General features: G+C 45.6%; 1 protein-coding gene and 1 pseudogene across 1 annotated transcript; both read right to left on the reverse strand.

Moving 5' to 3' along the window:
• Positions 1-68,581: 68,581 nt before the first annotated feature.
• LOC138489645 (eosinophil peroxidase-like) lies at positions 68,582-84,530 on the reverse strand. The gene is made up of 4 exons (XM_069617323.1): positions 84,470-84,530; positions 71,723-71,960; positions 70,820-71,031; positions 68,582-69,027 (listed from the first exon to the last, which is right to left on the reverse strand). The coding sequence occupies exons 1-4, from the start codon at positions 84,498-84,500 to the stop codon at positions 69,005-69,007; spliced, it is 504 nt and encodes a 167-aa protein (XP_069473424.1). The 5' UTR covers positions 84,501-84,530; the 3' UTR covers positions 68,582-69,004.
• A 10,719-nt stretch (positions 84,531-95,249) lies between these two features.
• LOC138487333 (eosinophil peroxidase-like) lies at positions 95,250-114,286 on the reverse strand (annotated as a pseudogene).
• Positions 114,287-139,968: the final 25,682 nt, after the last annotated feature.

Consider the following 139,968-nt stretch of genomic DNA (forward strand, 5'->3'; position numbering starts at 1 on the left):
GCCTCGCCCTTCTTTGATTCAATTGTGTAATACAATTGCTTTTCAACTGTGACACACTGGAAAAGCTTTCCTTTTTCTGGTCCAGCTCTGCTAAAATGCGAAGTAGAATCGTCAATAGTTCATCCACTCCTATATATATTTACATATTTGTTTTGGTGCATGCCACAATCTATTCACTCCACAGCTAGCCTTAAGCATACTTTGTCTGCTTGCGTTTCTTTGCATCTGTACACGTGTAAAATGACTTAATGTCTTCTTTTTTTCTATAGCATGAGCATCTTCATCTCGAGTCCGAAATGCTGCTCATCTTTATCATCTTCTCCTCAGCTTCATAGAATTTTTAGATTCTTACGTCTCTACATCTCTTCTGGGTGCATCAGTCCTGCTTCATATGATGTCACCAATCTGCTCTTTTGCGCAGTTTTCACACTATCTCTGTGATTTCATTCAAATGGCCATCATATTGTCGTGTATGCAGGTATGGCTTTCTCAATGGGAACCTTGCTTCCATGACTCTTCTTCGTATTGGCACTTTCACTGGTACTGCTCTTGTTTCGCGTTCTGGTTCCCAACATATAGGCAACATGGGAGCATTGCTTGAGGTGGGGGTACTTAGCTCCTTCTCTACAAGTTTGACTCAAAAGTACATTGACAACACAAAGAGCTTCGGGGTATGCCGTGGTACTGTCAAACCCAGCTCTCAAAGTAGAAAGGTGCCGACTTGTGAACCCGGCGACATTCGTCGCTGAGCCCATAGAGAAGGAAGACTGTTAGGCAGAATCCTGTGCAGTTCCCTTAGGGAACACTGCAAAAAGATTAAGACTACAGGTGTTGGCAGTAAACCCAATTGGTAGCAGTCTGCACCACACAGATTTACCTGGTAGCTGTGGCTGAGCAGTCAGACCTCTCTCAAGAAGAGCTAGGCAGTATATAGAGTATACAAGATAGGTACCAAAATACAGAAGCACAAGCAAACACTGACCAGAGCTTGGGTATAAAAGTATATAATTATTTATTTAAAAACACACTTTATAAAATACACTAACACTAATATGGCAAGTAAGTTCAAACACAGTCACTATTAATATATATACATCCCCGATTACTTATTGAACAAGTCTTAAAACACCACTTATTTGCAGACAGAGATGAGCGCTTAACCTAAGATGGCACTCCAATAAGTTAATTAAAAAGGGAGGGAAAAAGGCAGAATTAGGAACACACACAATACCAACACTTTAGGTGAACCAGAGCAAGTCAGAAAAGGCAGAGTCTACTGAGGAGCAAGAAAGTCATAGGCCAGGCCCACTCTTGGAGAGAGCAAGGCGGATGGTGTCCAATATCACACAGTTGAATAGTACTTAAAAAGAGTCTTGCAGATAGTTCAAGAAAGGGTTGGATCAAGTCAGAAAAAGTTAAGTATCAGGTCCCAAGTCACCCCAGGATAGAAAGTCAAGGATTTACGGGACACCTCGAACAGTCTGTTGCAAGGGAGACCAGGCGGGACTCAGTACCTGAAATGGTGAGGAAGCTCCAGTGGGGGCAGTTGTTCCTGGCAGCGGGTCCAAGTCAGTGTTTCGTCCAGAGGAAGAGAGGGTCTCGACGTGGAGGAAAGCTGGAGGTCGTTGCACTGCCAGGGAAGAAACCAGCCGCGGAGTTTCTCGGTTAAAAGGTACTACCTTTTTATTCGCGGTAGTGGTGAAGCGTGGCTATCCGGCCGCCGGGGTGCTTGGCACGGGCGATTCGACCACGAGACGATCCAGGAAGGTGAAAAAAGAGGACAAACTGGTTATCCCCACCAGTTCAGAGGAAGAAGACTCTCCGGGATGAAGATCTTCTCTGTCGTTGGGAAGTGGTATACCGGTTCAGCAGGGCTCCACCGGTGGTGTCGTCGTTGCAGGTCATCTCAGCTTCTCCCTAAAGCCCTGCTTTTATGCAGAAAACCCCCATTCATACAGCCTAGCTGTCACTCAGACATGCTAAGTGGTGAGCGGGGTGGCTCACCACTTGGGCCAATCACACTAGAGTGCGACATGAGTTGGCAAGGCAACTCAGTCCAGGGTGCCTAAACCCCCTCCCACACCCCCTGTGGTACCCAGACAGAACGGCACCACTTTGGAGGGCTTCTGTGCAGAAGCCCGCCAAAAGTGGAACAAAGGCTCGACTCGGGTTCAGGGTTACTGAAGTGAACCTAGACGCCATTTTGGCGGCGAGTTCTGGCAAAAAATCCCAACCGGTGAATTTATATTAAATAAATAAACCGGCGGTATCTTTAACATTGCACCAAAAAGTGGTGCATTAAAATCAATGGGAAATCCCAATGGGAAATATTCCGGTGGAATATTTCTGTGGTATCCACTGCCACCAGCCAGAAACTCGGCGAGGGGGGACGGGACAGTACCCCCTCAACAACAGACCCAGGGGCAATCTAATTGCCCCTACCAGTACTTCCACAGTAAGATGGTTTGTACTGGTTAAGTTCCTAAGTTAAGACTAGTAAAGTCAATGGCAACTTTACAGACCCAGGGAGACAGTAGTCAGTCCCAGGGTGTGGAGTCTATGTTTGGGGGTCTCTATGACACCCCTGTGTTACTGCACTGAGGGTGCTGTGTAACACACATTCAAAAACCAATGATAGCCTATGGGGAAAAAATACCCCCTAGCCCATAAGCACATAGCAAGTCACAGTAACACTCTCAAATCATGTCCATGAGTGAGGGTAAAAGAGTCTCACTCTTGGCAGGAGAAAAAAATAAACCTCAAAAATCCAGCAAAGCTGCTGGGGGACTCACTAGGTTAGGAAATTCAGCCTAAACAGAGAATTCTCCCTAACACTCGCCCCCCCCCCCCCCAGACTAAGGGACAGGAGGATTTAATCCACTCCTGGATGAACCTCATACCTCTAGTCGATGACATACATCCTAGAGAGTCCATCAGCATTTTGATGGTGACACCCTGACCTGTGCTCAATGGTGAAATCAAACCCTTGGAGGCAGATTGACCATCTCAATAGTTTTGGATTTTCCCCTTTCATTTGCATTAACCATCTCAAGGGTTGGTGGTCAGTCTGAATGACAAAAGTAGAACCATACAAGTATGGCCTAAACTTCTTCAGTGCCCACACAATAGCAAAACATTCTCTTTCAATTGTTGCCCACCTTGTTTCAGGATCCTTCAGTTTTCTACTGATGAAGCAAATGGGGTGTTCCCTACCCTTCTCATCCAGTTGGCTAAGAACTGCACCTATACCTACATTGGAAGCATCAGTTTGTACAATGAAAGTTTGGTGGTAGTCAGGAGCTTTGAGTACTGGAGCTTGGCAAAGGGCTTTCTTCAGGTTTTCAAAGGCCTGATTGCATTCCTCATTCCATTTGACCTTTTTAGGGAATTTTGGAGAGGAGATCACATTCAGAGGAGAAGCTATGGTCCCATAGTTCTCAATGAAATTCCTGTAGTACCCAGTGAGGCCTAAGAAGGCTCTCACCTGGGTCTGAGTAGTAGGTGTTGTCCAATTTTGCACAGCTTCAATCTTGCTGAGCAAAGGCCTTATTTCTCCACCTCCTACCTCATGTCCAAGGTAGACCACTTTACTCTGTCCAATTTGGCATTTGGTTGCCTTTATGGTCAGATGGGCCTGCTCAAGAGCCTGCAAAACATGTCCTAAGTGGGACACATGTTCCTCCCAGGAGTGGCTGAAGACTGCAATGTCATCCAAGTATGCCATGCAGAAGTCTTCCATCCCAGGTAGAACTTGGTTCACCATCCTTTGGAATGTTGCAGGTGCATTTTTCAGTACAAAAGGCATAACCTTGAATTGGTATAGGCCAACTGGGGTAGAAAATGCAGTTTTCTCCTTGGCATGGTCTGTCAGGGCTATTTGCCAATAGCCTGACGTAAGGTCCAGTGTGCTGAGGTACTTGGCTGCACCAAGTTTATCCACCAACTCATCTGTCCTTGGCAAAGGGTGGGCATCAGTCTTGGTGACTGCATTAAGAGCTCTATAGTCCACACTGAATCTCAACTCTTTGGATCCTGCCTTTGGTACTAACACCACTGGGCTAGACCATGGACTAGTAGAGGGCTCTATTACCCCGAGATCAAGCATCTTCTTGACCTCCCCTTTGATGTGGGTTCTGATATGTTCTGACATTCTATATCCTCTGCTTTTGACTGGCAGACAGTCACCAGTGAGTATATCATGCTGTCCCCAAGGGGTCAAGCCTGGTGAAAGAGAGAACAGGGGGGCAAACTGATTTAACATTGCTTTGCACTCCTACTGTTGCTCAGGGGTCAGATCTGAAGAGAGATTAACTCCTTCAACCTTTTCGTCCAAAGGTAAGCCTCTTAGGAGGTCAGGTAGAGCTTCACTCTCCTCCTCCTCTCCTGATGAAGCTAGAAGCAAGGCTCCTACTTCTGGTCTAGAGATATAGGCTTTGAGGCGGTTGGTGTGGAAGACTCGGGGAGCTTCCCTGGGGTTGCCCAGATCCACCAGATAGTTGACCTCTCCAAGTTTTCCCACAACCTTGAAGGGTCCCATCCATTTGTCTTGCAAGGCCCTCTGCCTTGTTGGAAGCATAACTAGAACTAGCTGGTCTTGAGTAAACTCAACCATGTTAGCTTTCTGATCATGCCAATGTTTGATCAGAGCTTGGCCAGCTTTCAAGTTGTCACTTGCTTCTGCCATCATGTGTGACATTCTCCTTCAGAGACCTATCACATAGTCAGTCACTCTGACTGGCTTGGGGGAAGGAGCACTCTCCAAGGGGCCTCTGACTGGATGGCCATAGAGAAGTTCAAAGGGAGAATAACCTACTCCCTCCTGAGGGACTTCCCTATAAGCAAATAGAAGGCATGGCAGTAGAAGGTCCCACTTCTTCTTAAGGGGTTCTTCTAAAGCACCTATCATGCTACCAACCCGTTTGTCTGAGGGTGGTAGGCGGTTGAGAACTTGTAGGTGACTCCGCAGGTTTTCCACATGGCTTTCATGTAGTGGGACATAAAATTTGACCCCCTGTCAGAAATCACCTCCTTAGGAAACCCAACCCTGGTAAAGATACCAAGGAGGGCCTTAGCCACAGCCTGAGCTGTAACAGTCCTCATAGGAATTGCCTCAGGGTACCTAGTAGCATGGTCTACTACAACAAGGATAAACCTGTTGCCTGAGGAGGTTGGAGGATCAAGGGGACCAACAATGTCAATCCCTACCCTCTCAAATGGGACTCCCACAACTGGGAGAGGCACTAAAGGTGCCACATTCTTGGAACCAACCTTACCAGAAGTCTGGCAGGTATGGCATCTCCTGCAATATCTATCTACTTCAGCCCCCATCTTTGGCCAATAAAAGTAGAGGGAGAGCCTTTCCTTGGTCTTCTTGAAACTCAAGTGACCAGCCAAAGGAATCTCGTGGGCTAGTTGCAAGAACTGTTGTCTGTTCTCTTGGGGCACTACCAGGCGTTGGTAGGCTCCAGGTTCAGATTCAGTGGGTTCACTGTAGAAGAGGCCATCTTCCCAGTGTAACCTATACTTCCCAGGCTCTTGCCCATCAGCCTGAGAAGCAGCCTGTTGGCGGAGACCCTCCAGAGTTGGACATTCTCTTTGTCCCTTACGAAAAGCTGTCCTGCTGGGTCCACCTTCTGCCAGTAAAGACTGCAGCTCAGGATGGTCAGCCGGGTCCAGGTCTCCAATAAGTTCTGGGCCTCCTACTAGCTCTTCTTCAGAGTCTAGTTCAACCAGACAGGGTTGTACCTCCCTCTCAGCCTCAGCTGGAGGTGGAGTTACAGGTGTAACTTTGGACAACCTCGGGGAAGTCCTCGTTGGATGCACTGGAGTGCTTGCTGTAGGCTTTTTCCTAGGAGTCTTGGGTTGCCCCTTTGCTCCTGATCTGGTAGTTACTGCAGTAAGTTGCTCCAGTGGGAGAGGAGTGATTTCTGTCATCATCTCCTGAGATAAACCTCGCAGGGTTTTCTCTCTTGCAGGTTTGGTGAGCTCCTGTAACCTTTTACTAGGAGGCCTGGGGGTATGTGACACAACTCCAAGAGCTTTCAGGTCATTTCCCAACAGACCCTTCCTGGTACTTCACATTGTATACTGACAGGTATCTTCACAGCCATATCATTACACTGGATGAGAACTGGTAAATGGGGACACATCTGCACAGGCCCTCCAGCTAACTTGGTGAGGCATTTGGGTGCCTTAGCAACATCCTCTGCCTTGAAAAATGATTCATCCACCACAGTTATGCTGGCCCCAGTGTCCCTGATGGCAGGAGTCTCCTGACCATTCACTTGGACACTGTCCTTATAATACTCTTTAGTATTATCTGGGATAGAATTATACACATCTAAATTCTGTTGTTCCCATAACCCCAGAGAGACTAAAGAAACACTGGCTGAGACTCCAGTGGGTTCATCAGCCAGTTGTAGAAAGTTTCCACTTGCCATAGTGACTTCCTCCTCTGGAGCGAAGGCTAAGGAGACAAGTTGGACCCCTGAAGGTTTACCCTTACATCTGGGATCTCCTTTCACATGGTCAGTAGCCTTACAAACAAAACAGGCCCCAAAGGTCCTTTGGAATGGGGGCTTGTTCTGACCTCCTTCTGGTTTAGCACCAGAAGGTATACTACTCTGCTGTGGTTTCCCAGGTGGCTTACCCTTATGGTTTGGTTCGGGGCCCTCTTTGGAATTGGAGTTATTAGAATTCTCTTTGGAGTCTTTCTTAGGCTGTCTTCCCTCATCCTTCTTCTGAATTACCCCAGAATCCTTGTGAGTAGCCCTGTTGGCAACCCACAAGTCAGCAGCCTTAGCTAGTTTCCTAGGGTCTAATTCCCGTGAATCAGCCAAGTGCTGTCTGAGCTCAGGAGAGCAGGCATCATAAATTGACTCCATCATTACAAGATTCCTCATTCCTTCATAGGTGTTCACTTTGTAACCCTTAATCCATCCCTCTAAGTTTTTCAGCCCTTCACACACCCAGGTAGCCCAAGGGGTACCATCATGCTTTTTGAGGCTCCTAAACCTCTTAAGATACTGGGAAGGGGTCTTCCCAAATCTAGCTATCAAAGCAAGTTTCACACATTCATACTCTTTCCTATCCTCCTCCCCCAACTCCATTACCGCATCAGTTGCAACAGGGGGAAGCCTAGAGAACAACCAGGTGAGTAACTCATTACCTGTGATGTTCTGGAGCCCATGATTATACTCAAACATAGACAACCAATCCAACACATCCAACTTAGGCTCATACATACCAATCAATTCCTTAGGCATCCTGGGTCTTTTAGGACTGGAACTTCTAGAGGAGCCAGAGAGAGAAGCATTTTCAACAGACAATTTCTTCAATTCTAGCTCATACTTGAGCTCCATTTCTCTTAGCCTTAGTTCTTTTTCAGTTTGAGCAGTAAGTTTCTTGTACTCTAATTCAATTTTCATTCTCTCTAGTTCAAAGTATTGAGGGTTGAATGTGGGACCTGGCAAAGGCCCAGTAGGTACAGCTGGTAGAGCAGACAGAGGCCTAGGGGGAACATTTATAACAGTTTCATCCTCCTCTTCTGGTTCTGACCCAAGATCATCAATACTTTGTTCAATATCAATATCATTGCTGTTCTCTACATTTGCTGGAGTGATAGGTTCCTCTGAACCATCATCCAGACTTTGGTTTTCTAACAACCTTTCTATTAGCTCCATTTTCTTTCCTTTAGTCATGAGGTTCTTATGCTTACAGAGAAGTCTTAGACAATCAGCAGTTTTTGTAGCAAGGGATTCTTGACTATAACTTTCCATAGTAGACAGGATAGAAAATGACTTTTTCCTTTCTTTATGGTTAGTTTGCACTAAGGTATCTCAAAAGTACACTAAAGTGTATACTCAATACAAATCCCACCGCTGTACACCAGTGTTAAGCAGAAACCTGTGCAGTTCCCTCTGGGACCACTGCAAAAGATTTAAGATTACAGGTGTTGGCAGTAAACCCACTTGGTAGCAGTCTGCACCACACAGATTCACTGTGGTAGCTGTGGCTGAGCAGTCAGACTTCCCTCAAGAAGAGTTAGGCAGTATATAGAGGATACAGGATAGGTACAGAGTCACAGTAGTACAAACAAACACTGACCAGAGCTAGGTGTAAAAGTATATACTTATTTATTTTTAAGGCACACTCATAAAATTACACTAGCACAGAAAAAGGTAAGTAAGTCAAAACACAGTCACTATTACTTATATGTACATCCCTAGTCATTTGTTGGACAAGTCTAAGTTAACACCACTTATTTCCAAACAGAGGTGAGCGCTTAACGTCAGATGGCACTCCAACAAGTTATTAGAAAAGGGAGGGAAAAGCATAAATGATGAGAGCAGTAAGGTAAAACACTTTTCACAGAAGGTTAGCAAAGACAGTCAATGGTGGAACAAGGAGAATTCGTTCGGGGCCCGCTTCAGAGAGAGCCAGGTAAAAATATGCCCAAGATCACACAATGTCGCAAGTCTTTGCAGGTAAGTAGAAAAGGTGTTTTACTATGGTTCTGAAAAGTTTAGTTAGGGTGTCCCCGACCTACCCAGGTTCGAGAGCCGAGGGCTAAATCTACCCCGTACAATCGGTGGCAAGGGAGGCCGGGCGGAACACAGTACCTTTAAAAGTGGAAAGGATCCTCCAGCAGTGGTAGTTGTTCCTGGTAGTGGGTGCAAGTTGCAGCGTCGTCCAGGGGAAGAGGTGAGCTCGACATGGAGGAAAGCTGCAGGTCGTTGCACTACCAGGGATGAGGCCAGCCGTGGAGTTTTCCGGTCACAAAGGAGTTTACCCCTCTTTCGCGGTTGAGGTAAAAAGTGGTATCCCGGTTGCCGGGGTGCTTGGCACAGGCAAGGCGGCCACGAGATGCTTCGGGACGGCGAAAAGAAGGCAGCAACTGGTTGTCCCCACCAGTTAAGGGAAGGAGACTCTCTGGAGGGAGATCTCCTCTGTCGTCGGAAAAAGTGGTGAGACGGTTCCGCAGGGCTTCACCGGTGGTGTCGTCTTGGCAGGTCATCTCGGCTTCTCCCTCTTCGGCTTCTTAGGTCCCATGGCGACTTCTGAAGAACCAGTCCCAAAACCCCTGCTTTTATGCAGCAAACCCCCATTCATACAGCCTAGCTGTCACTCAGACATGCTAAGTGGTGAGCGGGGTGGCTCACCACTTGGGCCAATCACACTAGAGTGCGACATGAGTTGGCAAGGCAACTCAGTCCAGGGTGCCTAAACCCCCTCCCACACCCCCTGTGGTACCCAGACAGAATGGCACCACTTTGGAGGGCTTCTGTGCAGAAGCTCGCCAAAAGTGGAACAAAGGCTCGACTCGGGTTCAGGGTTACTGAAGTGAACCTAGACGCCATTTTGGCGGTGAGTTCTGGCAAAAAATCCCAACCGGTGAATTTATATTAAATAAATAAACCGGCGGTATCTTTAACATTGCACCAAAAAGTGGTGCATTAAAATCAATGGGAAATCCCATTGGGAAATATTCCGGTGGAATATTTCTGTGGTATCCACTGCCACCAGCCAGAAACTCGGCGAGGGGGGACGGGACAGTACCCCCTCGACAACAGACCCAGGGGCAATCTAATTGCCCCTACCAGTACTTCCACAGTAAGATGGTTTGTACTGGTTAAGTTCCTAAATTAAGACTAGTAAAGTCAATGGCAACTTTACAGACCCAGGGAGACAGTAGTCAGTCCCAGGGTGTGGAGTCTATGTTTGGGGGTCTCTATGACACCCCTGTGTTACTGCACTGAGGGTGCTGTGTAACACACATTCAAAAACCAATGATAGCCTATGGGGAAAAAATACCCCCTAGCCCATAAGCACATAGCAAGTCACAGTAACACTCTCAAATCATGTCCAAGAGTGAGGGTAAAAGAGTCTCACTCTTGGCAGGAGAAAAAAATAAACCTCAAAAATCCAGCAAAGCTGCTGGGGGACTCACTAGGTTAGGAAATTCAGCCTAAACAGAGAATTCTCCCTAACAGAGAAGAAGGAAGGAAGGGAAGAGAGGTTGACGAAGAAATAGAATGAAAGAGAAGACAGAGGGCACATGACATTGATCGCATAGAGAAAGTATGAATGGAGCCTAATCCAGTAGTAGCATGCGGATACATAGAAGAGTTCTTCCCGACACATGAACCAATGCCAAGTCCGTCTAGAGCAAATCTAGAGGATGAGTTTGATACAAGAAGCATTGGGGACGCAATTGATAAGGTTTATCATGAAATAAGTGCAAAAAATGAACCGAAAGGTAAAGAAAAAAATGATTGATTTGAAAGTACACCATCACGAGGTGAGGAGAGAGGTTTGTGCAATCTAGAGCATAGAGCTTTGTCTTTGGACAAGCTAATATTAAACAGAGACGAGAAGGAGGGAAGCCACACTAGTTGGGGTCAGGAGATGTCAGACAAAGATAGAAGAACCTTCCGAGGGGAAGAGGGTGCGGATGCATATGATCTCGATAGTTGTTCTTCGACAGATAGGGAAGTCAGATGGTCAGATTTGTACCTACCGAAAACATGGGCGTCATAACCTCTGGTTCGACTGGGTCGACCCAAAGGGCAATCCCATCGTGAGAGGGGGACTCGCCACCTTATGTGAGCAGGTTAAGGTCGCTACCAGGAAGAAAGCGGTGTGGAACCATTGTCCTTGCTATGGACAGACAGACGATGGGAGGTGAATGTGATTTTGGGATCTCACAGTTTCCCTTGGTAGAAAAAGGAGGAGTTAGACAGCAGTATATACCATGGCCACCGATGGATAAAGATAATTTAAGGAGTAAACTCCAGAGTTTAACTTTGGATGCTGGGAAAGGGATACATGAATTAGAGAAAATGATGGGAGGAAACACATTAGTTATAGGAGACATTAAGGTTCTTCTAGCCGCTATCCTTTGGGAGAGGGCAGACGACGTTCGGTCAAGAGCAGGATACTCGAGTGTCACTGTGCAGAACACTGCTCACGATGGAGCTCAGTTTAATAACTGTAGGGCGGCAATCTGGATGCAGTATGCAGATACATTATATATTGGAGCTATAATGACACGAAATATGCAGGAAGGGGATGATCCTCTTGTTTACATTCAGAATTTTCAAGAGCAATGGAGCTTGGATAAGCGCAAGCTGTGGGGAACATCTATACCTGTATTCTACCATATATTATGTCAAGGGTTGCCAGAGCAAGTGCAGAAACAGCTCAAGAAACTGGTGGGTATGGAGGCAAAACCGTGGTCGGAAATACAGCTGACAATTGCGCATTATTTCAGATTGTTGCAGGAGAAAAATGGAAAGAGAGATGATGTTAGGAAAGGTGAGGAAGCAAAATTAGTGCAGAAATAATTGTCAAAATACGCCATAGAAGGGGCGATGTTGACTAGCGGAGAAGAGCCAGGTTCGCAAACAAGAAGCAGGCATGCCACGGATGAATAACCAAAGGCAGTTTGATAAAGGTAATAATGGATTTGTACCACGAGGTTGGGGAGGTTTCCGAAGAAGAGGCTTCCACAATAATCAGGGAAATTTCTAGAGAAATCAAGGTGGGTTTCAGGGCACGCAGAATGATAGACAAAGCATGCAGGGAGGACAATTTAAGAGACTCCCTCCTGTATGGTAGACATGTGGCATGACAGGGCACATAGCACGCATGTGTGGAAGCCAAGGGTTTGTGCAAAATGGACAGTTCTAAGGAGGGGGGGCACTCATCCGCCTGCATATAGCCAATAAAGTAGGGACAGGTTTTCCCAAAATCAGACAGTGCAGCAAGCACAAGCACAGAGAATACAGCAGGCTTTGCAACCACAACAGACACCATTGAACCCACCACAAGGGCAGTCTCAGCACGCACCTATGCAAATACAGCAGGGCCCAAACATGTGACAATTAATGACTCCTAGGATAGGGGGTGTCACCGTTGAGGGAGGGAATCCTTTCGCGGGCAGGAGAATAAGTATTTACCCAAAACAGGACAGTTCACTGGGTGACTTGATGTGTTCAATACTATCCATGACACCCAATCCTCAAGAGGAACCGAGGGTTGACATCACTATAGTAGGTAAATCTTTTTCTTTTTTGGTAGACACTGGAGCAACATGCCCATGTATACCAGAGGGGAATTTACATAATCGGGAAATGCCATGAATGCTCACGGTTTCACAGGAGCTACAAGTAGAGTTCCTTTTACTGAATAATTGCCAGTCTCTATAGGAGAATGTGATTTTTCTGTGCCATTATTGTATTCAAGGCAGACACCAGTTAATATACTGGTGCCTTGACTTAATGACAAAGTTAAACATGACGATTTCTTTTACTGATGAAGGCATAGTGTGTTCAACACCAGGAATGCATTATTTAACCATGAGCGAATTCATCATGGCGTTCACAGGAAAAATGGCTATACGAGGGATACCATTAGAGCCAGAGGTTTTTCACTACGGGGTATGTATTTTGTTAACATGTCTGCCAGGTTTAGTGGGCAAAACTGTGAGAATACTGATGAGTTTTTATTCAAGCTGAGGATACCCATGGACGAAGAGGGGGGACAAATCTTTCCCTTAGACTTACAAGCAGCTACAGTGCGAGGAGAGCTACCTCTGCTTGAGGGAGTTGATAATGAAGGTAGACGATGGAGTACAGTGATTGCCATAGGTGAAGGTTACAGATTGACTGACGTCACTGACAAGGATATGTTTAGAGACCACCCGTCAGATGACGAAGTAATATTTGAAATGAGCATTACTTATTGTGTTAGGGCAATAAGACGCAAAGTTCTCCAGAAAATTATGATAGTACGGAAGCGTCCCACATTCTATGATGAAGACATGGCGAAAGTGACAGTTTCATTATGGACCACAGGCCCTTATGACGTAGACCTATTGGAAGGGGTCAGAGAAGTCAAAATCAAACTAAAGCCAGGAGCAATTTTGCCCTGAGCACGATAGTAACCCATGTCTCAAGAGGCAGACAGGGGCATTTTTAAGGCGATATCCGCCATGATGGATCAAGGCATCTTAGTGATGTTAGAGTCACCATCCAATACCGCAGGTTATCTGATTAAAAAATCTAAGGGGGTAGTTATGGCATTTAATGCAAGACATGGACCCAATTAATCAGATTGTAGAGGCCGAGTTTCCTCTAGTTCCTAATCCAGCGTCAATCTTATGTAGTATCTCTGTTGAGGCGCGATATTTCACTGTGATTGACTTAAAAAATGCATTTTTCTCAATCCCATTGCATAAAGATTCTCAAGATCTGACGTCATTTACATGTAGACAAACTAAGCTGAAATGCACAAGATTACCCCAGGGGCACTGTGAGTCCTCATCAATTTTCAATAGAGTCCTGCAGATAGACTTAAGCAACATTGATTTGCAAAGTGTGTGCTACAATAGATGACATTTTAGTCTGCAGCACCTCAGAGGAAGAGTGCAGACATGATTCAGTTCAGCTAATGATTATTCTAGCAGAGAAAGGATGTAAAGTAGACAAGGAGAAATTACAGTATTGTCAAGAAGAGGTGTTATACATACGGCAGTTGATCTTGCATGAAAGAAAACATTTTACACCTGAAAGGACTGAGGCAATTTTGAAAACAGTGAAGCCACACACGATAAAGCACATGCAAAGGATTTTAGGACTATGCAATTATGTCAGAGCATGGGTATTTGATTACAGTACATACATAAGGCCCTTTTTACAGGCTCTGAAAAAGGCACAGGCAAATCAGGAAAAAGTTGTCTGGACCGAAGAAATGGAGAAAGGATATGACGAGCTGAAAAAGATAATTTGCACATCTCCAGTCTTTGGAATTCCCAATTATAATGAGGAATTCTTATTGTTTTCACACACAAATGGTACAGTTATGACAGCAGTACTCACACAGAGTACCAGGTTGGGGTATAAGTCTTTAGCATACTACAGTGGGATTCTGGACCCAGTAATGAGGGGTCACTTTCCTTGTGAACAATCTTCGGCAGCCGCCCCGTTCGCCATTGAGAAAGCTGTCAACATAGTGATGGGGTGTTCTATGATGTTATTTGTTGGAGATGCTTTGTTTGCTATTCTAGAAAAAACTAAGGGTACTTTAACATCCCAAAGGGCTTCTGCCTATGAGGTGGTCATATCAAATCCAGCGATCAAAATAGTCAGATGTAAAATAGTGAATCCTGTCATGTTTGTAGCAGAATCACTGACAGAAGGCAAACATGCACACGATTGCTCAAATTATGAAGAGTTCTATGATGAGCTTCCGAGGGTGAAGGAAAATGGTCTAGCAGCTGTGCAAATTCTTTTTGTTGACGGTTCTTCGAGAATCGATTAGAATGATGGACAGAGATATACATGTGCCGATGTGGTAAAGCATAAGGCCAATGGGGAGTTTGAAGTAATGTCAAGTGCACGACTACCGTTGCACTTTTCAGCACAGGCTGCAGAATTAGTGGCGCTAATTGTCACGCTTGAGAAACACGCAGACCAGGAAGTAACTGTGTACAGTGACTCAGCCTATGTGCCTTTGACGGTACATGCAGTGCTAGCATGCTGGAATAGGAGGGGCTACCTCCGAGTGGACGGCACTCCAGTGCAACACGCTGCTTTATTGGACAGACTTATTAGAGCACCACAGCTCCCATGTAAGCATCGCGGTCACTAAATGCGCTGCTCACAATAAGAGAGCAGACTTTATCTCACGTGGAAACCAAGCCGCAGACGAGGAAGCGAAATGAGTTGCATGCTCAGAAGTTATAATGAAGTTTGACACGCCAAATGTGAATGAAAGGATGGTGGTGATGATGAGTGTGAATGACAGTTTTAACAGTTTGTCTAAAACTCAACTGATGGAAATTCAAAGGGAAGCACCACAGGATGAGAAAGATCTGTGGACACGTAAAGAGTGTTCTATAACCCCTTCCGAAGCATTGTGGTGACAGGAAAGCACTGGTAAACCGGTGATGCTTGTAGCCTTATTAAGGGTGGCGTTGGAACAGTTACACTACCCTGCGCATGTCACTAGAGAAAGCCTCACAGCAGCTATTGTGGAGGACTGGTTTGTACCGAACCTGCTAGAACATGTTGCATTTTTTTGTAGCAAATTGCATCGTATGTCAAAAGTTTACTGCTGGGCACAAGCTGCGTACAGTTAGAGGAGTTATCCCATGACCAAATGGTCCCCTTCAGCATTTACACATCGACTATGTCGATACGCTGTAGATCTGTAATGGATACAGATATATGATAGTGGTAGTATGTCCCTTTTCAAGGTGGATTGAAGCTGGTCCGTGAACACATCCAGATTCCACCTCTGCAACAAAATGTTTAGTATGAGAAGTGTTTCTTAGATGGAGAATATGTGAAGTATTGAGATCAGATAATGGCCCCCATTTTGTAAATGAAGTCTGTGAGCAAATAAGCTTGTTACTTAGTATAAAGCACATATCTCATCAGCTTATCACCCGCAAGTGAATGGAATCTGTGAGAGACTCAATGGCCTGCTTAAGGAAAGGATAGCTAAATTGAAGCTTACATAGAAAAAAGGATGGTTATATTGCCTACCCATTTCATTATATGCAGTGCGACATCCACCAGGCTCTGACCACCATCTTACACCCCACGAGATAGTGACAGGGAGGTGAATGAGGACTCCCCTCACTCCTCCATCAAGAGTTAGAAGTGATGCCCAGACTACAGCTGAATTGTTAGGAACTGAGTTACGTGCCTACCTAACGTGTACGACTACAAGTGTCTCTGTCATTTCAGATCAGCTCAAGCAGAAGGGGTGTTGGGCTCAGAACGCTGATGGTGATCATACAGCAACTGGACCTGAATAATTATGTCTTCCCACGCTTTTCCCCGTAGATGAGATCCTAAAAAGGAACTTTTCGAGACAGTGGCACGAGCCACGTTTCAATGGTCCTTTCGGTATAGAGGACGTCACGCCATCAGCAGTCAAGGTGCAAGGAAGACGAGCGTGGATATTTCTCAGAGACGTGAAAATCTACAACGGAGAGGCCCCTTCACCCCCACCACAGTTGGTTGCAAGCATCGAAGAAGTAGTTCAACACGTTCAGAACAGATTTATGATGAAGAAGAAGAATGCAGAGACTGGCCAATAGACAGATATAGAGTACATTGGACTGTGCTTCTTCACTGACACTTTTTTGCAGCTGCTAAACAAAAGGTAGGGAAAAGCTATTGTTTTTTAGCCACAGGAGCTTGCTAGACATTGGACTGAGACACATTTAAGTCTTGATCGGGACGGAAAGAATGCCAGATCTGGATTTCCTTTTTCGATGACTGGAAGAGGGAACAGTTCCCCGATTCCTTTCTCACTGAATTTCTCTTTGGGGTGCCCATGGTGGTGCCCAATCACAAAGTTCATCAGATCATCTTTGCTGTTTTTCTCTACATTCTTCATGCATATCCTGCACTTGTGGGGAGAAAATTTGACATTCGTAATTTCCTGCACGATCCTAAGAATAGTCCAATTGTACAGAGATTGCTTACAGCAATAATAGAGCAAGTTCTCCAGCTTTCTGAGTACTGTTTGTAAAACACAAATACCCCTACCTGATGATAACACTCATAGACTAGTAGGAATGGTCTTGTATTACCTAATTGAAGAATACCTGCATCTTGTTGGAAGACAAACTGATGTTCGTTCGTTCCTGAGGGATCCGAGGAATCAGGTGACACTTAATCAAAGACTACGTGACATTATAGAACAAGTCAATCTATATTCTGAGAGAACACTGAGACCGTCCTGAATGAGGCTTCCGAGTGAAAACATTCAGAACTTACTATCCTTTGTTTTTTACTATTTACCGGAAAAACACTGTCATTTCGTTTGGTGAAAGGATTACTTTTTTGTGTACATCAGGAACGCTGTTAACCGTCCTGCAATCAGCCAGCTGCTCGTGGAGCTTGTGGAACAGGTCCAGCAACTTCCAGAGTATTTCATGATGTTGCCCAAATAAAGTTGGTTTTTTCCTTCATTAAAAACAATTGAAAATGGGCAACATCGACGGCAACAACAATGTGGCAAATAATGGGAGGCCTCCATGATGTGCAAGGAATTATTGCTGCGTCAGGTGGGCCTACTGGTATATTATTTATACCTGTGTTCTGTTTATTATAATACTTCTCTCACAGGACATACTGTCTACTATGTGGACCCAAATAAAGCAAGGGTCCCTGTGTATCCTCCTATGCAGAAGGAGGGTACAGATGTGGCAATTATAAGACAGCCAAGGCCTTATGTAATTGTCCCTACTCCAGTGATGCATATGAAAGCACCTAGTTCTGTGACAGATACATCTGGGGTTCCCTCTGGGGGAAAGTTAGATTTGTGTTTTTTTTAATGATAATCAAATATCCTCGTATCAGGCCAGAAGAGTGAAACCTGATGTGATTGTTCCTACACAAGTAGCACATGTACAAACACCAAGTTTACCGACAAATGTTCCTATGGTTCCCCCAGTAAGGATAAATTATGCTGACATACTTCATGAGATGATTATAAAGGCTCATGAGACAAGAAAGAGACCTAAGAGAGGTACACGGGACGATAATCATGAGTTGAATGATTAACTGGATAGTGCAGCACCTTTGTGTAACAATATGTGGTATCAGCATATGAAAGAAGTGAGAAGAAAGTAACAATATGTGGTATCAGCATATGAAAGAAGTGAGAAGAAGAACTTCAAAGGAGGAATGCTTTGTCTGTGCACTCCTGCCTTATAGTATGGGGAAGTCTAAGATTTTCATAGCTATTGAAATAGATGTCCACACAGCACATTGCCTATCACACATTACACTCTGCCAAATAAGAGGTCAATTCATGAGCCGAACAGCTTATCAAAAGTGGGCAACAGAATGGACAGATCCAGAAGAAGATGACTGTGTGCAAGACACAAAGACAAGGCTAAGGATGAATGCTAAGAATCACGTGATCAGATACAAACAGCCTGGGGTGAAAGGAGCTGGAATCAGATGGGAAGTAAACAGAAGACTTGAGAGTCCAGGAAAATCTGCAGAAGAAGTTCGAAGATGGAAGAATAGAGGCCAGATGCAGATTTGGGGATCAGTGCTTTCACCAAATGGATGGGAAGAAGGAGTGGTCCTCTACAGAGCGTGGGTAGTCATTGGTTTCTACCAGCCAACCATTAACATAGTGCAGAATGGATGTAAACCTTTAGGGCTGAAACTTGCTAAACTACTGACATGGGTCGAAGACAAAGGAGAGCCTTTGCAGATAGTGACTATGGAAAATGCAAAATTAGGTTTCCAAAACAATGGCACAATAAAAGTTGGAGAGAATCAGAATTGTGGTCGGATCTTTGATGTACCAGGAATGAGCATTGGAACAGCAGTAATCATGGATCACTACTGGGCTGGTGGATCCAGAGCTTATATGAAGCTACCCAAAGATTGGGGGGACAATGTTCTATAGTGAATGTTCATGTTCCAGCGTTGGTGATTTCTAAAAGTGACCTGAACATTGATGGGTTTCCAAAAGCAGATGCTCACCTGAGGAAGAAGAGATCTGTAGAGCTGATAAATTGGATGAAGAGAGAGAACTATTTCTCAGCTAAATCGATAGAAGCTTTTGATTCCATCCCGTATGAACACAGAATGTTCAGCCAGACTTCATCGATATTTACGATAATCATCATGCCAAGGATCCAGACAGAAGCAAATACTAAATGGTTGCAAATCACCAGATGGGAATCGTTGCAGACGATCAACACTACCATAAAGGGATTCAATGCTATCAAGGAAGACCTGAGAGCCCTACGACTGATGACTCTCCAGAACAGATATATCTTGGACATGATCACAGTTATGGATGGAGGTGTTTGTGCCAAAATTGGAGAATCATGTTGCACATTTATACCTTCTCATGATGACGAGAATGGTACCTTGACGGAAGCCATGGAGATGCTCACAAAGCTACACGTCCAGATGGTAGACGAAGTGGAAGATATTGCTGATGACAGTTGGTTTGGATCACTCTTTTCATGGGTTCCACAATGGATGGCAGGCATGTTCAAGTTCCTTGGAGCCTGATAGTGATGATATTGCTTGGCTTCTTTGTGATTAGGATAATAATCTCACAATGCAAGAAGACTGAAAAGAAAGTTATTCGAATGAAGATCATGATTGATGTTGAATCAGGATGGAAGACTAAAGAACTGACAGATGAAGAAATTAGAGACTATGTGAAAGCCAGCATCCATGCACCTGAGGGAACGAAATGCCTGTATCCAAAGAACCATAAGAAGTATGTGGGGAAATGGATCTGCTGCAGTCCAAGTGGACAGTGCATGCTTATGACCTGGAACAAAGATGAGCATGTGAAATCAGCTGGATGCATAAGAGGAGTGATAAAAATATGTGTCCCAAAGAAGCATGTCTTCAGAAAAGGATGTCTGGATATGAAGAATGATGGGGAGTGGTCGATGGATCGCCCTGTAGGGGGAGTGTAGAGAAGGAGCTAAGTACCCCCACCTCAAGCAATGCTCCTATGTTGCCTATTTGTTGGGAACCAGAATGCAAAACAAGAGCAGTACCAGTGAAAGTGCCAATACCATGAAGAGTCATGGAAGCAAGGTCCTCATTGAGGAAGCCATACCTGCATACACGACAATATGATGGCCATTTGAACGAAATCTTGGAGATAGTGTGAAAAGTGAGTAAAAGAGCAGATTGGTGACATCACAAGAAACCTGACTGACGCACCCAGAAGAAATGTAAAGACGTTAGAATCTAAACATTCTATGAATCTGAGAAGGAGATGATAAAGATGAGCAACATTTCGGGCTCGAGATGAAGATGCTCATGCTTTAGAAAAGAAGAAGACATTAAGTAATTTTACACGTGTACAGATGCAAAGAAAAGCAAGCAGACAAAGGGGGTCATTACGAGTTTGGAGGTAACCATGGCGCTATTAGCGCCATGGCTGCCTCCAAACCCGGGTCCGTGTCCGGTCTGACAGAATGGGGACTTACCGGGTTATTCCGACCTTGGGGGACCAGGTAAGTCCCCATTCTGTAGACCATTCCGCATTCCCATTTGAGCCCCCATAGGGCTCAATGGGAATGGGGAAGGCGCTAATTACGGGCCCACAAATAGCAGGCCCATTATTAGCACCCTGGTCCCTTAGCGGGACCCGCAAAGGATGTGTGGTCAGACCACACATCCTTTGCGGGTCCCGCTAAGGGACCTCGGAATTGGGCGATAAGGGTTTAACGGCACCGGCATCATTACCGGTGACCGTTAACCCTTACCGTCCAACTCGGAATGAGGCCCAAAGTGTTCTTAAGGCTAGCTATGTAGTGAATAGATTGTGGCATGTGCCAAAAAGTATATGTATATAGGAGCGGATGAACTATGGAAGATTCCATTACGCATTTTAGCAGTGCTGGACCAGAAAAAGGAAAGCTTTTCCGGTGTGTTGCAGTTGAAAAGCAATTGAATTACACAAGTGAATCAAAGAAGGGCGAGGCTGGACCAGCCCCAAGAAGACAAGGCCGCTCTGTGCTGGAATGATCAGACAGTAGCTACAAATGTGTGAAAGAAAAACTCTTGTTCAGAAGACGTCAGAGGTTCATTAAAAAATAGTATTTTAAAAACACCAGAGCTCGAAATCATGGTCTTCAGTCACGTGGATGGGTGAAATTGGACAATCATGAACTACACCTATGCAAGGAGACGGGGCATGCCTCTACTCCCGCATCTTTTCCAGATCAAGGAACATTTCCAAGGCAGAGTTCAAAACCCTAGTTGACATGTAGACCACAGAGGTGATGATAGATGACTTGCTAATTGGTGGGAAGCTATGGTCAAGACCAACCCACCAGCACCTGGAGACCAGCCTGCGTGCTGCTGGCGTAGGTGGAAAAGTACCGATGGATGTAAGAGTGCCAACCAATTATAGAGGGCGATGTAGTAAGGGGCCCTATAGTTTGTGTAACCAATGGGATGTAGTGTATTTGATGATGTTCAGAGTGACCTCTTTGAGGGGAGGGCTTAGTTGCCCCACCTGACGTTGGAGACCCTATCACTTTCTTAGACAAGTTTAGAAAATATATCTAGATGTTCCCTTAGACCCAATCACTTTCTCTAATAGGTTTTTGTAGTTTGCAATGCAGGTTGACATCATTGATGACGGGTTTTTACTATAAAAGTCATGTTTTTGATGAAAACTGTGAGCGAAATCGAGCGTATGTCGTTGATGTTCGTTGTAACTCCCTGTTTTAGACAATTGCAAACAAAACACCTTTGGTTTGCCAACTTCCTGAGTTAGTCTGATTATTGATGTTTGAGTATCTTCTGCATCCCCATCCATCTCAAAGTATTGCTGCTTCGGCTTAAAGGGCTGGGTCGAGAACCCCCAGTTCACTCTAGTATTGCGAAGAGACCATGCTCCAAAAAAAGAGTGGTGTTGCATGCCATGGAAATACTCGCTGCTTTCTCTACTGCGAATGCGGCATCATCCAGTGCCTGCTTGCACGAGTAGTGTCCTCCCATCTCTGGCTCTAGTTTCCCGCTTTAGTATGCTAATGGTTTATGATCCATGGTTGTCTTCTGCGTCAGTGTCGCTGTCATTACTACTCGGTTAGAGTGTGAGAATAAGAAAAATTAATCTTGATAGTCTGGGATCCCTAACAATGGAGCTGTGCATATTTCTATTTTCAGCTCTTCTAGTGCCTTAGCCATTTTTTCTGTCCATTGTAGTGTTCCCTCCCACCTTTGTGCTTCTTTCAGTGCGCTTAACAAGGGCCTTGTGTACGTGCTGTATTCAAATACCCATTCTCTGCAGTAGTTACAGAAGCCTAGAAGCTGCTGAATTTGTCTTATAGTCGTGGGTGTTGGGGTCTTGCAGATTGCCTATGCTCTTTCTGGTGTCACCTTCTGCCCATTTTGCGATACCAGTTGCCCAATGTACGATACTTGCTTCTGGCAATATTGTAATTTAGCTTTGTTCACCTTGTATCCCTTTTCTGGTAGAACCGTCAACATGTGCACAGAGTCATTCCTACACTGCATTTCTGTTTTTCTGCAAATCAAGATGTCGTCTACGTGTTGTATGATAACACTTTCCAACTGTACATTGCCTAGGTCCATCTGGAGTACCATGTTGAATATGGAAGGGGACTCGCAGTACCCTTAAAGAAGTCTAGTGTGTTTGCACTTCTTATTTCGATATAGAAATGAAATTAGGTCTTTGAGTCTGGATGGAGTGGTATAGAAAAGAAGGCATTCTTCAAATCTATAACTGTGAAGTGGGTAGCTTCCGTAAGAATGCTACACAAAATTGTTGCCGGATTCAGAACTAAAGGAAATTCTGCCTCAACGATATGGTTCAGAGGGCATAAGTTCTGTATAAAATGCCATGACCCCCCTGTTGCCTTTTTCACAGGGTACACCGCTGTGTTGCATGGTGATGGTATTGAGATGCCTTGCTTTATTAGGGCCGCAATTGTCTCATATATGCCCTTGTCTGCCCCACTCGACAGGCAATATTGTTTAGCTCTTGGTAAAATGGCTCCTGGCTTGAGTTTAATTTTTACGGCTCCTATTCCTTTCAGAAGCCCAACGTCATAGGGACTATTGGTCCATAAGACACTGGGGACCTTGGCAAGGTCTTATTCGAGAAATGACGGCGGTGCTTGCAGCATCATCGCCATCCTCTGTGGTACCTCTCTGTACTGTATTTTCACACGGTATGTGTATGCTAATGTCCAGCACCACCTTGTGATCCGAGTGGTTGTCCTTTAACAGTTCTTCGTCAGTCACAGTAGTCAACCTGTACCCTTCTCCCACTGCAATCACGGACTTCCATACTCATCCGGTGTCCTCTGTCCCGTGTACTGTTATTCTGTCTTCTCCCACTATTACTGCTTCTAATTCCAGTGGGCTCACCGTCCCCTCTGGCTCATTTAATGGTACTGCATATATTGTGCATATGTACTGCATATGTACTGCATATGTACTGCATATCTACTCATTTGGAAGGCGCCATTGTTTTCCCTCAATCCCTGGGACTCATGCTATTATTACATCCACTCCGTATCGGAATAGTTCTTCATCTGTTGGCACCCCTCTCTGTACCGTGCATCCACAATAGGCCTGAATAATTTCTCTCACGTTTAGGAGGTGAATCCCAGATGTGGAACACACTATCCCTTGGCCAGTCAATGAGATGTTCATGTTGAGTTTACTCATTATATCTCTTCCCATTAGCTTTACTGGTGTCTGTCTGGAATACAATAAGGGTAGAGCCAGGTCATGCTCCCCTATAGAAAGTGCAAGATCGTCTGTAAAAGGAACCAATTCCGTCACTTCAAATAATCCCTGCTCAATCATGGTGTTGCCTGGCCTTCTATACCTACCCTCCCGGATGCAGGATCTAGTTGCCCATGTGTCTACAAAAAAGGACAACGTCCTGTCACCTATCGTCACCCCTATATGTGGTTCCTCTGCCGGGTTGTGGGTAATCGAAAGGATGGAACGCACCAGGTCTGTCTGTGGGCTGACCTATTGTCAGTATAATGACATTCCCTTCCCTGCAAATGGGTTGCCCCCTGCCGCGGTCAGCCCCTCCCACTTTCCGAATGGGAGTCATTCCCATGGAGTCTGTGCGTGTCAATGTCCCGTCATTTTGCTGTGCTGTGTGTGGTGCCTGTGAGTAGGGTTGTGCTGGTGCCTGCATCTGGGGTTGGTATGCCTGCGGGTATGCGTTCAGTGCCTGCCCTTGTCGTTGTGTTTGGTCCTGGGCATAGTACTCAATCTGTTTTTCTTGGTATGCAGGCTGAGATTGCACCCCCCCATCCTGCTGAATTCCCCCTCTGCTTCTACACACCCTGGAGATGTGCCCTTTCTGTCCACACAACCAGCACTGGGGTGGTTCCCTCATTGGCTTTGCGTACCCCCCCAGGAAAACCCTCTTGGCCTTGTTGCATTGGGAGCCGTACCCACCGTCCGTAGGTGGTCCCTCTTCCTCTGAACCTGTGATGCACATCACCCCGCCCCATGAATCCCCCGGTGGACATCGGTCTGTACTGCACATGCAGGACACCTTGCCCTTCTGCGCTTGTTAACATTGCCCCTCACATTGCATATTTTGACAATTTCTTCTGCACTAACTTTGCCTCTTCCTGCTTTCTTTCCTTGTGCCTTTTCCTTGCATTTTCTTGCATTAATCTACAATAGTGTGCTATCGTGAGTTGAATTTCAGGCCACAGTTTGGCCTTCATCCTCTCTAACTTATTGAGCTGCTTTTGTACCTACTCTGGCATCCCTTGACATAGTATGTGATAGAATAATTCCACTGTGTTCACCCACAGTTCTCGCGTTTCAAGTCTCCATTTATCTTGAAAAGCCTGAATATACAGTAAGGGATCCTCGTCTTCCCCCATTTTGTATGTCATGATCATGACAATGTCTGAGGTGTCTGGGTAATGCACACGTAGAGTGTCCCACACGGCCGCTCAGCAGTTGTTAAATGGCAAACCATCCTACGCCGTGTTCTGGGTGGTTACTTCTAGGTAGCCGGCCCTTTCCCACACCTCAGCAACCTTCCCCTGAAAATCGCTGAGAGTAAACTTTTCATGTCCCCCACTGCTAATGTTGTGCCTGCCGTTAGTCTTCCTATCTCGTATATCCATTTCCCCACTCCTGTGGTCAACGAGGGTATCTTACATCTCAAGTTGTCTTTGTCTATGTGTTGCCATGGTATGTATTGAGGTCGCCCCCCTCCCTTCTCCATTAAGGGGAACTGTGTCAGTCCGGTCTCCCCATCCTGCCTCCCGGTGTCTTTGGTGGCGGTGAATACCCTCGCTAATTCTCCCCTTCTTTACACTGGAAGGTCCCTGAGCCTCTGCATAAACGGAGTGAGGCTATCTACGCTGCGCAATGCAGCACTAGAATGATGTGGCCTCTCATTTGTGTCGCCCCAGTAATCTACATGTGTCCTTGTCGGCCTCCCATATCGTGCCTTGGTCTGTGCCCTTCCTTGTAGCCGACACAGGTCACCCTACTCCCTCATCCTCACTCCCTAGTAAGTCATCGTCCAACCTGGTGACTCCCTCCTCGCTGTTGATATTGTCTTGGAAGCTTACTCTCCTTAATACTTTGCCTCTCTACTGCCCTGCTTCTATGTCAATCATGCTCCTGCAGTCCCCCTTTACGGAGGACCTAGTATTGTTTGTCCGGTAGCATAGCTGCCCTACCGTACCTCCTGCTGCGGTCTCGCTCTACTTGCTCTTCTCTCTCCCTATAATCATTAAAACATGCTAAACCCAACTTTACTCTCACTTCCCTCACTGCACGCTCATCCTCCGCCCTGCGCTGTCGCTCTCTCACAAGCCGCTCCACTTCTCCTTCTTTATCTGTACTTGGTTTTCCCTCTCTTCTTCTGCCCTTTTCCTCACCATTTCCTCAGGCTCTCTGTCTCCTCATCTCTCGCTGCTCTCGTGCTTCTGTGTTCTGTTTTTCCCTTCGCACTCTCTCGCATTCCTCCTTTTCTTGTCTCTCTACTTCTTCCATTATCGATGCCCATTCTAGTACTTGACTCATATCCTTACAACCCGTTACTTCTCCCGCTGTCTTCCCATCTAGTTTAACCTCTTTACTGCTGAGGGTATTCCCTCCCAGTGCTGAGCCCTTTTTTGGAACTTTCGGTATGTCGCCATTCAATCCCTTGTAACCTTTTGTTACATCAGATTTTTCGGCCAAATTTGGCCCCTTTTCTTCCCACATGTGGGCGGTCATAACGCCACCAAGGAATCCTAGTTTGCTTTATGGGGGTGAGAGAAAATAACATAAAAGAGAGCACATTTTGTGTTTTTTCAGAAAATGCCAATAAAATGATGTACAAAGAAGCCTGTGTTTTTTTCCTTGTAAGTGCTAGGAACCTATTTGTTATGCTAATCACGAATTCGCCATTTTTCAGGATTTCAAGAACAGGTTGAGCGGAAAACAAAAAAACCTTTTTATTAACGTTACCATCATTTTTGTGAGAGGTAGGCAATGTTTCCCTTTTTTTCCAATTGGACATGCGTGAACGGAATGGAAGAGTAGAGTACGAAAGCTGAATGGGAAGACAGAAAGGCATACATTTCTGAAAAGTAGATACAATTCCAAGTTTAGGAAGGAGTCATTTGCGTGGGTGAGGCAACAAATATGCAGGTAAAATTCCCATCGTTTGGGAAACAACACAGAAAAAAAGGTATGTGCGGGACATTTTTGGACCTGTAAGGTAATGGCTTCTGTGAATATTGAGAAAAGCAATGCACCGCTACATTCCCTCAACTCTTCTAGTTAGGAAATCTCACATGTTTTGTAATGTTTGACAAAACAAGCAATACCACAAGCCAAGAGCGGAGCCGCGGTACACAGGAATGTTATGCTGATGGTCTAAACAGACGTACTTAGCATTTGAAAATAAGGAAAACAAATACGGTGAGGAATACAAGCATACATTTTTTTAAAGAGCACAGGTAGACCTTTTGAAGGATAGGTGACTTGTTCAAGTTACAAAAGCGTACATGTCTAAAGCAGCAACTAAATGTAGGTTACATTTGGGAAATGAAAAGGTTGTGTAACAAAGAGCAGTAGCAAATGTATGAAAACGTTATCAAAACCACGAGAAAACAACAAATGTCCTACCTTCTCACATTCCCACAGGTGTCCCAATGAAAATAGTACCTGACATGTGTGCGTACACTTACCTGGGTGCAAAGGGAAAAGGCTAAACCACTGGTATCCCAAAAGGTCTGGGAAGAGGACATTTTTAGGATTTTGTTTTTGTGGACAACCCACCGATTTGGGCCTGCAGTGTCACAGCCACCAAGGAAAACAGGGAACCCCATGCCTTTCTGAAAAGAAGACACCCATGGGAATCCACAGAGGCCTGACTTGCGGGAATCGCCCTAAAATGTATTACCCACAAGGTCCGGCAAATTCCAAAATGTAGGGGGGAAAAACACAATTTTCAGCCATTTGCCGCCAGGAATCAACCGAAATCCGCCGGCAACACCACATGTCCTACCTTCTCACGTTCCCACAGGTGTTCCGACCAAAATGGTACCTCACATGTGTGGGTGCACTTAACTGGATACAAATGGAAAAGGCTAAACCACTGGTATCCAAAAGGGTCTGGGAAGAGGAAATTTTTAGGATTTTGGTCTTGTGGACAACCTACAGATTTGGGCCTGGGCTGTCGCAGCCACTAAGGAAAACAGGGAACCCCATGCATTTCTGTAAAAAAGGCAACTGTGGGACTCCAAAGATGTCTCACTTGCGCAAATCGTCGTAGAATGTATTACCCACAATGCCCAGCAAAGTCCAAAATGTAGGGAAAAAAACACAATTTTGAGACATTTACCACCAGGAAACCACCGAAACACGCCGGCAACAACACTTGTCCTACCTTTCCACATTTCCATAGGTGTCCCAACAAAAACGATACCTCCCATGTGTGGGTGCACCTATCTGGCCGCAAAGAGAAAAGGCAAAACCACTGATACAACAAATGCCATGGGGAAGACTGGATTTGGCTTTGTGGACAACCCACAGCTTTGGGCTTGGGGTGTCACAGCCACCAATGAAAACAGGGAATCCCATGAATTTCTGAAGAGAAGACACACGTGGCAATCAGAAGAAGTCTGACTTGCGCGAATCGCCCTAGAATTTATTACCCAAAAGGCCTGGCATAGTCCAAAATGTAGGGGGGAAAAAACTCAATTTTCAGACATTCACCACCAGGGAAACAAGGAAACACTCCGGGAACACACATGTCCTACCTTCACACATTCCCACAGGTGTCCCGACAAAAATGGTACATCAAATGTGTGGGTGGACATACCTGGGCGGAAAAGAAAAAGTGTTGACGGTCCACAAGTCCAGGGGTAGTCCCAGGGAGCCCCGGCAGGGTCCCCATCCCTACCGTGAGGGAAAAGCTCTAACTCAGCGCAACTAGAGCTGCACGGCATTCGGAAGTGATCTCCCAGTCATGGGCACCTGTCGCCCATGTAGATTGATCGTCCCCAAGTCCAGCGCCGGTCCGAGGGAGCCCTGGCAGGGTCCTTATTCCTACCCGGAGGGAAAAGCTCTAATGCAGTGCAACCAGAGCTCCAGGACGGCCGGGGGTGATGTCCCGGCCCTGGGTGCATGTCTGCAATGTGGGTCGACCATCCCCAAGTGCAGTGTCAGTCCCAGGGAGCCCCGGCAGGGTCCCCATCCCTTCCCGGATCAATCAAAACTTGATTGTCAAAAAGGTCTGTACCACCTCGTGCCCTCCGAATCCTATACACGGACCACACTGGTGGTGTCACCTCAATAATGAATAAGTGAAGGAAACAAACCCTGCTGATATTCGCACAGCCACAGAGCTGACCAAACTGCTTCCTAATGACACCAAGACTGCGACAAACACAAACAACATGTATCTACGGCTGTCGCCTTGCCTCCTAACAGGGGATACCAATATTTCACGTGCTCATTCTGTACCTAAAGCATAACCTTGTAGATAAAACTCCTCTGCGAGACTTAGCCAGAAGAACACCTTCCGTGCTCCAAGCTAGCTTCATTTGCTAAACCTTATACACAAGATACCATCATCCATGACCCGAGCTACAATGCCCAACCCACAAGAAATCCGATATTTACATAACTTTTGTCATCCGTACCCTTAAATCAATAGTCTAGGCTAACTGCCTCGACCTATCACCTCAAGATCGAATGTTCCCTAACCGTGAGCAAGTAACATCCACCTCTGCTCCTTACCACCCAATGCTCAACAATACTCAATAATACTCAACACCACCCCACACCCAACATCTGTTCACCACCTCCTCTATTTGCTGTATGGCTGAGTCAATACTTACACTCCATGATCGGCTGTCACCACTCGCCCACTGGCTCTCCCAAAATCTGCCACTCCACCCTTCTGGTCTGCTGGGCGTCCCATGAGCCGTGGGCAGGATTTTCTCTAAGGTGGCTCCTGACGGTCTCTGCATGGGGTGGACCACTGTGTGGTCCTCGCTTTCTGTGGGTCACCACACAGCTGTCACGACCCTCGCCCAAAACTCCCTCTGGCAAACCCATTGGTCAGGTGGAGTCAGGACTCGGGCCTCTAGAGCCTGGCATCCTCTTCAAAAGCCCTCATTGGGCCAGTCCTGGCGCCTATGGCGCCAGGCTCATACACCATGAAAAACAATCTGTTTGGGAACTACTTTAGTGTATTGTCAGCCAACATGGAGGCATCCAAATAGCTAGGTTCCTAAGAACCAAGCTATGCGGTCTAGTGTTTTGGGTGTGGCAGTCTAGGGACTACTTTACCTGGACTATTTTGTTGGGGCTATTTAAACCACACCCGAGCAAGACAACACGCTTCGCGTTATTTTGCAGCTTGCAATGTGACGCTCACCGTGTCCAGCTTTTCCCTCGAAACTCGGAGAAGCAGAACCTGCAAGGAGACTAAAGGATCATCATTAGCAGCAGCATCTTACCTGCAGTCTTCATCTTTAAACACTCGCAGCTACTGAGAACAGCTTCCTCGAATATGCACGCCTCCGGGACAGAACGACCTGAGAGAGGAAGATAGAGGCAACATTAAAGAAAGCAGTAGAGACATTTACAAATTATGAACTGCTCAAAAGGCTTACCTGGCTGGTCGCCTCTCGGCTGGCACCACTCCAGACATTCCACTTGTGCTGAAGAACACCGCAACCTGCAAGGAAGGAAAACATAGGTTAGCAAAGGCAAGACTTCACAGCGCTGCGCATAGCGCTTACTTATCGCATCATAGCGCTCTTAATGCGCCATCATTTACCAGCGGGGCTCAACCAAGCCAGTTCGCCGCGCTGAAGCTCTGCATACCTAAGGGAGAAAAAAGAGACATTTTAAACAAAGAAAGACATGCAGGATAGCAACAAAACTAAAGAACAGCAATAAGACCTACCTGAACAATATCAAACAGGCCGGTGTCAGTGAAGTAACTGGACCGCACTCACCCATGAAAGACAACGCGCCCCTGCAAAGAAGGCAGGACAGAGAGCACGCCTAATTCTACCACAAGGCAGAACCTTCCCCGCAGACCACATCAGGGCAAAGCTGAGAAGCATACCAGCGAGTAACCCAGCTGGGTGGCGTCCCTGTGGATACCAGGTGAGCGTAATAGAACACAAAGCCTACCATAACAAATCCAACTGGGCGCCATGGAGACATCAGAAATGGACCAATTGGCCCAATTACTAGGAGAGCTTTGTGCTGAGGTTCATTCTGCCCAACAAGAGACTAATGCCCTCCGGAGAGACCTAATAGTGACCAAAGAACGCACTGAAGAGATTAGCAGGGAATACTTGCAATCACAGGCAGGACAGACACCTCTACCTGGAAGCAATCCAATGATGCAAAACCCCGCCATACCACCCACTCAGGTACAGATCACGTTACCTGGAACAGTGCCCTTGGCACCACCAGAAAGGTTCTCAGGCGACCCACGGAAGTATGCGGCATTCATCAATCAGTGCTGCCTTCATTTTCTTTGTAGGCCTGGAGCATTTCCAAACGACCAAGCTCGGGTAGCTTTTGTCTTATCATACCTGAGTGGTAGTGCAGCAGATTGGTCGGTGCCGTTGGTAACCCATGACGATCCTTATATGACTTTGGGGGGTTCCAGAGAGAAATGGAAAAACTTTTTGCTCGCCATACCCAGGAACAAGCAGTAGACAATGAACTCTTGTACCTCCGACAGGGGAATAAGGACTTGTTAACGTACATTGCTACCTTCAATAGACTGGTTGCTGAAGCTAGGTGGCCAGAAAACAAAAAAACCACGTTATTCCATCGAGGCTTACGAGGTGAATTAAAGGACGTCTTAGCCCAGGTGGTTGATCCACCCAGAGACTGTGCAGAATTCATAAATCTGGTCGTGCAGCTAGACCACCGGTTGCAGGACTGAAAGGCAGACCGGTCTAAGACGGACCCTCGGACCAAGGGAAAACACACCCCGTGTACCTGAAAATGCTGCAGAACCCATGCAGATTGGAGGGATACGGCCTCCATTAACAAAACAAGAGCGGGACAAAAGAAGACAACAACAGCTTTGTTTGTATTGTGGGAAACCAGGACATTTCCTGAAGGACTGTCCAGTAAAACCCCCAAGAAGAACAGTCGGGCCACAGAGAAGGATGAAGCTAAGGAATCGGAAAACTACCAAGCTCGACAAACGTAGAGGTCAGTTTGTCGAGTGAGAAAAAAGAGTTGCTGACCTCGCACTTTGCAATACCAGTGATCTTAATTAACCACCAACAGTCGTCAAGAATGCATGCCGTTGAAGCATACATCGATAGCGGAGCAGTTGGAAATTATATTGATCAAGAACTGGCAGCAGAGATGGGGCTTCCTTTGTGTTCTAAGTGTACTATGGACAAGGTAACCACCGTGGATGTGTTACGCTCACCTGGCTCCCACACGGGCGTATGTCGGACCCGGACGGCTGCGGTCTCCACCAACGTGATGCGTAGTGCAGAGATGACTGACTGGACTGGCCCTCCTAATCTTGTCTGCTTGACCAGTAGAAGTATTCTCCTGCAAGTGGAGAGATGGATTTAGCCACCGGTGGATTCAAGTGATGGCACCCCCCACAGTCCTCCCCACTAATCACCTCCGAAGTGCCCTCTCAGCAATCTCACCTTATATTCTTGAAAGATGAGCTCTCCATCCTGCATGGATTGCAGGGGCGCGTTTATCCCAGTTACTTCACTGGTTTGAAGGCATGGGAGAGTTCCGGAGAGTATTGACTCTGAGGTTCCTGGCGAGGACCAGTAAGTATCAAGTTCATAGAGTTCAATATGTCCGATGTTCACTCTTGTCCCCCCTTCCTTCCTTGTCTTGCAGCTGAGTTCGTGAGAAGATGCTCTCGTGGCAGCTGGTGGCGCTCAGGTAAGAGTCTGTATTACCCGACGCTGTCCGGTAAATGTTGCACATGTTTAACGTGTTGTTTTCTCTCTCTTTGCAGGTGCAGCACATGAAGATGTGGAGAGTTATAGAATAATGCCTCCGGTGGTAAATCAGGTAAGTCTATGGTGATAAGAGTTGTATTTGTTGGTTTTCTCGGCTCACCTTGTTGTTTTCTTTTGTCCCCCAGGTGCCGGAGCTCGGCGATGAAATGATGGAGGCAGCGCCGAATCGAAAGATGCTGCGAGGACTGGTGAGTATGGCGCGGCGCTGCAGCTGGAGATGTGACGCGTACTGAAATGATGTTCTTTCTAGGTCCGGAAGCGAGATGGATCCGGAATCAGGTAAGGAATTCGAAAATAGTTCATCTTCTAACCTTGTCCTTTTCTTCCCTCTTTGTTTTAGGAGCTCCAGATTCGAGGCGGGCGTGGCAGAAGACTGGATACTGACTGCAGGCACGGTGAGCGTTACGCTGCTGGATGCAGAATAACACGAAGCGTGTGCTGCTGTTTGGGCGTGGTTTAAATAGCCTCCAAAGTAGTTCCAGGTAAGAAGTTCCCCAGAACCACGCCTGAGCAAAAAATAGTCCCTGTGATAAAATAGTCCCATCCAGGCCTCACGTTGGCTTGGACTCACTTGCAGCATGGTCTGCATCAGGTAAGTAAAGTTTATGAGCCTGGCGCCTACGGCGCCAGGACTGATTTCTATGATGAGCCTGGCGCCTAAGGCGCCAGGACTGAACCCAAACAGCCCCCAGCCGGGGCTTTTGGGGTTTTAATAAGTACCTGGATGCCTGCTCCCAGAGCTGATGGGCTTGGACCTGATGCCTGGGGGTAGGCATCATGACAGGATGGGACAGAAATCGCTTCCGGACCAGTAACCCAGTGCACAGCCAGGGTAACCTTGCTGTGCCAGGACGGACATCTGGAGTCTATTTCATTCGATCTCATCAAGGCACCTCAGTTCAGGCTAATACTAGGGATGCCATGGTTGGTTGCTCACAACCCTTTCATAGACTGGCGGGCACGAAAATTAACCTTCCCCGGTGACTGCTCCCCTGCCTGCTATTAACAAGAGGAGAAACCCGACGTCTGTATCCCCATTACTCCCGGAGCGACAGTATCAACCCTGGGAGCAACTAATACCTTGCCAAGTGAATATCATGATTTCCAGGATGTTTTCCGAAAGGACCAAGCCAATACATTGCCGCCGCACAGGCCCTATGACTGTCAGATTGACCTTGTTCCTGGTGCACAAATCCCTTGCGGCAGGATCTACGCTCTCACAGAACCAGAAAACCTTCATTTGAAATCCTATTTAGAACAGTACCTTGCAAACGGATTTATCCGTCCTTCGAAGTCCCCCGCAGCCAGTCCTTTGTTCTTCGTACCGAAAAAGGAAGGAGACTTGAGAACCTGTATTGACTACGTGCATTGAACCAGATCACAGTGAAGAACCACTACCCTTTGCCACTTATCCCTGAGATGCTAGACCAAGTTAAAGGCGCCCAGATTTATACCAAACAGGGACCTTCAAGGAGCGTACCACCTGGTCCGAGTCAGAAAAGGAGATGAATGGAAAATCGCCTTCCGTACTAAGTACGGCTTGTTTGAATATCAAGTCATGCCCTTCGGGTTATGCAACGCTCCTGCGGCATTCCAGTATTTCATGAATGACGTCTTGGGGGAGTTAATTGATGTGTGCACCTTAATGTACATAGACGACATCTTAGTACACTTAGCCTCGGAACAATATCATGTCAGGCACGTTCGTTCAGTCCTCACCAAGCTCCGTCAACATCGCTTGTTTTGCAAAGCTTGAAAAATGCTTTTTTCACGTCACCGAAGTAGAATTTCTTGGTTTTATCCTTACTCCAGGAGGCATCAGAATGGACGTGCACAAGGTAGATGCCATTTTGAAATGGCCTTCATTGACGTCTCTGAAAGGGGTAAAAGCATGCTGGGCTTTGCAATTTTCTACCGCCGGTTCATCCCAGACTTCTCTCAGGTTGTGCACCCAATCAGTACTATTACGAAAAAACAATAAAAAGTTTGCTTGGATCGAAGAAGCAGAAGAAGCCTTCCAGGAACTTAAACAAAGGTTTACCTCCACTCCAATCCTGCAACATCCTCGCCCAGACCTCCCTTATGCCGATGAAACTGATGCGTCCAGTCTCGCAATGGGGGCTGTCCTTTCACAGAGAGACCCGGAAACCGGCCAGCTACATCCTGTGGCCTTCTGGTCGAAAAAGTTCTCACCTCCAGAGATTAATTATGCCATCACGGACAAGGAACTCCTGGCTATCAAATCCGCCTTTAAATCCTGGAGGCATTACCTTCTGGGGGCCAGACACACCATTACAGTCATCATAGACCACCGAAACCTGCAATATCTCAAAACAGCCAAGGCCCAGTCCTCGCGCCAATTACAGTGGGCCCTTTTCTTCGCCGAATATGATTATGTTATCACATTTCGACCAGGAGTCAGAAACGGAAAGGCGGATGCCTTATCTCGCATAGTCATAGATGAAATAGTATATACAACTCCAGACCCAGTACCTATTACCTGAAGACAAACTCTTGGGTATCACGGCAGCCTTAACACAAGCAGAACTACGAAAAGAAATCCAATGGACAATGAATCCTGATGCCTACCTCGCATGGCAAACTCAAGGAGAACAATATACCATCAAGGACCATATACCCTTTTTTAGGGATCACCTATATGTACACAAGAAGGAATTACAACAGCATATTATTTCAAACTATCACGATTCACTGATCGAAGGGCATCCTGGGATTGCCAAACCCTAGCTAAGGTGAAAGAGAACTTTTGGTGGCCTACCTGGCGTAAGGACATCATTCAGTGTATTCAGTCCTGTGGTGTCTGCGCACAAAATAAATCACAGAAACAAAAACCATCTGGTCTCCTACAACCATTGGATTTTCCTCCAGTTCCATGGCACACTCTTTCCCTTGACTACATCACTGATCTACCTCCAAGCCAAGGGTTCAACATTATCCTTGTAGTTGTGGACTTAATCTCAAAGATGGCCCATTTTATTCCTCTCAAAGGCCTCCCAGACGCAGCCACTTTAGCAAAAGTGTTCCTGGAGGGTGTCGTTAAGCTACATGGCTTCCCTTCGGTTCTGGTCTCTGATCGAGGCAGCCAGTTTGTTTCAAACTTCTGGAAAAAATGTTGTGCAATGGCGTAGATCGACGTTCGGCTATCTACCAGTCACCATCCCCAAACGGACGGCCAAACCGAGAGAACCAATCAGACACTTGAGCAATATTTACGGTGCATGCTGCACCACGGACAAAGGAATTGGAAAGACCTACTATGGATAGCCGAATATGCATATAACAATTCTTTGCATTCAAGCACCGGTGAAACGCCCTTCTATACCCTTCATGGCAGACATCCACGTACCTCTGAACTAGACCTTCCAACAGCTTGGACATGCCAGCGGTAAAGACTCTACACACAACCATTACTCAGGCTTTCAAAAGGGCAAAGTTACACCAAATTCATGCCAAAGAAAAACAAAAGAGATTTGCCGACCAACACCGGAAAAAGGCCCCTGATTATCAAATAGGAGACAAAGTTTGGTTAGCCGCTAAATTCATACCCATCAAGGGAACCCAGACCCTTCACCCCAGATTCTTAGCACCCTATACCATTAAGGCAATTGTCAACCCAGCAGCCGTGAAACTGGATTGACCACCTAATCTACACATCCACCCGGTATTCCATGTGTCCCTCCTGAAACCAATGCAACCCAGCACACGGATTGGGACACCACCTAAGCCCATACTTGTTGATGGAGAACCAGAATTCGAAGTCAAAGATATCTTGGACTCTAAATACTCTAGGACCAAGCTAAATTATCTCGTTGATTGGAAAGGATTTGGACCACAAGATAGATCCTGGGAGCCCAGTCAGAATACCCAGGCACCACGTCTAATCAGGAAATTCCATCGGAACTTCCCAACCAAACCTGGGCCAGACAGAAGGAACACCATGGGAGGGGCCTTAGGGGGGAGTGCTGTCACGACCCTCGCCCAAAACCCCCTCTGGCAAACCCATTGGCCAGGTGGAGTCAGGACTCGGGCATCTAGAGCCTGGCATCCTCTTCAAAAGCTCTCATGGGGCCAGTCTTGGCGCCTATGGCGCCAGGCTCATACACCATGAAAAACAATGTGCTTGGGAACTACTTTATTGTATTGTCAGCCAACATGGAGGCATCCACATAGCTTGGTTCGTAAGAACCAAGCTATGCGGTCTAGTGTTTTGGGTGTGGCAGCCTAGGGACTACTTTACCTGGACTATTTTGTTGGGGCTAGTTAAACCACACCCGAGCAAGACAACAAGCTTTGTGTTATTTTGCAGCTTGCAACGTGACACTCACTGTGTCCAGCTATTCCCTCGAACCTCGGAGAAGCAGAACCTGCAAGGAGAGTAAAGGAACATCATTAGCAGCAGCATCTTACCTGCAGTCTTCATCTTTAAACACTCACAGCTACTGAGAACAGCTTCTTCGAATCTGCACGCCTCCCAGACAGAACAACCTGAAAGAGGAAGATAGAGGCAACATTAAAGAAAGCAGTAGAGACATTTACAAATTACGAACTGCTCAAAAGGCTTACCTGGCTGTTCGCCTCTCGGCTGGCACCACTCCGGACATTCCACTCGCGCTGAAGAACACCGCGACCTACAAGGAAGGAAAACACAGGTTAGCAAAGGCAAGACTACGCAGCGCTGCGCATAGCGCTTACTGACCGCATCATAGCGCTCTTAATGCGCCATCATTTACCAGCGGGGCTCAACCAAGCCAGTTCGCCGCTCTGAAGCTACGCATACCTAAGGGAGAAAACAGAGACATTTTAAACAAAGAAAGGCATGCAGGATAGCAACAAATCTAAAGAACAGCAATAAAACCTACCTGAACAATATCAAACGGGCCGGCGTCAGTGAAGTAACTGGACCGCACTCGCCCATGAAAGACAAGGTGCCCCTGCAAAGAAGGCAGGACGGAGAGCACGCCTAATTCTACCACAAGGTGAGGAGAGGGCGCCAGAGGGACTGAAATCATACGGGGGTGGAGGGAGGATACTTACCCCAGTCGGTCAGTCTTGAACACAGTCCTCCTGTATTTTCAGGCAGAACCCTCCCCACAGACCACATCAGGGCAAAGCTGAGAAGCATACCAGTGAGTAACCCGGCTGGGTGGTGTCCCTGTGGATACCAGGTGAGCGTAACAACAGCCCCCAGGCGTTGCGATGGAAGAGCCAGCTGTGTGCCGAACGAAAGTAGGGAACCATCCTCTGCTTGTAAAGGAATGCCAGAGTACCGAGGGTCACGCTACAAAGTCACTGCTCAGCAGAGTACCCAGGGCCCAACAAACCCTCCCCAGGCAATGACGGAGGACTCAGCCAAGGACAAATTAGAACTGTCCTTTATTTTCCAAAACAGACAGGGATCATACAGGAAATGCAGAAATCTCCAGCAATCACAGCTCCTGAGCCTCTGTCATGAGATTTTATTACAAAATGATGTCACAGCTTCCAACCCTTCCCCAAAAACCTAAGAACAATCTCTATTGGATAGCTCGGGTGCTAATACTTATAGAAGTCCCCTATATGAGTGGCCTAACTGGTCCTTCCATGTCAGGTGGTCTCAGCTGAGACTTCCCCAAAAACTATCTATCACATTGTTGCAGGGTCACGGGAGTACCATTGGCCCTTGCTCCCCTTACACATCACCCCAGGATTTGTACTCCCTGTTTGGCTGGAGTGGTTCATCCCAGGCCTGGGACCCTGCTGTGTTCACAGTGCTCACAGCACCTTTTCAAGGTAATGAGAAAGACAATGTCCCAATGTTGCCACTGGTATATCCGCCTAGCCTGGGAGAGTGCCTGCAGGTTGCAATGTCTGTTGGACAACACATGTAACAATTCTGTATGTCTTCGCTGGGAACCGCTTGTCTTCCCATCATGGGTAAATGGCTATTGTTCGGCTCAGCTGTGTCACGTGGGTGAGAACCGCAAAACTGAGCTTTTCGGTCTGCAATTAGTGAGGATTTATTCTGTTATTTTGCAGGTCTCTCCCTGCCCCTGTAGCCAGGAATGTTCCACCCACCTTTGTCCTTGGCTGTGAGCACTTGCCATTCACTTCATGCTGCAGCATCTGCCTCTCTTCGTCCCTTATTCTGAAGCCTGTGGCTTCATGTAAATTCACTACATTTAGTCTATGATTTCCTTATATATCTATGTTATTTTCTTTTCATTTAAAGGGATAGTCTAGTAAAAAAATGTATTTAAAAAATAGATAGGCAATATCGGTTTTTCTTTCCAAGTTTCTCAGGCTCCTCCGAGGAGCCTGAGAAACTCGGAAAGAAAAACCGCGGCATTTTCAAACACAACCGTGTTGTGTTTCTGCCTGCTGTGGCTATCACTTTGGGTCTCCTGTGCTCCCCGAGGGGAGCACCGGAGACCCAAAGTGATAGCCACAGCAGGCATAAACACAACGTGGTTGTGTTTGAAAACGCTGTGGTTTTTCTTTCCGAGTTTCTCAGGCTCCTCTGAGCCGGAGGAGCCTGAGAAACTTGGAAAGAAAAACCGCAGCGTTTTCAAACACAAAGTTGTATTTATGTTTGCGGTTGCTTCAAAAGCGACCGCAAACATAAATACAACGTTTTTAAAGCTGCGGTTTTATTTCTAAGTTTTCCGGGCTCCTCCAGCCCGGAAAACTTAGAAAAAAAAACGCAGCTAGTGCTTATTTTTTAAAAAAATAAATAGCACTTACCGAGATTCAGCTGCAGCTTTCCTGCTCTGGTCTCCGGTCCGCGTCCTCCGAGTCCCGGCACCAATGAAGGAAAAGCCACCCAGCGGTAGCTTTTGTTTACTACAGCTGGCTGGCTTTTCCTTCATTAGTGCCGCAAAAGCAAAAGCCAGCACAGGGGGCATCCATTTCACAAAATGGATACGCCCATGTGCTTGCTTTTGCGAATTTTGAGCTTGAATAGCTCAAAATTTTCCATAGGAAGTTTAAAAAAAAATAGTGCTAGTATTATTTTTTTTATATTGCCTATCTTTTTTTAAATAACATTTTTTACTAGGCTATCCCTTTAAGTAGCACTCGGGTCCTTCCAGGTTCATTGAATGTCCCTGTCACTCCATATGGTTAGTTGCAATAAAGCAGTAGCAAGCTTGTTCCACGTGTGACTTTTGCTCTCTTGCCTATGTATATGTATCTGTCCTCTATCTACAGAACTGTGTGTATGTGTTCTCTGTATCTGCATGTGTGTGTCTGTATAACTTCGTGCAGGGATGCAAGTTTGCTTTGTGACTAACGCTGCTATGTCATGTTGTCACTAATGACGTCAGCACGGCTGGATATTTATCATTAGTCAACCTGGTCTAGTGATGGTGAACCTATATCTGCGAAGACATCAGCTGGATAGGGTTTGAACGGTTGTCTAAGAGAATATCTGCTCACATGCATAGGATGCACTGCACACAGTGAGGGCTGGAGAAACAGCGACTGGCATCTCTCGTTTCTCATTCTTCGGGCTGTCATGCGTATAGGGGACACGAGGGCCAATCCAGGGATCCTCTCTTTAAAAGTCATCCAACTGAGAGCCAAACAATATTGCTCCAATAAACAATAAATAGAATAGGGCATTATTTCTTGCTCTCTCTGTTTTCCAGGTTTGCATCAATACACTCAATATCCAGCAATAGCTAATCCTGTGACTCAGGGGTGTTGCCAGGTCTGGAAAAGATCTGGGGCTATGCTAATGTCGGGTCTGTCAGGACTCTGGGCTAGCTAGCCTTTTGGTTGTAGCACCTGAGCTTCTATCTGGGGCTACAACCAAAAGAGCCGGGGCTATTATCCCCTCAGCCCCCCAACCCCCCTCAGCAGTGCCTCTGTTGTGACTGCTACAGAAGCCCGGCCAGAGGCCATCAAATGTTGCATCCGACAACAGACAGGGCTGAAGTTTCATAGGTGCCAGAATCACTGAATACTCTAAAGGAGCCAGCCTAGCTGAGCCAGGGGCTTTCACAGACCATGGACCATTGGTAAGAGCCTTCCGACTTGCCCAACTGGCCACACTTTCATTTCTACAAATTCATCACCAGCAGACTAGAAAAACACAACAGTGCCACACAGATCAAGGAGTAGCAATTAAAGACCTGCTGGAGCAGTGCACACTTGATGAGACCAACCATAAAGTACGTTCACAGAGCTTACTTGGGCTGTTGTCCAAGGCAGGAAAACCAGGACGAGGCAGGAGTTTGCCTAGGATTTGTGAATGTCAACTGATCTCTGGTAGGTTGCAGGAGTGACCATCCCCTGGACAGAACTCTCTCCTACATCAAGGACTGGCGTGGGGAAGCAACAACAAGGAGCAATGCAATGTTATGTTGGCATCTTTCATAGCACTTTGCACGCTGTGTCATCCCTTGAAGGACATCGTATGAAGAGGATGAAGAGGGAGGAATAAAGGGAGAGGAGGAAGGAGAACATAGGGAGGCGCTGCGCCATTACGTTAGGTGGGGTAGTTGGTGGAAGAAGTAATGAAAAAAGGTTGTACTACGGCGCTGGCTGTCGCCTGTTCATTTCTTTACTTAGTTTCTGACCAAGACCTGGCCATAACACACACCTGTCGGGCCGTTAAAAAGTGGTGAGGGTGAAAGAACGAAGTATGATGAGAGGCGCAACGCAGTACTGTACAATAAAAAACAATAACCAAACAAAACGTTTGACAGAAGCACGATCTAAAGTACCCGAAACAAAGGAAAAGTAGCTCTAAACAGCGGTAAGCACCGTAAGCGCCATGACCTGCCATCATTCCGGATTTGCTAACTAGTCAGTTTCAGCACTTTCAATGCCACCTGCATTGCTTCCCAACAGAGGCTGCATCACAAGCTGTCAAATCCGGTGCAATCACTCACACTCGCTACCAGTGTCATACTACACATGGTGAGCTGTTCTGCACGTCAGCGAGACTTCGACAAAATAGATCAAATGCAGTTACTGCAGCATAGAGCTTCCTCGAAGTGGATTTCTCTTTATAAAAATGTTCCTTATTACCACCAACATCTGCAGTGTAATATAATAGGCATGTTTACTGAACACGTAGTGGCCTCACAGCCAAAGCTTTTCCAGAATGTGGCGTATTGTGCCCCTGCCTCGGGAATCCAAATCGTAGCCTGTCTGTGGGAGAAAAGAAGGGGGTTGGGGGTACGGTGGCGAAAGAGGGAAAAGCAGTAGCAGGCAAAACATACATCTTATGTTTGGGGGACATTTTAGGAAAGGGTACTATGCACCATAAAATAACACTATTCTTGCCAGTACTTTGAAGTGTCCTAAATGTGTCATAAGCTTTGCATAAGTAACTAATCAGACATACTGTAATAGGACTTGTATGTAAAGGAGGTCTAGTGCACAGGACAAGGACCTGTAACCTATGGCTCACTGGTAGTGTTGGCCTACATCTCTCATCAGCCCAAGCCAGCATTGCAAATATAACCGAATCACTATTATCCTACACCAGGATTGTCCAAATCCAGACCTCGAGGCACAGAATCCTGATGGATGTTCAGAATATCCTTCATGAATATGGGTAGGTTAGTTGGTGGGGTAGAGAGGGAGACGGTAGGCTGGGAGTAAAGAGAGTCGGTAAAGTGGGTTGGTGGGGGTAGAGAGAGGTGATGGGTAGTGGTAGAGAGAGTTGGATTTAAAATGGGTGGGTGGGGGTAGAGAGAGTTTGGTTTTTAGGGAGTTGGGTGCGGTGGGGGTAGACATAGTGGGGTGCGGGATTGGGGGTAGAGAGAGTGGTAGTGTGGGTGGGGGTAGCAAGCTTGGGGTAGAGTGGGTGGTTGGTGGTACATAGAGTAGGGGTAGGGTGTGTGGTTGGTGGTAAAGAGAGTGGGGGTTGGATGGGTGAAGGTAGAGTGAATCAGGGTTAAGAGGGGGGCTAAGGTAGGTGGGAGGGGGTGACAGTGGGGGTAGGGTGGGTGGGGATAGAGAGAGTGGGGGCATGGTGGGTGAGGGGGTATGTTAGTGTGGGTGAATGGGGCAGTGGTGTGGAGGTAGAGATAGTGGGGGTAGGTTGGGTTGGTGGGGGTAGAGAGAGTGGAGATAGGTTGGTGGGTGGGGCTAGAGAGGGTAAGGTAGGGTGGGAGAGTGGGGGTAGGGTGGTGAGCATTAGGGCCCTTTTTATCTGTGGTAGCACGTCATGCAGTGGATGGGAAGCAGAGTAACTCTTACACCAAATAACAGAACCAACTCAGGAAGATGGTAAGTTTAACTGTTATAATATCAATTATCTATTTGTATTTGTATTTATTTTAATTTATATAGCGCTTTAACCCAAGGCACTTTACAAGAGGAACAATCAATTACAACAAGCAATACATGACGATTGAATCAAACAGTACAATGAACAATTTACAAAGTTGAGGTGGTTAAGTGCTATTGGAAAGGAACAATAGTGAGAGAAGGGGAAGGAGGAGTAAGTAGAGGGAGATTCAGTCAAGAAAGAGGAAGGAGAAGAACGTCGCACAGCATTATCTCTCTCGAAGCATTTCATAAAATATCCCCCTTTTATGGTGAAAACTCGTCATACGTGATGTCATACTACGTGGCAAATAAAAAAAAAATCTATGGGGGTCATAGTTGGCTCAAGGTGAACATCCAAGTATACTTTCTATAAGGGATCTGTTGTGATTGGGACTCTACAGTCAGGTGAACAACTCATGCCCACCCCTAGTGCAAGTCATGTTCGACACTTATTAGATACACAGTACATCATTGGCTCCCAAACTATAAGGCCCTTCGTTATATGGCGCTCTTCAATTGGTTGGCACGCTTGTGCCCTTCTGGAACATTCGGCTCACTAGCAGCAAATAAGCTTTACCCCAGGTGCCAGGAGGTGGCCATGACATTACCTCCCCACCCAATTAGCCCATCATCTCTCATCACCCATGCCTTCTGCCATGCAGCTTGCCTTTGAACTTGGCCTTGCAAAGTATCATTGCTTCTGAGAATATAAGGGAGTGTGAGCATGCGCTATCTTAGTTCTGGAGCCGCATGCCCAACTTCTATTTCCATCCATAGCTCACGTGACAGGAGACCGCAAATCGGCTCATTTTCCAACATTTAATTGTCTTAAATGAATAAAACTTGACACTCATGGTGTTCTTTCTTTGCACCTGATTCAGCTTCCCACAATTACTGTCTTCAAGAATAGATAACCAGTTCTTGGCTGCTCCAACCTTTGATACCAGGCTAGACAGCCCTTCTCTAGTCTTCCATGATTCCAGCAAGATCTTGCTGTGACACAGCCTTCAGCCCTTCTCCACGCGTTTGAGTTTACTAAAATTGTGACACTGATGTCCAGCTTCTATATAATGGCGGTTTCACCTGCAGTCTATTCACTACGTATAACTAGCTTCTATGATCACTTAGTCTACTTGCGTTCCTGCATCTGTACAGCTATTGAACGGCTTGCATTTTCTGCAGTGCTCTTCACACGTACAATCTTTATTTTGCATATGAAAGTTTACTCGACTCTTTAATTCATCATCAGATTCTATAAGGTCCATACATTCTCTTCTTTAGCCATTCTTCTCAGAGCGTCATGCTCATCTCTCGTGACGCCACCAACTTTAGATATTGATATTTTATTTATATCGCGCTCATACACACTTGTTTCAGAGCGCGACCAGACAAGGGAGGGGAAACAAGGAAGAACAAAAACAACGATCTTACTAGGCCCAGTGACATTGAGAATGCACAAGTGCATAGGAGAGGGAGAGGGGGAAAGTGCATGGGGAAGTGGAAAGTGCAGAGCAATGGAGAAAACTGATAAATAATAATACATTAATCAAATAAATAAAGGACAACAGACGGAAGTAGTGAAGCAAGGAAGTGGCAAGTGCTGGGTTATGGCAGCAGACAGGGTATGTCTGATAAGTGCAGGAAGAAAAGGGGGGGCTGTATGGGTACAGATACAGACCCCAGTGCAAGGGGTGGCCCGGAGGCAGTGCAGGAGGGTGGCATAGTGAACAGGTACCAGGGCCGGAAGACTGAGGGTAGACCAGGTGCACAGTGCCGAGAGAAACAGATCAGGAGGGGAGGTGGGGGGGCGAAGGCAGAAGCAAAGAGGAAGGTCCTAAGGTGCTTCCGGAACCAGAGATGATTCTCCTCAAGTTTCCGAGTGGCAGGTAGGCTGTTCCAGAGGGAGGCCCCAGCCGAAGACAGAGATCTACCCCCAGCTCGTTTCTTCGAAAAAGGACTGACCTTGAGGGAGTTAGAGGTAGAGGAGCGAGGAGCTTGAGAGGGGAAGTATTTGTGGAGTGATAGATGAAGGTATTTTGGACCCAGGCCCCAAAAAGCCTTGTGGACAATGCAGAGGGTTTTGAATTTAATCCGTGCATCCACTGGGAGCCAATAGAGAGATTTCAGAGCTGGGGAAATACGATCCCAGGGCTTGAGGCCAAGGACAGGTCTCGCAGTCCTGTTCTGGATTAGTTGCAGAGGACAGAGAGTAGAGGCAGGTAGATTTAGAAAGAGGATGTTGCAATAGTCCAACCTAGTGAGAACCAGAGCTTGAGAGACCGTGAGCTTCTGGGGGAAGGAGAGGAAAGGCAGAGTCCCTCTGCGGAGGTGCAGAAGGAAGTTTGACTTTTTTGAGACATCAGAGATGTGGGCGGAGAAGGAAAGTGTGGAATCAAAGATGACCCAAGGTTTTTAGCCTCACAGGTGGGAGTAGGATGAGGGCCAAGGGAAGCCGGCCATAGAGTGAGCGGAAAGGGTGATGAAGGTGTGCCGATGAGCAGGATCTCCATCTTGCTGGCATTCAGACAAAGATCGCTGGCAGCACACCAATCTTTAATGGCAGTTAGGCAATCAGAGATGAGAGATGGAGAGGCGGTGGCCGAGGGCAGCCTGAAAATGAGTTGGGTGTCGTAAGCATAGCACTGGAAATTGGAGCAGAAAAAGGCAATGCAGTGGGCAAGGGTTGCCAGGTATTGCCAGGGCGAGAGGCTAGACCCCTGGGTCACACCACAGATAGTGAGGAAGATAGATGATAGGAAGGACCCAAGTTGGACCTGGGAGGGTCGATCAGAGAGGAAAGAGGTCAGCCAGGCCAGAGCCTGATCAGTGATGCCCAGGTTATCCTGGAGACAGTTGAGCAGGATGGTATGGTTGACCGTGTCGAAGGCAGAGGGGAGACCGAGTAGGATGAAGACAGAGGAAATGTTAGAGTCAAGGTGGGAGAGCAAATTTTCTCTTTCTTTCATTCTTCATATTCCTTCGGGGACCTCTTCCAAAAGATTGTCATCTCTTCGAGGATGCATCGGATAGGGTTTTCTTAGTGGATACCTTTTCTCGAAGATTCTCTATGGAATAGTCACAATTGCTCATGTCGAGCATGGCACGATATCAGGCTTCCAGCATATAGGTGTGAAGGTGGTGGGACTTCCTGCAGGGGCACATTGCTGCTCCTCTACAATTCCCCCTCTGCTTGATTCATCAACCACACCTTCATTAATCTCCACAATCTGATTTATTCTTTCAGGGATCCTGCTGACTTTACATGTCCATCCACACTCCAGGTCAGGTAGCTGCACTGTCCATTCGGATTACAATAGACCCATCGTCCTACGTATTTCTTGTGATTCCTTGGATGCAGGAACTTGGTTCCCTCAGGTGCTACGATGTTGGCCTCTATATATTTTCTGATATCTTCATCTGTCAAATCCTTGGGTCCCAACCCTGATTCGACATCAGTCATGATCTTCATTCCTTCTGCCTTCTTTGCAGTCTTCTTGCACTGTGTAAATATTATCCTGATTACACGGAATCCAAACATTACCATCACTAATATTGCTCCAAGAAACTTGAACATGTTTGCTATCCATTGTGGTACCCATGAGAAAATTGACGCAAACCAACCATCATCAGCAATGTCCTCTGTCTCGTCTTCCACCTGGCTGTGCAGGTTTGTCAGCAATGTTATCGTCTCTGTCACGGTCCCATTCTCGTCATCGTGAGAAGGTATGAACGTGCAACATGATGGCCCGATTTTGGTGGAAATGCCTCCTTTGCTGTGATCATGTCAAGGACATACCTGTTGTTCTGCATGGTCATCTGTCTTATGGGTCTCAATTCTTCTTTTATAGCATTGAATCCCTTTATAGTGGTGTTGATGGTCTGCAGAAGCTCCCATCTGGTTATCTGTAACCATTTAGCACCCGCCATAGTCTGGATCCCAGGCATAAAGATAGTCGTGAATATTGCAGCAGTCTGGCTAAACAACCTGATGTTACGCTCACCTGGTTCCCACAGGGATGTCGATCGAACCCGGACAGCAGCGGCCTCCACCAACGTGAAGCGTAGGGCAAAGATGGCTGTCTGGACGGACCCGCCTAGTCTCGTGTGCTTGACTCGTAGGAATATTCTCCTGTAGATGGAGAAAGGGATTTAGTCCCGTGGATTTGAGTGCAGACCCCTCCCCACTCCTCCCGCTCTCCCCGCTGGCCATCTCATATATTCCCACTTAGTGTTCTCACCTTATGTTTTTAATGGATGAGCTCTCCATCCTGCGTGGCTTGCAGGGGCGCGTAGATATCAGTTACTTCACTGTTTTGGGGTATTGGAGTTCTGGAAGATTATTGACTCTGGAGTTTACCAGGTTTAAAGAGTTCAATATGTCCAATGCTCACTCTTGTACCCCTTGGTGATTTTGCAGCAACAAATACTGTCTGGAGGTTGCTGGTGGCGTTCAGGTAAGAGTCTGTATTACCCAACACTATCCGGTAAAGTTGAGTGAGTTTAACTTGTTGTTTTGTCCTTCGTTCATAGATGCGGCGTAAGAAGATGCGGCATATTGAAGGATAATGCCTCCGGTGGTAAATCAGGTAAGCCTTGTGGTAAAATGATTGTCTTTGTAGTCTCTCTAGGCTCACCTCGCTATTCCTTTGTCTTTTTCCCACAGGTGTTGAGGATCGGAAGAAAATGATGGAGGCAGCGGCGAGTCGCAGATGCTGTGGACTGGTGAGAATGGAGCGGCGATGCAGCTGCGAAGCGAAGCGTGTCGAAGTATGTCCCTTCAGGCTGGAAATAGTGCCAGATCCTGAATCAGGTAAGGAATTAGATTAATGTCCGTAACCTAACCTCTTCTCCTATTTTCCCCTTTCTTCTAGGAGCTCTGGATGCGAGGCGGGCGTGGCAGAAGACTGGATGCAGGTTTGCAGGCACGGTGAGCGTTACGCTGCAGAATGCAGAATAACGAGAAGCGTGTGTTGTAGATCGGGTGTGGTTTAAATAGCCTCAAAAGTAGTCCCAGGTAAGAAGTCCCTAGAACCACACCCGAATAAAAAATAGTCCTTGCAAGAAAATAATCCCTTCCAGGTCTCACGTTGGCCTGGATGCATGTGCAGCATGGTCTGCCTGAGGTAAGTAATGACTATGAACCTGGTGCCTTAGGCGCCAGGACTGATTCCTACTATGAGCCTTGTGCCTAAGGTGCCAGGACTGAACCCAGATAGCCCCTAGCTGGGGCTTCTGGGGTTTTAGTAAATGTCTGGATGCCTGCTTCCGGGCGGATGGGCTTGGTCCAGATGCCCCGGGGTAGGCATCATGACACCTGTGCTCATTTAAAGGGATAGTCTAGTAAAAAATGTTATTTAAAAAATAGATAGGCAATATAAAAAAGAAAATACTAGCACTATTTTTTTTAAACTTCCTATGGAAAATTTTCCTGCTCTGGTCTCTTGTCCGCGTCCTCCGAGTCCCGGCACCAATGAATGAAAAGCCACCCAGCGGTAGCTTTTGTTTACTACAGCTGGCTGGCTTTTCCTTCATTAGTGCCGCAAAAGCAAAAGCCAGCACAGGCGGGCATCCATTTCACAAAATGGATGCGCCCATGTGCTTGCTTTTGCGAATTCTGAGCTTCAATAGCTCAACATTTTCCATAGGAAGTTTTAAAAAAAATAGTGCTAGTATTATTTTTTTTATATTGCCTATCTATTTTTTAAATACATTTTTTTACTAGACTATCCCTTTAAGATAGCGCCAAAGGTTTCTATTGATTTTGCTGAGAAATAATTCTCTCTCTTTGGAAGACTGAGAAATGTAAGCGATCTTCTCCTTCTCAAATGTGCATCTTCTTTTCGGAAATTCACCAATGTTCAGGTCACTCTGCTGTCCCTTCCTTCATGTCTGGTACATCAAAAACTCAGCCACACTGGCGATTCTCTCCAACTTTCCTTGTACCATTATTTCTGAAACATAAGGACGCATTCTTCAGGGGCAGTATCTGCACTGGTCCTCTCTTATCGTCGACCCATATCAACAATCTTGCAATTTTCGGCGATTGATCTTTGCATTCTTTTTCTGAATTTGCCACAACTACTTCCCACTGTCCGGTTAATGCTGCTGCTTTGCACACAACCAGTCCATGAGCCCATCCTCCGAGAGTAAGCACTGTTCCTTTGATTTGTAGTTGAACTCTTTCCCAGCATTCTTGTATTTCCTTCCCATTCTTATCTTTGCATTGCAGAATCTTGTTTTCTTCAATCTTGATTCCTGCTCCATTTATTCCAGGCTGTTCATATCGTATTATTTGATGTTTTGTTTCTAGCTTCTCTCTTGTCTTCAAATCTCGCACATAATTGTCTTCTCTTTGAGATGTTGCTTTATTCATCCACACTATGGACCCTGTTCTGCCTTGGAACTGTCCTCTTGTCAGGCAAGGTGTGAGATGTGTCAGGCAATGTGCTTTTTCACTGGTACGTCTGTAGCTGTGAATATTTTAGAGGTTCCCACAGGGAACACCTGTGCAAACTCTCCTTAGATGTCTCTCACTCAACTTTTTCATGTGTTGATACCACATGTTATTACCCATGTGTACTGCATTCTCTAGATATGTGTTTATCCCTTCATTTTCTTCCTCTGCATGTCTCATATGTCTCACCACCATTAAGTCAGTGCTTGCATAGTAATAATGAACTATATCAAATAGAGTATCTTAATGCCTCCTCAGCAGAGTCCTTTTAATGTGTTGCTTCAGTTTTTTTTTTGTTCTTCCTTCTCCTCTTGCGTCTTGTATTGTACTGTCTATTTCGTTCTTCTTTTGTGTTCTTGTACTCCTTTTAGATTTATATTTCTCATACATTGCTTCAATTAATTCTGATGTTAGAGTTTTACAAGGAACTTTTGGTGAATCTCTACATTTATTGTAACCTTGATATACTGCATTGTGCCTTTTAACTGTTAACTCAACTTACATTTGTATCTTGGATTATTGGTTAGCAAGTATTATAATGGTTAATTGTTGATGATTATATCCTGTATTTATCCATTACAAAGCCTAATAAATATTGCTAAACAAACAAAAAAGACAAAAAAAATGATTCTCTTCTTGGGGAAAACCACAAGAGTTTCTACATCAGTGAAAGGAAATAAATCAAAAGCAGTTCCTGTAGTAGGGGAAATCGTAGTGGGGAGAACTAAAGGGACATCTGTCTTATTTGGACCAATGTGATAGAGTGTGTTAAACAGAAGAAACAGAAAGACAGAAAGTTTAATTGTACAGGTGTATACTATGTACAATACCATGCAAATTCACCTCTCTCTCCATCCTGGGATTGGTTGGGCTTGCTCATTCCCTAAAATTGTACTAGCTTCAACATTCCTCATGTTTACTACAACCGTTTAAGGAAAAAATACTTTTATTCCTGCATCTGCAATATCTCTTCTATTATCGCTATGAGCAGTCTCCTGATCACACAGCCATTTTTAGGATCCTGTAGAAAAGATCCGAACATCAACGTCTCTTCAGACAAGAGCAGGATAAGCTTGAAGGATAAATACAAAAACAGTAAATACCAGCCTGTGCACATCTCTGTATGTGAGCACCATGAATTCAACCAGATAGTCAGTGAGAAATTAATCTGGATATTGCTCTTGTTTCCAATCTTCGAATTCAAAATCAAGCTCAGGCCTATTTGTGATATATCAATATTTCTCTAAAGTTCATTTTTTCAAAAAAATCCTAGGGCTCTCAGCAAGGGTTTGCACTACTGCCATAATATCTATAAGCAGTGTCCGATTGAACCCTAGTCCATATGCAAAATTTGCATTTTCAACTGGTCGCTTTATCGTCCTTCTTCTTCTTTATCATCAATCAAGTCTGCACACGCTGAAATTCTTCTTCTTGTCTTGCTTCTGGATAGGCAACTGTGGGAGGTGCGGTCTCGCCGGTATACAATTTTACATCATTCAAATGAAGCCAAGCTCGCCTGCCTTAGACTTTTACGGCTGAGGGGTGTTATATTTTCAACGCAAAAGGGGCCATTGAACCATGGCTCGTGCCACTTCCTGGTGAAGTTTTTGATCAGAATTGTGTCACCAACAAATAGTTTAGGTGATGATAATCGTTCAGGAGGTGTGGTTGCTGTATTGTCTTCATCTGTGTTCTGAGACTGACCCCCTGACGCTTGAGTTGATCTGAAATGAGAGCGATGCTAGAGGTCATACATGTCAAATATTTATGCAACATATCACTTAACAGTTTTGCAGTACTCTTGGCATCACTTCTTCTCGATGGAGGTGTAAGAGGTGTTCTCATTTGCCTCCCAGTTACTAGCTCATGTGTGGTGAGGTGCTGGTCCAAACCAGGCTGATTCCGTAGGGCATATAAAGCTAAGGGAGGCAATATAGACATCCCTTCTTCAAAGTCAGCTTGATTTTGGCAACCCTTTCCTTAAGGAGGCCATTGAATCTCTCACATATTCCTTTTGCTTGCGGGTGATAAGCAGAAAAAACTTGTGTTTAATATTCAATAGAGGCCCTATCTGTTCAAATACTTCATTAACAAAATGTGGCCCATTATCGGATCTCAGCACTTCACACACACCCCATCATGGAAAGACTCCACGTACTAAAAACTTTGATGCGCAAGTGGCATTAGGGTGTGTACACGGACCTGCCTCGATCTACCTGGAGAAGGCACACACCACCACTGTCAGATACCTGTATCCGTTACATACTTGCAGCATATCAACCTAGTCAATATGTAAATGCTGAAACGGACCATTTGGTCGAGGAATAACTCCTCTAAACGTTCTCAGTGTATGCCAAGCAGTAACCTTCTGACACACAATGCAATTCACTTCAAAGAATGCAACATGGTCTAACAAATTCAGAATAAACCAGTCTTCAGCAATCATTGCAGCAAGACTCTCCCTAGTTACATGTGCAGGGTAATGCATCTGTTCTAGCACAATCTTTAATAATGCTACTGGCATTACCAGCTCTCCGGTGCTCTACTGTCGCCATAATGCTTCTGTGGGGGATAAAGAACACCCCCTTCATTTCCATAATTCCTGCTCTTCCTGCGGTGCACTTCCTTGAATCTCCATTAATTGGGTTTTTGGCAGATTATTAAACCCTTCTTGCGTTATCATGACTGTGATTACTTTCTCCTTCACACTTGGAGTATCAAAACGTGAAATATCTGGAGAATGTGCAACCCTTTTGGCTTCTACGTTTGCGGCTTTGTTCCCCCAGCAAGATCTAAAATCTGTTTGCTTAGTATGCGCTGTTCATTTAACAATCGCTATGGCTACTAGGAGTTGCAGTGCATTAATAAGCCTGTCCAATAAGGATGCGTATTGCACTGGAGTGCCATCTGCACAGAGGTAGCCCCTCCTTTTCCAATGTTCTAGCCTTCCGTGTACGGTTGACGTCACATAGGCGGAGTCACTGTACACCATCACTTCCTGCCCTGCATTGTTTTTGAGTGTGACACTAAGTACCACTAATTCTGCTGCTTGTGCTGAAAAATTAGATGGTAGCCTTGCACTTACTACAACTTCAAATTCCTCATTCAATCTATGCCTCACTACAGCTGTGCCAGAATGTCTTTGCCCACTTGTCTGATCAATTTTTGAAGAACCATCAATAAAGAGAATTTCCCCTCCTGGCAGAGCGTTTTCTTTCACACGTGGTATATCATCATAAAACTCAACCTAATTCGCACAGTCATGCACATGATTGTCTTCTGCTACTGGCTCAGCTACAAATGTGGCAGGATTCACTATTTTACATCTGACAATTTTAATTGTTGGATTCAAAATCATTACTTCATAAGCAGAAGCTCTCTGGGATGTCAATGTACCTTTGGGTTTCTCTAAAATGGCAAACAAAGCATGTTCCACAAAAAGCGTCATAGAGCAGCCCATTACAACATTTGTAGACTTCTCAATTGTGAACGTGGTGGCTGCCAATGACTTTTTGCAAGGAAAGTGTAATTTCATAACTAGGTCTAAAATCCCACTGTAATATGCTTGAGGCTTGTACCCCAATGTAGTCCTCTGTGTAAGCACAGCTGTCATAACTGTCCCATTTGTGTGCGAGAATAAGTAAAACTCCCCAGCGTAATAGGGGATTCCAAAAACGGGAGCTGTGCAAATTGCTTTCTTCAATTCCTCAAATCCTTCCTCCATTTTCTCAGTCCATTCTATTTCTTCCTTGTTTATCTGTGATTTCTTTAAAGCCTGCAAGAGAGGTTTTGTGTACGTACTACCGTCAAATAACCAGGCTCTAACATAATTACATAGCCCCAAAAATTGTTGCATTTGTTTTACCATGTGCGGTTTTGCAGTTTTCATAATTGCCTCAGCTCTTTCAGGTGTCACCTTCTTTCCCTCATGTGAGATTAACTGTCCTATGTATTACACATATCCTTGACAGTACTGTAGCTTCTCTTTGTCTACCTTGTAACCCTTATCTGCCAGAATAGTCATCCACTGATTCTAGTCCTGTCTGCACTCAACTTCTGTAGTGCTACAAAGTAAAAAGTAATCTACGTACTGTATCACCGCACTTTTGGAATCAATATTGCCTAAGTCCATCTGTAGGACTCTATTAAAGATTGATGGAGACTCACAGCACCCTTGAGGCAGTCTAGTATGCTATAGACGAGTCTGGTGGAACATAAATGAAGTCAAGTCTTGTGAGTCCTTGTGCAACGGGATTGAGAATAACGCATTTTTCAAATCAATCACCGTGAAATAGTGTTCTTCCACTGGAATACTGCATGGTATTGTCGCCGGGTTAGGAACTCAAGGAAACTCTGCATTTACATTCTGGTTAATCGGTCTCATATCTTGTATAAATCTCCACATCCCTCCCTTTGATTTTTTGATAGGATGCACTGCGGTATTGCACAATGATTCTGATGGTAGCAGAATACCTTGTTTCATCAGTGCTGAAATGGTCTTTAATATACCCTCATCAGCCACTCGAGACATGGGATACTGTCTTGCTTGAGGTAAAATTGCTCCTGGTTTCAGCTTTATTTTGACTTCCCCTATTCCCTTTAATAACCCTATGTCATAAGGGCCTGTAGTCCATAGGATGCTGGGCACCTTCTCCAAGTCTTCCTCAAAAAATGCTGGACGCTGCCGCATTATCGCCATTCACTGTGGGATTTCCCTCTTTTCTATTCTTATCCAGTATGTAATGGTCATAAGGAACACTACTTCATCATCTGTTGGGTCTTCTCTAAACATGTCATTATCAGTAATGTCAGTCAATCTGCACCCTTCTTCGAGAGCTATCACTGTCCTCCATGGTCTACCCTCGTCATTTGTTCCTTCGGGCATCGCCATTTCCCTTTGTACTATGGCTGCTTCTAACTCTAGAGGGATGGTCTGTCCCCCCTCTTCGTCCATAAGGTATCTGTGGTCTGAACAAGAATTCGTCAGGTATCCTCACAGTTTTTCCCTCTAAGCCAGGTAGCAATGTCAGTAGAATGCTCACCCCATAAAGGAAAACCTCTGGCTCTACTGGAACGCCTCACAGAGACACTTGCCCTGTGAACAACAGTATAAATTTGCCCACATTTAAATAGTGTATGCCGGGAGGGTAACAAATTGTACCTTCGTCAGTAAATAAAATCGTCATGTTAGGTTTTGTCATCAAATCTCTTCCCAAAATGTTAACTGGTGTCTGTCATGAATACAACAATGGAAGAGACATGTCACACTCTCCTATAGAGACTGGTTATTCATCAGTAAAAGGAACTCGACTTGTAGCTCCAGAGAACCCTTGACCAATTATGACAATTGCCAACATTGGATATTTTCCCTCTTGTATACATGAACAAGTAGCCCCAGTGTCTACTAGAAAAGAAAAAGATTTGCCTCCTATCGTCACATCAACCCTTGGTTCCCCTTAGGGGTCTGGTGTTTCTGATAGAATTGAACACATCAAGTCGCCCTATGAGCTGTCCGATTGTGGGCACATGCACTCTCCTGTACCTGTGAACGGATTTCCTCCCACCACAGTGAAACCCCCTATTCTAGGTGTCAATAGTTGTCCTGTGTTTGCATACTGTTGTGTCTACATGGGGGCGTGTTGCGAATGCCCTTGCGGTGGATTCTTTTGCACTTGCTCTGGTTGTTGTATCTGTTGCATTTGAGGCGCTTGTGTCTGATACACTGCCTGATGTTGGGCAAACCCTTCCCTAGTTTGTGTGCTATATGGTGGAGGATAAGCTGTCCCCCCTCTTGAAAATTGGCATTCTGTACATTCCCTTGACTCCCACATGCACGTGCAATGTGCCCTGTTATCCCACAAGTCCAACATACAAGAGGAGCCCATCTGACTAGTCCCCCTTGGTTGAATCCTCCTTGCGCATTCTGATTCTCATTCTGTGCATTTTGAAACCCACCTTGATTGTTTTGGAATCCACCCCTTCCTCTATAGCCCATGCCTCTGCCTCGTGGCATGAACCCATTCCCTCCTTGGTCCATCAGGCGCTGATAATTCGCCTGCAATGCACCCACTGTATTCCCAACCCTTCTCTGCTTGTCAATACCGCCCCTTCTATGGCAAATTCTTCTGAACTAATTTAGCTTCCTCAATTTTCATCGCCTCATTTTTCTTCTTATTATTCTCCAGCAATAGCCGACAGTGATGCACTATCGTCAGCTGTATTTCAGCCCATGGTTTCGCCTCCATTACCACTTGTTTCTTCATTTGCCTCTGTACTTGCTCAGGCAACCTATGACATAAAGTGGTAAAATAATGCCACTGTTTTTCCCCACAGCTCCCTCATTTCAAGTTGCCAACGCTCTTGAATGTCCTGAATGTAAGCAATAGGGTCTTCATCTTCCTTCTTAATTGCACCCATATCTGATGTGTCAGTATACTGCACCCTGAGAGCCCTCCAAATATATGCTCTTCAAGCGCTGTATTCTGTGCTGTCACACAGGAAACATTATGGCCCGTGGGTCCCATTAAGGTCCCCACAGTACAGGTGGAACACTTACTGGTGGAATTGGCTCTTTCCCATTCCTATAGCAGTATTTTTGTATTTTATTAGGTTTTATGTAGCGCTTTTTATCAAAGCGCTTCACAGAAAACAGGCGACAGTACATGAAAATCAGCTAAGCAATTGTGTTTGGAATCAGCCAATAGCAATCAAACAGGAGACTGAAGTAGATTACATTTTAGGGAGGAGTGAAACAGAGAATAAGAGGTTATAGATCGGACGGATAGTGGAAGAAGATTCCAGTGGAGAGGGGCCAGCATTTGAAAAGATCGAAAATGAGATTGTGCAAAGGGGGCATGTGGAACAGTATGTAAAAAAAAGTCCAGCAGAGAGGAGAGGACGAGAAGGAGAGTAAAATGAAAGAAGAGAAGCAAGGTAATCAGGAGCAAAACCATAAAAAGATTTGAAAACTAAGCATTGGAAATAGAATTTCAGCTGAGAGTGAAAGGGGAGCCATCCAATAAAGTCAAGATACGAGGAAATGGAGTCACGACAGGATAATGAGCAAAGCGAGCAGATAGAGGAATGATACATTGATCTGAGTGGGGCTAGGTGAGAACGAGGAAGACCAAAGAATAGAACAGAGCAGTAGAAGAATCAAGAAAAGATTAGAGAGGAGACCAAGAGCTTGGTAGCATGAAAAGTAAGAAAGGGACAGATTTTTTGCGAATATTAAAAAGATAATAACAGAAGCACGAGAGGTAAGTGAAATATGATGGCTAAAGGAGAAGTTGGAGTCAAGATAGAGACCAAGATTACAGGCAGTAGGAGAGATCAGCAGGGTTGAGGTGGGAAAGAGAATAGAAGAGGGAGGAGAAGGAGGTGGAAGAGTAGTAGCAGGAAAGAAAAGAACTTCCGTCTTTCCGGCATTTAGGGTGAGAAAATGAGAAGTCATCCAAGACTTAAAGGCAGTAAGGCAGGAAAAGAGAGTGGCGTGAATGTCTGTTGTGAAAGACGAGAAAGAAAGAAAGAGCTGAGTGTCATCTGCATAGAAGGGATGTGACACTCCGAAGGAAGAGATAACAGGAGCAATAAAAGAAGTGTATAAAGAAAAAAGGAAAGGACCGAGCGCAGACCCTTGTGGGACTCCGCGGTCGAGAGGAAGCAACTGTGTACAGATCTGCAATTTCAGCTTAGCCTTGTTTGGTGGATTTGACCTCCGGCGAGGCAACATGTGTTGTTTTGTGACTACTGCGATAAGTTTGTTTCAAACGCCCACCTCAGCCTAGGTATGTATACATTTGGTCTTATCAGTCTTTCAACACTGGCGTCCAATAGGGGTCTTTTATTACAAGTTATCCCCGCAAAATTCATGACTCTGCTGTGCCTGGTTTCCTTTCGAGGGCTTTGGACTTTGTACCAAAGGGGTGATCTTTTTTCCTGAGGAGAGTGCAGTTTGGTTGCATGTCTTTTCACTGAATTTTTTTCACTGAAAAAATGTTTCAATGAAAATGTTTCATTCAAATCTTTTTCACCTAATGTACATTAATGACACTATTCACCGAAAACCTGTCCCCCAAAATGATAGTTTTATGCCCTTTAGAACACCCCAATCATTGCCAAATATATATATATATATATATATATATTTTTTATTTTCTTTTTGGGGGGGTCCCCACCAATCCCCCGTTTTCCAAATTTCACCCTTTAACCCACCCAAACATACATAAATACATATATTCTAGATTTAAAAAACGTCAGTGAAAGATTTTTTCAATGAATAAATCTTTTAATGAACATTTTTCTGTGAAACATCTTTTGAGGAAAAAGTTTTCAGTGAAAAGACTGTATACCATGCAGACTTGCTATTTCAAAGTCTACCAAGAGAAGTTGTAGATTCATTCAATCACCATTCTTTCCAGATTCCTCATAGTTGTATGTGGTTTGCTACCTTCAATCCTATGAGTCAGTCACAGGATACTTGCATTCTTCCTTTTCTCAGAGGTCCATTGCCTTCAGGAAACATCATGGGCCGGTCTCATCCCCTATTTTGGCTTGATCAGTCATGTGGGTCATGGCTTGGGCAGGGCTTGAGCTCTCTTATATTGGGGCTCACTCAGCTAGCCGGACCGTGGCATCTAAAATTATCTGGGCTGGCACACTTTTACAAGATATTCGCAAAGCGACTGACAGGTCTAATAAAAATGTGTGTAGCACTTTCTGTTGCAAACCCGTTGAAAAAGTGTTTTCTGTGGTTATTTCTAAGTTTTAGACTGCAACAAAAAGTCGCATTTTATTAAGAGCTGAGAGTATCATCCCACCCGCCATGATGTTGGTCGGTTGCATTTTAATGGCAACCCATCCTGATTTAGTCTTTTCAGCTTTCGCGTCTTCCTTTTGAAATCGTGGCCAGGCCTTGTGGGTGTACTTTGGATTGGACTGTCTGGATTAGCGACACAAAAAGTGGATTTGTTCTGTTCTGGAGACTCAGGAAACTGCCAATATGGTTTCAAGACAAGATGGAGGACTTTACTTTATTAGTTTATATAACGCTGAGACAGGCCCATAGCAATAGTAGTGTTCACACAACAAAGAACACCAAAAAACAACGCATCAGCAGGGGAGAGTCAAAGGAGAATCAGTGGAACAGAACTGTCTTTAATCCATGTTAATGTTACCGGCGAAGGGCAGGTCCTTAGTTGGCCAGCGAAGGACAGGTCCTGGACTGGGACGATTGTAGGAATGCTGGGACTTGTAGTTTATAGCAGTATTTATTTCCATGTTTGTTTTACATTTTGTTCATTTGTGTTGTTGTAGAGAATAACAAACAATTTACAACACTTAATAGTAAGCATCCACACTCTGCCATTACATTCTTCATTCCACCGGAAGCCATCCATGGACAGAGAGTCATATAGAGGCTTTCTCACTACTCACTGCATTCAGGGTGCCCTGCCGAGTCTGACGGGTGGATGATTGATTGTCGCATTCTGAACGAATCGGTCCTGATGAAGATGACTCCAATAACAAGTCATTGAAACCAGTCGACTAAAAACTATGTGGATATCCCACAATTACGGGCAACACACGCCAAAAAACAACAGCAATCAATGACCAGTGTCTATATGACACAATAGTGGTTTTCTTTACATCTATTATCTCTGCAAAAATGGATTTTGCCAAGCTCTCTTTGTGTCAATGATAAAGAAGCAAATTATATACTAATTACAAGAACAGAATTTGTCTGAAGTGAGAGTACTTAAACTTCCTTCAGTTTTACTTCATTTTACTTCATTTCTCTGTAATGTGAAGCACGCTTCATGAAGGGTTAATAAATTAAAGGGTACTATACCATTTACTGAATATCCCACGCAAACTGCTCCAACATACCGTTTCTCAATGATGGGACTGGCTCCCAGATTGTGTTTAATGATAAAAGTAACATTGTAGCAATAGGGTCAGCTCATTCGTCAACCTATCCTGTTAGGTAGGCGTTACAACAACGTTGCTATGGGTGAGAACATCACGGAGGGACAGGGTGTTCTTCCTATTAGGGTCAGCAATAAGGAACACAATAAGAGAAACAGTAAACTATGTTAAAAAATGACTGTATACCCAATATGTACGCTGGCCATCCCTGAGATGTCAATTTCTAATTCTTTTGCCAGATCTGCACTTACGTCTTTGCGCCTATTGTTTTTTAAGAGCTACTCGAGGCACTTCTTTGAACATACTCCTGCTCTGGCCCAAAAATAGTGTCCAAGGGTCCCCTTTTTCCATTTGGGGAAAGTACACTTAGTGCATATTACCATAATGTTTAAGCTGTCAGGGGGGCGTGGCTTAACAGCCATGTTGTAAGGAAGCCTTTCTGAAAAGCTCCTGATGATCCAGACTGATCCTGGCCTGCAATAGTGGCCCCAGCGTGTGCTAATCCTCCATAAAGCACCATCAGCTGTATGAATACAGCGGCACAAAGGGGTGAAAACCCAGACGTCAGAGTCTTGCTGCGTGTGGAATTACAGACAATAGAAGAAAGTGTCTGTAACAACAAGGTGACAAAAAGATGGCGGTCGGTGGGACCTGGCTGAGGCTTTGCAGAACAAAGGTTGATGTGGACAGAAGCTGGTGCCCAGCCGGGGGTTTTGCGTGATCAGGTCTGTAGTTGGGCTCGATAGTCACAAGAAGTCCATACTTGGCGGATAACAATGGTGGCTCGTGAGGATGCTCAGAGAGGGCTGCGCTCAGAGACCTGGGAGCCAATGCGTTACGGTGGTGGAAGAAGCAACTGGGGGGGGGGGGGCGGCCGGAGCAGCTGCTTACATTGCGGCGGGTGATGATAAAGAGTAATCCTTGAGGTGAGCGGCAGGGAAAGGGTGGCGAGGCCAGGCATATTGCGTGTATTGTGGAAGCCCTCATGGGCACCGCTGGTGCGGAGAGTTTGGGAAATGGCCTGGCCCTAACCTCGCCCTCCACCCACTCACACGCAGAAGGGGAATAGTAGCTGGATTGCAGGATGGCACCTTCAACTGTGACCGAACGGAGCAGCCGAAAACGAGGCACTGTGTAGCCTTTAGGCATAAACTACACGAGACTGCGCACACCCCTGGGCACAACAAAGAAAGGTAATGTTGATCGAAGTACAATCCACATTCATAACAACGAGAGCCCAGAAGTGGGGATGAAGCGCTGGAGCGCCGGAGCTCAGAGTACAATGTATCACTGCAGATGAACCCACGCAAAACACATGATAATAACAGACGAAACTGCATGCTGGGAGGAGCACGGCAAACAGCAACTTTGTATTAGATATCCCACGGCAACTCTGATACCCAAGTGTACAGGAGAGAGCACACACCCTGTGGGCATAACGTAAGTAAGCACTGCAGATTGCGGCGCGGTCTACAGTCATACAGTGACAGCACAGATGTGGGGAGGAAGTTCTGTAAGTGCCAGAGCAACGGAACACTGGATTATGGTTTTAATGTATCAGCCAAATAAGGGACATTACGAGGCAAGGTTGTATCCCTCGAGGTGCACACCGGACAGCAAATTCAGTCTGGCTACCTCACTGAAAAGTGGCAACAAAATGCCCTGGTGTGGGAGTATATGTGAAAGGGTGCACACTTGCGAGATGCAACAAATGAAGGCGCCACAGACTGCAGTGCAATCTACATCCATACAGAGACAGCTCAGACGAGGGGCGGAAGTGCCTGACACGCCTGAGTTTATGGAACACTGCTCCAAGTAAGAACCTAAGACAAACAAGTGACAGGAACAAATAAGACTGTATGCCTTGGGCGCTAGGAAAGAGGCTGATCCACAATGCCTGCCCCAACAACAACAAAGGAAAATAAAAAAGGGGGCCCAGGGAGGCACAACATCCTCGGAAGGGTGAGAATATACACGCTCAGGAGGCTAACACTGGCAATCTGAGAACAGTGACCAGAGGAGGAACCAAAATGGTCGTAGAAATAACAGCTGGTCGACCATAACCATACTCCCAGAAGTGAGCCGGACTACAAAAGGGGGCCCTAATGTTGATACACACCCCACAGGGCACACACATAGAGGAAAACACGCAAACATCTGCGATCCTGGAAGTGGTGAATTAAGACAGGCATCACTGCCGAGCACATATGCAGGGTGGTTGACTACCCCCCGGAAGGCACGAGGTCACGGGCAAAGCGGCAATACAAGGTCGGCATCTAGTAGCGTAGTCCGGTCCAAGCACCCGGGAGGCATCTCATTTACCCCGGAATTTCACAGTCATTCCTCAGGCAGCAGCAACTGGTGCCCTGCAATAGGCTACAGGCACCAGGTCGGTGGATAGGAGTGGATTTGCCGGTCCAGTACAATTCACCTATGGCGTCCAAGACACAAAAGAATAAGTCTAAGCAGCCGACATTAGACACTTTCACCACATCAACAAACTTGGTAGACAACGCTGCATCGCAGGCCCTATCAACGCAAGTGGAACAAAATCACACCAAGGAAGATCAGCAGGTCCTGGATGCCATAGCGGCCCGGAAGATTGCTTTGGAATCTAAAATGGACACCATTTGCCTAGACATGAACCTGCTGAGGCAAGATGTTTGGGCGCTATCGGATCCACTGGAACACTGGAAAAGGAGGTAGCGGCGAATGAAGCCGACCAGAAAGACACCTCCAGGGACGTAACTATATTGCAAAGGCAATTGTAGAATCTTGAGGGCAGAGTTGAAGATGCAGAAGGCTGGGCCAGACGCAATAACGTGAGAATTATCAGACTTCCTGAAGGGGAAGAGGGTGCAAACCCCACCAACTATATATGTACTAAAAGAAATCATCCCAGGCGCCCTTACCCAGGGCTTTACAGTTGAAAGGGCTCTCAGGTCTATGACAAAGAAACCGCCTACAGGTGCACCACCACAGCCCTTAATAGCCAGGATACTCAATTATCAGGATAGAGAAAAGATCCTTGAACATTTCCGGAAGGGCACACAATTCAACGAGCATCAGCAAACATAACCGCATACACGGTGTATACCCTGCAGGTGCAAAAACAAAGAATGCACTTCACCTCTGTCAAAAGAAGGATGCGAGGAGCGAACCTTAAGTACATGTTACTGTACCCAGCAAGACTGAAGGTGTTCAATAAGGGCAGAGACATCTTTTTTGACAACCCAGAGGATGCTCACACATGGATGGACACAGAGAACTTGGCATCTGAAGAAGTCCTACAGGCGACAGGCGAGGGAGACACACGCTGAAAAGCCTGCGGTATGCCGCAGGGATGAAGCCGGCATGACCGTCTGATTGCAAGGGACAAAGACCTTGTGCACAGAACATAGGCATCAATACCTAAGCACAACAGGAGCCAGCAGTGCGCGCACCATCAGAAGTGTGCTGCGGAGAAGCGACCTTCCCCGAAGTGTGGACTTGTTTTTTGGATATTATTTGCTGAGTATCCACCAGCCACACCCCAGCCCCTAGGAGAAGCAACGGGGGTAGGAGGGAGACGCAGGGATGCCTGAGCACAAGGTATTGAGCTGGGCAATTGTTGGGGAGTGGGTGGGCAAGGGAGTTGGGGTAGTTAGAAGTGGGTTAGCCCATAGATCCACGCATGGAACATATGATAGCTGCATTGGACTGTTGAGATATAAGAAATTGCTTAGGCGGGAGTATGGGGACATTAAAATAGCCACATGGAATGTTAGAGGGCTCAATAGTTCCATTAAACATAATAGAATAATGTCATATTCGAGACGGCAGAAGATAGACATTGCACTACTTCAAGAGACACACCTCACTAAGCACAGACAAATAACACTTGCTAGGAAGTGGAATGTCACAACAGTGGGCTCACCGTTCTCAGCATTTGCAAGAGGGGTTCTGATATGGGTGGCGCCGTCCGTGCCATTTAAAGTTCTGAAGACTTTCAGGGACGACAAATGCAGGATGATTATTATCCAAGGGCTTGTGGAACATAGAGAGTTCTGTATTATTAATACTTATGCACTGAACCATGATACAGCAGCCTATTTCCGCTCGTTATACCTCCAAATCAGTAAACTCAGAGCCGGTGATATGGGGTGGAGACTTTAATTGTACGCTGAACCCTAATTTAGATGGATCGGATGATAAATGAAAGCATCCCGGCCCCCCAGCTAAAGCCTTGAATATGTTATTGCACCCGTTTAAATTGTCTTATGTATGGAGAGCCCTACACCCGCACGACCAGGGATTTTCTCATGATACCACCTCTAAGGACCCATATACTGGATTATACTACATATTCACAGGAGAAGAGACACTAGAAGAGTTTAAAACAGCGGAATACAGGGCTTGTGTGCTGTCGGATCATGATCCCTTGGTGGTCACATGGCGAACCCACCCCCCTATGGCACACATCCTGACCTGGAAGCTAAGAAGCGAGTCCCTCAAGGATGGGGCGTTCCAAGAACAGTTGAGGGAGGGGTTGAAGGACTACTTTAAGAACAATACGGGAAGTGTCGACTCTGCTGGCACATTATGGGAAGCTTTCAATATAGTGATCAGGGGGACGGCGATAGCCAAGGATAAAGGCATGCAAGCTGTGATTGAAAACAATTTAAGTAAAGCTGAGACTAGGCTAGAAGCCATAGACCGCTCAGGGGACTTGTCCAGCGATAGGGCCCAAGAAGTAGGCTGACTACAGCAGGAATGTCTAGTACATTGGGAAAGATTAGGCAAGCTGAATTACAGGAAATATGTAGAGAAACAACACACTGAGGGCGACAAGCCGGGATGCTTGTTGGCCTAGCTATAGAGGAGTAAGACCAAACGAGAATTGATACGGGAGATAGTGGGAAGGGATAGGGTGGAGTGCGTAATGCAAGAAAGTATTAATGAGTGCTTTTATGATTATTACAAGTAATTATACACAGAGACGACAGGAGCAGATTCATCAGAGATAGCAGAAGCCCTGCCACAGATAGATCTCCCCAAGCTAGATGCAGAAACAGCCGATAGGCTTGAGGCCCCCATCACTGTAGAAGAGCTGGAAGCCACCATAAGAGATTTGCCGTCGGGTAAAGCCCCTGGGGCGGCCGGATTGCCTAGTGAATTCTACAAGGAATTTATGACGTGGCGCCCCCATTGCTAGCCATGCTGAAAGGGTTCTATGTCATTTCATCGCGGGATTTTTTTTGCAGTGTTTTTTACTTTGGATTTTTCAATGAAAAAACTTCAGCGATTTTATTTTTTATTTTTGAGGGGGTTCCCCCAAAGCCCCGATCCACTTTTATTTTTTATATGATCCCAAACACCCACACCCCAAATAAATATTATTCCAACCCCCCTAAAAAATGTGATGAGTTTTTTTTGTTAAGAAATTTGTAGTAAAAAACCTTGCAAAAAAACATCCCGCAATGAAAGGATGTTATACCGCTGAAAGAGGCCCTGGACACAGGTGCACCTCCGGCGTCGCTCAGACATTCTATTATAGTACCACTATTAAAGCCCAATAAGCCTGAAACAGACTGCGGTTCGTATAGACCCCTTTCGTTGCTCAATTTAGGATGGGAACATTATTACAGCCTTGATGGCCAACAGGCTGAAGTCAGTAATATTCCAACTTAATAACCCAAACCAGAAGGGATATGTGCCAGGCAGGAACATCACGTATAACCTGAGGAGACTACATCATGTCATAGATAGTACCCACGGAATCACGCACCGATATGCAGTAGCCTCGATGGATGCGGTAAAAGCATTTGACTCAGTTAGATGGCCATGGCTGAAGGCGGTACTGCGTAGCTCCGGCATGGGGCCAACGTACATAAAAAGGGTATGGCTGCTGTATAGCATGGCAGAAGCCCACATTTCAGATCAATGGCAGTTGGAGAAAGGTACCAGACAGGGCTGCCTGTGGTCTCCTATGCTGTTTATACTGGCCTTGGAACCGTTGACAGTGTACCTGAGGAAGGAATATTATGAAGCAGGCATAGTCATACAGGGCAAGGCTAATTTAATTCCTCTGTATGCAGATGATATGCTCCTGTACTTACAACACCCAGAAACCAACTTACAGTATATTTTGGACGTTTTCGACCAGTACGCAGATCTATCAGGTATAAAGATTAAGGCACAGAAATCATGCTTGTTCCCTTTAGCAGCATACAAGGGGACTTCTCTTAGTGCATTGCCTACGCTGCCAGTAAAGTGGGAGGTCAACTCATTCAGATATCTTGGAGTGAGTATATTTCATGACCCTGAGACGGAATATTTACAGAACACACTTAAGGCGGTAGACTAAGTAGAAAGAAAAATCGATGGTCTTCTGGGTCCCAAGGCTTTTTTAACAGGCTCAAAGGTATTTGTCGAGGCTTCGTATGGCACGGCACAAGATGCAGAGTAGCACTTACCTAATTGCAAAGACCGTACGAGCAAGGTGGCAAAATTTCGAGGCAAATTTTGTGCTGAGTCAGATGCAATTCATCACAAATTGGTTACCAGATGAGCAGTCCCAAGACACCTTGATGCTACAGCCCTTATGTGCCCCATTTTATCTGAAGAAGGGATATGGATGGTAACACCATGTACCCTGAAGTCCTCGCTGCTGTTGAAGCTCGGTGGGACGATATTGTATAGGGCCTGCCGATTCTTAGAGAAGCAGGCGCCGTATTCACCCCAGGTCCCATTGGTGACACTCAAGGTTGAAGACCCACAACTTAGACTGAACGTGAGGAAGTACTGGGAACCCATGGGAGTGGTGACAATAGGAGCCTTATTACATGACGGCAAACCAATGGACTTTATAATATGATATGATATGATATGAAATTTGTAACGCGCCTATACACAAGTGTTTCAAGGCGCAACGAGGCAAGGAAGGGGGAACAGAGGGAGGACAGAGACAACGATCTTACTAGGCCAAGTGACATTGAGATCACGCAAGTGCAGGGGGGAGGGGAAAGATGCCAGGGGAAAGGGGACTTTAGTGTACTAACCTCCGAAATAGGCCTACATGCAGGACAATACATGACACACGCTTCACTCCTCACTCTATTTCAGCAGAAGTGGCTGGGTACGGATGTGGTGTGGCAAGAGGATAACAGTACAGAAACACTTTGCAATATTTCGGAAGGTGGACATGCAGTGTCTAGGTTATACGAGTTATTAATGTCACAGAGTGGAGACATGCTGGGGCAGACCAGGTGCAGCTGAGAGGTAGACTTGCAAGAGCAATTAACAGATTAACAGTTGCAGTCTGCGGTAGAGCATTAGCCTATCATAAAAAGGTGTCTAGAAATGCGAAGCTCCAATTGATATATAGCTATATATAATTCATAGGGCATACCTGACCTCGAAGAGGATTGACAGTTTCAGCAAAGCAGCAGAACAAACTTGCCCGAAATTAAGATTGATTAATGCAGATCTGATGCACAGTGTCCAGTCAAAGGGTCGAAATTAAAAGGATTGAATGCAATTGTTTCGAGTCAAAAGGACTGGAAAAAAAATGATTGAATGACTTTTTTTAAATGTATTTTTTTTGGGGGGCCTTGATATAGGTTAAATGTGGTGTTTTTGGGCAAAAAACAGGGTGCATTCGATTTTTTTGTTTTCGGTCCTTTTGAATCGAAACAATTGCATTTCAACCCTTTGTATTCGATCCTTTCACCTACAACCCTGGTGCACATGTTCTGGGCTTGTTCGGAGATCCGTCAATACTGGGAAGAAATAGCGCAGGCCTTCGCACGGGCAGGTATAACGCGAGACATAAGCACACCGGTAGCCTGTATACTTGCCATTTTCGTGCAACCAAAACAAGCAAGACATGTCAGTAAGCTGAAGGACCTAGCATACATCCTGGCAAAACGAAGAATAGGAATGCAGTGAAAAGCGTGCAAGAGACCGGAAGTGTGCTTGTGGTGGAGCGAACTCCAGAAATGGATGCTTGCGGAAACCTCAGTTTGGCAGGAAGCAGCCCGCTGAGGCCAAGGAGAACACAGTGTTGAGCTCGACTCCTGGAAACACATGGTGCAGGAGCTGAGGGCTTTACAGCATAGCAATACCTGAATAGTAATAACCGAACCGCACAATCAGTAACGTATGCAAATGTATATATCTAAAGTCGATGTAAGATTTTAGCACAATGTTAGTGGAATAGGCTGGGATAACGGGGAGAGTTGCGGGGTGTGGAACATACAGACATGATTGACTGGACAATGTTAAGTAAAGTACATGAGAGTCTGTAAGTTATGTTGTGTTTAAAATCAATAACAAAAGTTTTTAAAAAATGTTTAAGCGGTCAGAACCAGGTTTGTCCTAGTAATACTTTATTTGCAGACACCACTTACACTTCCTGACTTACCTCATACAGGACCTTGTTAAAAGGCATAGACTGAAGCATAACTCCTAATTTTTCGTAAATGTAGGCATAGATGTACCTATATCTTCTAGTTAACTACTGCAATGATGCTGCCCTTGTATTATGTTGCATGATATCCACCCTGCCACGCTACCTCACTTCCCTCTCTTCTGCACTGCGATTTCTCTTTCCTAGGCCAACAGACATTGTCCAAGATCCGTAGAATATCAAACTTGACATCGGATTGTTACCCCATATCATACACACATAAATACACTCGTTATTTTGTTTGGCCTTGTATATGAGAGCATGCAAAAAATTTTCATTCATAACAGGATTTTTGCCACTAAAAAAAAGAAGACACCACATGTTTCTCCATCCGTTTCACTTAAATAATTCCCCTGGAATTCTCTCTTCCTAAATCTATCCACCCAGATTCCCAGCCAACGTGTGGCCCATATTCCTCTTGAAGTATTGAACCGATGCCAGTGGGAGCAAAAGTTATTAGATGCATGTGTCAATGGGCACAGAATGGGCAAGGCTGTTTGGTCCTGGTCCTAGTTGAGTGGTCAGGAATTCAGGTGTCTGCTTCCTGTTGCTTGCCACTTCTATCTAGATAAATGTGCTTGCCCTAAAAGCTTCGATCTCTATTATTCGCAGCTTCCTTTGTCTATCTTTTCAGTGGCAGTGAAGGCATTAGGCACACGTGCTCTTACTCCAGTGGCCTGCAACCTGTGGCTCTCCAGGTGCTTTGGAGTACGACTCCCATGATTCCTGACAATTGACTATAATGCCTTGGGTTTATGGGAGTTACAGTAAAAAGTATCTGGAGAGCCAAAAGTTGCAGATCCCTGCCTTACTCTAACACCTCTGATTTCAGTGCTTCTACACACATTTCAAACAAAGTATACAGTGCAAAGCTAACTAATCCAGATTCTTTCTTATCAACTGAAAGTAGTGAAATGGAAGACCACCTTTCTAAACAAGTGGAATTTATCATTGTCCCCCCCACCACTGATGACCTTAAAAGCAAGCCTGGGCTCACCAGCCCTAATGCAACATTCTGCCAGCGAGTATCATTAAGTACGTTGGTGTGTGTGAGTGATTGCATTGGTTTACAAGTATGTAATACTAATATATAGGTTATATAGCGCTACATGCCAGATTGCTTCCACTTTTAAGTTCTGTGATAATAGGTGTCATTATTGCCCTACTTAATGGTTCTCAATTTCTTGCCCTCAGGAGGATGAAGAGCTGAGTCGGCCCGGTCAAGATTCAAGCCTGAATCTGCAAATCGCATGCAGAGTTCCAAGGGAAGTGCTCACACTGCTGGACATTCGTATTAGGTATAAACTTGTGGGATTTTAAATAAGCATGCATTTGCAATGTGCGTTTTAATAGTGTGTGTTATGTTTCAAAATTTGAACAGCTGTCACCGCAAGTTAAATTTGATGAATCTTTGCACTGGTAATGAATATTTCAAAAATATATTTTTCATATATTTAATGTCACATGGTTAACATAGAGAGTTTAACCTTTAAAATGTTTGGCCCAAAAAGAAGAAATAGGAAACACTACATTTGCACCATTTAGGACACATGAACACAAGCAAAATAGATATGGATATGCCTGGCAATGAGTGTTGTATCTTATGATCAAGATGAATAAGTCCTTGTGGTTTAGCATCATATCTCAGGATCAAGTTCCGGACATAACTCTGGAGTCAGTGTCGGGCCGCAGGATCAAGGCCTGTCCGCACGTTTGGATGGAGTATGGAATCCACGAGGAAGGCGTCATCAGAAGTAGAGTGCTGAGTCCCAGAGCTGTCCACGATCCCAGGAACAACACCGTTGTCACCAGTCAAAGAATCCCAATGTCTTGGCAGCATTGCTACGGGATGTATTGGCTTCTACACAGTGGAACTTTCATCTTCTGTGGATAGAAACATGTGTTACTGGAGGAAAACAGATTGATGGGGGAGGCAAGGTCCTCTTTAAGACTAGAAGGAAAGGCAGTCACACCTAGGATGCAAGGTAACTGAAGGTGATACTCAGCATGACACATGGCACGGAGGACTGGGAAGGAAGTATGCACTTAATTGTGAGTCAAAGTAACATCTGGGCTCAGTGGGAGTGCAGGCAGCTTTGAGCGTGAATGAGGAGAGGTATACATGTGAGTAGAGACATGTGGCAGTGAACAAGATGGGAGTGGGGCAAAACGCACGTAACAGTGAGTGAAAACAGATATGAGTGAGAGAGGAAAAGCCTGTGATTGAAGTCGGGTATGAGTGGGGAAAAGTACACTTCACTGAAAGTGAAACTGAGCACACCTGACTGAGTGATAACAGGTGTGAGAGAAACAGGAAACACCCAAGTATGAGTTTGAGTGAAGACAGTTGTGAGTGGAACAGAAGACCTATGTGGAAGTGAAGAGGTGTGTGAGTGGCAAGAAAGACAGATGTGTCAGAATGTGTACAGATGTGTATGGCGATGAAGTCGGTGTGGACGAGACAGAAGACACCTATGAATGAGAGAAACTGCAGTTGGGTGTCAGTACAACCAAAGGCAAGTACTTTGAATTGACATGAAGACAGGTGTGAGCATGCACAAAGAGGTTTGTATGGAACAAGCCAGAAGTTTGCTAAAGGGGAGTAGTGCAAGTCTTACAGATGCAATTGAAATAGTAGATGTAGCGGTGTGAGTGGCAGCAGAGTCAGGTATGAATGGGATAGAAGACGCATGCATGTGAGTGAGGGCTGATGTAAGAGTGCAGAAGACACTTAAGTGAGAGTGGGTGAGACGAGAGGTGTCACTTTCAGAAGAGCCAAGTGTAAGAGGGCATGAAGAGATCTGTGCATGAGACACAACATGACAGAGTGTGAGTGAGGTCACGATTGAGTGCGGTGGAGAACACGTAAATATGAGTTGGAGTGAAAATAGGTCTGAGTGGCAAAGCAGAGTGGGGGTAAAGCCGGCTGTGTCTGGGAACAAAGTCAGGTATGGATGGGACCAAATTCCCATACATGCGAGTGGAGGCAGATGGTAGTGGAAAGACGACAGGGGTAGAAAGAAAACGTCTGCGACAGAATATTAACCTGTGCTTTTATGTAGCAACTGCTAGCACAACATTATTGTTTAAGAGTCACACAAAATGGTGCTTTGTGGGTTCCCCGTCACAAGTTGTGTGTTCCTGCAGATAAGGCAGTAGTGCCAGGCCTGCATTCAATGAACAGCATTTCTTTACCCAATGAAGTTTAAAATGAGAATTCTCCTTTTTTATCACTAGGGGAATTAACTGCACAGTTTGTATTACTCTGGTAGTCCTTTTCCTGTACACCACCTGATGAAGTCTATGGGCCTGAAATCTTAGACATTTTTTCACCTCTGTATAATACCTCCAGTAGGCCAATAATATGTATCAAAGTCTGCAATTATGTGAATTTGAAACTAGACTAAAAAAGCATGGAAACTTTCTTTCCACTTGTTCCATTGTGCTCTGAATTATTCCCTTATATTCAAAATAATGAACTTTAAAGAATGAAAGAATGAGTTGACCCTACCTGGTTGTGAACCTTAACTGTGCTGATGTTATCACTGTGCTCTTAAATATCTAAGCTGCCCTACAGGCTAACTGTGTTTGAGTCTGAGAGACAGCACCTACACGTGAACTGGTGCCTTGCCTGTGAGTGACCCATGCAGGGGTCACCTACTCCATGAGCACCTACCCGGCTCTTCACCTCTGCTTCTCCATGCAGACAGGTCCAGGGCGGGAATCTCGTTGCATCTCACAAAGTCTAGGGGGTAGGTGTTTCCCAGGAAGACGTTCCTTGGCACCTCTGTGATGCCCGTGTTGTCACAGATGATTCGAGCCAGCGTCATCCTCTCCAGAGCTTGCCGCTGGGCGCTGCTGAATAGGCCACAATTCTCATAATAAAAGCTATGAAGAATGGTTGGAAATGAACAGATTGTGTGAATATTTGTGTGCCATTAGATTTAGACGTTTTCAGAAAGTTTCTGCTTCACTCTTGTCTTTAGGCTAAAATGGTCCGACCACGCCCAGCGATTACCTGTCTCCAAGCCCAGAATTCGTCCAGCACATTGATACTCTTACTCAAACAGCTGCCTAAAGACTCGGGGGCACGGTTCGCTTCCATAAATTAGGAAAAAGCTAATTATTCTCATAGGTATATCAATTGGAAAAGATCCAATCAACATTCATATTCAAATTCTATAAACTGTCTTTATTCCCAAGGACAAAACAACAAGCCTAAAGAAATCTCTCCAGCAGACCGATCCAATTTAACTCTCTACCGATGTAAATCTATCGGAGATCATGTTTCATTATTTGACATGAAGCAGTTATTTTTTCCCATCAGGAAATGAGCAGATTGTGCAACCTTCAATGACCTCTACTCCCATACACAGTCCCAATAATCTCTCCCAACTAATTCAAAGCCTCTCCATACATACGCATGGGCCTCTCCCCATAGAGCCATGGGCATTCCTACACAGAATATGGGCCACACCCCATAGATCAAATGGCCTCTCACATTGGCAAACGCTATAGGTTGTGTTCTGCAGAAGGAAAAAGGTTCCTGTATCACTGGTCCTAAAATTGATGTGCTCACCTGTCACCATCCCTGGCCACTCGGAACTGGTTTCCAATGATGCAAGCCAGAAGGGGTCCCAATTTTCCCCCTGGAAGAGAAGGTTCAGCAACTCCTCCAAGCCAAATATCGATATTATTGGGTGTTCCATAAAGGTTCATCAACTTCCTGGCTAGGTCACCATTCTGCAGTACGGTTCTGAGTTGTGCCAGATTCTGTGGCTGAGAGAGGCCACAAAACCTTTGCCAATCATTGTAACCTGGTCAAGACAGAGAGAAATATTTTTGATGATGAATCAGTTAGAATAATAACCCAAACTAGGGGAAGAGAGACGGAAGAAATGGGTAGGGGGAGGTTGAAAGCAGTGTGGACATCATTTACAACTTCCAAAAGCATTTGGAATAGTAATTTTACTTTAAAATGAGGGTCCGCTGGAAATAGGCTCACTGCAATTTGCACAAGCTAAGCTGACTAATTCTTTTCTTGAGGGTAAAAACGACCTTTGAACCATTCCAACAAGAGCCAGTGGAGTTCTCATTGGAGTGGAGAACTTCGCTCTCGTCTCAATCCTTGAGATGTAGAGGAGGAAGCAGAATTCACCATGCAGCTTCCAAGTAGAATCAGTGAGGCTTGTGGGCCGCTGGGACATCTCAAGGAGTCATATTTAGGGGGGAGGGGGGCAGACAGGAGGGCCACAGCAAAAAACATGCGGCATATATGAAGACCAATGGCAGCGTCTTGTGTTTGTGTGTTTGTGTTTATACTTCTAATATACAAAACCTTTATGAATTTGAAAATGAGATTCGTATATATCTCATGGGAACAAGCAAACGGCTTGATCTGTGATTTTCATACTTACTGACATGTCTGAATCTGAAAAGTACTGATTCATTTTTGGAATCGGCAAACAGTAAACTAATGCAAAGTTCAGATGTTTGCTTTCGCTATAATGTCAAAGTATTACACATTCCTCTCCACTCAAACTTTTCACTTGTAGTAGTTAAGTACCATTCACACCCGGGGAAGGGCGCTTAGCCAATCAGGTGGGTGGGAATGCGGGCGAGAACACACAGCCTACTGCACGCATTTTCCAGCCACCGAGGCCCAGTCCCAGGTGGCACCATCTTCATTCTCGGGATCCTCTCCCTGTTGCCTCCCCACATCCCCACCCATCCCACTCCCTTGCCCTGCACCCTCCCTCGCCACTTACCTGATGGACCACAGTTTTCTGCTCTGGTCACGGCACTCTCTTGCCTCCTCCCTCCCACCATGGAAAAAGAAAAGGGATTAGGTCCCTTTTCTATTTTCTACAGCGGGGCAATCTTGTTTTTTGTTGTTTTCACGGATGATTGGGCTCGTGCAATGCACACAGAGCCCAGTTCTCCCATGAAAAGTAAAAGTGCGAATAGCAATCAACCCCTTGTTGGAGGTGTACATGGCCGGTAACGGCCCACACCCCTGCTTAGGCTCGGGCTTGAAGGCAGTTTCCGGTCAGGTGCACCCGCGACACAGGAATGATATCCAAATTGATAGAAATTGAAGGAAAATTGTTTGGTAAAGTACTTGGCAAGCTATAGGTTTTTGGGTACAGGCAGTAAAATGTATTCCTTACAGCAATACAAGATCATATCATGACACCCACCAATCCCAGAAAGGTTTTCATGGGATTATTTAGGGTTCTTGTATCATGACCATGCAAACTGAAACTCACTTCAGAACGTGTGATCAAAGAGGAGCAGTCCCAGGAGGTGGCAGAGGGTAGAAAGCTTGTGAGAAGAGCAGGCTCTTGAGGGAGTGCCAGAACTGGATGTGGTTTCTTTTAAGTCAGAGATTAGAGGGAAGGGAGTTCTAGAGGCTGCGATCGACAATGGAAAAGTGGCAGACCAAAGCGATTTTTGTATAATGTTGGAACCTGTAGGAAACTGAGTCAGGAGTTCTTAGAGTTCCTGTGGGCTGGCTGGGTTTGATTCGTTTTTTTAACTAATTTTTCGGGCCCTTGATTTAGGAAGATCCTATTGGTTAGGCAGTGGAACTAGAACTTGATTCAGGAAGCACAGGAGAAATGTGGTTGTGGGGCTGGAGGTTGTAGATCAGCCGGGCAGCTTTTTTAAAAATAAGTTGCAGTTTTGAGACGGAAGATTGATGAAGACTGGACTGGATGGAGTTGGCGTAGTCGATTCTGGATAATATGGCTGTTCTGAGTGGGGAGGCTCATGTGGAGGTGGAAATGTAGGGGGAGATGTTCCATGGTAAATATAGGGGTTGATGATCCGAGATTAGGGCCTGTCATGAGTGACATGAACAATTTTTCCCCTAAATAAAAGTAACAGCTAGCCTCTCCACATCTCTCAACTTCTTCGATGCTATTAGTGTGAGTCCCCGTAAGAGAGCTTGCTGGGCTATTGTGCCTGTTGCAGTGATCTGTTAAAAGCGCACAATTGATAGTTCTTTTAAGAAAGCTTAGCATGTTAATGTGTCTGCTTTGGAGATCTGTATGTGGTCTGCAAGTCATGTAGTCCAATTCCAGATAAATTAATAGGTAGCATGCGGTGCCTGATAAATGCGCATGACCTGCAGATCATAGGTTGAAATCCCAGTAGGCAGAACTTAATCCTCCATGCTGTGGTGAACACAGTGAGACACTTATTTGGGCAAGAGACGTGTAACAATACCACACTATAAACCAAATACCAAACCATAAAAAAAAACTTGTTGGGTGATGAGACACAGAGGAAAATGGAGCTCTGGGTGGCGTGTTAAATAACTAAACGCGGCTCAGATTAACCCTGCCATCATGTTATGTCTGCTAAAAGCAGAATCTCTTTTCTGACCAGAATTGTCGGGCACTGGGGTTATTCCCTAGAGGACAGTTTAGTGTCTCCTAACTCGGTTTGGGGGTTTAAAATGCACCTGTAGGTTGGGGAGCTAAAATCTCACATTTTCACCAAGAAGAATACAGCATTACAGCAGCCAACTTGGCTCTCGGTTCATACACACAGTAGGGAGCATGAAAGGCCCTCAAAGGGCAGCTTTCAAGGCCGTCTCCATGCCCAATGGAAGAGCATTAGAAGGGATGGAGTCTAGGCTGCGGCACATGTTCTAAAACGCAGACACTACACACACTGAATCATGTAGGGATGCTTACATTAGTGCAGGTGCTATGGCTAGGGAAAGCATATGAGGATACAAAAGACACAAGTGAAACCTCTCCTCATCCATACCCTCAAAACGCAAATTGCAAGAAATCTTGAGAGCTGCAGCCCATGGGCTCTGAATTTGCAAAAGCTCTCAGGTTTCCCCATGGCATGCACGAGTAGCTTTTGCTTGCAGTACTAATTTTAACCCTTTGTGTTCAGGGACTCGTAGTTTTACCTTGTCCATTTTAAACTCAAGACTACAAGCCCCAAAAGGCAAAGCACAAACCAGAGCAGGATTAAGCGCTCAAGTATTGACAGGGAAACTTCAGGAAAGTACACAATATATATTCTTGGATTTAATTTAAACAACAACAAATAATGCTGATTTTCCAAACACTTACAATTAGTTGAGGTTTGTTCACAAATTGGGCAATCTTTAAAGACTATTTTAAACAAATCATGTTGCTTGCTGATTTTTTATTTTTTTACTCATGAAAGTACAAAAAAGCCCTGTATTGGTGGACAGCACCTCGGTATGTAAACTTCGTAGCTCCAAGGACAGCCCCCAGCCTTTACAGAAATAAGCAGCTGCTAGAAGCAGAGCAGAGGCAGTAACCAGGGCTGGCTGAAGGGAGGCAGTGCCCATTTCAAAATGATGCTTTCAGGCCCTTTGCCCAAACCGAAGATGCCTGGTACACAAGCATGCTGTTCCTCGCAAGCACTCCCAATGCCATTCATACCAGTACGGACATGGGAACCCAACTACAAAAGGCCTATGAAGTATAAACAAAAACGAGTGGCGCTTTTACATTTTCTTTTCTCACCTTAACACGAGCAAATTCCTTGAAGAAGGGTGAGAAATCTAATGTCATGAGATTCCAATAACCCGGTGACTAATTATTGTAGTGAAATTGCTGAGAAAATATAAAGCAATCCTGGTGTGGCCCACCATTAGACATCAATGTAGAACAACGCTGTCGAGGGGCACCAAAGCCAAAGGCAAGGATATACGTCCATTGTAAATCTACATATATGAAGAACACACATCTTTCTTTGGTGAGAGAACCATGACTCAAACTCATACTGCTATAAGTGACCAGAGACAATTCCGCCAACATTGTGCTCTACATAATGGTTAATATTCTAATTCCCCATGGAGTAATAACTTCTTCTCAGTTCGAATTGCAAAGCACCAACTTGTGATTGATTGGTCAAGCTGAAAATATATAAGAAATCACAATTAAAGGAGGTTTGCAAGCACAAGTAGGATTCACTTCTTTTGGAAAAAGAGACGCCACAAGGATTAAAATAGCTGCAGTACTGTACAGGTTACCTACAGATCTCAGCAACAGTCACACAACTTGCTGAGCTACTTAATATTGAAACACAAGGTTAACATTCACTGAAAGAGCAGATGTGTGATCAGCAATAGCTATAGATGGGGCAGACGCACTGGGAATCCAGTGTTTGCTCTAACAGTGTCCAGAAAGCAGAGCATCCAAGCTGCCAGCAGGGCCAGACAAGCAACAGGGGGAGCGCTTTGCCTGGAAATTCAGCTGTGTAGCAGGGAAATACAGGATGCCAGTGGAGATGCAAATCCACTCTTGTTTTATCGCAGGTAGCACCTTGGCAATGAGGGAAGATGACCTGCCTGAACCAGATGGAGAAAGGGAACGAGATGCTAACAAGCAGCCCAGCAAGAGACAGCAAGGCCAGTGGGAGGTCATGCCATCCTGATGGGTCCAGCTAGGTCCCCTGCAATGTGAACGTCTTAAGAACCTTCTGTTTCCCTGTCCCCTATACATGCAAGTCTGTTACTAGCCAAGCAAGAGTGAGTTGCTTAGGTTAGTCAGATTAGACAACTCTGTGATGCATCAGAGCGCCCTACCTCTTCTGTTCAGTACCTCTGCTCCAGTCCGTTTAAATGTTTTCTATCTTCATTATTTTAAAGCTGTAGTAGCCCAGGTGGCTCCAGTAGTAAAGTTTAGGTAGATACCCCCATTCATGTATAGCTGTGAGTTTTATGCCTTAACTTTTGTTATTTTTCATATCGGTGCTGAACAACCAGTCACTTAACCAGTCACCAGCCCCCGTACATGGGTGGGTGCTGGCCGGTGTATGGTGCGAGCTAAATGTCACTCTTTATCGTGCAAACAGCAAGGTAACTCTCCCTCCTCCGGCTCACAGGTGGCACCAAGATCTCCCCCTAAAAGCAAATAAGTTGACGCAGCAGATGAAGTGACTCTTCCAGGGCACTATTGGACCTATAACTGTCCTTTTGCAGGTTTCCTTGGTAGGGTGAGAGCTCGTTGGTCTTCCTGCCAGCCCGAATTTTGTGCTAAAGGGACAAAGCACCCTAAGGAGAGCAACTTAGAGGTGTAAATACCCATGTTCCAGTAAAGACGAATTAAGCTGTTTAGTTGTCCAACTGCAGGCCTCTAGGGCCGGATCCATGTCAGGTGTTCAGGACACCCCTCATTAATATTCATGAGACACATTTGCATATATTTATTCTAAATAATTCTAAATGTATGCACATTTTTTATCATGAATCCTGCACCACAGTTCGACAAACGTGGAGGAAGGGGAAAGGCTGTTAGGCATTCCCTTTCCACGTTGTGGTACAGGAGAGTCATTGGAGTTGCAAGACCACAGCAGGCGGGTCACCAATCTCAGTGGCCTCGCAATAGATCAGCACACTGCAAAGAGCTGACATGAGGTAGGAAGCGGTGAGTATAGCAGATGTTTGAATGCCAGAGAGGGGGTTTCCTCAGGGGAGGAGTAATACCCGCTCACTTTCACTCTCTGCTCCCTTCTCTCAGAGATGCGGTGGTGCCATTAGCACGCCTGGTGCTGGGCCCTAGCATGTGCAAGGCCATCTGGCAAATTCCACGTTGGTGCTCTGAGCTAGCACTGGGAATGCTGAGTATCTGGAGTCTAAGAACTCTCCTAGTGGAGCAAAACGTTCAGATGGAGAATCTGAGTGAAAGTCTTATAGCTGGGCCCTCAACTGGTGAACTGACACTTGTAGCAGGGGAGCCTCCTCCAGAGACTGAAATTAGTACCAGGGTTGAGCTGGTCCAAATGTCAGCAGACATCCAATCCTGTCCCTCTAATGCTTTAAAAGTGCTGAACAGATGGAAACGAGAGAGAGAGCGAGGGAGTGTGTGTGAGAGAGAGAGAGAGAGAGAGAGAGAGAGAGAGAGAGAGAGAGAGATCAGACTAAGGACCCAAAACGTGACAAGCATCCATTACAAAACTAGAAATGTGAGTAGGCAACTTCTTCTGAAGCGCGTCTGCTCGGCCTAGAGAGGCGGACTTAACAATGAAAATGGACGATATTGAAAACAGAGAGCGGTGTCGCAATCTCAGGATTTTCCGGGCACCGTAGAAGGACAGGGAGACACCACACAATGTGGAGAGAAAGAATAACTAAATAAACAACATGCTCTTTAAAGAAGAAGGTGGAAAACATATTTTACTTGACAGGGCACACAGAGCCAGGGCCAAGCAAAAATACCTAGATCTATGGTGGCCAAATGCCATTATTATCAGGAGAAAAGAGAGATTCCAATGAAGATGTGGACAGTTGAGAATATAAAATACAAGGAAGCTTAAATACGTATTTTCCAAGACCTTTTGCAGTTCACGCTGAACAAAAGGAGTCAATGCAAGCCCTTGGCTATCTGACTAAATGCACACAACATGAGACATGGATGACTTATCTGTCTCATTAATGGTTGGATTTAAGAAGAAGGTTGCCAATGTGGATGAGATGGATTGAGCTCAGAGATCTGATGGAGAGGTGTTCCTGGCCATCACAAGGGGTTGGCGCTTTTCCTGCGCCAGGAAAGAAGAAAAATAAAATGGATGGCTCAATAAAATTTAGGAAGATGAATAATACATCAGCAGGAAGGGGCTAGGAGAAGATTTATGCTAGTCCAAATAAACTGCTGACTCATCCCATTTCTAAAATGGCAGACGATTGTGATGAGGTGGAGGGGGATTATTTTTTATGATAAGTATTTTTATATGGAACGGCAGGGAGATTTATCTTCTGACATGACAGGGCATACCAGTGTGGTGGATTGTGCCTGCTGCGGGACTATAACAAAAAAAAAAAAATCCCCTGACGCTTAAGTCTCTAGCAGCTCTGTTGGCTGTTCCCCCGTCCAACCCACACAGGGGGGGCATGAGTCACCTCAATGATAACCTCTGAAGGAAGAATTCTTCTGTTGGCTGGCTCATCGAGGATACAACCTTGTGACCTGCAGTTTGCACACATAACTGCAGCAGGTGCATCAACAAACTAAGGTACCTTAGAAATTACATTCAAATCATCTATTCTGTAGGTTTACCTACTTGAGTATAGGTGAACAAAATAAGGGTTGCTAAATGGGAAATGTAACTCTGGAAGGGAAAAGGAATAAAATCAAAATGTAATGCAATGTAATGTAGCTGGGTTTTGCATAACACCACTTCTGCCAATTGGGTGTCTCTTGTTGCTAGAAAACTGGTGGGTGCAAGGTTTTGAATTAGTCATAACTACTATAATTACTCGTGGGCAGCCGTTAATACCATCACTTTTTAGGCCGTCTGGGAGATTACAGAAAGGGACCAGCTATATTCAAATCAGTCTTGATACTGTCCCTAAGGAGCAGTCCAATCCAACCAGCTAAGCCAGGTCCCCGCAGGGGCAAAGCAACTCCAGGGTTGTTTTATCCTTTTGGTCTAGCAGGCGTGAAGGACTGCTCACATTAGAATAGGGACAAGAACAGATGTGGATACAATGGCATGGAAGACAGCAGAGAGCAATGCCTACCATACCGTAGATATTTTCACAGCCTTTCATCCATCACTTTTCGAATGAAGTTTGTCTCCCTAAGTTTGACAGTGCATACTCAGATATCCTTCCCTTAATTTCAACACCTAGCGAATCAACCGGCACCAGAGATGCGGTGGTGCCATTAGCATGCCTGGTGATGGGCCCTGGATGGGAGCATGCGCAAGTCCATCTGACGAATTCCACGTTGGAGCTGCGGGTGGTTTTATACAGGAGAATCTCATGGGGAGGGACTCCCCCTCTGGGGATAAGGGTGATCATTTAGCGTACATCCCTTATAACACTGTCACCCCCCCATATACTTTAGTTCCTCTTTCGTTTGCTAACCTCTTTTTAAATAGTAGACCCATCTACTGCTATCAGGCAGAAGACCTCAATATACTTGAAAATACTGCAACGAGGAACAGCATGGGAAATATGAAGATCACTTGTCACCAAAGTACTGGTACGAGGTGGCCAACCCAAATATGAAGAGTGAGGCAACACAACTAATGAAAGACTTATACTGGTGAAAGCCAGATACATTGTGTAAAAACTGACAATGGACAAAGCAAGAAGTCGACTCCAGACGGTATAGGCAGCAGCTGTGGAAACTCTCAGGCACAGGAGTTTCAAAGCTGCTTGGGGGACCAGAGGAGAACTAGCACAGAGAGTGCTGCAGAGTTGCAGCAGCAGTTCCACTTCTCCACAGGTGGTGCAGGAGCAACCACCGACGCCAAACTGAAAGCAGGAACAAAGGCGAGCTGCATAGCAGGGGACTGCAAGGCCGTCGCAGACACAGAGAGAGACCCAGTGAAACTGAACTGCACAGAAGGAGCTGCGCTGTCGCCGCATATGCGGAAAGAAGCCTGAAGAAGAAGAGACGCAGACTCTTGTCCCTGGAAGCCCCAGTGACAAACAAGATCACTGTGAAGGTAAAGGGTTATACGAAAGATCCGGAGGGGACATGGGGTAGAAGGGAATTGGGTTCTAGCGACTCTTCCTCGGCCAAATAGTGTGGAAACACCTATTGGCCCCTGTGTGTGTCAAACCTGTAAAATAGTTCCTCTTCCTTGTGCTAGTAGATGGGAGAGACCCACTGGCCACCGGAAAAGGGTCAAGGACACCTACCAAAGAAGAAGAGAAACCATGGTCAGGGACTCTAAACGAGATAGTGATATGAGTCATCTTCCTCTTGACGGTACTTGGCAGGTTATTTTACCAAGTACGCCAATCCAACGATGAAGCGAAACCCGGAGGGGACATGGGGTAGAAGGGAAGTGGGTTCTAACGACTCTTCCTCGGCCAAATAGTGTGGAAACACCTATTGGCCCCTGTATGTGTCAAACCTGTAAAATAGTTCCTCTTCCTTGTGCTAGTAGATGGGAGAGACCCACTGGCCACCAGAAAAGGGTCAAGCACACCAACCAAAGAAGAAGAGAAACCATGGTCAGAGACTCTAAACGAGATAGTGATATGAGTCATCTTCCTTTTGGCGGTACTTGGCAGGTGATTTTACCAAGTCCGCCAATCCAAAGAAGAAGAGAAACCCGGTCAAAGACCTAAACCAAGAGAGAGATACAAGTCCTTTACCTCGTGGCAGTGGGTGGCAGGTTAGTGAACCAAGCCTGCCAAGTCAAAGAAAAGCCTGGGTCTGGGATGATGACCTCGGTTGGAACTCTGTGTTTCAAAAGCACCAGAAAGAATCCAAGAATCTAGGGGAAGGGAGTCCTTCCCCCTGGATCTGGTATAACTGGCAAACATCAGGAGGAGGGGGTCATCCACCTGATACCACGCGATGGAAGTAAAAGCAAACTTTCACCCAGAACTTTAGAGACCACCCCCTTTTCCTACTGCAAAAACTCCTTCAACCTCTTCCTTAACAGAGAGCTCAGAAAGTGGCTAACAGACAGCAAACCCTACCTAGGGCAACCCCGGAGAACCTGTAGACGGGGAGCCTCACAGCTGGGTATCTTTTAACAACAGAAGGAAGTTTCAGACGTGGCGCGATGTTCAGCAATAGTGGACTATAAAGCGTAGCTCGTAAAAGAGAGGTACGACTGTAGGACCTCTCGATGGCATTGAAGTAGACACATTGAGGGGGTCATCATATTTATGATGTTGTGACCATCCATCAATTTTGAAGGATGCACAGAAAGAAGTTCCAGGCTGAGGTAGTCCTAATCGAGAAATTGTGATCTACATGTGGCCAGAAAGCTTATTAAGAACTATTGAAGATTTTCTTCACAGCATTGGTTTCCTATTATTAGAGGGACCTGTTAGTAGGAGATACAAAATCATGTGTATCACCCCTGAAGACTGTCCGACAGTTAATGGAAAGGACAGAAAGATGTGGGGTAAAAAAACAGAACTAGGCTCAGGTTTGCAAAAATTGAAATGTATAGCTCAGGTGTACTTCTGATCTTGATGTTAGTTCTAGACAGCAGTACTCTCCATCAGTGGAACGTTTTGATGTTTGAGATTATAGGATCTCCTGTTTTACATACGAGTTTTAGAAGTTAGGACACTTCTCAAAATGTGTAGTTATACTTATGAATGTGTATAAAGTTTTATGAAATTTTGATATGTATTTCTGTACAATAAAAAAGTATTTTGTGAAGTATTGAGTATAATACTGTTTGAATAGGCACCAGTGCACGACTATTGTCTTTTTTGTTTACATTTGGGAACAGATGTGCCACTGTTGTAGTTTGAAAGCCAATGTTGAACAGTATGATCAATGATATTTAGTGCCACAAGCTTGTAGTCAGTTTCCACTGCAGCAAATCTGTGCTCCAAATATCAAGGTTTCCTTGTTTTCTCCAATTTGGAGGACTAGGCTTTGAGCGCTGCAGCTAACACGAATATTATGGCTAAGGAGAAATCTAATTGGGTGGAGATTCACATCTCTAATTTAGCAACTCTAACATTAGAGGACATAGAAAGGAAAGAGGGACAAAGGCTCAAATAAATGACAAAAAGCAGACTGTGGGAGTGTGAAGTAGTGTCTTGCTTAGAGGGAATACACAAAAAAACAGATGCATATTAAGAAGCAATCACTACAAAAGCAAGTTAAAGACTCTCTATGCCAGAGTCATAGAAACATTGCAGTCTTTGGCTAAAGTGGATGAGTGGATGGTATCAGGTGAAAAGGATAACGGTGAAGGAACCAAACATTGTAACACTGAGGCAGCCTGCATCCTGCACGCTAAGATCAGGATTGAAGGTACCAAAACATTTGTTTGTTGGGACTAGGGTGGAAGATTCATAGTCTTTATATTGCGTGTTCTGCACTTAAACCCAGAGATGTTTGTAGGACATTTCAGCTGCCAACACAGGGAGCTACCACATAACAGAAAGGAGGTGAAATAGTACTTTAGGAAGTGAAGAGATCAAGGTTATGAGAAAACATACACTGAAAGGCAGCTAAGAAAAGACATCTTTTAGGTGTAGGAAGGGTAGTACTGTTCTTTCCACTTCAGATCCTAAAGACATGGGCAGACAGGGGATCATTGCTAGTCCTTAGTAAAGATCTCTTGGGAGTGAAAGTGCAGGCCTTAGTGTGGCAGCCTAGCAAACTATACGTTAATTAACAAAAGTAAACCTTTGCATTTGCATAGGGAGAGTACATAACCTTGCTTGATGTTATGGATTAGGGTAAGGGTGTGCAACTTTCGGCTCTCTAGATGTTTTGGACAGAAACTGCTATCAACCCTATCCAGCTTAGCCAATGGTAAAGGATCATGGGAGTTGTAGTCCATAACATCTATAAAGCTGCTGGTTGCAGACTCCTGGATTGGGGAGTTCCAGTGATGAGGGTAAAAGAGAAAGAAAGATCAGAAATGTGAGGGCAGACTGTGTGGGAAAGAGTCAGAAAGATTTACCAGGAATTTAAAAAGAGACTGTGCATAGAGAGCTAAGCGGCGTGCAGATGGTGGGGAGGGTGTGGGACAACTGGGGAGGTTATATACAGTGTGAATGAAGAACTTACACATTGTGTCGAGTGGGACAGGTGTCAGGTGTCATTCCATGTGGTTGTAAATACTGCTGATGTTGGCGCTGATCTTAGGTCGTTAGAAAGAAGAAGATGCCAGTTTGAATATCTCCCAGGTGGCCTATAATATCTCCCAGGTGGCCTATAATATCTCCCAGGTGGCCTATATGCAGAAGTAAGCATGATCAGGTGAGGTTCCTGCTTCCCTACCTATTCCCACCTTCCACCTTTCTTTTGGGTGGGTGGGGCTGAGTTTAAAGAGAGAGGTCATCAAAAAGTGGAAAGGTTCAGTGTTGCAGCGCCATACCGTTGTGCCAATGACGGGTGTATTCCGTATATTTGATAGGCCACACTGATTTGTTTGAGTCTTTTTGAAAATATTTTAATAACAAGGTGTGAACTGAAATATCACCAAGGATTGCACATGTCAAAATGATAAATGTGCTTGCATGATAGTGAAAGATTTGGAAACCTAATTTAAGAATGGTGTAAAAATCAATTTATTGAAACAATTTTTCAGGTCAAGAGTATGCATTTACCAATAGCATCTAGAAGTGCCTTTCAAGAACAGCGTAAACACATTTATCTTAACCTGGGAGGATGTTGCTCTCTCCATACTTTGGTCCCTTTCTCAGAGGTTGAGGTTCTCTCTTATAGCTGCATGCCAGGATGCTCTGTTCTTCTCCCTGCTGCTGCCTTACTCGGAGGCCATGTTCTCTCGCCCTCTACTCTCTTACAGGGAAGGCCACAGTTCCCTGCACCCTCCATAGTTCCTTAGCTGAGTATACTTGGGTATTTGGCCATTAGATTCTTACCCGGAAGACCATGATCTCGGCCCCGCTGCATGTTGATGGCGGCTAAATCTAGGCCAATCCTCTTGAATTGAACAGTTTGAAAAGTCGCTATCTTAACTCGTCCACCATGATTTGGTTCTGTCTGTTCAGCTTTGCACGATTTGCCATTAGGCCTCGGAGAAGAGGATCAATGCCTCCTGAAAGCACAATCAAAAATATTATAATTAAAACTCTGAACATCTTAAGATTATACAAAACCACGATGCAGCACTAATCATGCATGGGTGGACTGGCAAAGGGGGCAAAGGGGCAATTGTCCACCCCCCCAAGCTGGCTGGGATGCTGCCCTATGGGCCAGATCTCCAAAATATAAAATAAATAATAAAAAAAGACAAAATCCTTCAGAATCTATCTTGCCACAAAGGAACCAAGTGCTGCTAAGCCTGCTCAGATTTTTTGTGAATGGGGTGAGATATTCATCATGATGTCAGCAATGTTGTAGATGTGCCTGGGTGGCCACACAGATGTGCCTCCACAGTGAGAGGGCGAGTCGTCTAGGCTGGAGGGGCATGTTCATTCCGCCCAATTGCAATGTATGCATTTAAATAAAAGATGGTATGTCCCTGGTTGGTAATGTTGGCACGACTGCTTCCAATACACCATTGGTCAGTTACAATCCACAGCAGTTTATCACGACGGCTACTTGCCATGGAAGTAAGGGTCCACATCGTATTAGAGTTTGTTGTTTTAATTCTGTGCAAATGCTTCCCCTATGTTCTGGTGGATTTCTTGAACACCAGTGTATTCATACAAAAAGTGTTTAGAAGCATCCTGAATAGCACCCACGGACGGTACTTATACAGTGGTTAAAGAAATGGCTGTTAGACTGTTTGTGGTACTCACTTTTGGACACAGTTGAAAAACAAATAGAAAAATGTAATATTCAGGTATTCATTCTTAGAAGACTACAAACTGAGGGGGTTATTCAGAGTTGGGCAGACTTTTTAATGCCACGGAAGAAAGTTACCAGCTCTAACCATGGTACTTCTGGAAATCTGCCCTACTAAACATTTACCACCAGCAGAGGTGGTATTTCAGGAATACCTCCAGTGCTATTTCAGCAATAGCACCTCTGATGGTGGTAATGTAAAAAACATTTCTTTTTAAAACTTTTTTTTCCTGGCCATTTTCAGCATCATTATAAAGGGAGAAATTGAATATGCACAGTAATGGCTCATAACACTACTGTTGATTTTCTTTATGCACAAAAGGGTTAAATCTGGTCCTTGTATGCATTATATAGGTAAGGTGGTGAGAGGAGGCAATCAGATGCCCACCTTTTTACCCCCTCACCATGGCCCTTTGTACAACCTTTTTTCACTCTATTGAAGGGAAGCACCAGTGCTTCCGTTATGTACAGTTAAAAGAAAGATTTAAAAAATGTGGGACCAGTTGGATTTTATTTTTTACCTCCACCACCAAGGTGGAGAAAAAATAGGTGAATTTTCTGGCAACATTTTGCCTAAGATACCACTGCCGGTATTCCTATGAGTACGACCAATAGTATTTGATCAAACCCTGAATTGGATGGAGGGTGAAATCCATGGTATTTTCAAAATGCTGCCGATTTTACTTTTACCACGAACTCTGAATGACCCCCCAAAACCGTGATCGTTTTTCACTGTCTTGACCAGAACACTATTCTCTTATGTGACCAACAAGAGACACACATGCAAGTCAACACCAGATTCAGATGAATAAACACCAAGTCACATTAACACAGATAGATCCTTCCACCTATACTTTACACTGTCACAAATTCACAAACACATTAACCCAGTCACAGAAACTGAAACACACCCACAGACACACACGCCACCTTATTTGAAGACACAAATATAATAGGTCGCTCTTGCTCCCTCTCTATTACCAGGTCCAAGGTGTATTCCCCTTGCAGTTCTCACTCTGCTTCTGTGAGTTGAAATATGCAGCCGACTTTCCAAGAAAGTGCAACTTTGGAGCACAAAAAAAGATGCGTCCCCTCGCTGTCTTTCACTCTGCATTATCCAAGTGCAGACCCCATAGCCACAATTACCAGCAAGACCCCGACCATGACTTCTTGTCATGTCTGGCAGAGGCATCCTATTGCCAAAGCAAGGTGGTCTACTGTCTAACTGTAAGCCAGGACAATGGAAGGTGGTGAGGGGCAAGGAATAGGCTTGGTGTGATGGGCAATTAAAGGTTATGAGTAGCAAGGAACTGGTGATTGAGCAATGTTGGAAATGCAAGGAGGTGCGTGCAAGATAAGGGGGTTTAATGAATAGTTAAAGAATAGAGCAAAAGGGTAACAGAGGTAATTGTAAAAAAGGGGGCAAGGGAAGGACGGTGGACGATGATTGGTAAGGAAAATTGGGTAAATGAGATGGAGGTACACATCTGGAATGGTAGTTCAGCAGGTTGACGGTTGCTGATATCTATGTCTGACCTGCATATCACTGCACCTGATTGTGGGACTGGCTTGACCCCCTTTCTTTTTTCTAAGTGCTGCATGCTTGCTTTATTAAAATGTTTCAACGACTACGTCTCTTATATTTGTTCAGGTCACTTCGCCATGTGACTTGGTGCTTTGAAAGCACACGCTTGTAAAGACTAAGATTATAGTTATGGTACATTTTCATTATAATTATAATTTCAGTCTGTTTCTCGGATTTATTTGCCTCAGGATAGAGACGATTCATATGCTTCCCTCTTGTAGATATATTGGTATTTCGAAAACCAGATTTATTGAACAGTATAGTAGTTTATCCTGGAATACCAACTTTGCAGAAAGCATTAGTTTTGTTTCTTACATTAAAGATGGAATGGGAGAAGATGCAGTCTCCCCTGCTTTCTGAATAGGAAACTGTAGAACCAGAAAGACAGGGCCTACATCCCCACCTTCCACACTTCACACATTACGTGATCCTGAGCAAATCACTTCTCATCACTATGCCTTATTTTCCTTACCAATCTGTAGAGAAAAACTCACTCATATGGGTTTATACACTATAGTGTTATTCTATAAAGAATGTTAACAATGTATCTTAAACATACTAGTGAGGGAGCAGGATGACATGTGAGGGTCTTATGTTGTGGGGTGGGGGGGTACACTGGGGGCATGTATGGGTTTTGTGTTGTGGGCTGAGGAGGCAGTAGGTCAGGTATGGAACTTTTGCCATGCCAGTGCTTGTTTGACTCTGAGAGCAAACCCAGGCCCCTGGTTCAGCAATGGATCTGCCCTACCATGGAATTCTCTAGTTTCCCCACCTCTTTACATTGTTCTAAACTAAAGATGAGTTGAGGGGGGCGGGGGAGGTGTAGCCTGTTGTCAAATTACAAACTGTAACACATTGAAAATTGGGATAAAATCCCAGCTTTCCCATTTGAACCAATTATCTTATCCTGGTGCAATAATGTTGCCATGTTTGGTAAGTGGGAGAATTTCCACGGGTCGGGGTCTTTAAGAAACCACAAACCTAATGGAAAAATATGTTGCATACTTAAGAATGTGTGGGAGGGGTAGAGGTTGGTTTTGAGTGTACTTGTTCTGGATTTTGGGGCCACTGCACTGTGGGTTTGGGCGAGGCACTATGGGCCAGAAAAGTAAACTTTCCCCCCAGGCTAAATGTTGCCAGTCATCCCCTGGGGCCATGTAAGGCTACGTCCTGAGAATTAGTGATCAAAGAGCAAGCTTGCTATTCAGATACGCCAAAGTAGAACATTCATTAGAAGACTGTCTAAAAGCTTAAACCAGATTGGAAGTTGTGTTCTTATTGGTTGAAAACAAAGATATAGTGACTCTGACCTTTACGACAGCTCTCATGAACCAGGAGGTTGAGGGTTATGGGTTATTGTTGGAGAGAGATGATGTGTTTTTTAGGGAGATGACTTTGTGCATTGCCCTTTTCAGGTGGCTTTGAGTTCCTGCTTTGAAGAATCAAAATAATCAGTTATCTTAATGACATACTGGTGATGGCCCCAGACAGAGCCCTTCTGATTGTGGAGGCTTGGATGTTTTCATGATCAGTTAAGGACAATCGGTTCCAGATACAGCACAATTTTGTATTTCTATCCAGCCGAGTCTCGAAAGTGTCAGCCTCCTTGAGACTGTTACGGGGAGCATAAAACACATTGTTAAAGGGTCTACTCTCATTACAAAGGTTTGCTTCGAGAAAGTTTGCTACAATAATAGGCCTTTTGTAGAGTTCAGGGGAGGCGATTTCTCCAGGTCCACTTCACTTCGGTCATCGATAATGGATTGGGAAGGGCAATGAAGGGAGGGGACACATAAGACAACTTCATCAACTTGAACCCAGGAGGACATTCTATGTTGTCTTCATTGCATGTAGGTCTAGAATGTTTGAGGGATTTTCAGGCACACAGCTCACATGATTATAGAAGCAGACGCTGGTCGGTTCTATTGTGTTCCGTATTTCCTAGTTCTTACTTCTGCAACCATTATGAGACAGTCTCATCAGCAGTCACAAGAGGAAGAACATTACAAGTTTGACTCCTTATGTAGATGACGTTTACTGGGATCCTGCGGGTTCCTTTGGATATGACATTTTGTCCATGGCACTCTATTCATATTGGATAAGTGGAACAAACGTTATTTGCCTTGTTCCTAATTGTGTGACTAGCAAGTGAGCTGTAAAATCGGTTTGCTCAATTTTTTTTACCCTGGTGAAGGCTACGTTAAGAGCAAAATCTATTTCACCATTACATATTACTCAAGTGTTAAAACGGCCGTGAAATATTTTTCCAGTTTTTTGGCACCAGAAATGCCTTTCAAGAATTGCCTTTCCACTCTTCTGCGTGAATGCGGTAAGCCTTGTGTATAAACATCTATTGCTACCCAAGAGGCAAGGAGGGAAAACAGCACTGCCAGGTAAGACAACCTCTCGGGTAGCTCCGCACCAGATTTAGATTGGTAGATTCAGCACGGGTTTGAAGCAACCTGATTGGCTGCTGCACCCGCTGAGGGTGCTGATCTATGTTCTTTCTCCAGAATGTGGTTGTTATATGTGCAGAATGTTATGGGTTAAGTTCAAGAATGCAGAACCTTAGTGAGGAGAGGCAGTTGGAATGATCAGACAGGGAGAGGAAGATCATACTGCAGTTGCCCCTGGAGTTGTAAAATATCCTACTGTCATGCTCGCATAGCATAGATCTTTTATTCATAATACACAACTACCAGCCCATTAGCACAGCTTCAGGTCTCCAATGACTGCTCTCAATAGTAACATGCTCAAATTCTACCTCTCAACACACACATGCCATACCAGCTAAGCCACCCACAAATGACAATTGAACACCCCTTCAAACAGACATCAAAACTCAGAACCCCACACCTCTCCAAGCAGATTATATGGCACATTCCTGAGGTAACAATCGATCAAGACAAAGTAGGCCTTTTTTAGGCAAACGTTCCAACAAGGGAGATTGGAACGATCGGTGGAGGAACGGATTAAATTCAAAGTTGGGTGTTTGCTCTAAAAATGTCTGACTGGGCTGGCACCTGCCTACCTAAATTCAAGCAATACCGACCGACTCGAACCCTCATATCTGAAGACCAACTTTGTCTTGTTATTCCGAGGACAAATTACAGATCGAGAGTAGATTGCTGCTTTTCAGTTGTCGGACCTAGACTATAGAGCAGTCTTCCGTTGAGCTTAAGAGAGGCAACTTCCCTGTTAAAATTTAGAGCAGGCTTAAAGACTTATCTATTTAAGTAAGCTCGATGATTGCCAGCTTTGTTTCAACTTCTGTGCTACCTGTCTCTATTATGATTTTGTTCTATCCCCATTATATGTTATCATCTGCGCCAGGATACGATCAGGTTTGTTGTGCGTGTGTTACAAATTCTTCAAAATCCAAATTCAACGATCAGATCAGGACATGCAGTTGATCACAGAACCAATGGTAGTCAACTTGTCCTCTGATGTGTTGAGTGCAGCTGAAGTAGAAACGTTAAACAGAGTCTTAAACTATGTGAATACAAAGAACCATGATCCATTTGAATTTAGAACAGAATTTCAACTGTTCATGAGAAAGGTCAATTTAAATGAATTCTTCTCCAACCAACCTGATTTTGAAATAATCAACCATAGTGGACTACATAATAAATTTACCTTCAATGCACCTACACATAGTTTCTCTCCAGAATCTGTAGTCTTTGAGAAAAGAGTGCTGGTGGAAGTTCTGAAATTAGAAAATTTGGAGAGAGAGACCCATTCTAATTTTAGCAAAGTACAGCGGGATCTGATGGTTAAACTTGCTAAAACCCATGAGTTAATTGTGAGACAGGCTGACAAAGCTGGGGTCATCGTCCTTTTGAATCGCTCTGGTTATATTAGTGAGTGTAACAAATTGTTGGCAGATGAGAAGAGTTGTTATGTAATTGGTCATAACCTACGCAAGATCTTATTAGGGTGATTCAAGAAAAGGTCACACGTGCTTTGTAAGCCAAAATGATTGGTAAACAAGAAACCTGAATATTTAATAAGAGATAAGGGGAGAAGCCCTGTATTTTACAGTTTTCCCAAAATACACAAGAATCCCTCTAGTCCCCCAGGCCGACCTCAATAGTTTCTGAGGTCAATTCCATTTTGGAACCTCTATCTAAGTATGCAGATTACTATTTGAGGCCCTTCGTACAATGTATGACTAACTACCTCAGGAATACTACTGATGCCATCAACAAAATTGAGGGACTCCGTTTTACCCTTGGTACCAACCTATTGCTTTGTCTTGATATCTAATCATTATACAATATGATTCCCCAAAGAGCCAACTTAGAGGTCATTGAAGAGGTATTGTTGGGTAGGAATGATAATCATCCTGTCAGTAATGGTTTTATCCTTTGGTGCACGGAATTTGCTCTTACTAAGAATCTTTTCCAGTTTCAGGGCCTATAGTATCAACAAATTGAAGGTACTGCCATGGGGGCAGCCATGGCTCCCATCTTGGCCAATTTATATGTAGAAAGATTTCAGAAATCTATCATCTACTCTGATGGTAACCCTTATAAACTGAATTTAAGACAGTGGTTGAGGTATATTGATGATGTTTCCATAGTGTGGGAAGGTACGAGAGAAGAGGAAGTCAATTTTTTACACTGGCTTAATCAACAGAAGAATGTTTTGAAGTTTCCCAAAAAAATTGGTGAAGAAGAGATAAACTTCCTCAATATCAATGTTTTTCAGCATGACGGGATTTTGAGAGTAAGACCATACAGTAATATCACAGATAGGAATGCCCTGCTGCACTATACTAGTCATCAAGCTAAACACATCAAAACCAATGCACTTTTTGGTCAGTTTCTGAGGTTAAAAAGGAACAGTAATCTGAAGGTAGATTACGAGAACAGTGCGATTCTACTAAAAGATAAACTCCTCAGTAGAGGATATCCTAAGAAATTGGTAAAAGAATCATTGAAGCAAGCCTACAATAACAATCAGGAAGCCCTTTTAGAAAAAACTGATTTGAAAAAGTTATTAGATGCATGTGTCAATGGGCACAGAATAGGCAAGGCTGTTTGGTCCTGGTCCTAGTTGAGCGGTCAGGAATTCAGGCGTCTGCTTCCTGTCGCTTGCCACTTCTATCTCGATAAATGTGCTTGCCCTAAAAGCTTCAATCTCTATTATTCACAGCTTCCTTTGTCTATCCTTTCAGTGGCAGTGAAGACATTAGGCACACATGCTCTTACTCCATTGGCCTGCAACCTGTGGCTGTCCAGGTGCTTTGGACTACGACTCCCATGAATCCTCACAATTGACTATAACGGCTTGGGTTTATGGGAGTTTCAGTAAAAAGCATCTGGAGAGCCAAAAGTTGCAGATCCCTGCCTTACTCTAACACCTCTGATTTCAGTGCTTCTACACACATTTCAAACAAAGTATACAGTGAAAAGCTAACTAATCCAGATTCTTTCTTATCAACTGAAAGTAGTGAAATGGAAGACCACCTTTCTAAACAAGTGGAATTTATCGCCTCCCCCACTACTGATGACCTTAAAAGCAAGCCTGAGCTCACCAGCCCTGATGCAACATTCTGCCATGGAGTATCATTGGGTCCATTGGTCTGTAAGTGATTGCATTGGCTTACAAGTATTTCATACTAATATATTGTTTATATAGCGCTACATGCCAGATTGCTACCACTTTTAAGTTCTGTGATAATAGGTGTTATTTTTGCCCTACTTAGTGGTTCTCAATTTCCTGCCCCCAGGAGGATGAAGAGCTGAATCGGCCCGGTCAAGATTCAAGCTTGCATCTGCAAATCGTGTGCAGAGATCCAAGGGAAGTGCTTACACTGCTGGAAATTCGTATTAGGTATAAACTTGTGAGATTTTAAATAAGCATGCATTTACAATGTGCATTTTAATAGTGTGTGTTGTGTTTCAACATTTGAACAGCTGTCACCGCAAATTAAATTTGATGAATCTTTGCACTGGTAATGAATATTTCAAAAATATATGTTTTATATATTTAATGTCACATGGTTAACATAGAGAGTTTAACCTTTAACATTTTTGGCCCAAAAAGAAGAAATAGAAAACACTACATTTGCCCCATTTAGGACACATGAACACAAGCAAAATAGATATGGATATGCCTGGGAATGAGTGTTGTATCTTATGGTCAAGATGAATAAGTCCTTGAGGTTTAGCATCGTATCTCAGGATCAAGTTCTGGACATAACTCTGGAGTCAGTGTCGGACCGCAGGATCGAGGACAGTCAACACGTTTGGATGGAGTATGGAATCCACGAGGAACGCGTCATCAGAAGTAGAGTGCTGAGTCCCAGAGCTGTCCACGATCCCAGTAACAACCTTCACCGTTGTCACCAGTCAAAGAATCCCAATGGCTTGGCAGCATTGCTGCGGGATGTATTGGCTTCTACAAAGTGGAACTTTCATCTTCTGTGGATAGAAACATGTGTTACTGGAGGAAAACAGATTGATGGGGGAAGGCAAGGTCCTCTTTAAGACTAGAAGGAAAGGCAGTCACACCTAGGATGCAAGGCAACTGAAGGTGATACTCAGCATGACACATGGCACGGAGGACTGGGAAGCAAGTATGCACTTAATTGTGAGTCAATGTAACATCTGGGTTCAGTGGGAGTGCAGGCAGCTTTGGGCGTGAATGAGGAGAGGTATACATGTGAGTAGAGACATGTCGCAGTGAACAAGATGGGAGTGGGGCAAAACGCACGTAACAGTGAGTGAAAAAAAAAATATGAGTGAGAGAGGAAAAGCCTGTGATTGAAGTCGGGTATGAGTGGGGAAAAGTATACTTCACCGAAAGTGAAACTAAGTACACCTGACTGAGTGATAACAGGTACGAGAGAAACAGGAAACACCCAAGTATGAGTTTGAGTGAAGACAGTTGTGAGTGGAACAGAAGACCCATGTGGAAGTGAAGAGGTGCGTGAGTGGCAAGAAAGACAGATGTGTCAGAATGTGTACAGATGTGTATGGCGGTGAAGTCGGTGTGGACGAGACAGAAGACACCTATGAATGAGAGAAACTGCAGTTGGGTGTCAGTACAACCAAAGGCAAGTACTTTGAATTGGCATGAAGACAGGTGTGAGCATGCACAAAGAGGTTTGTATGGAACAAGCCAGAAGTTTGCTAAAGGGGAGTAGTGCAAGTCTTACAGATGCAATTGAAATAGTAGATGTAGCGGTGTGAGTGGCAGCAGAGTCAGGTATGAATGGGATAGAAGACGCATGCATGTGAGTGAGGGCTGATGTAAGAGTGCAGAAGATACTTAAGTGAGAGTGGGTGAGACGAGAGGTGTCACTTTCAGAAGAGCCAAGTGTAAGAGGGCATGAAGAGATCTGTGCATGAGACACAACAGGACAGAGTGTGAGTGAGGTCACGATTGAGTGGGGTGGAGAACACGTAAATATGAGTTGGAGTGAAAATAGGTATGAGTGGCAAAGCATAGTGGAGGTAAAGCCAGCTGTGTCTGGGAACAAAGTCAGGTATGGATGGGACCAAATTCCCATACATGTGAGTGAAGGCAGATGGGAGTGATAGAAGACACGGCTAGAAAGAAAACGTCTGCGACATAATATTAACCTGTGCTTTTATGTAGCAACTGCTAGCACAACATTGTTGTTTAAGAGTCACACAAAATTGTGCTTTGTGTGTTCCCTGTCACAAGTTGTGTGGTCCTGCAGATAAGGCAGTAGTGCCAGGCCTGCATTCAATGAACACCATTTCTTTACCCAATGAAGTTTAAAATGAGAATTCTCCTTTTTTCGCTGGGGGAATTAACGGCACAGTGTGTGTTACTTTGCTAGTCATTTTCCTGTACACCACCTGATGAAGTCTATGGGCCTGAAATCTTAGACATTTTCTCACCCCTGTATAATACCTCCAGTTGTCCAATAATATGTATCAAAGTCTGCAATTATGTGAATTTGAAACTAGACTAAAACAGCATGGAACCTGTCTTTCCACTTGTTCAATTGTGCTCTGAATTATTCCCTTATATTCAAAATATTGAACTTTAAAAAATGAAAGAATGAGTTGTCCCTACCTGGTTGTGAACCTTTACTGTGCTAATGTTATCACTGTGCTCTTAAATAGCTAAGCTGCTCTACAGGCTAACTGTGTTTGAGTCTGAGAGACAGCACCTACATGTGAACTGGCGCTTTGCCTGCGAGTGACACGCAGGAGTCACCTACTCCATGAGCACCTACCCGGCTCTTCACCTCTGCTTCTCCATGCAGACAGGTCCAGGGTGGGAATCTCGTTGCATCTCACAAAATCTCAGGGGTAGGTGTTTCCCAGGAAGACGTTCCTTGGCACCTCTGTGATGGCCGTGTTGTCACAGATGATTCGAGCCAGTGTCATCCTCTCCAGAGCTTGCCGCTGGGCGCTGCTGAAAACACCACGATTCTCATAATAAAAGCTATGAGGAATGGTTGGAAATGAACAGATTGTGTGCCATTGTGTGAATATTTGTGTGCCATTAGATTTAGTCAGTTTCAGAAAGTTTCTACTTCACTCTTGTCTTTCGGCTAAAATGGTCCGACCACGCCCAGCGATTACCTGTCTCCAAGCCCAGAATTCGTTCCGCACATTGATACTCAATTGGAAAAGATCCAATCAACATTTGTATTCAAATTCTACAAACTGTATTTATTCCCAAGGACAAAACAACAAGCCTAAAGAAATCTCTCCAGCAGACCGATCCAATTTAACCCTCTACCGATGTAAATCTATCGGAGATCATGTTTCATTATTTGACATGAAGCAGTAATTTTTTCCCATCAGGAAATGAGCAGATTGTGCAACCTTCAATGACCTCTACTCCCATACACAGTCCCAATAATCTCTCCCAACTAATTCAAAGCCTCTCCATACAAACGCATGGGCCTCTCCCCATAGAGCCATGGGCATTCCTACACAGAATATGGGCCACACCCCATAGATCAAATGGCCTCTCACATTGGCAAACGCTATAGGTTGTGTTCTGCAGAAGGAAAAAGGTTCCTGTATCACTGGTCCTAAAATTGATGTGCTCACCTGTCACCATCCCTGGCCACTCGGAACTGGTTTCCAATGATGCAAGCCAGAAGGGGTCCCAATTTTCCCCCTGGAAGAGAAGGTTCAGCAACTCCTCCAAGCCAAATATCGATATTATTGGGTGTTCCATAAAGGTTCATCAACTTCCTGGCTATGTCACCATTCTGCAGGACGGTTCTGGTTGTGCCAGATTCTGTGGCTGAGAGAGGCCACAAAACCTTCGCCAATCATTGTAACCTGGTCAAGACAGAGAGAAATATTTTGGATGATGAATCAGTTAGAATAATAACCCAAACTAGGGGAAGAGAGACGGAAGAAATGGGTAGGGGGAGGTTGAAAGCAGTGTGGACATCATTTACAACTTCCAAAAGCATTTGGAATAGTCATATTACTATAAAATGAGGGTTAGCTGGAAATAGGCTCACTACAATTTGGACAAGCTAAGCTGACTAATTATTTTCTTGAGGGTAAAAACGACCTTTGAACCATTCCAACAAGAGCCAGTGGAGTTCTCATTGGAGTGGACAACTTTGCTCTCGTCTCAATCCTTGAGATGTAGAGGAGGAAGCAGAATTCACCATGCAGCTTCCAAGTAGAATCAGTGAGGCTTGTGGCCCGCAGGGACATCTCCAGGAGTCATATTTAGGGGGGGCACACAGGAGGGCCACAGGAAAAAACAGGGCGCACCTATAAACGACCAATGGTAGCGTCTTGTGTTTGTGTTTATACTTCTGATATACAAAACATTTATGAATTTGAAAATGAGATTCGTATATATCTCATGGGAGCAAGCAAACGGCTTGAGCTGTGATTTTCATACTGACATGTCTGAATCTGAAAAGTACTGATTAATTTTTGGAATGTGCAAACAGTAAACTAATGCAAAGTTCAGATGTTTGCTTTCGCTATAATGTCAAAGTATTACACATTCCTCTCCACTCAAACTTTTCACTTGTAGTAGTTAAGTACCATTCACACCCGGGGAAGGGCGCTTAGCCAATCAGGTGGGTGGAAATGCGTGCGAGAACACACAACCTACTGCACGCATTTTCCAGCCACCGAGGCCTAGTCCCAGGTGACACCATCTTGATTCTCGGGAGGCGACAGGGATCCTCTCCATGTTGCCTCCCCACATCCCCACCCATCCCGCTCCCTTCCCCTGCACCCTCCCTCCCCACTTACCTGATGGACCATAGTTTTCTGCTCTGGTCACGGCACTCTCTTCCCTCCTCGCCCCCACCATGGAAAAAGAAAAGGGATTAGGTCACTTTTCTATTTTCTACAGCGGGCCAATCTTATTTTTTTATTGTTTTCACGGATGATTGGGCTCGTGCAATGCACACAGAGCCCAGTTCTCCCATGAAAACTAAAAGTGCGAATAGCAATCAACCCCTTGTCGGAGGTGTACATGGCTGGTAACGGCCCACAGCCCTGCTTAGGCTCGGGCTGGAAGGCAGTTTCCGGTCAGGTACACCCGCGACACAGGAATGATATCCAAATTGATAGAAATTGAAGGAAAATTGTTTGGTAAAGTACTTGGCAAGCTATAGGTTTTAAGGTACAGGCAGTAAAATGTATTCCTTACAGCAATACAAGATCATATCATGACACCCACCAATCCCAGAAAGGTTTTCATGGGATTATTTAGGGTTCTTGTATCATGACCATGCAAACTGAAACTCACTTCAGAACGTGTGATCAAAGAGGAGCAGTCCCAGGAGGTGGCAGAGGATAGAAAGCTTGTGAGAAGAGCAGGCTCTTGAGGGGGTGCCAGAACTGGATGTGGTTTATTTTAAGTCAGAGATTGGAGGGAAGGGAGTTCTAGAGCCTGCGAGCGACAATGGAAAAGTGGCAGCCCAAAGCGATTTTTGTAGAATGTTGGAACTTGTAGGAATCTGAGCCAGGAGTTCTTAGAGTTCTTGTGGGCTAGCAGGGTTTGATTCGTTTTTTTTGGGGGCCCTTGATGTAGGAAGATCCTATTGGTTAGGCAGTGCAACTAGAACTTGATTCAGGAAGCACAGGAGAAATGTGGTTGTGGGGCTGGAGGTTGTAGATCAGCCGGGCAGCTTTTTTTTGTAAGTTGCAGTTTTGAGACGGAAGATTGATGAAGACCGGACTGGATGGAGTTGGCGTAGTCGATTCTGGATAACATGGTTGTTCTGAGTGGGGAGGCTCTGTGGAGGAGGAAATGTAGGGGGAGATGTTACATGCTAAATATAGGGGTTGATGATCCGAGATTAGGGCCTGTCATGAGTGACATGAACAATTTTTCCCCTAAATAAAAATAACAGCTAGCCTCTCCACATCTCTCAACTTCTTCGATGCTATTAGTGTGAGTCCCCGTAAGAGAGCTTGCTGGGCTATTGTGCCTGTTGCAGTGATCTGTTAAAAGCGCACAAGTGATAGTTCTTTTAAGAAAGCTTAGCAGGTTAATGTGTCTGCTTTGTAGATCTGTATGTGGCCTGCAAGTCATGTGTTCCAATTCCAGATAAATAAATAGGTAGCATGCGGTGCCTGATAAATGCGCATGACCTGCAGATCATAGGTTGAAATGCCAGTAGGCACAACTTAATTCTCCATTCCGTGGTGAACACAGCGAGACACTTATTTGGGCAAGAGACGTGTAACAATACCACACTATAAACCAAATACCAAACCATTAAAAAAAACTTATTGGGTGATGAGACAGGGGAAAATGGAGCTCTGGGTGGCGTGTTAAATAACTAAACGCTGCTCAGATTAACCCTGCCATCATGTTATGTCTGCTAAAAGCAGAATCTCTTTTCTGACCAGAATTGTCGGGCACTGGGGTTATTCCCTAGAGGACAGTTTAGTGTCTCCTAACTCGGTTTGGGGGTTTAAAATGCACCTCTAGGATGGGGAGCTAAAATCTCACATTTTCATCAAGGATAATACAGCATTACAGCAGCCATCTTGGCTCTCGGTTCATACACACAGTAGGGAGCATGAAAGGCCCTCAAAGGGCAGCTTTCAAGGCTGTCTCCATGCACAATGGAAGAGCATTAGAACGGATGCAGTCTAGGCTGCGGCACATGTTCTAAAACGCAGACACTACACACACTGCATCATGTAGGGATGCTTACATTAGTGCAGGTGCTACGGCTAGGGAAAGCTTATGAGGATACAAAAGACACAAGTGAAACCTCTCCTCATCCATACCCTCGAAACGCAAATTGCAAGAAATCTTGAGAGCTGCAGCCCATGGGCTCTGAATTTGAAAAAGCTCTCAGGTTTCCCCCTGGCATGCACGAGTAGCTTTTGCTTACAGTACTAATTTTAACCCTTTGTGTTCAGGGACTCGTAGTTTTACCTTGTCCATTTTAAAGTCAAGACTACAAGCCCCAAAAGGCAAAGCACAAACCAGAGCAGGATGAAGCGCTCAAGTATTGACAGGGAAACTTCAGGAAAGTACACAATATATATTCTTGGATTTAATTTAAACAACAACAAATAATGCTGATTCTCCGGACACTTACAATTAGTTGAGGTTTGTTCACAAATTGGGCAATCTTTAAAGACTATTTTAAACAAATCATGTTGCTTGCTGATTTTTTATTTTTTTACTCATGAAAGTACAAAAAAGCCCTGTCTTGGTGGTCAGCACCTCAGTATGTGAACTTTGTAGCCCAAAGGGCTGCCCCCAGCCTTTACAGAAATAAGCAGGTTCTAGAAGCAGAGCAGAGGCAGTAACCAGGGCTGGCTGAAGGGAAGCAGTGCCCATTTCAAAATGATGCATTCGGGCCCTTTGCCCAAACCGAAGATGCCTGGTACACAAGCATGCTGTTCCTCGCAAGCACTCCCAATGCCATTCATACCAGTACGGACATGGGAACCCAACTACATAAGGCATATGAAGTATAAACAAAAACGAGTGACGCTTTAACATTTTCTTTTCTCACCTTAACACGAGCAAATTCCTTGAAGAAGGGTGAGAAATCTAATGTCATGAGATTCCAATAACCCGGTGACTAATTATTGTAGTGAAATTGCTGAGAAAATATAAAGCAATCCTGGTGTGGCCCACCATTAGACATCAATGTAGAACAATGCTGTCGAGGGGCACCAAAGCCAAAGGCAAGGATATACGTCCATTGTAAATCTACATATATGAAGAACACACATCTTTCTTTGGTGAGAGAACCATGACTCAAACTCATACTGCTATAAGTGACCAGAGACAATTCCGCCAACATTGTGCTCTATATAATGGTTACTATTCTAATTCCCCATGGAGTAATAACTTCTTCTCAGTTCGAATTGCAAAGCACCAACTTGTGATTGGTCAAGCTGAAAATATATAAGAAATCACAATTAAAGGAGGTTTGCAAGCACAAGTAGGATTCACTTCTTTCGGAAAAAGAGACTAAGTTAACGCCACAAGGATTAAAATAGCTTCAGTACTGTACAGGTTACCTACAGATCTCAGCAACAGTCACACAACTTGCTGAGTTACTTAATATTCAAACACAAGGTTAACATTCACTGAAAGAGCAGATGTGTGATCAGCAATAGCTATAGATGGGGCAGTCGCACTGTGTTTGCTCAAACAGTGTCCAGAAAACAGAGTGTCCAAGCTGGCAGCAGGTCCAGACAAGCAGCAGAGGTGTGCTTTGCCTGGGAACTCAGCTGTGTAGCAGGGAAATACAGAATGCCATGGGAGCTGCAAACCCACTCCTGTTTTATCCCAGGTAGCTCCTTGGCAATGAGGGAAGATGACCTGCCTGAACCAGATGGAGAAAGGGAACGAGATGCCAACAAGCAGCCCAGCAAGAGACAGCAAGGCGGTGGGAGGTGATGCCATCCTGATGGGTCCAGCTAGTTCCCCTGCAATGTGAACGTCTTAAGAACCTTCTGTTTCCCTGCTGCCTATACATGTGAGTCTTAGTTGCTAGCCAAGCAAGAGTGAGTTGCATAGGTTAGTCAGATTAGACAGCGCTGTGATGCTTCAGAGCGCCGTACCTCTTCTGTTCAGTACCTCTGCTCCAGTCAGTTTAAATATGTTTTCTATCTTCATTATTTTAAAGCTGTTTTGACGTCCCAGTTAGTTGTAGCACATGCGCGAGCCTCGTTTGGGACCCGCGCATGCGCAGGTTAATAAACCGCGCTCGTGCGGGCAGTTGCCGCCGGGACGCGTAGCAGGCAGCATCGCGTCCCGTGTCTCTCTGAATGTGTGCGTGTGCGCATGTATGCATGTGAGCCACCCGAGGCACGGTTGGCTATACAACAACTGGCGACGAGGCAGGATACCATCGCAACGTTCGCTTGATGAACACGGCGTGTTTTACATCGGCGACGCTACACGGTGGTGAGTCACGGACCCGGCGGGAACAAATCCATGGTGCCCTAGCATCGTGTATGCAGCAGTAGCGGCCTGAATAGGTGCTCGTGTGCCGCTCATACCACAGTCATAGAATTTTTGGAACTCTGGCAGTCTTCTACATCCCAGAGGACAGCCAACATCGCAGAGATACCGAACAAAAGGTGGCTGGACAGCTCAGCTGGCAACAAGGAAGACACACAAAGCTGGAGGAGAGCAATGACATGCTGAATTCCACCGTACAGTAACGGGAGGTATGTACGCTGCCCGCCCAAGTCAGGTTTGCGGCCTCTGAGCCATAAGGAGGTGCCTGTGCGACCTGTAGACATGGCGGAAAGTGACAGAGAGGCGGAAGCGGCGACTGTGGTGGTGAAAGCACAACAGGGGTCATTGTTACCCATGCAGGAGTTTGATGTGTCCGGTCCCCCTTCGAAGTTGGGCCCAAGATGGTTGCTATGGATAAAAAAACTTGATATGTACTTTGCAGCGACTGGGATAACCAATGACTATGCGAAGAGGGCCACTCTGTTGTACTCCGCAGGCCTGGATGTCATACGCAAATATGAATCCCTGAACCTGCAGGTAGTAACCTATGATGCCGTCAAAACTGCTCTGGAAAATCACTTTATACCACTCTCTAACGTCGACTTTGAGAGGTTTCTCTTCTGTGGCGAAAAACAGCGGGAGGAGGAGTCACTGGATCAGTTTTGCGCTTGACTGCGGCTCAAGGCCACCACGTGCCGATGGGACAATGAGGAGTCGATGATTAGGAATCAGGTACTTCAAGGGTGTAGCTCAGGAAAACTACGAAGGCAAGGGTTGAGGGAACCGGGCTGGACTCTGCAACAAATCCTAGACAGTGGAAGAACCCATGAACTAGCGGAGTCGAGAGGTGCCAAGATGGACGCAGCAGTGCGCCCTGGGAAATCGGAAGAGGCATTTGCTATCAGTAAACAGACTGCGTCGAAAGACACGTGGGGTCAGAAACGACAGGAAACTCGTTCCCCGACAGGGTCTGGATCGATCTGCCAGTACTGCGGATATGATTTTCCCCATTCTGAGGAGTGTCTGGCCAAATCGAGGTCATGTGGCCGGTGCAATGGACCAGGACACTACGCCCGTATGTGTCGTGCCCCATCTCCCGTGCCAACACAGAGGGGCCCGGCCAGGGTACGTGGAGGTGGTTTGAGAAGGCAGAAGAGCATTGCGGCTTTGGAGCAAGAAATGCAGAGACTTCAGCTAGCTGAAGAGGAAGAAGAGGAGGAAGACGAAGTATTTTTCATCTCGAGCATCGCTACTGGGGCGAAGAGCAAAAGACAGCCCAAATGTGTCGTGAACATTCAAAGGGTGCCGACATAAGTGCTAATTGACACAGGGGTCTCAGTATGCGTGCTGGCCTCGGAACACTACCGGAAGATTCCTGGCCCTCCCGCGCTGGACATGTCGACGGTGAGGATTTTCACGTTTGGGGGAGACACTCCGCTCCCCATCAAGGGTGTGTTCGTAGCGCCTGTATCCAGGGGCGGAAAGACCATAAAGGCCCGGTTCTTTGTTACTGATGTGAGTCCACACTCTCTACTCAGCTGTGCGGCATCCGAAGCCCTGAGCCTGGTTCACTTTGCATTAGAGGTCTATCAGGTGGATATCGAGACACTGCTGGACAGGTTTGCGGGCATTTTCGAAGGAGTTGGGAAGTTGAAGGCGCCCCCGGTTCGTCTGCACATTGACGACACGATCAGACCAACAGCTCTCAAGCACAGGCGTATTCCGTTTCATCTGCGAGAGAAAGTGGAAGATGAGCTCCGGTCGCTTGTCAGTATGGACATTATCGAGAGAGTGGAAGGACCGACGCCCTGGGTCTCGCCCATTGTGGTGGCGCCCAAACCGAAACAGCCTGGGGCAGTGAGAATTTGTGTTGATATGCGTCTCCCCAACGCCGCGATTAAGAGAGAGAGACACTTAACGCCGACCCTCGATGATATCATTGGGGAGTTGCAGGGGGCAAAAGGTTTTTTTGAAATTGGATCTAAGGGCGGGCTATCACCAGCTGGAGCTCCACCCAGACTCTAGATTCATCATGACCTTCACCACACACGATGGCCTGTATCAATTCAAGCGCCTGAGCTTCGGCATTTCATTGGCCGCCAAAGTCTTCCAGAACACTATTAGGGGGGCGCTGGCAGGCCTCAAAGGCGTCTTGAATATGAGTGATGACATTTTGGTGTTTGCTGACTCAGAAGCCGAACACATGAATAGGCTCGAGAGCACGCTGAAAAGGTTGAGTGATCTGGGACTTACCCTACACCGTCAAAAGTGTGAATTCTTTAAAGACCGGATAGGGTTCTTTGGATTTATTTTTCACGCCGCTGGAGTGTCACCAAATCCAGCGAAGATCAGAGACATTCGAGAAGCTGCGGCACCATCCTCCCCCACGGAGGTAAGGAGCTTCTTGGGGATGGTGAATTACTGTGGGTGCTTCATCAAGGGTTTGGCTTCCTTGTCTGAACCCCTTAGGGCGCTGACCAGGAACGACGCCGTGTGGAGGTGGGAGAGCAAGGAACAGGAGGCATTTCAGGCCCTCAAGAATGCTCTGTCCGATGGGGACACCATGGCGTACTTTAACCCCTCCGTGGAATCGGAAATTGTTGTGGATGCCAGCCCCGTGGGTGTTGGGGCAGTACTATTGCAGCCCGATGAAAGGGGGGATATGCGTCCCATCGCGTACGCAAGCAAGGCTCTCTCCAACACTGAAATGCGATATTCGCAAATTGAAAGGGAGGCGCTAGAAATTCTGTGGGGCTGTCACCATTTTCGATTGTACATCCTGGGCAAGCCTGTTGTAGTGGTGACGGACCACGAAGCCGCTGCTGCCTATATTGGCGGGGGTATCTTCGAAGCCGCCGCCTAGGATCGAGAGGTGGATGTTGTCCCTAATGGAGTATCGGGTTCGATTAATTTACAGGCCGGGAACCAACAACCCGCCGGATTATCTCTCACGCCACCCCAACACAGAGAATACGGACAAGGACAGTGTTGTGTCCGACTGCCAAGGTTTGCTCTGTCACGTGGTGGATGGTGCGCTACCGGTGGCCCTGTCGAGGCTGGCTATAGCGATGGAGTCGTCCAAGGATGAGGTGTTCGGCATCATCAAGGCGGCCGTGAGAAGTGGCGACTGGAGAGAGGTGCTGCGCAACAATTCAAGGCGACAGTCCGATGCCCAAAAGGACCTGCAGGCACTCTGGAAGGTGAGGGACGAACTGTCGGTCTCAGATGATGGTTTGATCCTAAGAGGGAGGCAGATCGTGATCCCGCAGGTGTTAAGGGGGCGCGTGTTAGAGCTGGCGCATATCGGGCACCAAGGGGTCATCAAGACCAAGGCGAGACTTCGACCCAAGGTCTGGTTTCCTGATTTGGAGGGGATGGTGGAGAGCTTCGTGAGAAAGTGCTTGTCGTGTCAGGCAGCCAACCCAGGAGACAAGGCCCCACCTATCAGTTCTATGGAACGGAGCGAGAAGCCGTGGGGAACCGTCCACGTGGACTTTGGCTCGACGGGTCGAGGCATGTATCTTCTGGTGGCGGTGGATCAGTGGTCGAGGTATCCAGAGGTGGAGGTAGTCGAGTCCACAGCAACGGAGTTTACCACGAAGGCCCTGGACAAAATGTTTGATGCGCATGGATTCCCAGAGATACTTTGCTCGGACAATGGACCGCCGTTTACCGGCAGCCAGTTTGCCCAGTATCTCCAACAGAGAGGGATCCGTCACCGCAGGGTATCCCCGCTGTGGCCTCGAGCGAACGGAGAGGCTGAAAGGATGATGCGTACCTTGAAGAAGGTACTGAGGATTTCCGCCAGTGGGGGTGAGGACCTTCTGAAAAAGCTTGTGGAGTTTTTGCGAGAATATCGCACCACGCCTCACCAATCGACGGGGGTTGCCCTGCGGAGGCGCTGTTCGGGCGTTGCCCTCGGGGAATGATACCAGAAGTGGAGGGCAGGAGGCCAGGTATCATAGACAATGACAAAGTCCGAGAAGAGCGCGCTGTGCGCAATCAGAAGGAGAGAGAGAGACGAGGACTGCACAACACCGAGGTGTGTGTCGGTGACTCTGTGTTGGTTCGGAACCGACACCCCGAGGGCAAACTGTCTCTACCCTACGAGTCGCCCGTGGAAGGTCACCCACATGAAAGGAACCATGGTGACAGCAGCGTGTGACCGCGGCACTGTCACCCGCAACAGGTCTTTCTTCAAAAAAGTGGACACCTCGCCGGGGGCCACAGGTCGAGAGGAAAGGCCACCCCAAGACACTATCCCTGAGGCCCCAGTCGAGGATCCCACCAGGGACATCGTCCCCGCGGACATCAGTAACAGTGGGACTGGCCCAGGCACCTCGAGGTATCCCGTGAGGAGAGACCGGAGACCGCCGGCTCACCTCAAGGATTATGTCCTGGACTCCGGGGACTGAGCGGATGTCTCCAAGGGTGGTCCCCAGTGATGGAAGTATCCAGTTTGTAATTTACGGCTGTTGCGTTGTTAGAGCACCACGTTGTTGAACTGTTTTGTTGATGGAAAAAATAAGGGATGTGACGTCCCAGTTAGTTGTAGCGCATGCGCGAGCCTCGTTTGGGACCCGTGCATGCACAGGTTAATAAACCGCGATCGTGCGGGCAGGTGCCGCCGGGACGCGTAGCAGGCAGCATCGTGTCCCGTGTCTCTCTGAATGTGTGCGTGTGCGCATGTATGCATGTGAGCCACCCGAGGCACGGTTGGCTATACAACAGCTGTAGTAGCCCAGGTGGCTCCAGTAGTAAAGTTTAGGTAGATCCCCCATTCATGTATAGCTGTGAGTTTTATGCCTTCACTTTTGTTATTTTTCATATCCTTGGTGCTGAACAACCAGTCACTTAACCAGTTACCAGCCCCCGTACATGGGTGGGTGCTGACCGGTGTATGGTGCGAGCTAAATGTCACTCTTTATCGTGCAAACAGCAAGGTAACTCTCCCTCCTCTGGCTCACAGGTGGCACCGAGATCTCCCCCCTAAAAGCAAATAAGTTGACGCGGCAGATGAAGTGACTCTTCCAGGGCACTATTGGACCTATAACTGACCTTTTGCGGGTTTCCTTGGTAGGGTGAGAGCTCGTTGGTCTTCCTGCCAGCCCGAATTTTGTGCTAAAGGGACAAAGCACCCTAAGGAGAGCAACTTAGAGGTGTAAATACCCATGTTCAAGTAAAGACGAATTAAGCTGTTTAGTTGTCCAACTGCAGGCCTCTAGGGCCGGATCCATGTCAGGTTTTCAGGACACCCCTCATTAATGTTCATGAGACACATTTGCATATATTTATTCTAAATTATTCTAAATGTATGCACATTTTTTATCCTGCATCCTGCACCGCAGTTCGACAAACGTGGAGGAAGGGGAAAGGCTGTTAGGCATTCCCTTTCCACGCTGTGGTGCAGGAAAGTCCTTGGGGGCTGCAAGACCACAGCAGGCGGGTCACCAATCTGAGTGGCCTCGCAATAGAACAGCACACTGCAAAGAGCTGACATGAGGTAGGAAGCGGTGAGTATAGCAGATGTTTGAATGCCAGAGAGGGGGTTTCCTCAGGGGAGGAGTAATACCTACTCACTTTCACTCTCTGCTCCCTTCTCTCAGAGATGCGGTGGTGCCATTAGCACGCCTGGTGCTGGGCCCTAGCATGTGCAAGTCTGTCTGACAAATTCCACGTTGGTGCTCTGAGCCAGCGCTGGGAATGCTGAGTATCTGGAGGCTAAGAACTCTCCTAGTGGAGCAAAACGTTCAGATGGAGAATCTGAGTGAAAGTCTTATAGCTGGGCCCTCAACTGGTGAACTGACACTTGTAGCAGGGGAGCCTCCTCCAGAGACTGAAATTAGTACCACGGTTGAGCTGGTCGAAATGTCAGCAGACATCCAATCCTGTCCCTCTAATGCTTTAAAAGTGCTGAACAGATGGAAACGAGAGAGAGAGCGAGGGAGTGAGAGAGACAGAGAGAGAGAGAGAGAGAGAGAGAGAGAGAGAGAGAGAGAGAGAGATCAGACTAAGGACCCAAAACGTGACAAGCATCCATTACAAAAATAGAAATGTGAGTAGGGAACTTCTTCTGAAGCGCGGCTGCTCGGCCTAGAGAGGCGGACTTAACAATGAAAATGGACGATATTGAAAACAGAGAGCGGTGTCGCAATCTCAGGATTTTCCGGGCACCGTAGAAGGACAGGGAGACACAACACAATGTGGAGAGAAAGAATAACTAAATAAACAACATGCTCTTTAAAGAAGAAGGTGGAAAACATATTTTACTTGACAGGGCACACAGAGCCAGGGCCAAGCAAAAATACCTAGATCTATGGTGGCCAAATGCCCCTATTATCAGGAGAAAAGAGAGATTCCAATGAAGATGTGGACAGTTGAGAATATTAAATACAAGGAAGCTTAAATACGTATTTTCCAAGACCTTTTGCAGTTCACGCTGAACAAAAGGAGTCAATGCAAGCCCTTGGCTATCTGACTAAATGCACACAACATGAGACATGGATGAGTTATCCATCTCATTAATGGTTGGATTTAAGAAGAAGGAATATAAGGTTGCCAATGTAGATGAGATGGATTGAGCTCAGAGATCTGATGCAGAGGTGTCCCTGGCCATCACAGGGGGTTGGCGCTTTTTCTTCGCCAGGAAAGAATAAAAATAAAATGGCTGGATCAATAACATTTAGGAAGATGAATAATCCATCAGCAGGAAGGGGCTAGGAGAAGATTTATTCTAGTCCAAATAAACTGCTGACTCATCCCATTTCTAAAATGGCAGACGATTGTGATGAGGTGGAGGGGGATTATTTTTTATTATTGTTTATGATAAGTATTTTTATATGGAACGGCAGGGAGATGTATCTTCTGACATGACAGGGTATACTAGTGTGGTGGATTGTGCCTGCTGGGGGACTATATAAAAAAAAAATCCCCTGACGCTTAAGTCTCTAGCAGCTCTGTTGGCTGTTCCCCCCGTCCAACCCTCACAGGGGGGGCATGAGTCACCTCAATGATAACCTCTGAAGGAAGAATTCTTCTGTTGGCAGGCTCATCGAGGATACAACCTTGTGACCTGCAGTTTGCACACATATCACTGCAGCAGGTGCATCAACCAACTAAGGTACCTTAGAAATTACATTCAAATCATCTATTCTGTAGGTTTACCTACTTAAGTATAGGTGAACAAAATAATGGTTGCTAAATGGGAAATGTAACTCTGGAAGGGAAAAGGAGTAAAATCAAAATGTAATGCAATGTAATGTAACTGGGTTTTGAATAACACCACTTCGCCAATTGGGTGTCTCTTGTTGCTAGAAAACTGGTGGGTGCAAGGTTTTGAATTAGTCATAACTACTATAATTACTCGTGGGCAGCCGTTAATACCATCACTTTTTAGATCGTCTGGGAGATTACAGAAAGGGACCAGCTATATCCAAATCAGTCTTGATACTGTCCCTAAGGAGCAGTCCAATCCAACCAGCTAAGCCAGGTCCCCGCAGGGGCAAAGCAACTCCAGGGTTGTTTTATCCTTTTGGTCTAGCAGGCGTGAAGGACTGCTCACATTAGAATAGGGAGCAGAACAGATGTGGATACAATGGCATGAAAGACAGCAGAGAGCAATGCCTACCATACCGTAGATATTTTCACAGCCTTCCATCCATCACTTTTCGAATGAAGTTTGTCTCCCTAAGTTTGACAGTGCATACTCAGATATCCTTCCCTTAATTTCAACACATAGCGAATCAACCGGCACCAGAGATGCGGTGGTGCCATTAGCATGCCTGGTGATGGGCCCTGGATGGGAGCATGCGCAAGTCCATCTGACGAATTCCACGTTGGAGCTGCGGGTGGTTTTATACAGGAGAATCTCGTGGGGAGGGACTCCCTCTCTGGGGATAAGGGTGATCATTTAGCGTACATCCCTTATAACACTGTCACACCCCCACATACTTTAGCTCCTCTTTCGTTTGCTAACCTCTTTTTAAATAGTAGACCCATCTACTGCTATCAGGCATAAGACCTCAAAATACTTGAAAATACTGCAACGAGGAACAGCATGGGAAATATGAAGATCACTTGTCACCAAAGTACTGGTACGAAGTGGCCCAACCCAGATATGAAGAGTGAGGCAACAAAACTAATGAAAGACTTATACTGGTGAAAGCCAGATACATTGTGTAAAAACTGACAATGGACAAAGCAAATAGTCGACTCCAGAGGGTATAGGCAGCAGCTGTGGAAACTCTCAGGCACAGGAGTTTCAAAGCTGCTTGGGGGACCAGAGGAGAACAAGCACAGAGAGTGCTGCAGAGTTGCAGCAGCAGTTCCAGTTCTCCACAGGTGGTGCAGGAGCAACCACCGACGCCAAACTGAAAGCAGGAACGAAGGCGAGCTGCATAGCAGGGGACTGCAAGGCCGTCGCAGACAAAGAGAGAGACCCGGTGAAACTGAACTGCACAGAAGGAGCCGCGCTGTCGCCGCAGATGCGGAAAGAAGCCTGAAGAAGAAGAGACGCAGACTCTTGTCCCTGGAAGCCCCAGTGACATACCAAGAGCGCTGTGAAGATAAAGGGTAATTCGAAAGACCCGGAGGGGACATGGGGTAGAAGGAAAGTGGGTTCTAACGCCTCTCTTCCTCGGCCAAATAGTGTGGAAACACCTATTGGCCCCTGTGTGTGTCAAACCTGCAAAATAGTTCCTCTTCCTTGTGCTAGTAGATGGGAGAGACCCACTGGCCACCGGAAAAGGGTCAAGGACACCTACCAAAGAAGAAGAGAAACCATGGTCAGGGACTCTAAACGAGATAGTGATATGAGTCATCTTCCCCTTGGCGGTACTTGGCAGGTTATTTTACCAAGTACGCCAATCCAACGATGAAGCGAAACCCGGTCGAAGACCCAAAATAAGAGAGAGATTCAAGTCCTCTACCTCGTGGCAGTGGGTGGCAGGTTAGTGAACCAAGCCTGACAAGTCAAAGAAAAGCCTGGGTCTGGGATGATGACCTCGGTTGGAACTCTGTGTTTCAAAAGCACCAGAAAGAATCCAAGAATCTAGGGGAAGGGAGTCATTTCCCCTGGATCTGGTATAACTGGCAAACATCAGGAGGAGGGAGTCATCCACCTGATACCACGTGATGAAAGTAAAAGCAAACTTTCACCCAGCGGAAGGGACTCATTTCCCCTGGCGTATTGACTATAATTTCAGATACAATGTGGCAGAAGATAAAACAGGTTACAGTGAGGGGAGGAGAGGCACCCTCCCCACCCCTCATGTCCAAACTACTTGAGATTTAAAGTCATTTGCAACTTGAACTTGAATTTCAAAGTGAAGTGTGATCCCGATCCCAGAAGAAGGGAGCCATTCTCCTGGGCAGTAAACACTGCCTTCTTAGCTAGTTTAGTTATAAATGTGAGGGACTGAGTTAGGAATTTTGACACAAGACAGTGGACTTTTATATTGAATGGGCATTCTGACAGCCCTTTTAGATTTTAGTTGAGGTAGGGAAACCCCTCATAGAGATAGGGATAAATAACATTTTATCATCATTTCTTTGATAATAAAAGTCTTTTTCTGCACCCTTACATATGGTGTCAGAGGTGGGATGCTAGACCACCTGATAAAGAGTGAGAAGTGCATGGCCAGGTCCAGTACAGAATTAACACCCATAGGACTGTTAGGCATACAACTTTAGAGACCACCCCCTTTTCCTACTGCAAAAACCCCTTCAACCTCTTCCTTAACGGAGAGCTCAGAAAGTGGGGAAGAGACAGCAAACCCTACCTAGGGCAACCCCGGAGAACCTGTAGAGGGGGAGCCTCACAGCTGGGTATCTTTTAACAACAGAAGGAAGATTCAGACGTGGCGCGATGTTCAGCAATAGTTGACTATAAAGCGTATCTCGTAAGAGAGAGGTACGACTGTAGGACCTCTAGATGGCATTGAAGTAGACACATTGAGGGAGTCATCATATTTATGATGTTGTGACCATCCATCAATTTTGAAGGATGCACAGAAAGAAGTTCCGGGCTGAGGTAGTCCTAATCGAGAAATTGTGATCTACATGTGGCCAGAAAGCTTATTAAGAACTATTGAAGATTTTCTTCACAACATTGGTTTCCTATTATTAGAGTGACCTGTTAGTAGGAGAAACAAAATCATGTGTATCACCCCTGAAGAATGTCCGACAGTTAATGGAAAAGACAGAAAGATGTGGGGTGAAAAAACAGAACTAGGCTCAGGTTTGCAAAAATTGAGATGTATAGCTCAGGTGTACTTCTGATCTTGATGTTAGTTCTAGACAGCAGTACTCGCCATCAGTGGAACGTTTTGATGTTTGAGATTATAGGATCTCCTGTTTTACATATGAGTTTTAGAAGTTAGGACACTTCTCAAAATGTGTAGTTATACTTATGAATGTGTATAATGTTTTATGAAATTTTGATATGTATTTCTGTACAATAAAAAAGTATTTTGTGAAGTATTGAGTATAATACTGTTCGAATAGGCACCAGTGCACGACTATTGTCTTTTTTGTTTACATTTGGGAACAGATGTGCCACTGTTGTAGTTTGAAAGCCAATATTGAACAGTATGATCAATGATATTTAGTGCCACAAGCTTGTAGTCAGTTTCCGCTGCAGCAAATCTGTGCTCCAAATATCAAGGTTTCCTTGTTTTCTCCAATTTGGAGGACTAGGCTTTGAGCTGCAGCTAACACGAATATTATGGCTAAGGAGAAATCTAATTGGGTGGAGATTCACATCTCTAATTTAGCAACTCTAACATTAGAGGACATAGAAAGGAAAGAGGGACAAAGGCTCAAATAAATGACAAAAAGCAGACTGTGGGAGTGTGAAGTAGTGTCTTGCTTAGAGGGAATACACAAAAAAGACAGATGCATGTTAAGAAGCAATCACTACAAAAGCAAGTTAAAGACTCTCTATGCCAGAGTCATAGAAACATTGCATTCTTTGGCTAAAGTGGATGAGTGGATGGTATCAGGTGAAAAGGATAACGGTGAAGGAACCAAACATTGTAACACTGAGGCAGCATGCATCCTGCACGCTAAAATCAGGATAGAAGGTACGAAAACATTTGTTTGTTGGGACTAGGGTGGAAGATTCAGTCTTTATATTGCGCGTTCTGCACTTAAACCTAGAGATGTTTGTAGGACATTTCAGCTGCCAACACAGGGAGCTGCCACGTAACAGAAAGGAGGTGAAATAGTACTTTAGGAAGTGAAGAGATCAAGGTTATGAGAAAACATACACTGAAAGGCAGCTAAGAAAAGACAGCTTTTAGGTGTAGGAAGGGTAGTACTGCTCTTTCCACTTCAGAGCCTAAATACATGGGCACGCAGGGGATCATTGCTAGTCCTTAGTAAAGATCTCTTGGGTGTGAAAGTGCAGGCCTTAGTGTGGCAGCCTAGCAAACTATACGTTAATTAACAAAAGAAAACCTTTGCATTTGCATAGGGAGAGTACATAACCTTGCTTGATATTATGGATTAGGGTAGGGGTGTGCAACTTTCGGCTCTCTAGATGTTTTGGACAGAAACTGCTATCAACCCCATCCAGCTTAGCCAATGGTAAAGGATCATGGGAGTTGTAGTCCATAACATCTATAAAGCTGCTGGTTGCAGACTCCTGGATTGGGGAGTTCAAGTGATGAGGGTAAAAGAGAAAGAAAGATCAGAACTGTAAGGGCAGACTGTGGGGAAAAGATCAGAAAGATTTACCAGGAATTTAAAAAGAGACTGTGCATAGAGAGCTAAGCGGCGTGCAGATGGTGGGGAGGGTGTGGGACAACTGGGGAGGTTATATAGAGTGTGAATGAAGAACTTACACATTGTGTCGAGTGGGACAGGTGTCAGGTGTCATTCCCTGTGGTTGTAAATACTGCTGATGTTGGCGCTGGTCTTAGGTCGTTAGAAAGAAGAAGATGCCAGTTTGAATATCTCCCAGGTGGCCTATAATATCTCCCAGGTGGCCTATAATATCTCCCAGGTGGCCTATATGCAGAAGTAAGCATGATCAGGTGAGGTTCCTGCTTCCCTACCTATCCCCACCTTCCACCTTTCTTTTGGGTGGGTGGGGCTGAGTTTAAACAGAGAGGTCATCAAAAAGTGGAAAAGTTCAGTGTTGCAGCGCCATACCGTTGTGCCAATGACGGGTGTATTCAGTATATTAGAAGGGCCACACTGATTTGTTTGAGTCTTTTGAAAATATTTTAATAACAAGATGTGAACTGAAATATCACCAAGGATTGCACATGTCAAAATGGTAAATGTGCTTGCATGATATTGAAAGATTTGGCAACCTAATTTAAGAATGGTGTAGAAATCAATTTATTGAAACAATTTTTCAGGTCAAGAGTATGCATTTACCAATAGCATCTAGAAATGCCTTTCAAGAACAGCGTAAACACATTTATCTTAACCTGGGAGGCTGTTGCTCTCTCCATACTTTGGTCCCTTCCCCAGAGGTTGAGGTTCTCTCTTATGGCTGCATGCCAGGATGCTCTGTTCTTCTCCCTGCTACTGCCTTACTTGGAGGCCATGTTCTCTCGCCCTCTACTCTCTTACAGGGAAGGCCACAGTTCCCTGCACCCTCCATAGTTCCTTAGCTGGGTATACGTGAGTATTTGGCCATTAGATTCTTACCCGGAAGACCATGATCTCGGCCCCGCTGCATGTTGATGGCGGCTAAATCTAGGCCAATCCTCTTGAACAGTTTGAAAAGTCGCTCTCTTAACTCGTCCACCATGATCTGGTTCTGTCTGTTCAACTTTGCACGATTTGCCATTAGGCCGCGGAGAAGAGGATCGATGCCTCCTGAAAGCACAATCAAAAATATTATAGTTAAAACTCTGAACATCTTAAGATTATACAAAACCACGATGCAGCACTAATCATGCAAAGGCGGATTGCCAAGGGGGGGGGAGGGGCAATTGTCCCCCCCCCCCAAGCTGGCTGGGATGCTGCCCTATGGGCCAGATCTCCAAAATATAAAATACATAATAAAAAAAGACAAAATCCTTCAGAATCTATCTTGCCACAAAGGAACCAAGTGCTGCAAAGCCTGCTCAGACTTTTTGTGAATTTGGTGAGATATTCATCATGATGTCAGCAATGTTGTAGATGTGCCTGGGTGGCCCCACACAAGTGCCTCCACAGTGAGAGGGCGAGTCGTCTAGGCTGGAGAGGCACGTTCATTCCGCCCAATTGTAATGTATGCATTTAAATAAAAGATGGTATGTCCCTGGATGGTAATGTTGGCACGGCTGCTTCCCATACACCACTGGTCAGTTACAATCCACAGCAGCTTATCACTACTGCTACTTGCCATGGAAGTAAGGGTCCACATCGTATTAGAGTTTGTCGTTTTGATTCTGTGCAAATGCTTCCCCTATATTCTGGTGGATTTCTTGAACACCAGTGTATTCATACAAAAAGTGTTTAAAAAGCACCCTGAATAGCACCCATCAACGGTACTTATACAGTGGTTATAGAAATGGCTGTTAGACTGTTTGTGGTACTCACTTTTGGACACAGTTGAAAAACACATAGAAAAATGTAATATTCAGGTATTAATTATGAGAAGACTACAAACTAAGGGGGTTATTCAGAGTTGGGCAGACATTTTAATACCACTGAAGAAAGTTACCAGCTCTGACCATGGTACTTCTGGAAATCCGCCCTACTAAACGTTTACCACCAGCAGAGGTGGTATTTCAGGAATACTTCCAGTGCTATTTCAGCAATAGCGGTACTGTAAAAATGTTTTATTTTATTTTTTAAACTTTTTTTTCCTGGCCATTTTCGGCATCATGATAAAGGGAGAAATTGATTATGTACAGTAATGGCTCATAATATTACTGTTGATTTTCTTTATGCACAAAAGGGTTAAATCTGGTCCTTGTATGCATTATATAGGTAAGGTGGTAAGAGGAGGCAATCAGATGCCCACCTTTTTACCCCCTCACCATGGCCCTTTGTACAACCTTTTTTCACTCTATTGAAGGGAAGCACCAGTGCTTCCGTTATGTACAGTTAAAATAAAGATTTAAAAAATGTGCGACCAGTCTGGATTTTTTACCTCCACCACCAAGGTGGAGAAGAAATAGGTGAATTTTCTGGCAACATTTTGCCTAAGATACCACTGCCGGTATTCCCATGAGTACCACCAATAGTATTTGATCAAACCCTGAATTGGATGGACCGTGAAATCCATGGTATTTTCAAAATGCTGCCGATTTTACTATTACCACCGAACTCGGAATGACCCCCTGAGTCTGTGATCGTTTTTCATTGTCTTGACCAGAAAACTATTCTCTTATGTGACCAACAAAAGACACACATGCAAGACAACACCAGATTCAGATGAATAGACACCAAGTCACATGAACACAAATAGATCCTTCCACCTATACTATGCACTGTCACAAATACACAAACACATTAACCCAGTCACAGAAACTGAAACACACCCACAGACACACACGCCACCGTATTTGAAGACACAAATATAATAGGTCGCTCTTGCTCCCTCTCTATCACCAGGTCCAAGGTGTATTCCCCTTGCAGTTCTCACTCTGCTACTGTGAGTTGAAATATGCAGCCGACTTTCCAAGAAAGTGCAACTTTGGAGCACAAAAAAAGATGCGTCCCCTCGCTGTCTTTCACTCTGCATTATCCAAGTGCAGACCCCATAGCCACAATTACCAGCAAGACCCCGACCATGACTTCTTGTCATGTCTGGCAGAGGCATCCTATTGCCAAAGCAAGGTGGTCTACTGTCTAACTGTAAGCCAGGACAATGGAAGGTGGTGAGGGGCAAGGAATAGGCTTGGTGTGATGGGCAATTAAAGGTTGTGAGTAGCAAGGAACTGGTGATTGAGCAATGTTGGAAATGCAAGGAGGTGCGTGCAAGATAAGGGGGTTTAATGAATAGTTAAAGAATAGAGCAAAAGGGTAACAGAGGTAATTGTAAAAAAGGGGGCAAGGGAAGGACGGTGGACGATGATTGGTAAGGAAAATTGGGTAAATGAGATGGAGGTACACATCTGGAATGGTAGTTCAGCAGGTTGACGGTTGCTGATATCTATGTCTGACCTGCATATCACTGCACCTGATTGTGGGACTGGCTTGACCCCCTTTCTTTCTTCTAAGTGCTGCATGCTTGCTTTATTAACATGTTTCAACGACTACGTCTCTTATATTTGTTCAGGTCACTTCGTGCACACGCTTGTAAAGAGTAAGATTATAATTATGGTATATTTTCATTATAATTATAATTTTAGTCTGTTTCTCGGATGTATTTGCCTCAGGATAGAGACGATTCATATGTTTCCCCCTTGTAGATATATTGGTATTTCGAAAACCAGGTTTATTGAACAGTATAGTAGTTTATCCTGGAATACCAACTTTGCAGAAAGCATTAGTTTTGTTTCTAACATTGAAGATGGAATGGGAGAAGATGAAGTCTCCCCTGCTTTCTGAATAGGAAACTGTAGAACCAGAAAGACAGGGCCTACATCCCCACCTTCCACACTTCACACATTACGTGATCCTAAGCAAATCACTTTTCATCACTATGCCTTATTTTCCTTACCAATCTGTAGAGAAAAACTCACTCATATGGGTTTATACACTATAGTGTTATTCTATAAAGAATGTTAACAATGTATCTTAAACATACTAGTGAGGGAGCAGGATGACATGTGAGGGTCTTATGTTGTGGGGTGGGGGGGTACACTGGGGGCATGTATGGGTTTTGTGTTGTGGGCTGAGGAGGCAGTAAGTCAGGTATGGAACTTTTGCCATGCCAGTGCTTGTTTGACTCTGAGAGCAAACCCAGGCCCCTGGTTCAGCAATGGATCTGCCCTAGCATGGAATTCTCTAGTTTCCCCACCTCTTTACATTGTTCTAAACTAAAGATGAGTTGAGGGGGGCGGGGGAGGTGTAGCCTGTTGTCAAATTACAAACTGTAACACATTGAAAATTGGGATAAAATCCCAGCTTTCCCATTTGAACCAATTATCTTATCCTGGTGCAATAATGTTGCCATGTTTGGTAAGTGGGAGAATTTCCAGGGGTCGGGGTCTTTAAGAAACCACAAACCTAATGGAAAAATATGTTGCATACTTAAGAATGTGTGGGAGGGGTAGAGGTTGGTTTTGAGTGTACTTGTTCTGGATTTTGGGGCCACTGCACTGTGGGTTTGGGCGAGGCACTATGGGCCAGAAAAGTAAACTTTCCCCCCAGGCTAAATGTTGCCAGTCATCCCCTGGGGCCATGTAAGGCTACGTCCTGAGAATTAGTGATCAAAGAGCAAGCTTGCTATTCAGATACGCCAAAGTAGAACATTCATTAGAAGACTGTCTAAAAGCTTAAACCAGATTGGAAGTTGTGTTCTTATTGGTTGAAAACAAAGATATAGTGACTCTGACCTTTACGACAGCTCTCATGAACCAGGAGGTTGAGGGTTATGGGTTATTGTTGGAGAGAGATGATGTGTTTTTTAGTGAGATGACTTTGTGCATTGCCCTTTTCAGGTGGCTTTGAGTTCCTGCTTTGAAGAATCAAAATAATCAGTTATCTTAATGACATACTGGTGATGGCCCCAGACAGAGCCCTTCTGATTGTGGAGGCTTGGACGGTTTCATGATCAGTTAAGGCAAATCAGTTCCAGATACAGCACAATTTTGTATTTCTATCCAGCCGAGTCTCGAAAGTGTCAGCCTCCTTGAGACTGTTACGGGGAGCATAAAACACATTGTTAAAGGGTCTACTCTCATTACAAAGGTTTGCTTCGAGAAAGTTTGCTACAATAATAGGCCTTTTGTTGAGTTCAGGGGAGGCGATTTCTCCAGGTCCACTTCACTTCGGTCATCGATAATGGATTGGGAAGGGCAATGAAGGGAGGGGACACATAAGACAACTTCATCAACTTGAACCCAGGAGGACATTCTATGTTGTCTTCATTGCATGTAGGTCTAGAATGTTTGAGGGATTTTCAGGCACACAGCTCACATGATTATAGAAGCAGACGCTGGTCGGTTCTATTGTGTTCCGTATTTCCTAGTTCTTACTTCTGCAACCATTATGAGACAGTCTCATCAGCAGTCACAAGAGGAAGAACATTACAAGTTTGACTCCTTATGTAGATGACGTTTACTGGGATCCTGCGGGTTCCTTTGGATATGACATTTTGTCCATGGCACTCTATTCATATTGGATAAGTGTAACAAACGTTATTTGCCTTGTTCCTAATTGTGTGACTAGCAAGTGAGCTGTAAAATCGGTTTGCTCAATTTTTTTTACCCTGGTGAAGGCTACGTTAAGAGCAAAATCTATTTCACCATTACATATTACTCAAGTGTTAAAACGGCCGTGAAATAGTTTTCCAGTTTTTTGGCACCAGAAATGCCTTTCAAGAATTGCCTTTCCACTCTTCTGCGTGAATGCGGTAAGCCTTGTGTATAAACATCTATTGCTACCCAAGAGGCAAGGAGGGAAAACAGCACTGCCAGGTAAGACGACCTCTCGGGTAGCTCCGCACCAGATTTAGATTGGTAGATTCAGCACGGGTTTGAAGCAACCTGATTGGCTGCTGCACCCGCTGAGGGTGCTGATCTATGTTCTTTCTCCAGAATGTGGTTGTTATATGTGCAGAATGTTATGGGTTAAGTTCAAGAATGCAGAACCTTAGTGAGGAGAGGCAGTTGGAATGATCAGACAGGAAGAGGAAGATCATACTGCAGTTGCCCCTGGAGTTGTAAAATATCCTACTGTCATGCTCGCATAGCATAGATCTTTTATTCATAATACACAACTACCAGCCCATTAGCACAGCTTCAGGTCTCCAATGACTGCTCTCAATAGTAACATGCTCAAATTCTACCTCTCAACACACACATGCCATACCAGCTAAGCCACCCACAAATGACAATTGAACACCCCTTCAAACAGACATCAAAACTCAGAACCCCACACCTCTCCAAGCAGATTATATGGCACATTCCTGAGGTAACAATCGATCAAGACAAAGTAGGCCTTTTTTAGGCCAAGGTTCCAACAAGGGAGATTGGAACGATTGGTGGAGGAACGGATTAAATTCAAAGTTGGGTGTTTGATCTAAAAATGTCTGACTGTGCTGGCACCTGCCTACCTAAATTCAAGCGATACCGACCGACTCGAACCCTCATATCTGAAGACCAACTTTGTCTTGTTATTCCGAGGACAAATTACAGATCGAGAGTAGATTGCTGCTTTTCAGTTGTCGGACCTAGACTATAGAGCAGTCTTCCGTTGAGCTTAAGAGAGGCAACTTCCCTGTTAAAATTTAGAGCAGGCTTAAAGACTTATCTATTTAGGTAAGCTCGATGATTGCCAGCTTTGTTTCAACTTCTGTGCTACCTGTCTCTATTATGATTTTGTTCTATCCCCATTATATGTTATCATCTGCGCCAGGATACGATCAGGTTTGTTGTGCGTGTGTTACAAATTCTTCAAAATCCAAATTCAACGATCAGATCAGGACATGCAGTTGATCACAGAACCAATGGTAGTCAACTTGTCCTCTGATGTGTTGAGTGCAGCTGAAGTAGAAACGTTAAACAGAGTCTTAAACTATGTGATTACAAAGAACCATGATCCATTTGAATTTAGAACAGAATTTCAACTGTTCATGAGAAAGGTCAATTTAAATGAATTCTTCTCCAACCAACCTGATTTTGAAATAATCAACCATAGTGGACTACATAATAAATTTACCTTCAATGCACCTACACATAGTTTCTCTCCAGAATCTGTAGTCTTTGAGAAAAGAGTGCTGGTGGAAGTTCTGAAATTAGAAAATTTGGAGAGAGAGACCCATTCTAATTTTAGCAAAGTACAGCGGGATCTGATGGTTAAACTTGCTAAAACCCATGAGTTAATTGTGAGACAGGCTGACAAAGCTGGGGTCATCGTCCTTTTGAATCGCTCTGGTTATATTAGTGAGTGTAACAAATTGTTGGCAGATGAGAAGAGTTGTTATGTAATTGGTCATAACCTACGCAAGATCTTATTAGGGTGATTCAAGAAAAGGTCACACGTGCTTTGTAAGCCAAAATGATTGGTAAACAAGAAACCTGAATATTTAATAAGAGATAAGGGGAGAAGCCCTGTATTTTACAGTTTTCCCAAAATACACAAGAACCCCTCTAGTCCCCCAGGCCGACCTCAATAGTTTCTGAGGTCAATTCCATTTTGGAACCTCTATCTAAGTATGCAGATTACTATTTGAGGCCCTTCGTACAATGTATGACTAGCTACCTCAGGAATACTACTGATGCCATCAACAAAATTGAGGGACTCCGTTTTACCCTTGGTACTAACCTATTGCTTTGTCTTGATATCTAATCATTATACAATATGATTCCCCAAAGAGCCAACTTAGAGGTCATTGAAGAGGTATTGTTGGGTAGGAATGATGATCATCTGGCAGTAATGGTTTTATCTTTTGGTGCACGGAATTTGCTCTTACTAAGAATATTTTCCAGTTTCAGGGCCCATATTATCAACAAATTGAAGGTACTGCCATGGGGGCAGCCATGGCTCCCAACTTCGCCAATTTAAATGTAGAAAGATTTTAGAAATCTATCATCTACTCTGATGGTAACCCTTATAAACTGAATTTAAGACAGTGGTTGAGGTATATTGATGATGTTTTCATAGTGTGGGAAGGTACGAGAGAAGAGGAAGTCAATTTTTTACACTGCCTTAATCAACAGAAGAATGTTTTGAAGTTTCCCAAAAAAATTGGTGGACAAGAGATAAACTTCCTCAATATCAATGTTTTTCAGCATGACGGGATTTTGAGAGTAAGACCATACAGTAAGATCACAGATAGGAATGCCCTGCTGCACTATTCTAGTCATCAAGCTAAACACATCAAAACCAATGCACCTTTTGGTCAGTTTCTGAGGTTAAAAAGGAACAGTAATCTGAAGGTAGATTACGAGAACAGTGCGATTCTACTAAAAGATAAACTCCTCAGTAGAGGATATCCTAAGAAATTGGTAAAAGAATGATTGAAGCAAGCCTACAATAACAATCAGGAAGCCCTTTTAGAAAAAACTGATTTGAAAAAGTTATTAGATGCATGTGTCAATGGGCACAGAATAGGCAAAGCTGTTTGGTCCTGGTCCTAGTTGAGCGGTCAGGAATTCAGGCGTCTGCTTCCTGTCGCTTGCCACTTCTATCTCGATAAATGTGCTTGCCCTAAAAGCTTCAATCTCTATTATTCACAGCTTCCTTTGTCTATCCTTTCAGTGGCAGTGAAGACATTAGGCACACATGCTCTTACTCCATTGGCCTGCAACCTGTGGCTGTCCAGGTGCTTTGGACTACGACTCCCATGAACCCTCACAATTGACTATAACGGCTTGGGTTTATGGGAGTTTCAGTAAAAAGCATCTGGAGAGCCAAAAGTTGCAGATCCCTGCCTTACTCTAACACCTCTGATTTCAGTGCTTCTACACACATTTCAAACAAAGTATACAGTGAAAAGCTAACTAATCCAGATTCTTTCTTATCAACTGAAAGTAGTGAAATGGAAGACCACCTTTCTAAACAAGTGGAATTTATCGCCTCCCCCACTACTGATGACCTTAAAAGCAAGCCTGAGCTCACCAGCCCTGATGCAACATTCTGCCATGGAGTATCATTGGGTCCATTGGTCTGTAAGTGATTGCATTGGTTTACAAGTATTTCATACTAATATATTGTTTATATAGCGCTACATGCCAGATTGCTTCCACTTTTAAGTTCTGTGATAATAGGTGTTATTATTGCCCTACTTAATGGTTCTCAATTTCCTGCCCCCAGGAGGATGAAGAGCTGAATCGGCCCGGTCAAGCTTCAAGCTTGCATCTGCAAATCGTGTGCAGAGATCCAAGGGAAGTGCTTACACTGCTGGAAATTCGTATTAGGTATAAACTTGTGAGATTTTAAATAAGCATGCATTTGCAATGTGCGTTTTAATAGTGTGTGTTGTGTTTCAACATTTGAACAGCTGTCACCGCAAATTAAATTTGATGAATCTTTGCACTGGTAATGAATATTTCAAAAATGTATTTTTTATATATTTAATGTCACATGGTTAACATAGAGAGTTTAACCTTTAACATTTTTGGCCCAAAAAGAAGAAATAGAAAACACTACATTTGCCCCATTTAGGACACATGAACACAAGCAAAATAGATATGGATATGCCTGGGAATGAGTGTTGTATCTTATGATCAAGATGAATAAGTCCTTGAGGTTTAGCATCATATCTCAGGATCAAGTTCTGGACATAACTCTGGAGTCAGTGTCGGACTGCAGGATCGAGGACAGTCAACACGTTTGGATGGAGAATGGAATCCACGAGGAACGCGTCATCAGAAGTAGAGTGCTGAGTCCCAGAGCTGTCCACGATCCCAGTAACAACCTTGACCGTTGTCACCAGTCAAAGAATCCCAATGGCTTGGCAGCATTGCTGGGGGATGTATTGGCTTCTACAAAGTGGAACTTTCATCTTCTGTGGATAGAAACATGTGTTACTGGAGGAAAACAGATTGATGGGGGAAGGCAAGGTCCTCTTTAAGACTAGAAGGAAAGGCAGTCACACCTAGGAGGCAAGGCAACTGAAGGTGATACTCAGCATGACACATGGCACGGAGGACTGAGAAGCAAGTGAGTCAAAGTAACATCTGGGTTCAGTGGGAGTGCAGGCAGCTTTGGGCGTGAATGAGGAGAGGTATACATGTGAGTAGAGACATGTCGCAGTGAACAAGATGGGAGTGGGCCAAAATGCATGTAACAGTGAGTGAAAACAAATATGAGTGATAGAGGAAAAGCCTGTGATTGAAGTCGGGTATGAGTGGGGAAAAGTATACTTCACCGAAAGTGAAATTAAGTACACCTGACTGAGTGATAACAGGTATGAGAGAAACAGGAAACACCCAAGTATGAGTTTGAGTGAAGACAGTTGTGAGTGGAACAGAAGACCCATGTGGAAGTGAAGAGGTGCGTGAGTGCCAAGAAAGACAGATGTGTCAGAATGTGTACAGATGTGTATGGCGGTGAAGTCGGTGTGGACGAGACAGAAGACACCTATGAATGAGAGAAACTGCAGTTGGGTGTCAGTACAACCAAAGGCAAGTACTTTGAATTGGCATGAAGACAGGTGTGAGCATGCACAAAGAGGTTTGTATGGAACAAGCCAGAAGTTTGCTAAGGGGGAGTAGTGCAAGTCTTACAGATGCAAGTGAAATAGTATATGTAGCGGTGTGAGTGGGAGCAGAGTCAGGTATGAATGGGATAGAAGACACATGTATGTCAGTGAGGGCTGATGTAAGAGTGCAGAAGACACTTAAGTGAGAGTGGGTGTGACGAGAGGTGTCACTTTCAGAAGAGCCAAGTGTAAGAGGGCATGAAGAGAGATGTGCATGAGAGACAACAGGACAGAGTGTGAGTGATGTCACGATTGAGTGGGGTGGAGAACACGTAAATATGAGTTGGAGTGAAAATAGGTATGAGTGGCAAAACAGAGTGGAGGTAAAGCCAGCTGTGTCTGGGAACAAAGTCAGGTATGGATGGGACCAAATTCCCATACATGTGAGTGAAGGCAGATGGGAGTGATAGAAGACAGGGCTAGAAAGAAAACGTCTGCGACATAATATTAACCTGTGCTTTTATGTAGCAACTGCTAGCACAGCATTGTTGTTTAAGAGTCACACAAAATTGTGCTTTGTGTGTTCCCTGTCACAAGTTGTGTGGTCCTGCAGATAAGGCAGTAGTGCCAGGCCTGCATTCAATGAACACCATTTCTTTACCCAATGAAGTTTAAAATGAGAATTCTCCTTTTTTCGCTAGGGGAATTAACTGCACAGTGTGTGTTACTTTGCTAGTCATTTTCCTGTACACCACCTGATGAAGTCTATGGGCCTGAAATCTTAGACATTTTCTCACCCCTGTATAATACCTCCAGTTGTCCAATAATATGTATCAAAGTCTGCAATTCTGTGAATTTGAAACTAGACTAAAACAGCATGGAACCTGTCTTTCCACTTGTTCAATTGTGCTCTGAATTATTCCCTTATATTCAAAATATTGAACTTTAAAAAATGAAAGAATGAGTTGACCCTACCTGGTTGTGAACCTTTACTGTGCTGATGTTATCACTGTGCTCTTAAATAGCTAAGCTGCTCTACAGGCTAACTGTGTTTGAGTCTGAGAGACTGCACCTACATGTGAACTGGCGCTTTGCCTGCGAGTGACACGCAGGAGTCACCTACTCCATGAGCACCTACCCGGCTCTTCACCTCTGCTTCTCCATGCAGACAGGTCCAGGGTGGGAATCTCGTTGCATCTCACAAAGTCTCGGGGGTAGGTGTTTCCCAGGAAGACGTTCCTTGGCACCTCTGTGATGGCTGTGTTGTCACAGATGATTCGAGCCAGCGTCATCCTCTCCAGAGCTTGCCGCTGGGCGCTGCTGAAAACACCACAATTCTCATAATAAAAGCTATGAGGAATGGTTGGAAATGAACAGATTGTGTGCCATTGTGTGAATATTTGTGTGCCATTAGATTTAGTCAGTTTCAGAAAGTTTCTACTTCACTCTTGTCTTTCGGCTAAAATGGTCCGACCACGCCCAGCGATTACCTGTCTCCAAGCCCAGAATTCGTTCCGCACATTGATACTCAATTGGAAAAGATCCAATCAACATTTGTATTCAAATTCTACAAACTGTCTTTATTCCCAAGGACAAAACAACAAGCCTAAAGAAATCTCTCCAGCAGACCGATCCAATTTAACTCTCTACCGATGTAAATCTATCGGAGATCATGTTTCATTATTTGACATGAAGCAGTAATTTTTTCCCATCAGGAAATGAGCAGATTGTGCAACCTTCAATGACCTCTACTCCCATACACAGTCCCAATAATCTCTCCCAACTAATTCAAAGCCTCTCCATAGATACGCATGGGCCTCTCCCCATAGAGCCATGGGCATTCCTACACAGAATATGGGCCACACCCCATAGATCAAATGGCCTCTCACATTGGCAAACGCTATAGGTTGTGTTCTGCAGAAGGAAAAAGGTTCATGTATCACTGGTCCTAAAATTGATGTGCTCACCTGTCACCATCCCTGGCCACTCAGAACTGGTTTCCAATGATGCAAGCCAGAAGGGGTCCTAATTTTCCCCCTGGAAGAGAAGGTTCAGCAACTCCTCCAAGCCAAATATCGATATTATTGGGTGTTCCATAAAGGTTCATCAACTTCCTGGCTAGGTCACCATTCTGCAGGACGGTTCTGTTTGTGCCAGATTCTGTGGCTGAGAGAGGCCACAAAACCTTCGCCAATCATTGTAACCTGTTCAAGACAGAGAGAAATATTTTGGATGATGAATCAGTTAGAATAATAACCCAAACTAGGGGAAGAGAGACGGAAGAAAATGGGTAGGGGGAGGTGGAAAGCAGTGTGGGCATCATTTACAACTTCCAAAAGCATTTGGAATAGTCATATAACTATAAAATGAGGGTCAGCTGGAAATAGGCTCACTACAATTTGGACAAGCTAAGCTGACTAATTATTTTCTTGAGGGTAAAAACGACCTTTGAACCATTCCAACAAGAGCCAGTGGAGTTCTCATTGGAGTGGAGAACTTTGCTCTCGTCTCAATCCTTGAGATGTAGAGGAGGAAGCAGAATTCACCATGCAGCTTACAAGTAGAATCAGTGAGGCTTGTGGCCCGCAGGGACATCTCCAGGAGTCATATTTAGGGGGGGCACACAGGAGGGCCACAGGAAAAAACAGGGCGCACCTATAAACGACCAATGGTAGCGTCTTGTGTTTGTGTTTATACTTCTGATATACAAAACCTTTATGAATTTGAAAATGAGATTCGTATATATCTCATGGGAGCAAGCAAACGGCTTGAGCTGTGATTTTCATACTGACATGTCTGAATCTGAAAAGTACTGATTAATTTTTGGAATGTGCAAACAGTAAACTAATGCAAAGTTCAGATGTTTGCTTTCGCTATAATGTCAAAGTATTACACATTCCTCTCCACTCAAACTTTTCACTTGTAGTAGTTAAGTACCATTCACACCCGGGGAAGGGCGCTTAGCCAATCAGGTGGGTGGAAATGCGTGCGAGAACACACAACCTACTGCACGCATTTTCCAGCCACCGAGGCCTAGTCCCAGGTGACACCATCTTGATTCTCGGGAGGCGACAGGGATCCTCTCCATGTTGCCTCCCCACATCCCCACCCATCCCGCTCCCTTCCCCTGCACCCTCCCTCCCCACTTACCTGATGGACCATAGTTTTCTGCTCTGGTCACGACACTCTCTTCCCTCCTCGCCCCCACCATGGAAAAAGAAAAGGGATAAGGTCACTTTTCTATTTTCTACAGCGGGCCAATCTTGTTGTTTTATTGTTTTCACGGATGATTGGGCTCGTGCAATGCACACAGAGCCCAGTTCTCCCATGAAAACTAAAAGTGCGAATAGCAATCAACCCCTTGTCGGAGGTGTACATGGCTGGTAACTGCCCACAGCCCTGCTTAGGCTCGGGCTGGAAGGCAGTTTCCGGTCAGGTACACCCGCGACACAGGAATGATATCCAAATTGATAGAAATTGAAGGAAAATTGTTTGGTAAAGTACTTGGCAAGCTATAGGTTTTAAGGTACAGGCAGTAAAATGTATTCCTTACAGCAATACAAGATCATATCATGACACCCACCAATCCCAGAAAGGTTTTCATGGGATTATTTAGGGTTCTTGTATCATGACCATGCAAACTGAAACTCACTTCAGAACGTGTGATCAAAGAGGAGCAGTCCCAGGAGGTGGCAGAGGATAGAAAGCTTGTGAGAAGAGCAGGCTCTTGAGGGAGTGCCAGAACTGGATGTGGTTTATTTTAAGTCAGAGATTGGAGGGAAGGGAGTTCTAGAGCCTGCGATCGACAATGGAAAAGTGGCAGCCCAAAGCGATTTTTGTAGAATGTTGGAACTTGTAGGAATCTGAGTCAGGAGTTCTTAGAGATCTTGTGGGCTAGCAGGGTTTGATTCATTTTTTTTACTAAGTTTTCGGGCCCTTGATGTAGGAAGATCCTATTGGTTAGGCAGTGCAACTAGAACTTGATTCAGGAAGCACAGGAGAAATGTGGTTGTGGGGCTGGAGGTTGTAGATCAGCCGGGCAGCTTTTTTTTGTAAGTTGCAGTTTTGAGACGGAAGATTGATGAAGACCGGACTGATGGAGTTGGCGTAGTCGATTCTGGATACATAGCTCTCAACTCACCCGCTTTTGGCGGGTGTCACCCGCCTTGCAAAGGGCTGACTCACCCGCCAGGCCTTCTGCACGCCCATTCATTCCAATGGGCGTCTCACCCGCCAGAAACAAAATCGGGTGATTTCACCCGCCTTTGCAAGACAATTGGTTGAGAGCTATGTGGATAACATGGTTGTTCTGAGTGGGGAGGCTCTGTGGAGAAGGAAATGTAGGGGGAGATGTTACATGCTAAATATAGGGGTTGATGATCCGAGATTAGGGCCTGTCATGAGTGACATGAACAATTTTTCCCCTAAATAAAAATAACAGCTAGCCTCTCCACATCTCTCAACTTCTTTGATGCTATTACTGTGAGTCCCCGTAAGAGAGCTTGCTGGGCTATTGTGCCTGTTGCAGTGATCTGTTAAAAGCGCACAAGTGATAGTTCTTTTAAGAAAGCTTAGCAGGTTAATGTGTCTGCTTTGTAGATCTGTATGTGGCCTGCAAGTCATGTGTTCCAATTCCAGATAAATAAATAGGTAGCATGCGGTGCATGATAAATGCGCATGACCTGCAGATCATAGGTTGAAATCCCAGTAGGCACAACTTAATTCTCCATTCCGTGGTGAACACAGCAAGACACTTATTTGGGCAAGAGACGTGTAACAATACCACACTATAAACCAAATACCAAACCATTAAAAAAAACTTGTTGGGTGATGAGACAGGGGAAAATGGAGCTCTGGGTGGCGTGTTAAATAACTAAACGCGGCTCAGATTAACCCTGCCATCATGTTATGTCTGCTAAAAGCAGAATCTCTTTTCTGACCAGAATTGTCGGGCACTGGGGTTATTCCCTAGAGGACAGTTTAGTGTCTCCTAACTCGGTTTGGGGGTTTAAAATGCACCTCTAGGATGGGGAGCTAAAATCTCACATTTTCATCAAGGATAATACAGCGTTACAGCAGCCATCTTGGCTCTCGGTTCATACACACAGTAGGGAGCATGAAAGGCCCTCAAAGGGCAGCTTTCAAGGCTGTCTCCATGCACAATGGAAGAGCATTAGAACGGATGCAGTCTAGGCTGCGGCACATGTTCTAAAACGCAGACACTACACACACTGAATCATGTAGGGATGCTTACATTAGTGCAGGTGCTACGGCTAGGGAAAGCTTATGAGGATACAAAAGACACAAGTGAAACCTCTCCTCATCCATACCCTCAAAACGCAAATTGCAAGAAATCTTGAGAGCTGCAGCCCATGGGCTCTGAATTTGCAAAAGCTCTCAGGTTTCCCCATGACATGCACGAGTAGCTTTTGCTTACAGTACTAATTTTAACCCTTTGTGTTCAGGGACTCGTAGTTTTACCTTGTCAATTTTAAAGTCAAGACTACAAGCCCCAAAAGGCAAAGCACAAACCAGAGCAGGATGAAGCGCTCAAGTATTGACAGGGAAACTTCAGGAAAGTACACAATATATATTCTTGGATTTAATTTAAACAACAACAAATAATGCTGATTCTCCGGACACTTACAATTAGTTGAGGTTTGTTCACAAATTGGGCAATCTTTAAAGACTATTTTAAACAAATCATGTTGCTTGCTGATTTTTTATTTTTTTACTCATGAAAGTACAAAAAAGCCCTGTCTTGGTGGTCAGCACCTCAGTATGTGAACTTCGTAGCCCCAAGGGCTGCCCCCAGCCTTTACAGAAATAAGCAGGTTCTAGAAGCAGAGCAGAGGCAGTAACCAGGGCTGGCTGAAGGGAAGCAGTGCCCATTTCAAAATGATGCATTCGGGCCCTTTGCCCAAACCGAAGATGCCTGGTACACAAGCATGCTGTTCCTCGCAAGCACTCCCAATGCCATTCATACCAGTACGGACATGGGAACCCAACTACATAAGGCCTATGAAGTATAAACAAAAACGAGTGACGCTTTTACATTTTCTTTTCTCACCTTAACACGAGCAAAATTCCTTGAAGAAGGGTGAGAAATCTAATGTCATGAGATTCCAATAACCCGGTGACTAATTATTGTAGTGAAATTGCTGAGAAAATATAAAGCAATCCTGGTGTGGCCCACCATTAGACATCAATGTAGAACAATGCTGTCGAGGGGCACCAAAGCCAAAGGCAAGGATATACGTCCATTGTAAATCTACATATATGAAGAACACACATCTTTCTTTGGTGAGAGAACCATGACTCAAACTCATACTGCTATAAGTGACCAGAGACAATTCCGCCAACATTGTGCTCTATATAATGGTTACTATTCTAATTCCCCATGGAGTAATAACTTCTTCTCAGTTCGAATTGCAAAGCACCAACTTGTGATTGGTCAAGCTGAAAATATATAAGAAATCACAATTAAAGGAGGTTTGCAAGCACAAGTAGGATTCACTTCTTTCGGAAAAAGAGACTAAGTTAACGCCACAAGGATTAAAATAGCTGCAGTACTGTACAGGTTACCTACAGATCTCAGCAACAGTCACACAACTTGCTGAGTTACTTAATATTCAAACACAAGGTTAACATTCACTGAAAGAGCAGATGTGTGATCAGCAATAGCTATAGATGGGGCAGTCGCACTGTGTTTGCTCAAACAGTGTCCAGAAAACAGAGTGTCCAAGCTGGCAGCAGGTCCAGACAAGCAGCAGAAGTGTGCTTTGCCTGGGAACTCAGCTGTGTAGCAGGGAAATACAGAATGCCATGGGAGCTGCAAACCCACTCCTGTTTTATCCCAGGTTGCACCTTGGCAATGAGGGAAGATGACCTGCCTGAACCAGATGGAGAAAGGGAACGAGATGCCAACAAGCAGCCCAGCAAGAGACAGCAAGGCGGTGGGAGGTGATGCCATCCTGATGGGTCCAGCTAGGTCCCCTGCAATGTGAACGTCTTAAGAACCTTCTGTTTACCTGCCGCCTATACATGTGAGTCTTAGTTGCTAGCCAAGCAAGAGTGAGTTGCATAGGTTAGTCAGATTAGACAGCGCTGTGATGCTTCAGAGCGCCCTACCTCTTCTGTTCAGTGCCTCTGCTCCAGTCCGTTTAAATATGTTTTCTATCTTCATTATTTTAAAGCTGTTGTGACGTCCCAGTTAGTTGTAGCACATGCGCGAGCCTCGTTTGGGACCCGCGCATGCGCAGGTTAATAAACCGCGCCCGCGTGCGGGCAGTTGCCGCCGGGACGCGTAGCAGGCAGCATCGCGTCCCGTGTCTCTCTGAATGTGTGCGTGTGCGCATGTATGCATGTGAGCCACCCGAGACACGGTTGGCTATACAACAACTGGCAACGAGGCGGGATACCATCGCAACGTTCGCTTGATGAACACGGCGTGTTTTACATCGGCGACGCTACACGGTGGTGAGTCACGGACCCGGCGGGAACAAATCCATGGTGCCCTAGCATCGTGTATGCAGCAGTAGCGGCCTGAATAGGTGCTCGTGCGCTGCTCATACCACAGTCATAGAATGTTTGGAACTCTGGCAGTCTTCTACATCCCAGAGGACAGCCAACATCGCAGAGATACCGAACAAAAGGTGGCTGGACAGCTCAGCTGGCAACAAGGAAGACACACAAAGCTGGAGGAGAGCAATGACATGCTGAATTCCACCGTACAGTAACAGGAGGTACGTACGCTGCCCGCCCAAGTCAGGTTTGCGGCCTCTGAGCCATAAGGAGGTGCCTGTGCGACCTGTAGACATGGTGGAAAGTGACGGAGAGGCGGAAGCGGCGACTCTAGTGGTGAAAGCACAACAGGGGTCATTGTTACCCATGCAGGAGTTTGATGTGTCCGGTCCCCCTTCGAAGTTGGGCCCAAGATGGTTGCTATGGATAAAAAAACTTGATATGTACTTTGCAGCGACTGGGATAACCAATGACTACGCGAAGAGGGCCACTCTGTTGTACTCCGCAGGCCTGGATGTCATACGCATATATGAATCCCTGAACCTGCAGGTAGTAACCTATGATGCCGTCAAAACTGCTCTGGAAAATCACTTTATACCACTCTCTAACGTCGACTTTGAGAGGTTTCTCTTCTGTGGCGAAAAACAGCGGGAGGAGGAGTCACTGGATCAGTTTTGCGCTTGACTGCGGCTCATGGCCACCACGTGCCGATGGGACAATGAGGAGTCGATGATTAGGAATCAGGTACTTCAAGGGTGTAGCTCAGGAAAACTACGAAGGCAAGGGTTGAGGGAACCAGTCTGGACTCTGCAACAAATCCTAGACAGTGGAAGAACCCATGAACTAGCGGAGTCGAGAGGTGCCAAGATGGACGCAGCAGTGCGCCCTGGGAAATCAGAAGAGGCATTTGCTATCAGTAAACAGACTGTGTCGAAAGACAAGTGGGGTCAGAAACGACAGGAAACTCGTTCCCCAACAGGGTCTGGATCGATCTGCCAGTACTGTGGATATGATTTGCCCCATTCTGAGGAGTGTCCGGCCAAATCGAGGTCATGTGGCCGGTGCAACGGACCAGGACACTACGCCCGTATGTGTCGTGCCCCAGCTCCCGTGCCAACACAGAGGGGCCCGGCCAGAGTACGTGGAGGTGGTTTGAGAAGGCAGAAGAGCATTGCGGCTTTGGAGCAAGAAATGCAGAGACTTCAGCTAGCTGAAGAGGAAGAAGAGGAGGAAGACGAAGTATTTTTCATCTCGAGCATCGCTACTGGGGCGAAGAGCAAAAGACAGCCCAAATGTGTCGTGAACATTCAAGGGGTGCCGACATAAGTGCTAATTGACACAGGGGCCTCAGTATGCGTGCTGGCCTCGGAACACTACCAGAAGATTCCTGGCCCTCCCGCGCTGGACATGTCGACGGTGAGGATTTTCACGTTTGGGGGAGACACTCCGCTCCCCATCAAGGGTGTGTTCGTAGCGCCTGTATCCAGGGGCGGAAAGACCATAAAGGCCCGGTTCTTTGTTACTGATGTGAGTCCACACTCTCTACTCAGCTGTGCGGCGTCCGAAGCCCTGAGCCTGGTTCACTTTGCATTAGTGGTCTATCAGGTGGATATCGAGACACTGCTGGACAGGTTTGCGGGCATTTTCGAAGGAGTTGGGAAGTTGAAGGCGCCCCCGGTTCGTCTGCACATTGACGACACGATCAGACCAACAGCTCTCAAGCACAGGCGTATTCCGTTTCATCTGCGAGAGAAAGTGGAAGATGAGCTCCGGTCGCTTGTCAGTATGGACATTATCGAGAGAGTGGAAGGACCGACGCCCTGGGTCTCGCCCATTGTGGTGGCGCCCAAACCGAAACAGCCTGGGGCAGTGAGAATTTGTGTTGATATGCGTCTCCCCAACGCCGCGATTAAGAGAGAGAGACACTTAACGCCGACCCTCGATGATATCATTGGGGAGTTGCAGGGGGCGAAAGTTTTTTCGAAATTGGATCTAAGGGCGGGCTATCACCAGCTGGAGCTCCACCCAGACTCTAGATTCATCACGACCTTCACCACACACAATGGCCTGTATCAATTCAAGCGCCTGAGCTTCGGCATTTCATCGTCCGCCGAAGTCTTCCAGAACACTATTAGGGGGGCGCTGGCAGGCCTCAAAGGCGTCTTGAATATGAGTGATGACATTTTGGTGTTTGCTGACTCGGAAGCCGAACACATGAATAGGCTCGAGAGCATGCTGAAAAGGTTGAGTGATCTGGGACTTACCCTACACCGTCAAAAGTGTAAATTCTTTAAAGACCGGATAGGGTTCTTTGGATTTATTTTTCACGCCGCTGAAGTGTCACCTAATCCAGCGAAGATCAGAGACATTCGAGAAGCCGCGGCACCATCCTCCCCCACGGAGGTAAGGAGCTTCTTGGGGATGGTGAATTACTGTGGGTGCTTCATCAAGGGTTTGGCTTCCTTGTCTGAACCCCTTAGGGCGCTGACCAGGAACGACGCCGTATGGAGGTGGGAGAGCAAGGAACAGGAGGCATTTCAGGCCCTCAAGAATGCTCTGTCCGATGGGGACACCATGGCGTACTTTAACCCCTCCGTGGAATCGGAAATTGTTGTGGATGCCAGCCCCGTGTAACGCTCACCTGATTCCTGTAGAGGCGCCGGTCTTGACTGGGCGTATACCGTATCTTCAAAGGTGATGTGTAACACACGGCTGGCTCTTTGGGCTGGACCTCTGTGCACTGTATGCCTGACTCGGAGGGTAAGATGTCTGCAGATAGAAAATATGGGATTAAGGAACTGGGTTATTGAATGTCTCTCTCTTCTTCCCTTTCTCTTCTCCTGTAGAACCCCAAAGGTTAACGCTCTCACCTTAGGTAAGTGAACGCTGTGCTCTCCATCTGCCTCGGGGCAGGGTGCTGTAACCAGTTTCTTCACTGGATAAGGGGAGCAGGCCTCTTGACTTCAGAGGACTGCTGTCCGTCGTTTACTGCACGAACGGTAAGTTTCGAGTAATTCTAATGTCTTTAAAGTCTTTAGTAATGATGTCTCTTGTTTTGCAGGGTTCCGGCGATGGCGGATGACGGGCTGAAGTGAGTTGAAGATGGAGCCCGTGTGATGAATAGAAGCGCCTGGAAGCACGTAAGTAAGCGCTTGTTGCCTGCTTCACGATGCGCTCTAACTGTCTTTTTATTTTGCAGGTACAAGTTCGGAGCGGCTGCAGAGTGCCGGAATACCCACTGGGTTAGATGTGGAAAGGAGTAATGGCACGTGAGTATTAAAGTTCCCCAATGTCTTTAAACGCACCTTGTTTTGTCTTTCAGATGCGGGATGCAGCGCCGAAGGCCTCCGGAGCGTGCGAAGAGTTGGTAAGCTTTTGTCTTTCAGATGCCGGAATGCAGTGTGAAGACCTCCGGAGCGCACGAAGAGTAGGTAAGCCTTTGTCTTTCAGATGCCGGAATGCAGCGCGAGGCGTTGGTGACAGCCGATGGACCAGGTAAGTGAAGAGCTGTCACTGAAGACCGTAATGCTAACCTGTTCTTTCTTGTCTTTATAGGTGTTGCTGAAGACTGGATTCAGGATGGTAAGCCTTTTTCCTTAGGCCCAGGATCAGATGCAGAAGACACGATGAGCGTTCTGCTGCAGAGGATGCAGAATAACGCAAAGCAAGATTCATCCATCGGGTGTGGTTTAAATAGCCTCCTGTAGTGCTTAGGTGTCTCCTTCCACAGCCACGCCTAGGTAAGAAAAGAGTTCCTGCTTTCCAGAAGAGTTCCAGTGTTCTGAATCTAGGGAGTGGCTCCTGCCCCACCCAACAGGAAAAGTAGTTCCAAACAGAAGAGGATCAGAGGCTCAACTGGCAGGCAAGTAAGCAGCATGGTCTGCTGCAGGTAAGTCCACCCAAGCATTATGAGCCCGGCGCTTCCAGCGCTGGGACTGGGCATATTTATGAGCCTGGTGCCACTGGCGCCAGGACTGGGTCCAAAAGGTCCCAATTGGGACTGGTTGGCACTCGGAACCTGGGTTATGGATCTGCTTCCAAGGGAGTTGGGAAAACCCTGACCTTTTGGAAGCAGAGATCATGACACCCCGTGGGTGTTGGGGCAGTACTATTGCAGCCCGATGAAAGGGGGGACATGCGTCCCATCGCGTACGCAAGCAAGGCTCTCTCCAACACTGAAATGCGATATTCGCAAATTGAAAGGGAGGCGCTAGCAATTCTGTGGGGCTGTCACCATTTTCGATTGTACATCCTGGGCAAGCCTGTTGTAGTGGTGACGGACCACGAAGCCGCTGCTGCCTATATTGGCGGGGGTATCTTCGAAGCCGCCGCCTAGGATCGAGAGGTGGATGTTGTCCCTAATGGAGTATGGGGTTCGACTAATTTACAGGCCGGGAACCAACAACCCGCCGGATTATCTCTCACGCCACCCCAACACAGAGAATACGGACAAGGACAGTGTTGTGTCCGACTGCCAAGGTTTGCTCTGTCACGTGGTGGATGGTGCGCTACCGGTGGCCCTGTCGAGGCTGGCTATAGCGACGGAGTCGTCCAAGGATGAGGTGTTCGGCACATCAAGGCGGCCGTGAGAAGTGGCGACTGGAGAGAGGTGCTGCGCAACAATTCAAGGCGACAGTCCGATGCCCAAAAGGACCTGCAGGCACTCTGGAAGGTGAGGGACGAACTGTCGGTCTCAGATGATGGTTTGATCCTAAGAGGGAGGCAGATCGTGATACCCCAGGTGTTAAGGGGGCGCGTGTTAGAGCTGGCGCATATCGGGCACCAAGGGGTCATCAAGACCAAGGCGAGACTTCGACCCAAGGTCTGGTTTCCTGATTTGGAGGGGATGGTGGAGAGCTTTGTGAGAAAGTGCTTGTCGTGTCAGGCAGCCAACCCAGGAGACAAGGCCCCACCTATCAGTTCTATGGAACGGAGCGAGAAGCCGTGGGGAACCGTCCACGTGGACTTTGTATCGACGGGTCGAGGCATGTATCTTCTGGTGGCGGTGGATCAGTGGTCGAGGTATCCAGAGGTGGAGGTAGTCGAGTCCACAGCAACAGAGTTTACCACGAAGGCCCTGGACAAAATGTTTGCCGCGCATGGATTCCCAGAGATACTTTGCTCGGACAATGGACCGCTGTTTACCGGCAGCCAGTTTGCCCAGTATCTCCAACAGAGAGGGATCTGTCACCGCAGGGTATCCCCGCTGTGGCCTCGAGCGAACGGAGAGGCTGAAAGGATGATGCGTACCTTGAAGAAGGTACTGAGGATTTCCGCCAGTGGGGGTGAGGACCTTCTGAAACAGCTCTTGGAGTTTCTGCGAGAATATCGCACCACGCCTCACCAATCGACGGGGGTTGCCCCTGCGGAGGCGCTGTTCGCGCGTTGCCCTCGGGGAATGATACCAGAAGTGGAGGGCAGGAGGCCAGGTGTCATAGACAATGACAAAGTCCGAGAAGAGCGCGTTGTGCGCAATCAGAAGGAGAGAGAGAGACGAGGACTGCACGACACCGAGGTGTGTGTCGGTGACTCTGTGTTGGTTCGGAACTGACACCCCGAGGGCAAACTGTCTCTACCCTACGAGCCTCGCCCGTGGAAGGTCACCCACGTGAAAGGAACCATGGTGACAGCGGCCTGTGACCGCGGCACTGTCACCCGCAACAGGTCTTTCTTCAAAAAAGTAGACACCTCGCCGGGGGGCCACAGGTTGAGAGGAAAGGCCACCCCAAGACACTATCCCCGAGGCCCCAGTCGAGGATCCCACCAGGGACATCGTCCTCGCGGACATCAGTAACAGTGGGACTGGGCCAGGCACCTCGAGGTATCCCGTGAGGAGAGACCGGAGACCGCCGGCTCACCTCAAGGATTATGTCCTGGACTCCGGGGACTGAGCGGATGTCTCCAAGAGTGGTCCCCAGTGATGGAAGTATCCAGTTTGTAATTTACCGCTGTTGCGTTGTTAGAGCACCACGTTGTTGAACTGTTTTGTTGATGGAAAAAATAAGGGATGTGATGTCCCAGTTAGTTGTAGCGCATGCGCGAGCCTCGTTTGGGACCCGCACATGCACAGGTTAATATGCCGCCGGGACGCGTAGCAGGCAGCATCGCGTCCCGTGTCTCTCTGAATGTGTGCGTGTGCGCATGTATGCATGTGAGCCACCCGAGGCACGGTTGGCTATACAACAGCTGTAGTAGCCCAGGTGGCTCCAGTAGTAAAGTTTAGGTAGATCCCCCATTCATGTATAGCTGTGAGTTTTATGCCTTCACTTTTGTTATTTTTCATATCCTTGGTGCTGAACAACCAGTCACTTAACCAGTTACCATCCCCCGTACATGGGTGGGTGCTGACCGGTGTATGGTGCAAGCTAAATGTCACTCTTTATCGTGCAAACAGCAAGGTAACTCTCCCTCCTCTGGCTCACAGGTGGCACCGAGATCTCCCCCCTAAAAGCAAATAAGTTGACGCGGCAGATGAAGTGACTCTTCCAGGGCACTATTGGACCTATAACTGTCCTTTTGCGGGTTTCCTTGGTAGGGTGAGAGCTCGTTGGTCTTCCTGCCAGCCCGAATTTTGTGCTAAAGGGACAAAGCACCCTAAGGAGAGCAACTTAGAGGTGTAAATACCCATGTTCAAGTAAAGACGAATTAAGCTGTTTAGTTGTCCAACTGCAGGCCTCTAGGGCCGGATCCATGTCAGGTTTTCAGGACACCCCTCATTAATGTTCATGAGACACATTTGCATATATTTATTCTAAATTATTCTAAATGTATGCACATTTTTTATCCTGAATCCTGCACCGCAGTTCGACAAACGTGGAGGAAGGGGAAAGGCTGTTAGGCATTCCCTTTCCACGCTGTGGTGCAGGAGAGTCCTTGGGCGCTGCAAGACCACAGCAGGCGGGTCACCAATCTGAGTGGCCTCGCAATAGAACAGCACACTGCAAAGAGCTGACATGAGGTAGGAAGCGGTGAGTATAGCAGATGTTTGAATGCCAGAGAGGGGGTTTCCTCAGGGGAGGAGTAATACCCACTCACTTTCACTCTCTGCTCCCTTCTCTCAGAGATGCGGTGGTGCCATTAGCACGCCTGGTGCTGGGCCCTAGCATGTGCAAGTCCATCTGACAAATTCCACGTTGGTGCTCTGAGCCAGCGCTGGGAATGCTGAGTATCTGGAGGCTAAGAACTCTCCTAGTGGAGCAAAACGTTCAGATGGAGAATCTGAGTGAAAGTCTTATAGCTGGGCCCTCAACTGGTGAACTGACACTTGTAGCAGGGGAGCCTCCTCCAGAGACTGAAATTAGTACCACGGTTGAGCTGGTCAAAATGTCAGCAGACATCCAATCCTGTCCCTCTAATGCTTTAAAAGTGCTGAACAGATGGAAACGAGAGAGAGAGCGAGGGAGTGAGAGAGACAGAGAGAGAGAGAGAGAGACAGAGAGAGAGAGAGAGAGAGAGAGAGAGAGAGAGAGAGAGAGAGAGAGAGAGAGAGAGAGAGAGAGATCAGACTAAGGACCCAAAACGTGACAAGCATCCATTACAAAAATAGAAATTTGAGTAGGCAACTTCTTCTGAAGCGCGTCTGCTCGGCCTAGAGAGGCGGACTTAACAATGAAAATGGACGATATTGAAAACAGAGAGCGGTGTCGCAATCTCAGGATTTTCCGGGCACCGTAGAAGGACAGGGAGACACAACACAATGTGGAGAGAAAGAATAACTAAATAAACAACATGCTCTTTAAAGAAGAAGGTGGAAAACATATTTTACTTGACAGGGCACACAGAGCCAGGGCCAAGCAAAAATACCTAGATCTATGGTGGCCAAATGCCCCTATTATCAGGAGAAAAGAGAGATTCCAAAGAAGATGTGGACAGTTGAGAATATTAAATACAAGGAAGCTTAAATATGTATTTTCCAAGACCTTTTGCAGTTCACGCTGAACAAAAGGAGTCAATGCAAGCCCTTGGCTATCTGACTAAATGCACACAACATGAGACATGGATGAGTTATCCATCTCATTAATGGTTGGATTTAAGAAGAAGGAATATAAGGTTGCCAATGTAGAGGAGATGGATTGAGCTCAGAGATCTGATGCAGAGGTGTCCCTGGCCATCACAGGGGGTTGGCGCTTTTTCTGCGCCAGGAAAGAATAAAAATAAAATGGCTGGATCAATAACATTTAGGAAGATGAATAATCCATCAGCAGGAAGGGGCTAGGAGAAGATTTATTCTAGTCCAAATAAACTGCTGACTCATCCCTTTTCTAAAATGGCAGACGATTGTGATGAGGTGGAGGGGGATTATTTTTTATTATTTTTTATGATAAGTATTTTTATATGGAACGGCAGGGAGATGTATCTTCTGACATGACAGGGTATACCAGTGTGGTGGATTGTGCCTGCTGGGGGACTATATAAAAAAAAAATCCCCTGACGCTTAAGTCTCTAGCAGCTCTGTTGGCTGTTCCCCCCGTCCAACCCTCACAGGGGGGGCATGAGTCACCTCAATGATAACCTCTGAAGGAAGAATTCTTCTGTTGGCTGGCTCATCGAGGATACAACCTTGTGACCTGCAGTTTGCACACATATCACTGCAGCAGGTGCATCAACAAACTAAGGTACCTTAGAAATTACATTCAAATCATCTATTCTGTAGGTTTACCTACTTGAGTATAGGTGAACAAAATAAGGGTTGCTAAATGGGAAATGTAACTCTGGAAGGGAAAAGGAGTAAAATCAAAATGTAATGCAATGTAATGTAACTGGGTTTTGCATAACACCACTTCGCCAATTGGGTGTCTCTTGTTGCTAGAAAACTGGTGGGTGCAAGGTTT

Source organism: Ambystoma mexicanum, chromosome 9 (genome assembly GCF_040938575.1).
Source record: "Ambystoma mexicanum isolate Mex_15411 chromosome 9, UKY_AmexF1_1, whole genome shotgun sequence".
Taxonomy (NCBI): Eukaryota; Metazoa; Chordata; class Amphibia; order Caudata; family Ambystomatidae; genus Ambystoma; species Ambystoma mexicanum.

Bases quoted from the DNA above. Each gene is read 5' to 3' on its own strand.
- LOC138489645 (XM_069617323.1), bottom strand. From the start codon at position 84,500: ATGCAGCGGGGCCGAGATCATGGTCTTCCGG. The intron at 71,961-84,469 runs GTAAGAATCTAA...TGTCTTGACCAG, and splicing joins CCGAGATCATGGTCTTCCGG to GTTACAATGATTGGCAAAGG. The intron at 71,032-71,722 runs GTGAGCACATCA...CATTCTTCATAG, and splicing joins GTGGCCAGGGATGGTGACAG to CTTTTATTATGAGAATTGTG.